Source organism: Dermacentor silvarum, chromosome 10 (assembly GCF_013339745.2).
Source record: "Dermacentor silvarum isolate Dsil-2018 chromosome 10, BIME_Dsil_1.4, whole genome shotgun sequence".
Taxonomy (NCBI): domain Eukaryota; kingdom Metazoa; phylum Arthropoda; class Arachnida; order Ixodida; family Ixodidae; genus Dermacentor; species Dermacentor silvarum.
Window position 1 is genome coordinate 82,534,275 of NC_051163.1, and position 144,179 is coordinate 82,678,453.

The window sequence follows — 144,179 nt, forward strand, 5'->3', positions numbered from 1 at the left end:
GTAGGCAAACTTATGAGGTCGTTACAATAAACATCTTTGATTAGTAGCATGACGATTTACATGGTAATTGACAGATGTGACAGAAATGTTCCATCTCTGGTTAGCAGCGCGACTATCTACGTAGGTAATGACAGAAGGGACAGGGAAGAAATGTTGCATCTTTGGTTAGGAGCGCGACGATCTACATGGCACGTGACAGAAGTGACAGCAAAAAAAAAAATGTTCCGTCTTTCGTTAGGCACACGACGATCTACGTGGGAAGTGACAGAAGTGACAGAAAAGAGTGCTCTTTCCTGTCACTTCCATCATTTCTCATGTAGATCGTCACGCTGCTAGCCAAAGATGCAGCATTACCAACATGACCGTACAGCCAACCTTCTGAATAAACATTTATAACGCTCTATAGAGGGTTCCGTGCTTTCCCGCATCTTCGCAAGCAACCTCACAAATAAAGCGCAATTCGAGGTTTCCTCCACACCAAAAGCACCCATTCGGGTACCTTCCAATATATAAACGCGAGGCGGAGAATGCGGACGACTACTCCCAAATGTTGTAGCCACATCTTAGCCAAGTTACATCATCTTATTGACGCAGCCATCTTTGGATGGCCTTTTCAAAATCATATACATGCTGTAAGAACTAGACCACGTGATTGCTGTAGGTAAGCATTTTCGTTGGTCCAATAAGTCGACACTGCAATACAGTGCAGCAAGGCAGAGCAAACGGGGAGAACGCCTTCTTTCTTGTTCTTTTTAAGCGTTTGGCGTTTTTTAGAGACTGACCGCGATTTTTTGTGTCTAACCATTTTCGTACGCTGATCCAGAAAATACTGAAGTCTGTGTATTAGGTTTGTTACCACTGCACAATGGCATCATAACACCGTGCACAGCTTCTGCTACCAGAGGTGGTCGCAGAACTGATCATTGAGGGAGTTATTTGCGAACTTGTCTTTGAAGAAGCAGCGCTGGAATGTACCGGTTGGATCTGGCGTACGGGTAAGGTATGCTGGCAAGGGGAGCGCAACTCATAGCACATAGTGCGACACAGTGTCCCAAATAACCTCCTCTCTAAGCATGCGAAATGCATGTTTGGATAGCAACCGGCGTCAGTTCTTCATAAGGTTTTTTTCAGATGCTTTTTTTTATTCTTGACGCTGCAACATCCCTTTTCATTCAAGTGGTGACACCGGACCGCGGAACAACGTGTTCCAGAAGCTTCCACCGGTTCACTGCCTAGCACCGCGTCAAGTGAGTCCCAGACGCTGTGTATCAGCATGGCGCTCCAGCGTGTATAGAAGCCGCGGCGCGCTGTCTCCTCGACCCAACGTCATACCCCGAGTTCTTGCTGGTAAGCCCTACCACCGCACTCCTGAAGCTCGAGGCAGCATTCTACCTTCATTGTATCACATCGCAGCAGTGACGATATGACATCACGGCAGCCATGCTTCCTCCTACATTGCGATGCGATGCCCCGCCTCCTGGGCCAGAAGGTGGTGACACGCTGACGACCTTCGTCATAGCCCTATACCTGAACCTATATTTCTACCTCTTTTTTCTAGCTGCCGCGCCACCAGATGACTGCAAAGCTTCGTCCGACACAACGGCTCACCCATTTGCCAGCCGCGTGAAGTCCTCCCAGTCCGCCAGGTTTTAACGCTGCGACACCTCTATACATCGGCCGCTGATCAAATGTCCCGGAGTGCATGCGATTAATCGCGACACCGAGTGCCCCTGAGTGGGACATGTCTAGGAATTTGAAAAGTTGCCCCTTCGGTCATTTATCAAGCTTCACCGCAATGTAGCAGGGTAACTCAATGGGCAGAACTTGAAAATAAATATTTGAATATATGAGCCGAATTTTGACAACTTTTATTTAACGACGTTGAGAGTGTACTCCCTTACAGTAAGATATGCATTTATGGCACTGAGTCGTGATTTCGCTGCTGCTTCATAGCGGTGTTTTGGTCAGGATTAAAACACTTCTACAACAGGCAAGGACGTTCCTACTGTGTGCCGTAAATGCGTATCTTATTAGAGGGAGCCCCTTGTAGACGTTACTAAGGCCATGTAGAAAGGTTATTTTACGGATCTGGCCCCTGTTGGTTCGGTTTGTCTTTGCTTTGCAAAACAGGATTTAAACTCCGGCTTCGGTCACAAAGTCAAGATTTCCTCATTGAAACAGCGATTAATAACGTCCCAACAACATTGACCGTTTCCAAGTACACAAAATAGCAGTCCGCTAAGTGACGCCAGATGCTAAGACACAGGCGAACGCTGCAATTCCTGCCTTTACGCCCGTAGAGCATCCCTCTACTTGAAAGACATGAAAACTTGTCGTCAGTGGGAAAGGCTTGAACTTTAACTTTTTCTTAATTTTCGCCACAGAACTGGTTACGTTCAATAGTCTGCCAAATGTAACATCAACAAGTAGCAAAGTTTTGAATACATTCCTTGCCCAATAACGAACTATCAATGGGGCTCTGAAAAAGAAATGTAATCTTCATTTATTATAGACCTCATAGAAAAAAAAATGCCTAACCGAGCACTCGGACGCGCAACGCTTGAAACAGCGCACCTGGGCGAGCATATAGGCCAGCATTTTCCGGAAGTGCGTGCGAACTTTTAATCTTATTACTAATGATGATGATAATTTCTTCTCGCGCGTCCCTAACTTACGGCCGTCACTGCGCGTTGCATAGCGCAGCTTGCACCACCGACACCGCGTTGCAATGCCGACACCGCGTTCCAGCAGACCCGCTCCGTGAATGCATCTCATTACATCTCCCTCTCTCTGTCGTAGTGCGTAGAACATCTTTACCTCGCAGAGCACGAGCGTGCGTATGCGCGAGCTGTGCATGAAGACGACGACGCTCGAACGCAATCATATGGTTCGCATAAATGCATGTTCTGCAAGCGTGGCGTACCCACTGTCTCTCCTCAGCTCGCTCACACTATCCTTTCGCCTTTTACGAAAGGTTACTGTGGTGCGGCTTACTTCAATAAGCTTACAGGCCAATTTTTGCGAGGCCTTGCTTGTTCTTGCGGGGCCTATGAACTGAATTCAAAGAAAATTTGTCGGCGCTTCCACTCCGTGAAGATGGTTAACCAGCGAAGCTGAAACATGCGGCTATATAGCCTAGTGGTTGCGACACTCGCCTTAGGACCGAGGGTACGCGGGTTCGTAATCCAGCCTCGGCAAGAAAGTTTATTTTCTTTTATTTCTTGATAGTTTCTTGATACGAAACACAAACCACAAATTACGGCTGGCTTAAACAGCTTCGCTGTTAAAAAAGATTTTACTAAAATGCGCACAATTAGGTTACATAATTTTCGGTGACGATTGTTGTGTCCACATTCTAGGAATCGCATATCCGCTAACTTTTTGATGCCACGGAGCTTTGACTGCAACGCTAACCTATACCATACATGGTAGTCATGATACTGCGTCATCTCATCGACGCATGCCAGTTTTAACGTAGGTAAGGAAGTTCTCGGCTCGCCTGTCAGTAAACTTAACGTACTCGGCAAAGATCACGAATCAGAAGCACCTAGAGTTTAACTAGCGCTCGCTGGCATAAGTGACAGCATCAGCACAAACCAATTTTTATATTCACTCTTTCGCACGTTGCCTTCTTTATCTCAGGAACTAATTTGCCCCCCACCCCCACATTCGCTTTTCCTAGACGGTGTGACCATCCCTTTCGGGAAGTCCACTGCTTCCGGCAGAAAAAACTATATGACCGTGTGACGGAAGTTCTTCAGTTCCCTTGCATGCACCACGAATGGCCACAATCTGTGAGCGCCTCATCATGGGGTGTATTCTGGAAGTGGGGTTTATGTCCCTGGTCGATTCTCATTCTAATGGGGTAGGAAACTTGGTAACGCGCGAACACACCTGAGACCAGTGCGTGCAGTAGTAGCACAATAAGCAGATTCATCACACAGAAGTAAACAGGATGCGTCAATCTCTTACCTCACCTGGGCTTCTGTTGTTGCTTTTGGAGATAGGCTCCAACCTTTTCTCTCTAGCGGTTCATGACCGCATAACAAAATCTTCACCCGCCGTGGTGGATTAGCGGCTATGGTGTTGCGCTGCTAAGCATAAGGTCGCGGGATCAAATCGCGACCGCAGTGGCCGCATTTCGATGGGGGCGAAATGCGAAAACGCCCGTGTCCCGTGCATTGGGGGCAGGTTAAAGATGCTTTGGTGGTCAAACTTAATCTGGAGTCCCCCCCCCCCCCACTACGGCGTGCCTCATATTCAAATCGTTGTTTTGGCCCGTTAAACCCCATAACCCAACAAAACATTCATCTTTATTTGGTTGACATTGCTCCTCGCAACGGCCAGGAAGAATGGCTCTTGCGACCATACACCAGTCCAAATGATGTCAGGTCTATCACCTCCCTAACACGTATGTTAATGAAGTGACAGCCCCTAGGAAATTATTGTGGGAGGAGTTCACATAGGTTGCCAGGGAATCTGTTAAAGTGCGCTTAATCAGCACCACAAGATCAATAGTGACCGGGGGGCGAGAAGACACTGAAGATCGTATTATACCAAAACCGGTCACGGCATGCTAAAATGCCCATGATCTAAAAGGCATGCCGCGAAGAATGATCAGCAGCCGTTGTTTGCTGTGGTGGTTAATCGTTCCCTTCCGTGATGAAAGTTACACGATGTGCTCCACACATGCCTAGCATCGTTCTGGCTTTAGCCCTGCTCGCAAAGCAATCAATATCCATGACAATGTGTCTGTTTCCACTCGCAGGTTTCGGAAGACCGAATGATTAGTTCATTCCCGCAACATCAAGTGAAGCGGACGCAGGAGATGTGGTCGCTATCGGTGGTTCTTTGAATGTCGTTTGATCTTCCGGCGTGGACAGGTGTGGCACGAAGCTACATAATGTGCTCACACCGTCGTGCTGCGGGGCTACTAGAACCTGTCAGACGTATTAGACAGCGTCTTTAGAACAACAAGATAGCCAGTAGCAGTCACGTCGGGGCAGAGGTTGAGGGTGCTGGGTCGTAGAGTGGCACGAACAACAGGGAGCCATTGGGGTATTTTCCTGCGCACAATGTGGTAACGAAATAGACAAGAAAAAATCACCAGCCCTTCCCCTGTCGAGAGAATGGGGGTAAGCGAAGCTTCTGGCAAGACGACGCTGTCACAGGCCTTCCGCTACGTTTGCCCTAAACTCAGGGTCGGTGGCTCATCGCTGACTTTTCGCCTGGGCTTCGGAAGCCCTCACGCAAGAATCGGCACGTCGACGACGAGCCCTTTCTCGAGCGAGTTCGCGGTGACGTTGCTAAAATGCAGCCTGCTCCTCGGCGGAACGCACCACGCACTGCCTTCCCAACCGGTCGCCGAAACTGATCTGAGGCACAGGAAGCCCGGGGGAGCGCGCGCCAATCCCCTTTCATTCGCTTTCCCTCCCCACGACACACCAAACGGCCCTGATTGGTCACGCGCGTCATGTGACCCGGCGCCGGCGCAGCTTTACCCGCACCAGCACTACGCAGGGAGCAGCTGAAAAAAAGTTATTTTCATTTATTTGTGCGTTGCGGCAGATGTCGCTTGCGATGGAGTTTGAATGGGATCGGCCAATGAATCCTGAGGCAACCATTGGAACATGATACCGGTGCTCTGGTTTGCAGATGGTGATTGTGCTGCTACACATAAACTCCTAATTTCACAGAAACACAAACACTGCCCCCTGTTTGCCGTCCGGTAAAAACGAGGAAGAAAACTAAATCCAGAAGTAGAGAGCAGTGAAGAGAACGCCTGAACAAATGCGAGTATAGACGAGAAAGTTATGTAAAAGGTTTCTATACGTAAAAGAGTGCGCAGATTGGTGTAAGTACGGATGCTTATAAACAAGAATACAGCTGATTGCGTTCCTAAGTGTCAACTGGAGGACGTCCCTAGGTGTTGTGCAGAAATCGCAGTTCATGAGAACTCGCGGCAATGAGGAGACATAATTGTACCCATATTCTGAAACACGGGAAGAACATACACGAACCAAGGAGTATTCTCTGTTCTACTGTTATTGCGCACGCTAACAATTGTGGATGGCAGGTAGGCTATTCATGATGTGCTACAGTTAGACACCCACTTTGAGAAGGGATAGCTCTGCTTGCAAATTCACTGAAGCTACAACAAAATTGGAAGCAGGCATGTCACTTGAATCTGCACCTGGAGCAGTTGTATGGGATGGGCATGAGCTTTCGGAACGCTGGTCTTGTAGTCACTAGTGGTGACGGCTGCAATGGCTGTTTTCGGGCATTTCATGAATGTTGCTGTTATGCGGAGCGTCGATGACGCTAGGCACGTGCCTTCGTGTTGAGGAGCACGGTAAGAGTTTAACGTAGCACACATGATTTTGTAGGACCTACAGCACCGAGCAGACAGATGGTGCGCCACCACATCCCATCGTGATTTGTTGCAAGAAGCAGAATTGCAGGAGAGGCTCTTACGAGTAATACACTTCTGAGCGGAACACTTCAGTCTAAATGCTGCATGGCACGAAATCCATTGCGGAACTCGGAATGCGCAGCAGAACTGTGTATACTGCCAAGCGAGCTCGTGCTCGATTTATAGAGGCCATTTACAGATTGCATCTTTTAACTGTGCATACTTGCGTTGTGTTGTTGTTGCTGCTGCAATTGAACAACTCTGTCATTGAACCTTGTGCAATACTTGCGCGCGTTTCTGTAATTAAGGATCGCTATCGGTCGTCATGTGTCCGTCACGTGAGTCAGAGTTTGACGAATTTTGTACCTTTAGGGACGATGACCAGTTTATGGAGTGCTCTGATTGGTAAGCCTATTATTACAATGGAATTGCATACTTTGGAGTTTTTGAGAGCACATACCAATCTAAAGGCGAAGACTACAAGAAGTCTTGGATTTGTTAGTCATGTCGTTACGGCAAAGCTGGGCAGAGCTCGTCAGTGCCCAAGGAAACTGATGGTGCAATAGCCATGATGCTGGTCGAAATAAGCAGGAAACCTCACCTATTACTGCCGCTCAAGCAAACAGTAAATTGTACTAAGGAATCAGTAACTCAGCCAGGTATGACAAAATTCTTGAGACCGTTGTGAAGAATGACAATGAACTTAGGGTTCTCAAAAACCAAGTTGTCAAACTAGAGGAGCCCAACATGAGCGCATAATTACTTTCAGTGCACTCCGCAATAAATAAATTTGAATACCACAGTATGAAAGTAAATATTGAGGTTCATCGTGTTAAACAAGAGAACAACGAGTGTCTCATGGACCAAATGAACGCCATTGCGTCGAAACTGCAATTTGCCCCTCTAATTGAACGAACTCACCTCAATTCACCGGCTTCGGTCGAGAAGTGACAGGCCACCCGGTATTATCATACACTTTTCGAACCGGTCAACAGGGATAAATGACTCAAGAAAAAGGTTTGTCAGTCGCTCAGCATGGACTGTTTATTACTGAAAAGCTGATTGCGCAGCATCCAATGCTCCTAATGTAATGCACTGCGAGGTAATCTGCGAATTTTTTTTTTTTTTTTGGGGGGGGGTTCGAAAAATTTTAAAGCATATTGTGGAATCTCAGCAGAAATTGATTTGTGGTGGCGATTTCAATCTAAACATGCTGGTTGGCTTCAAAGTGGCAAATGATTTTGAATTGCTGTTAAAATCTTATGGGTGTTTCAATCTTATCAATACTCCTACCAGAATTACCTGCGATACGCCCGCGTACATTGATTTGTTTTTTTACTAACTGCAGATCAAATACTCTTACATGTGGTACTATTTCATGTAGCTTTATTGATCACTTGCCTGTATCCTTCCCTTTTAAATGGAATGTTGAGTCTACCAGAACGAGTTTCCTTCTCCCAAATTATTACGGAAGAAAGGCTTGTAGGTTATCGCGATGACTTACGTCACGTTTCCTGGGATAGTGTTATCGGTTCTACAAGTGCTGATCGCACTTACCGCGCTTTTCTCGAAACATTCATTCCTTATGATGACAAACACTTTCTTTCCTGTCTTAAAGTATCCGCTGCATCAAGGATACGTAAACCCTGGGTAACAATTGAATTGTTGAATAAAGTAAAAGAAAATAGAAGGTTATTCAATAAATTCATCACATCGCGATTCTGATGGTTTAAGAGTGTTTACATCATTTCAAGTTTCCGAACTTCATCATCCCACCTAGTTTTCGCCCCATATGAAAGGGGGGGGGGGGCATAAAAACCATGATCATCAACTTGCAGGCGCAACTTTGAATCAGCTAGCGCAAGACAGGATTATTGGGAGATCGTAGGGAGAGGCCTTGTCCTGCAGTGGACAGAAATATTGGCTTATGATGATGATAATGTCATCATTTCAAACTGGCCTAACTGAAGAATTACGTGCTGCGAAAAATGCGTTTCATAAAAAATCTTTCTCATTTGGCAGCTATGGTAGCAGTAAGATATGGCATTGACTTAATTCTTTGCTGAATGTAGTGCCCAATCCAGCGGCAGGGTTGCTACATTTTCCGATGGAGTGAGCATACCCGACGAGATATTGGCCGACTGTTTTAATAGTCATTTTGCTAATCTACGTAAACGCAATGTGAATGATGACGCATGCCGCCTCATTACAACCAACTGTGCGGATTGAATTCTTCTACGTCCCAAAACCATTTCAGCAGAAATTTTAATGTTTTGACAATATTAAAATCAAGCCGGTAAAATAGCTCTCTATATAGCTGCAAGTACCGGTGAAGTCAAGGGTGCGCTCCAGGCTACCTCGTTTACTAAATGATCTTATTGTTAGTAAAATTGATATTGTGTGTTGTTCTTCTCCAGAAAGTCTTGCATGTTTCTCTCGTGTGTAAGTCTTAAGCTATTATCTAATGTTAGAAAGTGCATTGAGACGTTGTGCTTTTTTTAAGCATCTTGCTCTGTTTTTTTTTGTCATTTGTGATGTTTATGTATGTTATCTTATAATGTTTGAATTGTAAGCCATTATAAAAACAGTATTTCAGCTTTGGTGCTCCGTTTGCTTTACGGATAGTAGGGGCTGCTAAAGGGGAGCTGACACGAGTAGCCTTTTCTTCACTTTTCTCCAAAATACTGCATTTTGTTTCGTGGAAAATAAAAGCATGCATACGCTCCGCACAAAATGGTGGTCTATTTGCAGCCCGATAACGTGGTATGCCTTTATACAGCGCTAGTTGCATGGCGACTTCTTATATTTATGGGACACCATGCTCCCACAGGCATGTTGGATGTAAGTCGTCTGTATAACGAATACATCGTGGTTCTCGTCACGGCTTTCAGTCTGCGGAGTACGTATCACACTAAACACATGGACTAACACGCTGACAAGCGCATTATGATGATGATGACGACGAGGGCGATTCGCTTCAGCGCAAGCGACTGGCTGAATTCAATCATCCAGTAGATATAGCTAGACGGCAGGCTGCGAAATCTCAAGCAAAGGCAAAGTTGGCTGCTGAAACACCGAAGCAAAGGGAGGCCAGATTAGCAAGTTTTAGAGAAGCTTACCAAGTGCGGAAGCGCGCATTAATAAAGCGTTGTGTGCATAGTCTTTGCAAAACCAAGCCAAACAGACATTTCGCTCGTGATAACTAAATTTACAAGAGTTATATCTCAGCCAATTTTGTTCCCTTCATCTTAGTTTTTCTCGCAAACCAATTTTCCTCTCAGCTTCCTTTACTTCAAAAGACGCCGAACCCATCTTACTGCTGATGAAGCTGATTTATGCGCATCCCCTTCGAAACGGTGCAGTGAGAAATATCCCCTTGACTCCAAGCTAATCAGGTAATCTATAAATGCTTAACCGTCAAGCACATTGCCTGTCTCTTCCTAATTTTTTCTATCTCCCTCAAAGCATATATTTACCTTTTGCAGTTACCCATGCTTGTAACGTATCCCGTCTTATAATTCTTTTTTTCTTTTTGTTTTACCAATACTCTAAACGTCTCTTGCCTGTCTCGACTTCTCGCTGGTTAAGGTGTCCATTCGCTGTAAACCCCAGCGCTTCCGGAAGGTGGACGTTGCCTACGGCTTTTGAGTACTATCACATTCCATTATCATGTGCTGAGCTCTCTCCGGATTTTCGCTGCAGCAGGACACACGCCTCATCGTGTTGCGAATATTTGGTGCGGTATGGTTTGGTCCTCAGACAGCCAGCTCGAGCCTTAAATATCTGCCGTATTAGTGCTATCGTACGAATAACACTTCGCGCACCGGCCGGCGAGCGACCCCACATGGGAATGTTTCGAAAGAGTTTATCGAAAATGCTAGCACATATTTCCGTCCCCAAAGGGGCAAAAGAAATCTTGCTACAGGTGATGTTTGAAACACGCCAGTCGTACAATCAGCTGCCCTGCTCTTGCAGATGTGCCCGTGTGGCGGCTGCACCACAGTCGAAGGATCACTGTGCTCGCATCACCAGAGAACAGAGAAACGCGGGCATATCTGCGTCCATTGGCACTAGTGTTGTGCGGCGCTGCAGACGTAGTCAGATAAACCTAGTTTTCCTTTAATCCCACCGGCTCTTATCAACGTTCCCCTCCATCCGAGGCCCCAGAGCGTGGTGGCCCAAGGTTTTCTCTGCGTCTTGACGTGAAACATTTTTGCGTTTGATCAACATTATAGGGGGTCGCTTGCTAAAGTCCCATACAACGAAAACATGTAATCGTACTGCCAATGGTCTTGCTTTGGTATAGTTAAGTGGAGAAAAACGGCTATTACTCATGCATAAGTCGCGCGCACAGATGGCACCATTGTCGCGCCACGCATGATGCAATCGGAGCTAAATTTAGACCCTCGCTCGGCGTTCAGAGACATATAGCTCGGCAGTCCGCTTGTCGATCCCAGCTGGAACAGTCGTGTTTGAGAGAGCTCATTCGACCATAGTAGGTACAGCTCACGAAACTAAAGCCTGTTCTCATCAGGAGGTATAAGGCTAAAACTTGCGCAATTTGTTACAGAAGTTTGACAGGTGCATGGCGCTCCCGCGTTCGAGACGTAGGCTTCAGCAATAGAGTGAAGATACTCTGGCAGCAAGACAGAGGGAAGTCCATTTGCGTCCACCACCAATGACCATGGCGGTCCCACTACAAATAGGGAGCGAGCATGAGTGCAGAATTACACAGTAGAACCCCACTAGCTGTATCATAATTAGGTTAAACATGTAAGCTTTTTAATGCGTGAATAAATATCACTAGTCTACTTGCTTACGCGAATTCTGTACCCTAGTGTGCATGCACTCTGAGCAGTGCACACAAGGCGTTTCACGTACGCCAATGCGACTGTGTCCCCAATACAGCCTACTCAATGTTTTGTGGAGCCACGCCGTCCAAACAGCCACCACAACTACCGAAAGGCCAGAGTACCGAACAGAAATGTAGATCTTAGTGTTTGACTACTGCCACTTGGGGACGATAGCTCAACTACTTCGTGCCTCCCAACAGAATCCTGCTTTTCGGTCGCCGACATCCACTCCCAGCTGCGCAAGTACAATCTAGTCATCTCCACGCTGCCCCAGCCGCCATAGCCGAGGTAAGTGACATGTTGTCCGTTCCGCTCTTCCTCTCGCCATTTGATGACCTAAATGCTTCCCTGCTACAGCGCAGCACTCCATCGTTACTCAGTCATTTACTGCAGTTGCTGTGTATTGAAGAGATCGAAGACTGTCACGTTTCGCAACTTTTCCATCACTCGCGTTCGCTGCTGGAACCTTGCACCGCTAGCACTGACGACGCGTTTCTGTGTAAATTCTTCCAGAAGTGTTTCCCAAATGACGCGCAGAGGGTCCTTGATGCTGCCGGTAACGCGAGTCTGCGCGACACCTCGTTAGTTTGGCCAACAATGTGATGGAAGTCGCTGCAAAGCCTGACAGCCTTTCTCTACCCTCATTTCCTCTGAAGATCACGTTTCTGCGAGCAGCGAGCCATTGCTGGCCTTTATTCCAGCCAATGCTGGGCTCTATCGCCGGATCACAGCCTCTGTGACCAATTTGAACGCATAATCTCTGTCGCCGAATATCAGCGCCCCTCGCTTTTTTGCACGCACGGACGGCATACCAGCATTTCGCGGGGCACAGTTGCCTCCTAAGCTCGCTCCCCTCCTCCACCCGGTGAGTGCTGGTACCACCGGCCTTTTGGAAGGGCTGCGCTGCGCAGTCTGGTCCACTGCTGATGACAAAAAAAACCGTTGTAAGACCTATAGAAGTGATGTGACGAGTGCCCCGGCCCAGAGAGCAAGTAACTTGTTCTACGTCCGCGATCATGCTACAGTACCGCAGTTCCTAGTTGACAGGGGCGCTGGTATCAGTGTCGTCCCGGCGCAGCACCCCGGTCGTAAAATGTCCCAACTTCCTACCTTGAGGCTGTATATGCCAAGCATATTAGTGCATACATTTTCCGCTCGCTCACCTTGAAGCTGCATTTACGCCGAGCTATTCGCGAGGTCTTTCTTGTTGCTAACATTCGCAGTCGGTTCTGAGTCGCTGACGCAGCCTTTGCCCAAGCCCTCGAGGCAAGGTAAATATTTTTCAGTTCTTAAGTTCAATAAACTACATTGAATACTTTTGCTATTTGCAGTGGCATAATTTTTGCTCACATCCAAATCAAGTACCTAAGGAACCATTTCGTTACATTTTTTCACAATTATAATTTAAAATCAGCGTCAGATTAAATTCAGATCAAACTGCCGTAGCGTTTTACCCTATAGGAAACCATTGCTACGGTAGCTTGAGTGTGTAGCTGAATTATGCTGGGACAATATGACAGGGAGGCCACAACAATGGCACATTTTGCATGACAACAGATGCACGCCTGGGTCACATGTGCTTTAGCTGTATGCGTCCTGCCAAGCTATCGCCATACCCATGCGCGTTGGAGGAGCGCCTGCACTCATACCTTCTAACAAGCCGCTTTGTATTCAGGACACAATATGGACAAAGGTAGCGCAAGCTGAGTGGTGAAATTGATGATGCGAAATCGAAGCATGTGGTGGTGGTGACCAACTTTTATTTTGTCCTGCAGTGTTTAACGCAATCGGGCCTAGATCTCCCCCGTGGGGACGGTGAGGTTTTGCCTCAGTGCCGCCTCGCGGGCCTGCTGGACGGCCCAAAGCTGGTCGTCAAGGCTGGAGCTGTGCAGAGCGCCGGTCCACCTTGACGGAAGAGTATCGGGTGTAGTGACTGTCTTATCGCCTATAAACTCCCATAACATCTAATTTATCGTGGCCGGGGCCGATCTGCAGATCTAGCATATATTGGTGGTGTATACCTCTCGGAAGATCCTGTTTAACCGGACTCAATTGTGCTACTGAAAATTTATTTCCGCCACTTACGAGGTTGTGTGCTACTAGCTGCTGTTGCCAAGCGAAGTTTCAGCGCTGGCTCCTCATACGTTTACCTTATAACACACAGGACCTTCCCCCTCTATAGGGTGTACTTTTTCCAACTACTGATACCTAGCAGGTGAAGAACTGGTCCACAGCTGCACGTACGTCTCCAGATCTTCATACATGCTTTCTGCACAGTTTTCTGGCGACCTTCCAAAGACATCTGCTGCCACAACTTACCCTGAACGGGCCCATAGTGAACTTGAAACTCATTATTCGCAGCTTTAGCTGTTGAATATGAGCCAGAATTATGTTCATGTGGAATTAGGTCCAGCTCAGCTATGGCTGCCCAGTAACAAGATAGTGGATCGATCGTCTTTCTACTCATGTAGCTTAGCCGTAAGAAACTTTTCTGAACCCTACCACGCCCGTATGACGGCGTTTGCTTTCTTTTCAATATTAGCATACATTTTTTACTGCAAAGAGGTATCAAACACTACCCGCAACATCTTTGCGACTGCGTCCACACTGGTGAATTCTGTGTGCAACATTTAGTACGTACGTTTATCAATGGTATCCTTTTTGAAATATATTTTCGCTTGCCCGGAACATAAGGAATTATTGTGAGGTCGGGCCACTTCAGCGGAGATTCGCTGAACAAGCCTCCGCAGATCGTTGCGTGCAACGGTGTATTTGTCCTCTAGAAGCTCAATACCAGATTCATTGCAGGACGGCACGGCTACTTTATGCGCTGACCTTTTGCTCAGTATTCTTCAGAAATCCGGTCAGTGTTTTTGAAGGCGCGATTTGTTCATCCTCATGAGAGATGCCCACACCCTCTAAAGTTCAGTAGGATTGCAGACGATCATTGATTTCATCGGTCGCTTCTAATGTCTGCGTTCTTAGTACGCAGACCATGACCAAGATGTGCCTTGCACAAAGTTCCTCCTCTTCAAGGGACCTTGCAGTGTCGATCCTAATATAGTATTGACTCAATACTGCCTGCAACTTCATCGAGAGACGGGCTTGGGCTGAGAAAGCAGTATGACCAATATTTCAAAAGCCACGTTGTAGGTTTGACATTCCTTTCAGTCTCGGCATCTTGTGCTTTTACGCTAAGGGATATTCTATTGGGGAGCTTTCCTGAAGACATCTTCAGATAATATCGTTGCTAGCAAAGCCATAAGGTCTCCTCTTCAACATCGGCCCAGGTAGGCGCAGCAGAGGGCCATCGAAGAAAGCTGCTAGGATTTCTTGGTATCGATATCAAAAAGCCTGCGAAGTGCATGCTGAACAATGAAGCCGCAGAGATTCGGGCCACTTTACACACTTTCGGCGCCAAAAACAAACACAAGTTGCTGTTTTTGTAACAATTCTGAGTATTGCGCAGAAGATTCTACGTCATTCTCGTCTAAAGGCGATAAGAGAACACTCTCTTGAAGGGCTGTTTTCGTTGTACCGAGAGCACGTAAATCTTCTCAGTATAGTCAACGAATTGGTGGCGCTTTACGTAACCGCAAACACGCCTTGTCCCTGTGTCAGCAGGGTTCTGCTCAAAACCCAAAGCCTGAGCCTACTGTTTCACTGGCAGCAATAATTTCTCTGGTGACTGAGTTGTCGAAAGTATCACCCGTTACCCAAAATAACGTCTTGCTCCCGACATTTCGAGTCTCGGCTGTTTCAATGGACAAAAGGGTTTTCATACGAAGTAAGGACATTGATATATGCATATTGCGTGTGTGAACGATGTCCGCGGGCGCCCCGACGAAGAAGACGAACTGCTTCTTGCTCTTGATCTGTCGGCTGAACTGCCCAACGCTGCAGTTGTCTTTCGTAAATATACTTTGTAAGTAGTCTTCAGTGTTTAAGCCTTCGTTCGCGTAACATTTTGGTGGAAAGTGCCGTTCCCTGTTCTCGTTGGGTTCGCGTGACAATATGGCGGAAGCCCAAGGACATTTATTCGCCTGAACGTCACCGAGAGCGTAAAACTGCCAATTATCGGTGAATTTGTTTTGGGTATTAACGTAATAACACTTTCAGTCAGGCTGTCAATGCCAAGTGGCGGAAGTACCGAATGATGTTACGGAGCCAGTACTACAGCTTGCAGTGCCCGTTAGATGGAGTCGATCTATACAACACATCTGTCAGTATATATAAGCAGACGTCGACCCTCCGTTGGTTCAGAAGTTACAAGCCGTCTGCAAAATAAATCTCAGGCCTCACGAACTTTCAATCGAGGACTGAAATGTAGGGAATAAGACTTTGGATCAGTACTGATCAAGTGCGGCTTATCATGATCTCAAACATTTACACAAGGGCGTATTCAAGACTGGTTGCGAGCGACACCCATCATTCCAGGAACATTTCAGGGACGATCTAGTAAGGAAAACTGCGTGAACTCTAACTTCATGGTCAGCATATTCATGCGAACCATACGTCGGAATAGATAAGGACATAAACGTGCCCCATTTCCTTCGCAACTTCTTGGACAGGTTTTTGAAGTGTCCAGCTAAGGAGAGATTGCCGAAACCAACCAGCATACATTTGAGTCCAGCTTGGTGACAAAGACAAAACACGTCTGGTACTGCGTTGGGCAACCTTGGAAGAACGAAAAAAAAAGAATCTCTTGAGGAATAACAACGCAAAGGCATGCTAGCTTGTGTCCTGAAAGTACTGGATCAGTCATATGCCAGTAAATTCTGAATTATCATGCTGAACTTCCAGTTAAATAAGCCAGTTGAAAAGCTGCTGTTATACGCTCCACAGGGAAGCTTTAAAGGAGGATAAAGTCACAACAAAACTTGTAATTGTATTTGAAGCCTCATCATCTGCACAAATATATACTCATAATGACTGTCTCAATGAAGGCATTAAACTCAACCCAGTGATCCTTAACTATTGCTGCGGTTCAGGAACACAGCTAGGGCTGACATGAAGAAAGCATCCTTGCAGAATGGCATACAACCAAAGGACGAAGATACGTTCCGCATCATGTGGTTCGAGTCATTGCCAACAGGAACTTCTATGACGAATTGGAAGGGCAAATGAAGCGCGTTCTATTCATAGAAACGTGAAGTCTCTTCTTGCTAGCCAAAATTCAGTATCTAGAAAAACTCCGTGGCCGCGGTGTCGGGGCCACAATTAAACTATCTAACCACGTGTGACCCACCATACCTGTGAGCTAATGAGAGCATGAACAATGGAGAGATTGGGTTGACAAGATAGTGCACAAATTCCACTGCTCTAATACATCCCTTAAGCATTACAGAGCGAGGGCTGAAGGATACCGAGAGCCTGCTAATTCACGAAAGCATCGCAAAATATTTAATTTGCACTTGGGTGGCAGTGATATTTTACATGGGAACGCGAAATCGGCGCCCAACATTCTTGTCAATGAGAACCAGACAAAACGAAGTGTGCTAAAGGCGATTGTGGTAGTGTTCGAACTACGGTTCCCAATTTTCGAGAGGCCGAAATAGAGACGGGGGCGGTGGGGGGGGAGGGGGATGTCTGTAGTTGCAACACAAAATTTTTAGTCCGACCATGTCACAGTGTACATCAGCTACCAGTAGAGAGAGAGAGACAGAGAGGGAAAGGAATGAAAGGCAAGGAGGTTGCTACAATTAATGCAGTTGCTACCCTACACGTGGAGATGGGAGTGTGAAAGATATACAAAGGTGAGTATGGATCATTCACACGCACTATGCAAGGAGCAGCGTATTTATAGTCGGGCACTCAAGTTTTTCGCCTTCATGAACTTAGAAGAGCCTGTGTGGCTTCTTGGGCTAAAAAGCTGCGAGACCAAGTTCGCAGGATCTTCTGCAAAAGACTGGTCCTTCAGCCTACACAAGGCACGTGGGAAAGTTCGTTTGTCGAAATTATAACCGTCAATAGCTTATGATATGTTATCATCAGCACTTTGTGCACCTGAGTGAATCCGTTAATCTGAATTGTTATGGCCTGAAGGGTTGATGATGATGATATATGGATTTTATTGGCGCAAGGCCTGAAAGGTGGGCGCGGTAGCTACTTAGCACCGCTTGTGCAGTTCTATGGTTGACATCACCGCAGGAAATGCTTCTTTTTGCGTGGTAACTGTTCCTGTTCCGGTTCTTGGTGCTTATAATGTGTATTCGGTGTTTGTACGTTGAAGGCGACCAAAGTCGGCACATTTGGCCATCCCGACTGTGTAAAATTCGAACTGGGGACTTTTACTCGAAAGTCGTGACTGTCCCGTTAAAATCTGGACAATTGACAATCCTAGTTTCAACGGACGGGACTCGTACTTCCGTTCTTGGCGAAGGTGAAAACATTTTTTTCGAGGGCTGTGTTCATTTATTGTTGGTAGGCATTTCCCGCTCTCTGGAGACTTGACGAAAAAGTAGCATGTACTTACAGTCGAGCGCGATTGGAAGGCTATCGCGCGAGCGTCAACCGGCCTAGTGTCCCAGGGACCTGGCGGCCCATTGCGGAACAGTGGAAATCAAGATTTCGTATTCTCTCCCTCGTTGGCTGTTCCATGCTATAACGATCACCTCCACGACAAACTCACCGTTTCTCTATATTTTAAGGTTTCCATGCGTTGCAATCAAGCGTAGACTTGGGGCGCGATCTTGTACGCGTTACAAAATGGAACGGAGGCGTTCCGTTCCATCGAGCCGCACACGATTGGTCAATTTGAACCGTTGCCTCTTCGCAGACGATAAGAAAAGTGTCCAATTCCCGATAATACCGAAGAAGACGTTGCGTGCAACACCACCAGTGCCTGTTCCCTGAAGAAAAAAAGACGCGAGAAAGAAAGAGAAAGCGCCTTACTCGGACGGGAGTGACCGCAGCTTAAGGAACAGCAAAGAGAGTGAGGGAAGCTGGCGCGATACCTCCCTCTCCTCGAAAGAGGACTCTGGGCCATGGCGCTGTTTTTGTTCTTGGTCGACGCTCGCACGATTACCTTCAAATCGCGCTGGACTGTACGGTGTAGAAGCCTGTTGACCTCAACGTACGAAAGTATGTGTTGCACAAGTGAAAAAACTAAAAAAAAAACGCACACACACACACACACAGGTGGAAGAAAGAATACGCCCCACAACTCACGTATTACCATCACGTGTACGAAAAGACATCCCAGCTGAAGGCTACTGATGTAGTGACGTGGAAGGGCCGACATTGAGAGCATATCGAAGATCCGTGATCAAACAACGAAAATGAATATTGGAACACACAAAAAGGCCGATTTTGTTTTCCGAACTAAGTACAGCCACATTACAATTTTTACATATATATCTGTATCAACATTGGCATACGGAGCTTTGGTAACGCAACCATTCTAATCCAATGCTATTTATTTCCGCGACTCGTCAGTGGTCCAAGCAGTGCCCCACCTATAGGTTATCACCAAGATCAGCCGGTCATGCAGGGTGAATGATAATAGAATCGATCGAAAGGAATCCTTACACCATACCGGTCTAGCCATAAGGTTCTCATCGGATTCTAAACGAATCAAGCACGTTAATGTGAACACATATGAAAGCACTGAAACTTCTTGTGCGGTTCTAGTTCTTGGAAACTAATGAATTTCTACACGCAGAAATTACTTACTCGATGTTGTGACGTTCGAAACATATCGTTGTAGCTATTCCTTTTAAGTGTTTTGACGGACAGGTACATGCGTACTCTGTGTGCGTAATGTCATGGCCAGCCTGAAAATATAGCGTCTTAAAAAACTAGTGAAGCATAATTTAGGATAGAAAATTTGGAAGCGACCCCAGAAATTGAGCGGTATGTAATGCGAGTCAGTGTTGTTTAGTAGCGCAAGGGCACTTACGAACCGTGGTAATTTTCTGAAGCGAAACACACACCGCAGCTTGTGAAGATGAAATGTTTCGATTACATTGCACTGTTACAGTTGATTATGTACAATGCCACATTCTTAGAATATGTTCAATATACGCATGCCCATTGTTTGACATGTTTACTCAATGTCCATCGGCTCAAGGGTTTTGGTTTCGACCTTGTTTTTACCGGTGTCATCATTCGTGATTTCACTAACGGATTCGACGGTGAGGTCGCAGCAAGCCCAATGTGCGTCATCGGTGATGTAAATGCGCGCTTTTAGAAGAAGCCAGGTGCGCTATGCCTAGAATCTGAGAGCGGTTGTGTGAAGCGATACCAATCGCCGGTCGCTCTTAATTTTATTTAATGAATGCGTTTGTACTCAACGAGAACCAATCAGCGACCAACCAACCAACCCACGCGAACCCATGGAGTGATGGGAAAAGAAAGTTGCGCATTAAAGTAGAATACTAGCCGCACTGCCACTAAAATTCCAACTCTTACTTCTGCGGCTACGTGCAGTTCTGATCACGACGCAATAACCAGTACGCTATCGCGCAGCGGTGATTTTATTGATTCGTAGCATTTAATATCACGAAACAACGCTAAGGTTATAAGAGACACAGTAGTGAAGAGTCCCGAATAATTCTGAACACCAAAAGTTTTTTGAAGGCGAACTGCAACAAAATTTCATTTGGGCTACTTTGGTCGCATAAATGATAATATATGTATATACAGGGTGTCCCAAGGCCTGCAGATCATCTGATAGCGTCCGTGGTGTGCACTCAAAGTAACGGTGAACGAGAATAATCCCCACACAATGCAGCAGCTATACACAGCCATTGCCCAGCACATCCCAAAGATAACTCTAGAAACCCTTCACCGAGTGTTTGACAATGAGCGCCATGTGCACAGTACACTCTAGTTCTGGGTCATGCGAGGTTTCCGTTGAGTTCTGTTATTGGCGTTTTATTTTTAGATTTGATCGCAAGAACATGCTAAGAAGGCGGTGCTACGTGACCTTCCTGAAATCAGGAACGAGCAATGCCACTGAGATGGCGTTCGTCGCAAGTTTTGAGTGCCGACAACGACCTTCAGTTTGTTTAAACTGTGCAGGTTGTTCGGCCTCCAAGGAACCAACTCCAAGCAAAAAATTATTCTACTGCTGAGATTTCTTTTAGACTCCCGTATTTGTAGAAAAATGCTTTATACAATAAGCACGCACGCTTAAAGATTTTCCATGCGTGTCCCAGTCATAATAGTAGACATATTTATTGTCATTGTAATATCCGATATGGTTCCGGCGAAAACAATTTATTTTGCGGAAATGTTATAACCGTACGAACCATCGTGTACGCAACTAAAGTAGAAAGACGAAGGTATGTCCGCAACGCACCACTTCCTTGCTTTCAAATTGCGGATTTTGAGAGCTTCATTTATCGTTCCGCATATAGCTGTGTCGTAATTGGTGATAGCGTAGACGTGGGAAATATTCAATGGCTACAGTGCAACAGGAACGTGCGTTTTATCAGAACTCGTCTGAACTCTGGTGGAATTTACAAAAGTCAGCTGGGCAGCAGGCCGGGACGTGACACTGCTGCATAATGCCTGCTCGCTATTCTCTTGCTGAGTTCCAACTCTGCCCAAGCCTGGACGCCGGTGCCTTCCTCCTGCAGACCGCAAGTGTCAAGCGTCGTCGTTGTCGGCGACGTCACCGCGGCCACTCGTCCCTGTGGAGCTGCGCAGAAACCACACTATTTTAAGCAATGTCTGGGCTGCTGGTCAGCTACTCGTCGCTTTAAATAAACAGCGCGAGCAAAAGTATATCACCAAAGAAAACGGCAATACAACGGGAACATACAATTACACTAAAGAGAAGCTTTACACCCTTTGCGGGACCTGCTGCGGTAGCTTCGTGGCTATGGTGTTGTGCTGCTAAGCACGTGTTCGCGGAATCAAATGCCGGCCGCGGCGGCCTGCATTTCGATGGAGACGAAATGCAAAAACGCCTGTGTCCCGGGTATTGGGGGCACGTTATAAAGATGACCTGGTGGTCGAAATTATTCCAGAGTCCCCCACTATGGTGTGCCTCCTAGTCAAATGGGGGTTTTGGCACGTAATACCTCAGAATTCATTTCAATTCTTTCAAAAATAAAAAACACCCCTTTGGCCTCATGCCGTCCTCAAAGAACAATCGCCATCAACCTTACGCTCAGTTGCTTTGTCTAACACGCAGCGCTCGCTACATTCCAGTGGGCAACGCTCTCACGCTAATGCACACATGTCCTGAATTTACCGGGAGCGCAAAGTTTAAGGAAAGGAACTGCAAGCAAAATATATGAATAATGTTGTTTGGGGACTAGATAAGGTACAAAAGCCACGACGTTTTCCTAGGCTGTACCTAATTTTGTTCCTTAATTCGACGAGAACCGGTGTATTCAGCATGATATGGCCGATGGCAGAACGCTGCCGGGGTTTGTGAGTGCCGGACGCATATTCCTCACGCTCCGCCGGTTTTCACTCCTAACACCGTGACCTCTGCATTCTTTGTAATGTGAGTACCGCCAGTCGCTTGCTCTCATCTCCTCGACTACGGGGATGTCAAATACCTTAGCTTTCCGACTGATTCCTGGCCATTTTCGCCAAGTTTGCATCTTCCTTCCTGGGTACCTCGAGGAAGCATTGGAGGCGAAAAGCCGCAGCATTCGTCTCCGACGCCAGGCCACTGCAGCCCCGGTGGCCCCGCGTCTGTTCAGCGTTCATCGCTCCCACGTTCAACGCATTGTGACTTTCTTCAACGCTTGCCACCATGGCGTCTAAGCCTGATTCTGAAGGTTGGACGCTTGTGAATCGGCGGAAGAACACGCCGTTCGACGAGCCTACAGTCGCCACTATAGCTTCACCTCCCGCCTTCATGGCCACATGGTCATCTTGCGACCGCAAGGAGGCTTTGTCCTGACCACCCTGCGACCTGCCCAACTCATGTCTGCGGTGAGTGCTGCTGCTTTCCTCACCGACAACGAATACAAAGAAACGCAAGTCGAAATACAGGAACAAAAGAACCTGGCTGTCTTTTTGTCCACACGGAACTCTGTAGCCCAAAAACTGCCGCAGCTCACTACTCTCATCATTCAAGCCACCTCCCACTAAGTCTCCATCTATCTGGCACCCCCAGACAATTCCTGCCGTGGAGTTGTACACGCAATCGAAGTCTAGACGACCTCAGCAGAATTAATGGCCAACCTGGACGCTCCGGGTTTCACGATATTGTTGCGCGAAAACGTATATTTACAAGTATTTACAAAATAGGCGAGTAGCACAGGCGTAGCAGCAACCAGCCAAGATGGCGAGGAGCAACCTCTACTTCCTCTTCCTCCGTGCCGGTCTAATGCTGACCTCTGCTTCGGTGCCGGTCTTCTTCTTCTGTCTCGCGTCAATATTGTCTGCCCGGATGATGGGAAAGGCGGAAACAGCTCTGATAACTTTTCTTGGCAATATAATATCATACACCGTGCTCTATTACAGGGCACAATACCGGTGTAAGCCACACTATCCCCGTGTGCAACAATGCACCATCTGCCTTAAACTCGGCCACAGGGCTGACGTTTGCCCGACGCCACAGCATCTTCGCTGCCCCATCTGCGCTGTCGCTGTGCCGGTGCGCAATGCCCCTCACCCATGTGCCCCGAACTGCGCCTACTGCAACGGCGCTCACCCTGCTACAGATCCAGCCTGTCCAAGTATACAGGCAGCAAACAAAGCTGCTTATCAAGCTAGCCGACTCCAGCATGCACCACGCCCACCACCACCACCGTTTACACTAGATGTGGCCGCTTCCAGATCCAACACTCCTCAGTGTCGTTCGCCCAGCCGCTCTAGGAGCAGGACTCCTGACTCATCTCGCCGACGATCCAAATCCAGAACTAAGAGAAGCCACAAGTTGCGCAGCAAGTAGCGACCTCGACCTTCCAGTGCCAATTCTGCGAGAACTGTGGCTCAGAGGCTCCTGTCGGAGACCACAGTGCCTCCACCTCGTGTACGTTGGTCGGCCACTTCAACCACCCCTCTTTCATCCCTGCGTATTCACAACACCTAGCTACTCCAACTAACCCCCCAACATCATCATCTTTGCCTAACCCCACCCCTGTAACTCCGATTTCACAGCCAGCCCCCATGAATATACCAGAGCCTACTGACGCTGGTCCTATGGCTAGCTTAGCGACGCGCATCACCCGGCTTAAGCAGCGCCTTGACACTCTCACCAGATTACTGGAACAACAGACTGTGCATCCGGCCTCTGCGGAGGATCGACTTACATGCCTAGAAGTCGCCATTGCCAAATTGACAGACACTGTAGCCGAACTCATAGCACGCCGACCGAAACGGGTTCGCCGCCTTCCTTTAGCGGGATGCAGCTCAACTTTATCCCGTCAAGTTAGCTCAAGTCGCAGTGATGGCGAAATGTAACGCGCAGGTACCTGCCACACCAAGCGCCTGTTGGGAACTCACGGTGTGGCAATGGAACTGCCGTAGCTTCAGAAAGAAGCGTGGAAGCCTCATACAGTATCTTCAGACACACATTCCTCCACCAGACGTCATATTTCTCCAGGAACCTCGCACTCTTCCTAGTCTATCTGGATATGTAGTATACGCTGCACATAAAGATCCCAATCGGGACCACCTCGTGGCTACGCTAGTCAGGCGGGTACATGCGGTGGTCGACTTTACATTGGATAACCAAGATATTCCACATGACCTGCGTGAGCTTCTTCCCAGCAGCGCCCGCACGCGCAACACACAACCTCTCCGCCTGCTTAATGCCTATAGACGCCCCAAAGTACGCCATGCACGTTTCGACACAACGTTTGAAGTAGCGCAATGTAAAGGTAGAGCTACACTTATCGCGGGTGATTTCAACTCCCCTCATACCACTTGGGGAAATCCTCATGACACACCCAAAGGCCGCAAGCTCTACACTTTGATCCAGCAGCACAACCTCACGCTACTTACTGACCCATTGGTACCAACTCGTCTTGGCACAAGCGTTTCTCGGGAAACATGCCCAGATCTTACCCCTCATCATGGTCGTCATTCCTGCACCTGGCACAACTTTGACTAGTACTTAGGTAGTGACCACTCAATCATTGCTACCCGAATTAATAGAAAAGACTTTGTGGGGGAGGCACGCCAGGTCCGACTAACCGACTGGCCTGCCTTGCGCGCAGCCTCGGCACCACTTCCGCAACCGACACGCTTACCGATTGGGTTCAGACACTGCAAACCCGGCTAGATGTTCACACGCGCACCCTCACCACAACGCCTGATGCACCAGACATAGATGCCCACCTCGTCCACTTAAGGGACGCGCGCCGTAGCTTAACCAAACGATGGCGCCGCCAGCGTCATAACAGGCAGCTGAGGCTGCGCATCGCACAGCCATCTGCTGAGGCTGTTCGTTACTGTGAGAGCCTTAATTACCAGTCAAAACTGGCAATCACTTTGTGATAAACTTCATCGCAATCTCAGTACTGCGCGTACCTGGTCTCTGCTACGCCATCAAATAGAGCCCGGCCAAGCAAAATCAGAGAAATCCGGAAGCATTAAAAACTTCTCCAGGCAACTACCACTCCAGACACCGAATGCCTTGCACAGTTACGACGGCGTTACCTCCCACCACCACACGCGCCACACTACGCGGACTACACGGGTCCTACCAACACACTGGCTTATCTATAACGCGCCTATAACTGCCACTGAACTTCGCGCAGTGCTCACCGACATTCGCCGTAACACATCCCCTGGTCCCTACCGAATCCGGTATTCGTTACTTTATAGCCTCTCTGATTCTGACAACAATAAACTTGCGACTTACTTGAATGAGGTATGGGAATCCGGTACCTTACCAAAAGAGTGGAAGGAGGCCACAGTAGTTCTTATTCTCAAGCCAGGAAAACCCCTCTCCTTAGAGAACATGCGCCCGATTTCTCTCACCTCGTGCCTTGGCTATGTGCTCGAGAAAATTGTGCAGCTCCGCTTACATAAATTTCTTTCTGACACCTACGCGCTTCCCGACACCCTTTATGGTTATCGTGGTGGCATATCTACACAGGACATAATGCTCCGCCTGAAAAACGATGTCATATACTTACCAAGTTCTGCACAATGCCGCGGCGTGTTAGCCACAGTCCTCAAGGCGGCGTTCTATAGCCTCTCCGACGATTTGATTCTTGAACCGTTAGCAGCTACTGGCTGCGGCGCGAAGGTGTATAACTGTCCGAAACTTTCTTCGTGACCGATCTGCCAGCCTTATCATTGGTGATTTCCGCTCCCTATACTGAACCTGTCTCATACCTCGGCACTCCGCAAGGCTCTGTGCTATCTGCACTCCTATTCAACCTTGCCATCACAGGTCTCCCTCCCCTCCACGATCCGATCTCGGATGTTCGTCATGCTCTTTACGCAGACGAGATCACTGTCTGGGTTATGACAGGCTCCCTCGGACACATTGAAACCCAGTTGCAGGAAGCAGCTACCACCATCGAGCAATACGTCCGGCGTGGAGGTCTCACATGTTCCCCTGCCAAGTCGGAGCTACTCCTCGTCACAAAACACGCCCGCGGACAGAAAGACTTGTCTCTTAACATCACATCAGATACGAAACCCGTTCCACGTAAATCGTTCCTAAAGGTGCTTGGTTTCACTTTACAAGCCAACGCCAAAGCAACACATACCCTTCGCTAACTCACCACCCAATGTAACCAAATCATGCATATGATTCGGCGGGTGTCTAACCGCCGACATGGCTTCAAAGTGGCTGATGCCTTACACCTTGTACAGGCCTTGATACACTCACGCCTACTATAGCACCTACCTTATCACATCCTAACTCGCACTGAACGCGCACACATGTCTGCCTATACTACGGAAAGCGCAGAAACTTGCACTTGGCCTTCCTATGCACACGGCTACCCTTAACCTGGAGCGACTTGGGGTGACTAACACTTTAGAGGAACTTATAGAAGCCCATCACGCCGCCCAGCTGACGCGCTTGAGTTCTACACCTGAGGGACGGAATCTCCTTAGTTCACTTGGTTACCCACCCAGCTCTAGTGTCCTTACATCTACGGGCCTTTCCCCAGCAGCGCGTGCAAGCTCACGGTATCTCCTATTCCCCGCCATATGCACCCTACTCGCCATACTGCCCGCCGGGATCATCGGTCGCGTTACTTGCGGCGCGAATATCCCGTGGGCTGCAGCGCTGTTCGTGTTCTCTTCACTGACGCCAGCCCAGCGGATGAACGCGGGGGAATCACGATAGTAGTGGAGTCTGATCTCATGACCGTATTCGCAGCGTCAGAACGTACATTAACCGATGTCTCCCTCCTGGAAAAACGTGCCATTGCTAGGGCAATCCTATCCACCTCTTCTCTCCCTCCTTCTACCCAAATCATATTCTCACAGGCTCCCAGGCAGCTTGTCGGCGTTTTCTTTTCAACACTTTACATCCTACCACCACGTCCATACTCGAGTCCTTCCTATCATCCACCTCACATACTTTTCGGTTGGTCTGGGTGCCTGGGCACCCAGCGATCCCCGGTAATGAGCGCGCTCATGCGCTGGCCCGAGAACTCTCATACCGAGCCGCTGGGGATCACTCTGCCATCATCCGACCGCAACCTTTCTCGTACGCATGCCAACTTGCTGAAATACGCCTAACTCGGCAACACTACCCCTCACCTCATCCTTCCCTTACTCGCCGACAGGCTGTCTGTTGGCGACAACTACAGACGAATACTTTCCCGACGCCCCTTTTCTATTCCAACCTCTAACCCTCCCGTGGTCCAGCTCAATGCCCGCTCTGCGGTGACCGCCCCACCCTACTGCATATGGTCTGGCATTGCCAAGACATTCCCAACATCCCTGCTGTTCCAAACCCCACCCTCACCTCCTGGGAGGAGCGGCTGACCGACACGACGGCGACTGGCCAGCAATGGCTGGTCGACCGTGCCGAGGCGGTGGCTGCTACCAATGGGGCTCCGGCTAAGGCTGGGCTAAGCTGGGCTAGGCTGGGCTAAGGGCTCCACCTTCAAAGCACAACTGGTCTCCACGATGTTGTAATAAAGATTATTCTCGCTCTCCGGTCGACATAATATAGAGTTTGTCAGCAAGGAAGCGTGCACACCGCGTCTCGAACAAGTACAACCCTTTATTCTCTCACTCGGCCTCCCCACTACTCCGTCCCCGTGATCACGATGTCGCTCCATCCAGTGGCGCCATCTCTCGGCTCCGTATCGGTGATGATGATGTCGCTCTGTCCGGTGGCGCCATCTCTCGGCCTTGCGGTGGTTGTCTTCGCCACACAGCCCTTACACGTCTCCCCCCCCCCCCCCGTCGAACGGGAACCCGTCGCGGGCATGTCCAGTCGGGGTTCATAATACGCTGTCAGCTGGTCAGCATGGGCTATCCCGCGACGGCGCCCTGTCGTTGGGTCTGTCAGCATGAAGTCGTTAGCACCGACATTCTTTGTAATCTATAAGGACATGAACGTCTTGGTGCGAGCTTCGATGAAACGCCTGTTGCGGCATTACTTAAAGTATGGCTGTCCAAGAGAACAAGGTCACCTGGTTTCAGGCTAACTGGCCGCCTGTGACGGTCGTAATATGCCTTTTGTTTCGCCTGAGCGACAGTTTGCTGTCTATGAGTAAATTCAAAGGCCTGGGCAAGGCACTGGCGAACTTCTTCGGAAAAGGCATGGTAAGCCGCAGCAGGCGGTTCAACGTTGTCCTTGGTGCCAGGTGGTTCCCATGGAGTGCGCAGCTCTCGACCATAACACAGGAAGGCAGGCATGTAGCCTGTCACAACACTCTCTGCAGTGCGGAGAGCAAAGAATTTCGGGGATGTGAGAGTTCCACTCCCTGTGGTTTGTGCAGTAGGCCCGGAGGCATTCCTTAACTGTACCGTTATGGCGTTCTACCATCTGTCGAGTGGGGCGGTAAGGCACAGTATGACGGTCTTTTATGCCCCATTGCTTCAGGAGGCCCTTCCAAAGCGTACTGACAAATGGGCGCCCGTTGTCGCTGGAAATTGCTACTGGTACTCCATGCCGACAGAAGACTTGCCGCATACAGTCAACAATGTTTGGGCTGGTAGCAGCTCTTAGAGGGAACAATTCAATGAACTTTGTGGACTTGTCAACCACCACCAGCAGATACTGGTGGCGCCGTGGTGTGAGTGGTAACGGTCCAATGACATCTAAACTAAGTTCCTCCATCGGTGCAGTGGCCCACTGCCTGCTCATAAGGCCTGCCGACTTTTGTCGATTTGCCTTGGAGCGCTGGCAAACTTTACAGCATCTGACATATTTAGATACATCTGCTCGTATACCCAGCCATACGAAACGAGAAGAAACACGCTGCAATGTCTTGAAAAAACCCACATGTGCACTCGTGGGGTGGTCATTAGCCAATTTCAGCACCAGAGTCCGCAAGCGCTCTGGTAGCCAAGGCACCTTTTGGTTCCCTCTGTGCTGAACGAGCAACCTAGTAGACTCCAGTTCTGTTGAAGCAGCCAAGTCCTTAATTAGGCGTGATTGTGGGTCATTCTCTGGGAGCGTTGTACCTTGCATGACGCTTTTGAGCTTGGCGAACAGTGGATCACGACCTTGCTCCTCAATCAGGCATTCTATATAGTTGAGGAGAGTCACATCGTCTGGCACAGACAGGGGGGCAAATGTCTCGAATGTAATGTGTTGTTCAGGCTTTTGGACGGTAATCGGGAACAGAGTTTCGGGTAGAGTCTGGCTTGGGTTGTCTGGACAGTTCAAGGGGGCTCTGCTAAGGGCATCTGCTGGAATGTTGGCAAGTCCCCTCCTGTGTTTGATCTTGCAGTTAAGGCCTTGCAGCCTAAGTACCCACCGCTTGACTCTTGGTAATGCTTGTTTGGTCTGAAACATCCATGAGAGAGAAGAATGGTCTCAATGGATTTCGAATTCCGTGAATTGGAGGTACGGCCTGAATTTATCGACTACCCAGACCACTGCCAGACACTCCCATTCCTGAACAGTGTACTTTTATTCTGCCTCGGTGAGGACCCTGCTTATAAATGACACGGGTCTGAGTTCCTAGGGGCTTGCCTGGAGTAGCACAGCAGCTATTCCGATACCACTGGCAGCTGTTTCCACCACAAAGGGCTGGTTGAGGTCAGGCAGGTTCACCACGGCATCATTGGCCAGGGACTGCTTCAGATTCTGGAATGTGCACTCTTGCTGGTTGGTCCACTGCCAGGGTGCATCTTTCTTCAAAAGGCTGGTGAGGGGGTAGGCTGTGAGAGAAAATCGAGGTATGAAGCTTCGATAATACCCCGCCAGGCCAAGGAAAGCTTGCAGTTGTTTGACTGTTGCCGGTTGAGGGTAGTGCAACACAGCAAGCACTTTGCCTTTGTCAGGTCTACACTGCCAAGGTGAAATAATATGTCCAAGGAACCTGAGCGAATAGTGACAGAGTTGGATCTTGTCTGGGTTGATGGTGAGGCCTGTGGTTCCGATGCGCTCTAGTACACATTGATGTGTTCCACGTGGTTGTCCAGAGTGCCTGAATACACCAGGGCGTCGTCGAGGAATTCCATTGCAAATTTATGATTTATGCCATCCACAACTCTGTCCATCAATGTTTGGAAGGTTGCTGGGCCACCTGCCACTCCGAAGGGCATCCTAGTGAATTCGAAGGCGCCCTGGTGGCAGATAAATGTGGTTTTAGGGATATCCTTTTGGCACACTGGGATTTGGAAAAAGCCTTGTGACAGATCAAAACTTGAAAACCATTGTGCCTGACCCAGCTGTGCCAATAGCCAGTCAATCCTGGTCATATGGTAAACAGGCACCCTTGTTCGGCTATTCAGTGGCCGATAATCAATGGCGAGGCTGAAGCCACCAGACTTCTTTGCGACCAAAACAGGAGCACTCGTCCACTGACTGGTACTCGGGCGTATGAGCTCTTCCTCTAGGAGGTCATGGATGCAGTTATCCATAATGGCCTGTTTCTTAGCATTGACAGGGCGAAGTTTGCAACGTACAGGTAGGCTGTCCCCAGTATCAATTCGTTGTTCGGCAAATGTCGTGCGCCCGGGGGTAGTTGTAATAATTGGGCAGAAAGTGTCAAGCACCTGAACCAGACGTGGGTCTACATTCACCTGAGCCGCAAAGCTAGCAGGGTCATTGGCGGTTGAGACCTCAGAGCTGACCATAGGCTCAGGTTGCTCAGCGAAGTTTGGTTGCTCGGCGAAGATTGCTTGCAGGTCATATGATTCTTCGCTGTCTAGGTCCCCCTTAACCTGCTGTTCTCCTTTGACGAAGGGTACCATTCACTGTGGTTCCGTCTCAATTGTCCAACGTCCCAGTGTCATATGGAGCGATATTCCAGTCACCGTCAGGAAGTCCCTCCCGAGTACAATGTCTTTACAGAGGTCAGGCACACATAGGAACCGCTGGCGGCGGGAGCCGGCCGCCCAGTGGATCTTGCATCCGAGCGAGGACGTAGATTGAGACCAGCCCGTGGCCAGGCGGAGCGTGCGTACCTCTCTTTTGTAACTGGCCCTGTGGCTTCAGCGGCCACCATCGCTTGTTGTACCAGAAGGCTGACGCTGGACCCCGTGTCCACGAGCGCCTGGAATGTCGTTGCTCCGATGCGGATGTCGAGAAGGGGTTCCTTTCTGCCAGCAGTGGCCGCAACCAGGAGCGCGCTGTCGTAGATGCCCGCCGACGTAGTATCTACCACTGGATGTTTCCCGAGTACTGATTCTCTGGGCATTCAGCTCGCACGTGCCCCGCCTGATGGCACTGAAAACACCTGGGCGGCGCATTTTGCCTACCCGTGGCGCATTGGCGGGTAACATGGCCGATCCCTCCGCAGCGCTGGCAGTGGACTTGTGTGTTGGGCCGCTGCCAACGAGCGGCCGGTTGCGAGGTGTGGGCGATCAGCTGCGTCAGCGTAAGGACGGTGGGGGCGGGATGAATTTTATCACGAAGATAGGAGGGTTGGACGGCTGCGGGGTGTAGTGGCGAGTGGTACGGCGGAGACATTGTGGCTGACGTAGTGGGGCCCACGGTGGCAGCCGCCGACGTGGGCCGCGGTCCGAGAGCGTTAGCGACTGCCCTGTGTGATTCCTGGAATGCCAAATCCTTTGCGACCGGATTTGTTGTTGGTGGTGGTGGTTTGTACTGCCATTGCCGCCACGCTCTTTCCATCAGTCCGTCCGCCTGCGTCGCGACTCCCTCAATGTTTTAAAGGTTGACCCTTCTGCGAGGTCTTGTAACTGTGGATGCATTTGGCGGAGAACCCGCTGGACCTTTTCCTCTTCTGGTACGGTTTCACCGATGCGGTCATAGTATGCCGATATCACATAAATGAACTCCTTCAGGTTCTCCTGTGGATGCTGGGTGCGTTGTTGAAGCTCTTCCTTCAGGCGGCGCTTCGAATCGATTGAAGCGAACTCCACGCGGAACGCTTGTGTGAACTCTTTCCACGTGGCGAAAACGCCGACAAAGCGCCACCAATTTTTTTTTTCATAAAAGTAGACGTGGCTACCTACTACTACTACATACTACAGAGGAGGGACAGACCCACACCCTAAGGAGCTTCGCCCCTAAAAATTCCGAAAGTTGTGTCCGTAGCGCGGAATCGAACCAGGGACCCCTCGCTTCCGAACGCGCGGCGCTAACCACTATGCCACGAAGCGCACATGGACACACGCACCACAATGACAATAAATATCCAACAATAACGAAAGACTGCGCGTTTCTAACGCATTTGTAGCTAGCTGCGTTACGGCCCGTGTAAGAAGCTGGTGTAAGACGCTGTGGCCTCTCCGCCTTACCCCCGTATTCATAAATGCTCCTTGACTTGAACTTGACTTGCCACCGCCTTGGCCAGCGCGTTCGAAATGCGTTCAGGGCGGTGGCAAGTCAAGTTCAAGTCGAGGAGCGTTTATGAATACGGGGTTTATACTCTCTCAGCAGTCACTGTGATGGCGTCGGCAAATGCGGTGCACGTTCCGGCATGTGTAAACGGCTGCGTAAGACGCTGTGGCCTCTCCCCCTTACTGGAGAGTACTGCACGTTTCTAACGCGTTTGTGCTAGCGTGCCCTTAAGCGGGAGATGGTGCAATTATAATGAAGGGCGCTGTTATAAAATAGGAATGACGTCACATATGGCACGTGTCATTGGTGGAAGTCAATCGTTCGATTTAGTGCGGCGAGACTGGGCGAATTACACGGAAGATTCACGGTTTACCGATGATTCCCTCCGGAGCTTCGCCCACTCATCATCATTCACCCCGTGGATATGCGGTGTTATTTTTTTTCTGTTTTACGCAATTACCTGTGAATCTCGTGACTGGTTTTCCTGGCTTCCTTTGTATTTTGCATAACACCGATCTTAATAGAATAAAGTAGCTCGAGGACAACGCTTGTTCTGTAGCTTCCTGGCTCACTAACATTTGCTCGCGCTGCTAGTTTATTACCAAAATATCGTATGGCTCCACTGCTTCCCTCAAGCAAACATACCTGGAACACACTTCAGTCACGTCCCATTCTGATCGTCACCGACGGCTGTGTTCGTAACGGTAACTACGATGAAAGTATTCACAGGCGCGAGAGTAGGTGCATTGAGGAGATATTTTCAGATGTTGTTTGGACTGAAATCGTTCAATGTTCTTTGCGAAAACAAAAAAAGAAGAAATGTGGAGATTTTCTCTCTCAACATATCTTTTCTGTTCTCTTCTGTATTCTGTTAGCTTGTTTTTCTGTGTGTGTGTGTGATTTCATATAAATAATATCTTCTGTATTTCTTTGTTCTTGCGCATATTTTTATAGTCCAGTGCATGTACTAGTGGCACTAGCAAAGACTGCCTGATAACTTGCTAGAACCTGTAAATGTTGATGAGGTTGCTAGGAACCTCATAAGCCTGGTCAGCTGTGTGCAGCACCTGTAAGAATGTAGACCAAATTAACAAAATCATCATAGGGAAGACATTAGAGGTGCCGAACTGAAACTGCAGAAAGTGGGTTGACAGAATGCAAATATAGGTTAAATAATTAAAAAGCGTCTCGTGAACTTCTGTTGCCTGGAAATGATTACAAATGTACAATGAACAATCATAGCACTGCTGGGAGCTGCAGCAGCCGTTAAATTATTTTCCACGTGAAAGTGGTCGTCTTACCCACGAATGCGCAAATCACAGTTCTGCCAAGCTGGCTGATACAACATGAACAAGAGTATTGAGCACCCGTAGCATAGCCTATTGCCAAGTTTATATGCGCTATTGACAGGTTCTACAGTTGATACGTGGGGTGCAAGCTCTTAGTCGTATTGCAAGGCCATGCACCAAAAATCCATGCGAAAAGATATACCATTTTGAAGATCGTATATATCAAAGCTTGGAATAAACGTCGCCTGATATTTGAATTTGAACATAATTTAGCCAACAATTCGGATAAGCCTCTTAATTACGAGACCTTGCAATAGCCTACTCACTTTGAATTCATAATCGCTCGGCTTCAAGTTCCCAACTGTAACTTGTGCTCTAAGCACGAATAGTCGTAGTTTTGCCCGAAAGGCGAAGCACCGATTGTCACAGCAAATTAGTGGACAGATATACGAAGCAAGATATATGAAACCGGACAGATATATGAAACCGTAACTAGGTTGATCACAGAAGCAGCAATTGAAGTTGGAGGTAAGGCACCAAGGCAACCAGCAGGGAAGCTCTCCCAAGAAACAAAGGACCTAATAAAGAAACGTCAAAACATGAAAATGTCCAACTCAAGAGATCAGATAGAATTCGCTGAACTGTCAAAACTGATCAACAAGAAGAAAGTAAGGGATATACGAAATTATACCGTGGGAATGATTGAGGAAGCCGTAAAATATGGATGCAGCATGAAATCAGTAAGAAGGAAGCTTGGCATAGGACAAGGCAAGGTGTATGCACTGAAAGATAAGCATGGTAATATCGTCAGCAATTTCGATGACATAGTAAAAGCAGCGGAAGAATTCCATACTGACCTGTACAGTTCCCAAAACAGCCAAGCTACTTTCATTCGAAATAGTGATGAACCGGATACAGAAGCTCCTTCTATAACTAGCGATGAAGTTAGAAGGGCCTTGAAAGACATGACCAGGGGAAAAGCTGCTGGAGAATGATGGAATAACAGTAGATTTAATCAAAGATGGAGGAGATATCATGCTTGAAAAGCTTGCGGCCCTTATACGCAATGCCTCAACACTTCAAGTGTACCAGACAGCTGGAAGAACGCCAACATTATACTTATCCATAAGAAGGGAGACATTAAATAATTGAAGAATTACAGACCCATTAGCTTGCTTTCCGCATTGTATAAAATATTCACCAAGATAATTTCCAATAGAATCAGGGCGACACTTGACTTCAGCCAACCAAGAGAACAGGCTGCCTTCAGGAAGGGATATTCTATGATGGATCATATCCATGTCATCAATCAGGTAATCGAGAAATCTGCGGAGTACAATCAACCTCTCTATATGGCTTTCATAGATTATGAAAAGGCATTTGATTCAGTAGAGATACCAGCAGTCATAGAGGCATTGCGTAATCAAGGAGTACAGGAGGCATACGTGAATATCTTCGCAAATATCTACAAGGATTCCACAGCTACCTTGGTTCTCCACAAGAAAAGTAGAAAGTTACCTATCAAGAAAGGGGTCAGGCAAGGAGACACAATCTCTCCAATGCTATTCACTGCATGCTTAGAAGAAGTATTCAAGGTCTTAGACTGGGAAGACTTAGGAGTGAAGATCAACGGCGAATATCTCAGCAACCTTCGGTTTGCAGATGACATTGTCCTATTCAGCAACAATGGAGACGAATTGCAACAAATGATTGAGGACCTTAATCGAGAAAGTATAAGAATTGGGTTCAAGATGAATATACAGAAGACAAAGATAATGTTCAATAACCTGTCAAGAGAACAAGAATTCAAGATCGCCAGTCAGCCTCTAGAGTCTGTAAAGGAGTACGTTTATCTAGGTCAATTACTCACAGGGGACCCTGATCATGAGAAAGAAATTTACAGAAGAATAAAATTGGGTTGGAGTGCATACGGCAGGCATTGCCAAATCCTGACTGGGAGCTTACCACTGTCGTTGAAAAGAAAAGTGTACAATCATTGCATTCTACAAGTGCTAACATATGGGGCAGAAACTTGGAGGTTAACAAAGAAGCTCGAGAACAAGTTAAGGACCGCACAAAGAGCGATGGAACGAAAAATCTTAGGAGTAACGTTAAGAAACAGGAAGAGAGCGGTGTGGATCAGAGAACAAACTGGGATAGCCGATGTTCTAGTTGACATTAAGCGGAAGAAATGGAGCTGGGCAGGCCATGTAATGCGTAGGATGGATAACCGGTGGACCATTAGGGTTACAGAATGGATACCAAGAGAAGGGAAGCGCAGTCGAGGACGGCAGAAAACCAGGTGGGATGATGAAGTTAGGAAATTCGCAGGTGCAAATTGGAGTACGCTAGCGCAAGACAGGGGTAATTGGAGATCGCAGGGAGAGGCCTTCGTCCTGCAGTGGACATAAAATATAGGCTGATGATGATGATACGAAGCAAGGATAGTTGCTTTATAGGTCGTATGAACTTGTAAACATGGGCATACTAACTAAATAACAAGCATGGTGTCACGCGCGCACAAGCAAACATGAACGCATCTCACTGGATTACCGCGGAAACTTGCCGTCAATACGCTGGAGTGAGTAAGCGCGGCGGCAGCAACGAGCTATTTTACCTTCGTGCTGCCGCTCCAATCAACGCCCACTACGCCGCGAATACACAGCACAGAGCAGACACTGTGCCCGCCGCAGATGGCTTTCAAGATAAGCGGCCCGGTCGGGCGCGCGCCGCGTAAGACGCCCCCCCCCCCTCACACACAAACAAACACAGACACACACACACCTTTCCCCCGAAAGCGTGCTGCTCGTGCGATTGCAAGCGGTTTGTTAGGCCAGTCGGAGTAGAATGCGTCCCTCCCCCACTTCCCTACCCTCGCCCCAGAGCGTTGCACGCGCCAGGAAGACGGCGCACTTGCTTCCCGACTCCCTCCCTGGCATGCGCGAGATGGAGTCGCGATCACCTGCTCACCCTTGCACGCTTTCACTCACGCGTACAGCATACGGTGCGCGGTGACAATATTATCGCATTTGGACTTTATGCGGAATCTTACGGCAACAGCAGAAATGCGCCTGGAGTGTCCATATAACTGCTATCTCAATAAAATTAAAAGTTAATCAGTTGATCTTTTTAATTAGCCTCGTGGACACTGCGATTTTTTATGCAAGTTAACGTCTGCCTCTTCAGCTAATACACCCGAACAAAACAACCGTTCCATATGTTCAATGCTCTTTCTAAAAAAATGTTTCATGTAACATAAAACAGCAGTTGAAGGGACAGATAAATCTAATTCATGGGTTACACATGCATAAAGCATGATATACGAGGTCTGTTAGAAAAGTATCCAATCTTTGGCCGAAGAAAAAAAAACTGGCATAACTGGAGCGTTGGAAACCTAATCACCCTGAAAGTAGTCTCCTTGGGTCTCAACAAACTTCTCACAGCGCTGCTGCCATTGTTGGAACCATTTCGAGAAAGCCTCTTTCGGAATGGAGTTTAGCTCAGCTGTCGTTGCAGCCATAATGTCCTCTCTTGTCTGAAATCGCGCTCCTTTCAATGGCCTCTTGATTTTGGGAAACAGCCAGAAGTCGCAGGGAGCCACATCAGGAGAGTAAGGATCCTGTTGAACTACAGGAGTCTGGTTTTTCGCCAAAAAGTCTGAATCAAGTGCGAGGAATGTGCAGGAGCATTGTCGTGATGGATGCACCAATTTCCTGTTGACCACAACTCCGGTCTCTTATGCAGCACAGCATCACGTAGGCGATGGAGGACATCCCTGTAGTACTCTTTGGTGATTGTTTGACCCTGTGGTGCGTACTCGTGGTGTACCACACCGCGGGAGTCAAAGAAATCAGTCAGCATCACTTTGACGTTGCTGCGCACTTGGCGGTCCTTCTTTGGTCTTGGTGACATGGAATGCTTCCACTGAGACAACTGGGATTTGGTTTCCGGGTCGTACCCGTACACCCAAGACTCGTCACCAGTGATTATGGTGTTCATGAAGTCGGGGTCACTGTTTGTGGAATCCAGCCTGTCCTGTGAGACTTCAACACGAAGCTGCTTTTGTTCCACCGTGAGCAGCTACGGCACGAATTTTGCCGCAACTCTCTTCATGGCCAAATCTTCAATCATAATGGAATGTGCGGAAAAAGTGCTCAGGCCCACCTCTTCCGCAATTTCTCGGATAGTCACACGACGGTTCCGCATCACCACAGCGCTCACTTCGGCAATGACCTGGTCATTTCGGCATGGCGATGGCCGACCGGAGCGTGGCTCGCTCTCCACCGATGTGCGGCTGTCTTTAAACCGGTTGTACCACTCCTTAATCTGTGTGCTGCTCATAGCATTGTCACCGAAAGCCATCTGAATCTTCCGAATGGTTTCCACTTGGCTGTCGCCCAGTTTCTTGCAAAATATGATGCAGTAGCGCTGCTCCAGTCGCTCCGTCATTTTCCTTGCAATAAAGAAACCGACGAGAGCCCTGCGCACTACCTCACTCAAACGCTGCGTCCCAGCGACTGACGCTATCGGCAGGCGGGGACAAATTCGCGCATGAGCACAAAGGCTCAAGGTCGCCTGATGCAAGCACGCTTGTTTCATATCCATCAGGTGTTCCAAAAAAATAAGGTCGGATACTTTTGTAACATACCTCGAAATGCGGGGAGTCACGGTAGTAATGGACTCTGATCTCATGACCGTATTCGCAGCCTCAGAACGTACATTAACCGACGTCTCCCTCCTGGAAGAACGCGCAATTGCCAGGGCAATCCTTTCCACCTCTTCTCTCCCTCCTCTACCCCAAATCATATTCTCACAGACTCCCAGGCAGCTTGTCGGCGTTTTCTTTTCAACACTTTACATCCTACTACCACGTCCATACTCGAGTCCTTCCTATCATCCACCTCACATACTTTTCGGTTGGTCTGGGTGCCTGGGCACCCAGCGATCCCCGGTAATGAGCGCGCTCATGCGCTGGCCCGAGAACTCTCATACCGAGCCGCTGGGGATCACTCTGCCATCATCCGACCGCAACCTTTCTCGTACGCATCCCAACTTGCTGAGATACGCCTAACTCGGCAACACTACCCCTCACCTCATCCTTCCCTTACTCGCCGACAGGCTGTCTGTTGGCGACAACTACAGACGAATACTTTCCCGACGCCCCTTTTCTATTCCAACCTCTAACCCTCCCGTGGTCCAGCTCAATGCCCGCACTGTGGTGACCGCCCCACCCTACTGCATATGGTCTGGCTTTGCCAAGACATTCCCCACGTCCCTCCCGTTCCAAACCCCACCCTCACCTCCTGGGAGGAGCGGCTGACCGACGCGACGGCGACTGGCCAGCAATGGCTAGTCGACCGTGCCGAGGCGGTGGCTGCTACCTATGGGGCCCCGGACTAAGCGCTCCACCTTCGAGGCACAACTGATCACGATATTTTAATAAAGTTTATTCTCTCTCTCGAAATCATGAGGCACGCCGTAGAGGGGGATTCGTGAATAATGCTGACTACCTGGGAGTCTTCAACGTGCGCCTAAATCTAATTACATGAGCGTTTTTGCAATTAGTTCCCGTAGAAATGCGGCCGCCGCGACCGGGATCTAAGCCACGACCTCGAACTCAGGTGCATGAGACAGAGGAGAAATACACCACAGTGTGTATGTGTGCGTGTGCGAAAGGGAAAAGACTAAGAACGAGGCTCGAATGAAACATAGCAAGTGTATATAAATTCTCTGACACCTACTGCTTTAAATTGTGTTCGGTGAGGTTTTGATGCCATAAATGAAATGAGTGACACCATGAGGACGCGTTCACAGAGAAATCTGGATGTGGCTATTTTTGACGGCACCATGAAGTTCAAGACTTTAAGTACCGTTATCTTTGAAGCGTGGAGTTCAGTCGCAGTAAGCCATTTTATCTCGACCTACAGCAGAAAACAATATGAAAGCTTTTTTTTTCTTTTTCTATACAATGGGCAAGTATCGCCTGTTCAGACTCTCAGGCGCAGATGATATATGGCCACGCTCAAGGTATATACTACGCAAGAAATGAATAAGACGCCGAGACAATGCGATGAATGGCAAATTGTGTTAGGGTACGTCACGAACAAATCTGGCACAAAAGCAATATTTCGGGCACCGCAAATGCATTCTGCACATCATGACATTGATTCAGAGAGCGTATCTAAGGTAGACAAAGTCAGGAAGTGAAAGAAATATCAAGCTAGCTCACTACTTCTTGCATGAAATACATTTCGTTTTTCTCAGTTATACCCCTCGATAGGTCTGCTATATTTTTGCTGTCACTTTTCCTGAACCACTTTGGCAGAAAGAACACGTTAAAGATATATGCCCGTAGATTTCTCGATCTGTCGGAGTAATTGGAAAATATTGAGTGCCTCCTGCCACTGTGGCTAAACAAACAGCTTTACTTTAAAGTCATTCAATCTTATGTGCGTTACAGTTTGTCAGTCTGGGCTCATACAAGTAACACAGACCTCAATTCTCTGTATTTTTTTTTCAAGAAGTTGTCAACATACCACATTCCGAAATTGCGGCTGCAAATTTCAGTGCACTAAGTATAAGGAGTATGAATGTAAAGCAAACATTAGCCTACCCGTCTGCAGTATAGTCATATCAAGCACTTGGCAGCGGAGGCGACGTGCCGAACAGACGCTTATTTTCTACTTGTTTCACAGGCGCACGAAGCCAAGCGTAGATCAAGGTAGCCGGAAACTTGCGGATAGCTACACGACGGACGCGGCTGCGAAGATCGCTGTGTGAGCCTTCTCTGCTTAACCGCGTGACCATTGTCTTCACCTCCTCCTATTAGACGTACTGTACATGTAGGAGCAGAGATGCGCATGTGATTGAACGCGCCACTCGCGGACGTAGTCGCCAAACGTAGTCACCTGCTCAAAAAGCAACCTTTTGTGGTAAAGCCAAGTTCACGGCTGCGCGTGCACCATGGAGGTTCTATGGCCTGCACTGCCGCCCACCACACCGCCGTCGTCGCGAGCCTCTCTGCGCTGCCGCCCGCCGCGCCACCTGGCCTTCGCGAAACGAAGGAGCAAGCACACTCGGCAGCTGAGCCGTGCCGTATCCAGCATTCAAGAGGAGTGGCTTTTCTGTTTAACACGGATGCATCGGCGGGCAAGATGGCGGACCTATGCGCAACCCTGCTCCCGTGAGGAGCATATACATTAACTGTAGCTCCTGTGAAAAGGACAAAGCAGCTCCCTCGTCAGTCACTTGGCAGCGGAGGTGACGGACCGTACAGACGCTTATTTTCTACTCCTTTCACAGGTTGGAACTCTTGCAACTATGTTGCATTTACTATTTTTTGCAAACTCTCTTCCCGTTGCTTCTGCTGCCAATTGTTGTGTAACTTTTTTTTTACTTGTATAACGTGTTCTTTTCCACCATTGGAACTGAGATGGCTGATTTTAAGCGTGAGATGCGTAAAGAAATCAGGGAGCTGAAGGCCAGCCTATAGCACAAGAACAATTATGCTGAGGACTTTCGAAAACAGTATGCTGATTTGAAGGGAGAGAACGCTGCACTGACAGCGTCAAGGAGACAGATGAATCTTGAACTTGCACCATTCAAGAAGTTGGCAAATGAGAGCTCGATGCGGATCACAGCGCACGATCAGTATTCGAGGCAAAAAAGAAAGCATTGAGATTAAAGGGATTCCTCAGGGCCGAAACGAGAACCTTATCGATGTTCTTGGCAAGGTTGGTGGCGCATTTCTACAAAATTAGAGCACTACGGCTTTCGTGGAGTTCCTGGTGAGCTTCTTAAGTCATATTTAAGACATCGTAAACACTGCGTTGTAATTAATGAACTTCATTCTTCTGTATTAAATAGTACTTCAGGTGTACCACAGGGCAGTGTACTGGGACCGGTTCTATTTATTATTTACATAAATGATATAGTAAACATTAGCAAACATGCTTCTTACGCCATTTACGTAGGTGACACAAGCCTTGTTTCCCAATCGACTAGTTTCGACGAGCTCATACACATCACAAATGTTACACTAGCAAAATTTTTTTGAGTGGACAGAAATAAATGGCCAAGAAATTAACGCTGCCAAAACAAATGCGGTAATATTTATGCGTGCACAGAAGGTTATTGGGCGGATATAACCGTAAAACACTGTTCCGAACAAATGAACAAATAAAAGTTGTAAAAGAGGCAAAAACGTTGGGAGTGACCTTTAGTCAGCATTTAAACTGGAATGTGCACGACGAACGCGTGGCAGGAAAGTTGGCAAGAGCTTGTGGCATGCTATGCAGATTCAGACAGATGTTTTCGACTAAAATTAAATTGATGCTTTATAACGCAATCTCTTCTTCTCATATGGATTACTGCAGCCTTGTGTGGATGGACAAATCTAAGACTAACATTAACATATTGATCATATTGCACAAAAAAGCCATTCGTCATGCCCCACATGACGCTCATACAAGAGTGGCTCATTAAATGTACTCCCAGTACAGCACTCGCACAAATTTAACCTTGTTGTAAAATATAAACATAGTCTACAAAGTGACAACACCAATTTTCTTATGCTACTCATTCCGAAACAGAGATTACTTGTTAATACCCTTTTCCCGAATTAACAATAGCCTACACATGCTGCGCCATTATATGCCTGATTACTTAAATATCCTACAAAAGACAAAACATTGATGTAAACAACATTACCAACCATAAATTGAAGAAATACATTATCCAAGAAAGCAGATAGTTTTGACCATAATTCGCCATCCGACACGAATTGTTTCGTATGATTAATGAACTATAGTGTTCTTTGTGATTATTTTGTTGTGGTCTGTGGTACTTGCCCTGTTTGCATTGTTCATGTAATTATTTGGTATTGTTTGCAGTGCTTACAGGTTGTAATTAGGTTCTTTGCTATCCGTTTTGTCAGGATTGTTTTTTTATCAGTGTTGCGTGCTATATTTCATTTTATTTTTGTAGTCATACCTATGTAATTTATGTTTTATATACTTGAGTAGGAAATATGTATTGCGTGTATAAGAGTGCCTACATGAACATATGCAGTGAATGTAAATTGATGTTCAGGCTAAAACACCTGTATGTATTAAGCGTTCTGTTACTTGTCTCTAATTCTAAACACTTCTAACATGACTGTCTGTTGCCTATTCCAAACAGGGAAGGAACCTCGTCATGCTAATCTGTTAGTAGCTTTTGTTCCTCTCCTGGCATTGTTTTTCTTCGGTCGTGTTGTCAGAAAAAAATGCTCAATAGAGATGAACTTGAACTAATATGACGGCAAAATTATTTCGAACCTCAATTCACATCTACACATCAATTATGAGTTGAGGCATGCCTCTGGTAGAACACTGCAGATAAGAACAAATTATGGTGTGCGAACAGTGCGATTTGATTTGATACGTTTCCATAACATTAACAAACACATTCAGAACCTTAGTTATGAGATTAGTTCTATTAGGGAATAAAAGAAGAATGTTAGAGTGCTTGATGCTTAACATAAAGTAGAATATGCATTCAGTGTAAGTGCTCTTAGATGATGTTACTGAATATGTGCCTTTATAATAGGTTCAAGATTTTATTAATTTACATACGCCCTCTTGCGAAGTTAAATTGCTGCTGAACGTCCCACCCTGACTTTTTTTGTACAGCGACGTGTCCCTTCAGGCAATTTGCCTTTAGCATTCCGCCTAAGAACACCTGTACTGTTACAGTTTGAATAAAATTAATTTCACTTCACTATCACAATATAAATCGATGCTATCAGCGCTGTTCATGATATTGTTGCATTCGTAAAAAGTGCGTGTACCCGCACCGCGAAAATGCACTGCGAAGTGCTTGGACAGGACCCGTGACACCCGCCAACTGTGTTTTGGGGCACGTTATGCAATCCCAGTTGGTTAAATTTAATATTAGGCCCCCTATGCGGCAGCCCTGACAGAGTCCTTGTCACGTCCCAGATTTCTTACAAAAAATTACGACTCTCTTATACAACGCAAAATGGTATTTCCGTCTAAAATACTCCAGAACAGTAGCATATGATTTTTTTCTTCTTTTTTTTCAGTGGAGAATAGCAATGAGCGACCGCGTTGCAACCATCAGCATAGCTGTTTATACATGTGCAAGCAAGTGAAACACTTCCCGGACCGCGAGATCGGAGACAACGTCGAATTTTTTTTTTTTTTTTTGCAGTTTCTAACCCTAGCCAGCAAAGCTGCACAACCATAAGATTTTTTGCACATATTCATAGAGGCTAGAAACAGGAATACTGGGCTGTGTTCCGAAGACATGGAGATATTTAGTCCCACCTCTTACTATTGAAAATGAAATACAGTACAACCCGCATATAACGTATTATTGTGTATAACGAACAGCACCGAAATACCCTTGAAAATTTTTGTATGAACTGTGTTATATATCGCACTTTCCGTGATCTTCAGATTCGATATGTATCCTGCGTATAGGTTTTCAAATCATATAGTAATAATAATCGCTATTTAAGTTTATCTCAGAACACGGGGTCCGTGCACTCTATGTGTGTATACATTGACATGCATGTTTGATTCTTAACATTGCTATGAAGGGGTAATTCACGCTTCCAAGTAACATATTGTCTCTTACTTGCAGTTCAAGCTGGACATGCTTCGCATGACGTACTTGGCCGCCAGCTGTCCCACCTCCGAGTCTAGCAGAGCGCAGTTGAGCCCGTATTTCTTCGCGTAGCTTGCCTTTGTAAAGAAAATTAAAAAAAATAATCATTCTTCACTGTGCACCTAAGGGTAATGACGATTCGTCAGATTAATGTTCCGAGTTTCAAACAGGTTTATAAAATTAGCCTAATTTGGGCAGTTAAATAGCTTTACTGTTTAGTGTGCTAACCGTTCTTACAGCGATCACCGACGACGGTGATGCGTCATTTTGACATGTGAATGGCTCTCGAGGGGCAAAAAGTGATTGATCTCTGTCACATGCCGTAGCTCGCAAGATCATAACGGTGCCATTCATAGACTTTCCAAGCGTTAACTCAAGCGTTTTTCAGGGGTGGTATGGTTTGCAGAAAGGGCTTCACAGAAACATAAATTGAGGCACATTCACCGGTTCCACCCTGGAATAGTACGGGGCGCGCCGGGACTCTTCACTCAGTGAAACTTTAAACGTTTTATTTCGTGTAATACCCGAGTATTTGAAATACCGGTTTTAGGAAAATGTACTGTCCTTGAATATACGAGATAATAATCACGACGTAAAATTAGGTGTATTTTTCTGCTGCATTAGAGCTAAGCTAAACAATGTAATGACCCTTTATACTTTGCTGAGCATGGGGTTGTGAGCTTCAATTATCTAGTTATTCCGGGGACTGAATATGAAAATACCGATTTAAATTTCATTTAGTTGTATATTACGACCGTCAGGTGCAAAAATAAATACATCACACCGGCCCATTAATTATTGTCTTTCATTGTAAAACCCATTTTATATATATAGAATGCCTGAGCATCGTAATAAATATTGATACGGAACAACTGCCACATTATGGCTACACTGAGGAGAAGGAAGACAACGTGTTCCCGCTTGATATAGAGTTGCCATTTTGGTGAACTCACGAACTCATTCTCGGTCTAGATTTCCTCGCCAGTCATTCTGCCCTCATTGACTGTTCGGCCGGCTCACTTCGCCTTGACTTGCCACTTCTTGCCGACGCTGTGGAGCCGCAAGGATTTTATTCGCCTACCGCCTCGATCTGCGACACACGTCGACTTGCTTTCCTCACCAGCTGTACCTGACGGCAAAACGTGGTCGCACCAATTACGGCCGTTATACTTACACATGGTGTTATCGTACCACACACTGTGCTGACAATTACATGGCAACCACACCTGCCTTCCCCTTACCAATTTCGCGCTAACCACGCAAGTCCTGTCTCAGGGGACCTCATTGGCTATCATCAGCGCTCTGCAGGATGGTGAGGTCGAGCCATTCACAGTCGAAGATTGTGAATAGCTCAGCCCATACCGTGACGTCATCCCACGGCAGTGACGTCGACATTGAGAAGATGGTTTCCTCTGACCTTACATCTGCTCAAGCTGAAGCTCTCTGCCGCGTTCTTGAAGGCTATCGCGACATTTCTGACTTTGACAATCGACTCTTAGGTCAAACGTCCATCGTGACCCATCGAATAAATACTAGCAATGCGAACCCTATTCACCGACGTCCATATCGTGTCTGTGCGTCGGAACGAGCTGTTAACAACAGGAAGTAGAAAGGATGCCTGAAAAGGGACACTATCGAGCCTTCCTGCAGTCCGTGGGCTTCTCCCGTCGTACTTGTCAAAACGAAGGATGGAACGTGGCGCTTTTGTGTAGATTATTGCCACCCGAACAAAATGCAAAAAAGGACGTTTTCCCTTTGCCACGTATTGATGACGCTCTAGACTGCCTGTGTGGTGCCGCCTAGTTTTCTTCTATTGACTTACGGTGCGGCTACTGGCAGATATCTGTCGATGACGTGGACCGAAAGAAGACTGCGTTTTTTACCCCTGATGGTTTTTATCAGTTCAAGGTGATGCCTTTCGGTCTCTGTAACGCGCCCGCCACCTTCGATTGAATGATGGAGTCTCTGCTTCAGGGGTTCAAGTGGTCCACCTGTTTGTGCTATCTGGACGACGTCATCGTTCATTCGCCCACATTCCACACGCATCTCGACCGTCTTTAAGCGAAATGCGAAAACGACCGGTGTGCTTGCGTTGTAGTGCACGTTAAAGAACCCCAGGTAATCAAAATTATTCCGGAGCCCTCCACTACGGCGTGCCTCATAATCAGAACTGGTTTTGGCACGTAAAACAGCAGAAAGAAGTAGACCGTCTTTAAGCAATTCTTGACGTATTCCTACCGGGCCGGTCTCCAGTTGAACTCGTCAAAATGTCACTTCGTTCGCCGCCATCACCGTCCTTGGACACCTCGTCGATGCCAGGGGCGTGCGACCTGATGCGGACAAAATTCGCGCCGTTACGAACTTTCCTGTCCCGAAGTCTACCAGAGACGTTCGTAGTTTCGTAGGTCTGTGCTCTTATTTCTGCCGCATTGTAAAGCATTCTGCGACCATTGCACGTCCCTTTACCGACCTCTTCAAGAAAGACGTGCCGTTTTCTTGGAGTCCTGAGCATGCCGCATCTTTTTCGCAGCTCACTACTCTCGTTACCACGCCTGCAATCCTGGGTCACTTTAACCCGTCTGCCTCAACGGAAGTTCGAACTGATGCCAGTGGTCACGGCGTAGGAGCAGTGTTAGTAAAACGTCAGCGTCGACATGATCGCGTTATAGCCTATGCCAGCCGACTTCTATCACCCATCGAGCGCAATTATTGAATCAAAGAGCGTATTTGTTTACCCTCTGCAATGCGATTCTTATTTGCTCATTGCGTCAAACTCCTCTACCTTTAATTATCATATAATTATCACAACCTCAAAATTTCGGCTATTATTGTTTTGAAAACAGTATCAAAATGTGCTAGATTGCTATTCAAGACTGCAAGGGAATTGATGAAATTGCAAGAAACCGTGGCTTCTTATGGTAGTTGAAAACCTCTTCAGCAAACCATGTGCCTATTTCGTTTACTGAGCTGCTCATGAAATTCGCAAGCATGTTTGATTTAACACAGTCGTTACAGGAGAAGAGAAAAAAAGATTAACAGGAGCACTTTTCATGAGGATGCAATGCTTTTGGATATTCTCCAGGTGGCAAAATGTACATTTAGGAGAGAGAGTGACCTGGAATCGGAGAGGGTGGGGCAGGGAGCCAATTTGCAGCCATTGTGACTCATGCATGTAGTGGCAACACAGGATGAGAAATAGTTGTGGCACTGCGGTCTAGTAAATAGGTCAGCACTTACATAAACTCCCCCACAGTGAGGGGGAAACGTAGGATATGTTGTCCAATAAAGATAGTGCTTTTAGGAGACGGCAGGAAATTTTAGGCTCTAGTTGAGCAGCTACAATATAAAGGACCACGTAAATTGTAGGAAGCCAACATAAACTGAGTAGAAGGACATACGTCACTGTTCAGAGCACGAAGTAGAAATTCGGAGCATCAGGAAGGATTGTAAGTATAAATAAGGGAATAGTACTTGTCAGCGAATTGCCTAGCTAACAAGGGCAAAAAATAGTTGGCAGGACGTTCTATATTTTCCAGGGAAATGTGCTAAAACACTGATTCTTACTCAGTCAGTAAAGAAATATACAACAATAAATAAAAATAACTACGTATACCGAAAAGGCCTTTAGACTGCAGTGGAGAGTTGGATATTGTTGAGCTAGATGCAAGTACTGCTTTGCTACTGTAATGCAGGGCAGGTGAGAATGCAGTTGGGGGTTTCATCATTTTCGTCTGTTGTGCACTCTCTCTGTACAATAGTGCTCTTCGTCTCGGAGTGTATAAATGTTACATTCAAAACAATTCTCATGCCTTGAGCTCAGCAGTCTTATTGTGTCTTCTCCCATGAAGTCTTCTGCTGCAGTGCTTCTGAAGTGTAATGCACAACTACATTGCAGATTTTATATTGTGAGTTTTATATTGTGGTCACATCCATGCGCCTGGAGAAATGCCCATTGCTAAGAGAAGTCGTTGGTAGAGTCTACATTTTATGCTGTTATTTTCTATAGTGAAAAGGCTACTGTATATTCATTTTTGCTTCTATGCCATTTTGTATTTACGATGACTTAGTGATCGCGGTTTCTAAATTTGAAAACTGGAACTTTTGCCCAATTGAGCTGTGCCTTGTGTTCGGTCACAATAATTAGGGGTGTTGTTTTCAGAACCTTGTTGCCTTATCAAATTCCCCACAGTATAGGATCGTAATGAAATGTAGAGTCAACTCTCATGATTCTGTTATTTTGCTAATGCAGGAAGCAGGATTCCAGCACAGCCATCTCCTGCACTTATGGTCAAGATGCTCGGACAATGGAGTCCCTGTTCCTTGTGGTTAACCGTGAACAGTATTCTCGCTTTTATGAAAGCTAAAGGTGATTTCCTGCATAAATTAGGATTTTGCAGCTCAAATGTATACACTTTATTCTAATTTGAAGCAACTTATATATGCTGTTTAATACTTTTATACTGTTTGATACAATCATTTCTTGTTGAAAAATATGAAGCATGATGTTTAACATTTATTTATGCATTACTGGCTGATGCACGATGGCCTGTGTTTAAAAAATGTGAACTCACACATTTGAAGCTTCATTCAGTAACCAGAGTATGGCTGATTTAATAAACATTATTTGTTCATTTATGTACAAGCCCTAATCTTCCATTATCGCACCAAGTACAAATAATTTAGAAATTGGCAATGTATAATCCGCATGTGGCCAGCAGAGTACCTTAATGAACAGTGGTTTGTTTTTATAAGGCCCCCATTGATACGGCACTTCGCACCTAAACAGTAATAAATGTGGCATATTTAGGCTGTCTTGCAGTAGAAAAAAAACATTTTCAAGCAACATATTTTATAACAGACCATGCATTGCCTTCGCATTACAAAATTTAAGGAAACCAGAATTGTAATCGGAAAATCTGCTACACAGCATTTTTAGCTCAGAGAACTCTATTTACATTTGAAAAAAAATTATTTAGGTGGGAAAAAATTTTCTTGCTCAAGGAATCTTGTTGAGGAGCGAAAATTCATCGTGATGCTCCTGGATCAAACCTTATTTAAAGCATGTTCATGTGTGAAACATACAGGGTTTCAGTATATCAAAAATGTGCGCCAGTCAAGCTTTATATCGACTTTCCAAATGAGCTTTTCACAATGATTTGCCATGACATTGGTGTACAAAATAACAGGGTGTGTTTATTGTGTGCGTGCTCTACTTCCCTAATTGACCTTTGCAATATACTATATATTTTTTTCAAGGCCACCAAAACTAAAATTTTTGTACCTGAAATTTAATATTGAAAATTTATTCCATTAAGTGGCACCAAACAGGCTGTTTTAGGGTTACCATATATACAGGTTGTTTCAGTTAAATTAAGCTAAACATTAAATAAATGCAAATGCTACGTAGCTGGACAGAACCAAGGTAATGTTGTTCACCGACGCTTGGATTTACTCAGACTATTTTTTGTACTCGGCCTAATTCGATAATTAGACCTAATTATTTATTCAACTTCTCAATTATAGTTAGATGAAAAATGTCAATGAGTAAATTGTAGAGCAACATGAGAAACTCCCAATACAGCTTTCTGTTGCTCAATACGTGCAACATAAAATGTTTTTTTCCGAGCGTGAAAGAAGCCCGTGAATATACGCAAAATTTTCGTCCGACTGGCCGCTCGAGGCAGTTTATGTGTACTCGCGGGCATCTTTCACGCTCGGAAAAAACACTTTTGTGTTGCACGTATTGAGCAACAGAAAGCTGTATCGGTAGTTTCTCATGTTGCTCTATACAATCTTCTAATGACACTTGTCATCTAATTATAATAGTTGAGAAGTTGAAGAAATAAGTCTCATTAGGCGGAGTACAAAATATAGTCTGAGTATCCCCAAGCGACGGCAAACAATATTACTTTAGTTCTGTCCACCTACGGAGCATTTGCATATTTTTAAAGTTTTCCCAAGTTAACTGAAACACCCTGTATATAGTACAGATTTGATCAGTTATATTTAAAAAAAACATTTTTGTAGGAAATGTAAATTTTCATGTACTTACAAATGTATTTGGTGATTGCACATTTTAGGTTGTTATGTATGTATTATGTAGTTATGTATTCTAGCTTGGAATAAATATATTTACTTTCCTTGAAAATGCAGTATCATATATGTCTTGCTGGTTCGTATTACATTTTATATGGATATGTAAAGCGTAATAACCATGATGTAGATATACACGCTCAGAAGTTAGTTTGCTAGGTTGCATTTGTGCAGTGAAGACAGGTTTGGCCCTGAATTACTAATATTTATTGTCATCCACACATATAAATGTTGTGTACGCCTATCGAAACTTCAAACTTGGCTATCGGATGCCGTGCTTGGTAGCTGAACTTGAACCTTCTGGCACACACGAGTTATGCCTGGATCGCTCTATATAGTCATAATTCAAGGTATGTACAGCTGAGCCTGCCTTCCCTATACTGTAGAAATAAAGGGTGTACACCCTTTCAACACCTATGAAAATGGGTGTTAATGAGGACTAACACCCTAACACCCTTCATAATTTTTGCTGGACACCCTTCCTCTAGGGTGCTATAATAGCACCCCAACTGTAGGGTGTAGGAAACAGCACCCTTAGGGTGTCCGTCTGGCGACAAACTGATTTACACCCTTAAGGGTGTTAAAATGTTTAGTGTATATACTTTGGTGGCACTCTGACGGCAACCAAGGGGCCACGGAGACACCAAAGCTGAAAGCCGGACTGGTCCACGGGTTGTGGGCTCATTCATGCCTGCCTCCGAATTCCGGGGAGGTGGAAGACGACCACAAGACTGCCATTTTGGAGAGCAGATCTTGTACTCCAACACCCCCTGGTATGCTCAGGCCTCGGCGGCTCCAACCGACGGACCGCCCTGGTTCCATATTTGATTCCCGCGCTGTCCCTTGGGTGCATGGAGCACTTGCACCGGCCGCTTTGTTATAATCTTAGGTGCGCTTCTGAGGACTCCGTATGCCGCTTTTAGTTAAATTAAATTATGGGGTTTTACGTGCCAAAACCACGATCTGATTATGAAGAACGCCGTAGTGGGGGACTCCGGCATAATTTGGACCACCTGGGGTTCTTTAACGTCCATCTAAATCTAAGTACACGGTTTTTCTCGCGATTTCGCCCCATCGAAATGCCAGTATGTGATCTCTCGACCTCGTGCTTAGCAGCCCAACAGCACAGCTACTAAGCAACCGTGGCGGATCCGCGTTTACTTTATTGCAATTAGCATTCTATGGGTACTCCACGCACATTCCGGGGGCTGACTGTCTATCCAGCTACCTGCCTATCGATCTATGTACCTAACCTTCTTTCCGCCAACCTGGATGACTGGGCACCCAATGGTCAAATGGCTATACCGCATCGGCCTGCCGTGCTGAGGAACCTGAGTTGCAAAGCAACTCGCGGACCAACGTGGGACGCTGAGTATGTGGCATTCTGTACCTATGTGCCGCTGTTCAACGAACCCCTTTCAGACCAGCCGTTGTGGCTCAGTTAGCTAAGGCGTTGTGCTGCTGAGTTCGAGGTCGCGGGATCGAATCCCGGCCGTGGCGGCCGCATTTCGATGGAGGCGAAATGCAAAAACGCCCGTGTGCTTGCGTTGTAGTGCGCGTTAAAGAACCCCAGGTGGTCGAAATTAATCCGGAGCCCTCCACTACGGCATGCCTCATAATCAGAACTGGTTTCGGCACGTAAAACCACGGAAAGAAGAAGAAGAGAACCTCTTTCAGGCTGACTTGGAGCACTGCGTATGTGCCACTCGGTCTGTGCGGCTCTTCAGTGAACCTCTTGGATACCAACTTGGGTCAGTGGGTGTGTTTGCCGTTGAGAGTGTGCCACTCTTTAATTAACCTCTCTGACATTAACTTGGGCAACCTGGTATGTTTCATTGCTTATGTGTCACTCTATGATGGCAAAAATTATGCCCTAAATTTCTCCCATGCTTGGCGGAAACGAACCCGAGCAACGCGCGCACTTTACGGTGGCGTTTCTAGATGAGGGAGCGCGTGCTGTAGAGAAGTCAGACGAGCCTGGCTTCATAGACGTTTCGGCGTTGCAATTAATACGGTGTGTCACTACACGGCTTCAGTGATAATCGCATTGACGTCAACGTTCATCGCGCGTTGGGTTCTGCTGGATTTCTGTGTTGACATGATGAATAATGTCAGCGCATGTTTGTATTGTGGCGAAGCTTCATTTTATTTGTTGTGTTTATTTATTTATTTACTTATTTAATTGGTACATACAGCCGGCCTGAGTGTGAGGCCTTGGGCAGGAGTGGGTATGAAGCAATACAAGAATAGGTGAAACAATACAAGGATACAATTCCGTATCAACAGCATCCTAACTTTGCGCGTAACAGCACTTGGCACTGCGCATAACAAAGTGAGTATACGATATCGCAGCTCCTTTATGTAAAACAAGAAACAATACAAGAATAAATGAAATACAACGATACAAAATTTCCGTACCAACATAATTCTAACGTTGCGGACGCGTGACAGCACTCGGCACTGCGCATAACAAAGTGCGTATTCGATATCGCAGCTCTTCAAAAAAAGAACGAACGAACTAACATGAATGAAAACGCATGGCAAATACGAATGATAAATACTAGAAGGCAAGTACTTATCGCAAACGTTCAAGCGCGCACATGAAAGACGTAATAGTGGGGCTTTCGACCACCTCAGCGGGCAGGTCGTTCCAGTTACGGATTGTACGCGGGAAGAACGAGTTTCTAAAAGCAGTCGTTTTGGTCAAGTATTCACTGACTTCCCTGGAGTGGAAGGATCGAGTTTGCCGTCGCTGTACTGGTTGAAAGTATAAATTCTTATCTATTCCTAATTTGTCATGATACACTAAATAGAAAGCTTTAGTCTATGACGATACCGCCTTGTCTCCGAACTCTCCAAGTTGGCTGTCTGTAAAAGGGCTGTAGGGGATGTTCTCCAACTATAAGAGTTATAAATAAATCTGACCGGTTTCCTCTGTACTTTCTCGAGCTTTCATATGTTAGTATTTGTATGGGGATCCCAAATTACTGCGGCGTATTCGAGGATCAGTCTTACATAAGTTTTGTAGGCCGCGAGTTTTATTTCTGTCGTTGATTTACCTAAAGATCTGCGTAAATATCCTAAGCGTTGCATGGCTCTCCTAATTATATAGGTCACGTGATCATTTCAACGAAGATCATGAGTAATTAGTAGTCCTAGGTAGTCCTAGTAGTCCATAAAAAAAAACATTCGCCATCGTGGAACGTATGTAACACACTTGCCGCTAAAACTATATTGGATAGGCTGCGTTTGATATCTCAAAGTTCTGATTTATTCGTGGGAAAATTAACTCGAAGTCCATCAGTTAGTGTTTCTTTATATACTGCAACCAGGATTAGTTCCGGATAGCTCAGCAGTGCAATTACTAATCAATTACTACAGAAATTCATTTTTGATTCTACCAACCTTTCACTGTTTTTGTACTATTGTACTCTCCAAAACCAGAAAGGAAGGTGAATATGTTTTAATTTTCCTTGAAGAAGAATGACCTTCGGGATTTATGGTTTAAATAAAAAATGCAAGTCGCATAACATGTTCATCCAGTAATCTCAAGCGATCATGTGAAAGCCCATTATTTTCTGCATAACAACACAGTCCATGAACATAATCAATAGTGATGGAATACGACACTTCTCTGGAGCCACAGTTTCGACGACGGCACCCCTTGTTTAAACATTGGTTTCAGACGACTGTTCTTGTTCCACCTTTCTTGACTATTTAAGGTGTCCAACCTTCTGGGAGCGCCTGTCTTGTTTGGATATGTGCGACCGCATTAGAATACCTGAGGTAGTAGCTGCGCGGTAATGGTTACGGCGTCCGAATATACTTAGGGTTGCTCGTTTTTGGGGTTTACAGTTTTTTTAATTCGGGAGAGGGGAGAAATCGGGTGCTATTTTTCAAGCTGATAATCAGGGAGAAATTGGGATTTTTTTCTGGAACCATACCGAAATTCGGATTCTTTCGGGTTAAATTTGCGAATGTACTAAGTCATACATTACATTACACTTGTTTTCAGCCGGCATCCATAGAATGTCCCGCTGAGTTACTAATTCATAGTTAGGCACGCTCGTTGGGCGGTGTTGAGGTGTGTAGCATCCATAGTGCTGCACGCAGCTTGTGAAATGAACTACACGTCATTGGAGTTCACTTAAGCCAACAAGGTCTAACTTCTTTGTCCTGAGGAAGGGTAGGTAGCGTGTGTGCATCGCAAACTCCGTGCAGCGTAAAAAAAAGGTTGGTATGTAGTTTCAGAACTTCGGGGAGAAATCCGGTTTAACCCGATTCTCCTGAAACATGTTCGGGGTGTAAAAATCGGTAAAACTGGATTTTATCCGAACCCAAAGAACATTAAATATACTGCATCAATTCGCAAATTGTATGGGAAAACTCATATTTAGTTTCTTACCATTGCCTTCATTGTTGAGTCCGTCTCGGCATAATATATTTTGGGGCCACACAAGAATTTTTTCTGCGTAGATTTCCCATTACAACCCTGCAGAAAAGAGCAGATAAAACATTCAAGTCGAATGGCCTCATTCGATTGAGTTTACGGAAAGTCCCCTTCACGATCATAAGCAGGCAGGAAAGAAGGCACGCATATGGCACTGGCTCTAGCAAATACTTCTATTCGAGAAGAGTCAGTCATACATTAACATTTTTTTACAAGCAACAATCATACATTAACATCACGTACTACGTCTCAGTTGCAGATGTGCAAGCAAGTTAAATTAAAAACACAACGCAAGAGCACTGAGAACAAATGGCGTCTCATTGGTAATCTGAAAACGTTTTCATGTCAGACCAGTCACTAAAGGAAGACTGAGGGACTTCCAAACGTTCTTTTATCGCCTGTTATGCTAAAACAGATGTCGTGAGTATACCGGGAAGTAGTACATAGCGAGGCTTTAGAAAAAAAATGTAGGCAATTGTTTTTTTCCTACCTGCAATTCTTCTGTCACCTTCGTCACGCTTTTGCATGCACCACTTTGACCTGAAACAAACTGCAATTCTGCCACTGCCACTGTTGTGCCGATTGAAATGGGTTGTGGGAGTTTCTTATTCAGCAGAATGGCAAGATCCTAAAAAATAGAAAAAGATGTTATAGCTAAAGTTGCAGAAATATTTGGTAGGAATCACCGACGTGATAGCTTGGTGGTGTACAAATAGGCTAAGGTTCTCAAGTGTGTGTAAGGGCAGCTAAGGGTGCGCGAATACTCGAAATTTTGAATACAAATCCAAGTCTTTTCAATTCAATTGTACTTGATTTTAGAGTTCTGTCTTCAAGAATTGTGGAATATTTCTTGCTATTCGAACCGTACAAGGCATAACAACGCTTATCGCATTCCACGCAAGAAAACCAGATGTAGTGGGCATTTTTTCTGAATGATTCTAATGCAGAAACACACAAGTCAAATTTACACAGCATTTCCATAGGTACCTTGCCAAAGGAATGGAAGATGAGGGATGTCACTCCAATATACAAACCAGAAATAAAAACTGTCCTATGAATTTCCGCCACATCTCATTGGCCAGCTGTCTCTGCAAAGTCTAGGAGCATGATATGCACTGTTGTGTCTGGCGGTCCCTCGGGACAAAGGAGGCCAGCGCCGACTCAGACGCGCCAACCTGGCGCCCTTTCTCGCGGCCGAGAATTGTCACCTGGAACTGAGGGATTAGCAGTTGGTCTCCGGGCTACCTCATGCGTGGCTAAACGGCAGCGTCGCCCCTTGGTGCGGTCCCGTGAATTACCAGCGCCGCCCGAACCACGACGACGCTACGCCGACTGCTGCCTTTCGAGACAGCCACCGCCCTACCTGGTTCCGCGAACTGACCACTATGGAGAGGCGAATCTTGAAAGGGGCCCGCGTCTGGCAATCCCGGGGGAACGACATCAACGTTCGGTTCCCAAGGTGTCAACCGCTGCCTGTGTTCGGGGGCGACCTAACAAGATTGGAGGCGGAGCCCGGCGGGAAACGACGACACATCACGTGCGGGATATGGCCACCTGATCCAAGATGCTGATTGGCTAAAAGAACTACAGTGTATTCCCTCGTCGAGTGAAAGAGGGAAACGAAAGGGATAAAACAGGGGACTTGAGTGTTACGCTGGAGGCTTGACCATGTAGAGCACGCTTGACGATGTAGAGCACGCTCGACCATGGAGAACGCTCGGAGATGTAAACGCTACCACATGCAAAGATGTTAGCACGTAGACGGCTCCAATATCATGGAGCCCATCTTGTAATATACCATGTACAGTGTATATAAAACAGTTTTCTAATCTCCCTGGATAACTCCTCCTCTCGGCACCTGGGTGGACACCACACATGCAACCCTTGATGGACACCCGGACCGTCACCAATTCGCAACAGTGGCTGGCAGCTTATGGGATCGGCCGGCGTTGGTTACATCGGTGTGGTGAGTGCTACGTGTTTGCTTCTCTTTTCGCCAGACTCATTAGCGCAGGTGACTAAGTCGGTAATGGTGGTTTGGTGTTGTTAGTGATTTTGTCTCACAGACCAAGAATACAGTGTCTCGTGGGCTGAATTACTAGTGGAGAAGAAACACAGGGTGCACTGTAAATACGGATAAGTTTGAAATCCAGGAACTCCTCAAAATTTGTGAGCCGATGGGCATTTTGGTTGGCCCTGCGGTAGGCAAAAGTCAACAATTGGAGCTTTTACAGCATCAGGAAGTGAGTTGGGAGAAGGCCGGAGAGGCCAGGAAAATTGTTTCATAAGGAAGGAACGAAGAGAGAAATTCTTCGATCTCCTGATGGTAGCGATAAGGACGGGCTTAGTGCCTGAGTTTGCGCTTCATGTCGCCAGAACTCTCTAGTACAAGTAGGTAGTTGCTAGGAGAGTAACTTTGTGTTTTCTGGCGGGCACCATTTTGGGAAATTCACCTTCTTTAAATAGCGAATTTTAGGAAGGGTGAATTTTGAAGGCAAACGAGTTCGCTATGGAGAAATTCAGAGTGCAGGACCTCCTTCTAATTTGCGAGGAGTTAGGCATTTCGGTCGACTCCGCAAAAAGGAAAGAAGCGGTTCTCGACGTCATGAAGGTAGAAGAGGTGACGGTCGAGGAAGCTGATGAGGCTTGGGAGACAATAGAGGAAAGAAAGCAAAAGGCAGAGGAGTGCAGGAGGCGCGAGCTTGAAGCTGTAGAGAAGCGTGAGAGGCGCGAGCGTGAAGAAGCAGAAAGGCGCAAGCACGATGCCGAAATTCGCGAGAGGCGCGAGCAAGAGGCAGCGCAACGGCACGCTCTTAGGATGAAAGAGCTCGAACGGGTAAATCAGATGCTCAGATGGCGGACAGCGCGACGCCAGCTCCACACTTTCGAGACAGACGAGGGTATTGTTAATTTCCTCGCCGGTTTTGAACGAGTGTGTGAGAAAGAGGGTGTCAGCCGGGACTCGTGGGCCGAGCGATTAGGAGCACTTCTCCCGTTTAGCGTCGGCGCGTGTTTCATGCATTGCTTGTCCGAGGAGAAAGCGCGCGACTACGACAGGGCTAAGAGGGCTTTGTTCAGACGCTTTGGTGTAGCATGGCAGGCCGACTTCGAAGGCCCAAAAGACAATGAAAAAGGCGAGCCTGTTGAAGAAAACAGTAGCACTGAGATGACTAGGGTAGAAAGCTCTGGAAAAGGTGTGATGCAAGTGGCAAACACACAAAGCGAAGAGAGCGGCGGTTTTCCCGCACCAGAAACGGAAGGCCCTTTAGGCCAAGTGTGTACGGCGGCGGCAATTTCGGCCAGCCTGCCAGACAAGGTCACGCATTGCTTCTCGAATAGGTCGGAGCAAATGCTGAGGCAACCGGGAAAATCCACCACCAGCAAGGGAGCTTTCAGGGCGAAAGCACGTGAGGAGACTCAGAGACTGATAGGCGCATTCCCTATTGAGCAGCGGTCACAGGACCATGGAACGATTCCAGAGGCAGCTGTAAGCAGTGATGAGTTAGACGTGTTAGTAGCCGGAAGCGAGGTGAATGCGGTCACCGAAGAGAGCGCTGGTTTTCCCGCCCTAGAACTCGTGGCCGACTTTGAAGGCCAGCGAGGAATTCTGCATGCAATCGAGGGCAGTGGTAGAGCTAGGCCCGTTGAAGATAGACTTGATGACGAGCTAAGATGCTCAAAGATCAAATGTAGTTATGCTCTAGTAGAAAGGCAGTCGCACTGTGAAACCCGAGAGGGTAACGAAATTTCAAGTGTGTGTGCCGATGCTGCTGACTCTAGGAAGCATGCCAAAAGGAAAACGCGTAGGCGCAAGACGAGAAAGGCGGACGCGGTCAGTGCGTCTAGAGTCAAACGTGCGAAGCGCCAAGGCGACATTAGTAAACGCGCTAAGATCATGATCCAGCCAGATAATGTGAAAAAGCGAAGGAGGGTAACTCCCAAGCTTAGGCGTTTGCTGGGGTCAAGGATCGGCGTGACACACGTCGCGAAACGGAGAGTTTCCCGAAGACTCAGGCGTAGTGCCCGTCGCCTGACCGCAACGCGTAAAGTGCACTGTAGACAGAGGGATGGTAACTGTCGCCTAACCGCCTCGCGTACAGCGCATTGTAAGCAGAGGGACAAAGGGAAGCGTCCTGCAGTAGGCTGTTACAATGGCCGATCACTCGCGGCGGAAATGAAAGGCGACTGCCTAGCAGATAATAGGACAGTGCGCGCACGGGTCTGTCAGTGCATCCCCCTCCCAACACTTGGAAGCGGCTGTCCTAAAGTCGCAGCTACAAGGTGTGTCAGGCAAATCAGCGGATTTTGCCTTCTTCGCGACAGCACCTTGCGAAATCCCCGGAATGCGCGACCCCCTCGAGTTCGTTTGAAAGAAAGGGGTGCGATTGGGGCCCGAGAATACGTAAACAAGGAAGACGGGTAGCATTTTCTTCTTTTGTATTCATTTTGTGGGAGATGGGTGTTGAATGTTTGACAGGCGTAAAGAATGCCGCAGTTTTTTGTTGTTAAACTTTCCGTCTCAGGTTAGACTCACGATTTAAAGGGGAGTGTGTACGCGGCGACAGATAAAGAATTGAATTGCAAACAGTGTCAGGGTTGCAAATAGTTTAGAAGGTCACGCGCAGGTTGCGCAAGTTGATGACCGGAGCTTTTGCACGAGTTTGTAATAAGTCGTAGATGGTTTGCCCATTTGTTATCTAGTATATTAGCATTATGTAATGATTATGTAGCTTTCTTGTGCTAAGTGTTACGGACTATGAATTAGTGAAGGCCAGTTCTCCCTTCGCCTTCCTGATATGTGGAAGCTCTAATTCATAATTACTTAGCTTCATTACATTAACCCAGATGGTGTCTGTTTCCGAAGACACATCATCGGAAGTTTTTTTGGTACTTGTCCGGATCAACGAGCACCTTGTGTTTCAGGGTTTTCTTTAGATAGGGGGCAGTCAGATTTTTGGAATTGGTAAAGTCTGGCGATGAGAGTGGCTTGCAGTGGCGCTTGCAGCATTGTGTGTGGCTGACAAAGGTCGCTGCTTGGAGCTTGTCATTTCTGCAGCCCAGTCTGAGCCCACCTATGAAGAGGCCTTTGGCGGGAAGATCATCATTCCTGGAAGCAGCGGCCCCATGGCTTTGAGCGAAGCAGGCATCAAACCGGCCGAGCTGCATGAAACAACTCGACCTCCCGATGCATCATCTGGCGGCGGGGGTGCTGTTGTGTCTGGCGGTCCCTCGGGACAAAGGAGGCCAGCGCCGACTCAGACGCGCCAACCTGGCGCCCTTTCTCGCGGCCGAGAATTGTCACCTGGGACTGAGGGATTAGCAGTTGGTCTCCGGGCTACCTCATGCGTGGCTAAACGGCAGCGTCGCCCCTTGGTGCGGTCCCGTGAATTACCAGCGCCGCCCGAACCACGACGACGCTACGCCGACTGCTGCCTTTCGAGACAGCCACCGCCCTACCTCGTTCCGCGAACTGACCACTATGGAGAGGCGAATCTTGAAAGGGGCCCGCGTCTGGCAATCCCGGGGGAACGACATCAACGTTCGGTTCCCAAGGTGTCAACCGCTGCCTGTGTTCGGGGGCGACCTAACAAGATTGGAGGCGGAGCCCGGCGGGAAACGACGACACATCACGTGCGGGATATGGCCACCTGATCCAAGATGCTGATTGGCTAAAAGAACTACAGTGTATTCCCTCGTCGAGTGAAAGAGGGAAACGAAAGGGATAAAACAGGGGACTTGAGTGTTACGCTGGAGGCTTGACCATGTAGAGCACGCTTGACGATGTAGAGCACGCTCGACCATGGAGAACGCTCGGAGATGTAAACGCTACCACATGCAAAGATGTTAGCACGTAGACGGCTCCAATATCATGGAGCCCATCTTGTAATATACCATGTACAGTGTATATAAAACAGTTTTCTAATCTCCCTGGATAACTCCTCCTCTCGGCACCTGGGTGGACACCACACATGCAACCCTTGATGGACACCCGGACCGTCACCAATTCGCAACAGCACTCTCGTTGCATGATATTTCTAAGCGATCACGTTTTTTCAACCTCTAAGCACGGGTTTCACAGGGGCTTGTCTTGTGAGAACCAGCTTGCGCTCTTTCTTCAGGACATTCGGGCCAATTTCGAACTTAGCATAGAAACAGACGCCATTTTTTTTATTACACGAAAGCACTTGGCAAGATATGTGGTCACCAACTTTTGACGAAACTTTCTCTTGTGAATGTGCATCCTGATAACCAAACATAAGGCGATGAATTCTCAACTGCTCGGAGTATGTCTCTGACAACAATCCCGCTTCCAATATTGCATCCGTAACACCAGATTTGCCACAGAAGTCCATCCTCGACTAAATTGTACTCTTAATTGACATTCACAACTGACTCTTGCACGTCTTCCGCCATATCTGTATGTTTGCTGCTGACTACGTTATATGCAGCGCTGTCAATTTGACTTTAACCACGTAGAAGAATTGTGTGAGCTTCAGCTAATGACCCTCAACCTTAAAGGGGCCCTGAACCACCCCTCTGGCTTGGTGAAATAACATAGTGCGCGGGTAGCATACGCTGCTGTGAACATCTCAGCCAAGTTTTGCTGTCGTACGCGGTGTGTGGAGCTCGCGAATGAAGCACGAAGTCACCTTTCTCTCAAACACTCTCTTTTCAACTGAAGCCATGTTCCTCTCTGTCTTGTGGACGCTTTATTCCGCAATAAAGCAGATGCCCATACACGGCTGCTATTGGTAACTGCGATCGGCTACGTAGTGTAGATACGGTGGCTGCCGCGGGGTGCCGCCACGAGTCCACTGGCTAAGCGCATTGCGGCTCGCTGAGGACGACCGCGTTTGGCTGACGTTTAGCGCGTCGTAGGAACCGAAATCGGAAGTCATGGCGCGTAAGTTCACATACAAAAAGCATCGCAACTGCGCGCCACGGTGGCATTTAGAAGGCGGAGCGTTGGGGCCACGCCTCACTCCGCCGCGGAGCTTCTCAGTGCAAGGCAATGAAGAAGGAACGGAAGCACCACGGAGGCCGCGTTAGATAGCCAATAACTCTGCGTCTGCTGAACTTTATGTGGCAACGTATTTCTGAAATAGGTTATTTTCGCTTCAAATGCCTTCTTCCACTTCGACAAAAAGTGGTTCAGGGCCGCTTTAATAATTGTACACTCGTTGCCTTTACCCGTCGTCATCGCCCGTTTACTTTGGTTTTAATATTAGTGACGTGTCCGTGTAATTGGTAAAATCGTAGGTCTCACCGTGTCTAATGACCAAATATTGAACGCGCACGCTACTAATGTGATTTCTTCAGCTAACAAAACATTGCGATTTCAAAACGCTTCACTCCAAAACATATAAAACTCAGTCTCTGAATAACTAGAAAGAACAAAACTTGAATATGCATCGTCCATCTGGGACCCGCATCAAGCTGACTTTGCGAAAGACCTTGAGACGCTTGAACATCGTGCTCGGCAATGCATATTCTTTCCTCCTACTCTTGCGGTGTCTCCGTGTCATACAGTGGAAAAATAATCTCCCTGATTCCCTCTATCCAGGCATCACGGCATCGCCACCCTTTCTCTCTTCCGCAGGTTCTTCAATTGGACGCTTAGTCATCAACCATAGATTGTCCATCACATCACACCGATCACAACCCACTGGTCATGTCTTTCACGTAACACTACTGCGCTCACACACAAGTACATTCTCAGCCTCGTTTTCCCGTCGAGCATCTAAAGACTGCAATCTCCTTTTCTCAAATCACTGCCGTCACGTGCTTATCAGTTTTTTTCAAGATCCAATAAATCTTTTGCAGGGTTCGCACAGCCCCTTGAAATCCTTGAATATCCTTGATATTGACAGTATAAGTTCAAGGGCCCTTGAAAGTACTTGAATACCCGTGGGCTCCTTGTAATCCTTGAAAATCCCGTGGGATTTGTTCCGCTAGAGGAAATTAACGATGTACCTCCGCAAGTCATGCTGATATTTAAGGTCCTTTCCCTTACGGATGCCCATGAAAACAAGCTGTGTTGACTAAAGGGCAACATCAGGAAGTTCCGGTTTTAAATCTCGCAGCCCCTACGTCGTCTGGCAACTAATATGCATTGGAAATCCAATCCAATGCGAGACATATCGCTCGCTCGGCTTGCGTATAGTGCCTAGAATATACTCTAGTGTGCCGTCCACCGAGAGTCTCCAACGCGGGACGGTGGCGCGGGCTGTGATGCCTGCCGCCGCGGGCCACCAGACGGCGATGCCTGTCGGCATCATGCTAAATCCTGCGGTGTTCGACTCGCGTTCGTTTGCGATGCGTTGATTGCTACGCGTCGATTGCAATGCCTAGTTCATTTCTCGCCTTGCTGCCGCTTTCGTTGCAGTCTTTTCTTATTGTGAGTGGGTTTTTTGCATCTATGTGTGCACTCGTCTGTCTAAAGAAACTTTGAACAGGTCGCGAAACCGCGATTTCCCAGAGACGCGGAAAGAAACGGCTCATCTCATTACCCAGCGCGTCCGCAGACCCCGAACGTATTGCGGATTGGGACAAGAACATAAGAGGCAGATCGCCGGGCAAATGGGGAGACTCGCGTCGTGTCTTGCCTGAAGTCCGCCCATGTCTCAGCATGGTCCGGCACAGTCTCGAAGTGCAGCGCACCAAGCGGCCGGCGGCGGCAGGCATCACACTCGGTGCTACCGCGACACCCGCTCTCGGCACACTAGTAGGTGTCTTTTAGGTACTATAGTCGGGCCGTTTGTCGGCTTCGTGCGCGCCATTTCAGTGAAGTTCGCGTTTGCGTTGTGTGTTTACTTTAACAAGATGCCAGGCGGGAAGTGCAAGTTTCAGCCTGCGTGGCTGCAACATACGAACTATCGTCACTGGGTGAGACCGGAACCAAGCGATCCTTATCGAGCAATGTGCGCATAATGTCAGAAGACGGTCGACATTGCAACGATGGGGGAATCTGCCTTGAAGAGCCACCAGAAAGGCGAAAGGCGGCGAAGTTTCCGTCGAACAGCCAAAGAAAAAGAAGCGGAGATAACAGCTCTTGAAAGAGAAATTAATGCGAAAATAGGGCTCCTTTCCTAAGTCATGTGAGGAAATAAAATTACGCTAACACTCCTTGAATTCTGCCTTTTTGCATCCTTGAAATCCTTGAAATGTCCTTGAATTTCCAGCCAAATATTGTGTACGAACCCTGCTTTTGTCGATACTTAGCTATGATAAGATCTTTTTTGTTATATACTGGCCCTTCTTGTGGTACCCCACACAAAGGCTTTAAGCAAATAAAGTTACGTGATATGATGTTGCGGGGAGAAATCAATAGGTTTGGTATGAAAATCTAACAAAAGGGCATCAAGTGCAAGAGAGGGTGCACGGCATCATACGCCTTCGATATTACTTTAGCACCATCAGAGAAGGACAAACGGTAGGCGTAGGCACCACTATGCGTTGATGACAGCACGTGTCCCTATTGTCTCTTTCTACTAGCGCCAGAACGTTAAGAACTTTCTAATACTAACACACCCAACACACAGCATACAGCAGTGCAACAATTATATGCCTACTTAGTGTTTGATAGCTACGCGTGCATTATCATGCTTGTAAAACGACATTGCAGAAGTGTACATTGTGCTCCTGACTGGGAGCTGACTGTCGGTGAAAAGAAAAGTGTACAATCATTGCATTCTACCGGTGCTAACATATGGGGCAGAAACTTGGAGGTCAACAAAGAAGCTCGAGAACAAGTTAAGGACCGCACAAAGAGCGACGGAACGAAAAATGTGAGGCCTAACGTTAAGAGACAGGAAGAGAGCGGTGTGGATCAGAGAACAAACGGGGATAGCCGATATTCTACTTGACATTAAGTGGAAAAAGTGGAGCTGGGCAGGCCATGTAGCGCGTAGGATGGATAACCGGTGGACCATTAGAGTTACAGAATGGATACCAAGAGAAGGGAAGTGTAGTTGAGGATGGCAGAAAACTAGGTGGAGTGCTGAAATGACGAAATGTGCAGGTGGAAATTGGAGTCAAGTAACGCAAGACAGGGGTAACTGGAGAGTGCAGGGAGAGGCCTTTGTCCTGCAGAAGATATAAAAATTGGCTGATGGTGATGATAACATTGTGCTTTGTGCAGCCTAAACAATCACACTAGCGCACAGTGTTGACCTAGTGGAGTCATCGTTTGTATTTCCGCGTCATTTGAGCACAATTTACGTCCCAAACCCACCGCGTTATCACCATTTGCACCGATCTCAAACGAGGGATGAATAGTTCTTGGAACCCATCCGACTGACATCAATAAAAAGAATGACATGCAAAATTCCACAAATCCGCTTTTCCGCATGTCTTGATCGTGTCACCAAGCCAATATGACGACCCGCGAATTAGAATCGTTATGAGGCATGAGTGTGCGAATTGGTGAGACCTGCCCTGATGAGCAATCAAAAACTATTTTACCAACTTCGCAACTGGCGGAAGGACGGTCCACGAGCCACAATGTTAGAAAAGATTTTGGCTTTGTTTTTTATTGGGACGTGCGAGTCTTTCTTTCGCAATCATTGCTTTGGGCCCAGCGAGCATCTTTATTAACATATATATACACGGTGAGCTATCACGCAGGACTATTTAAAAAAGAGGAACGGCGTTACACGAAGCAAACATAGTGCGTATTGTTTCCAGTGCAGTGGAATAGCTGCCAGTAATCTTTTCGTTACTGAGATTGAATTAGCTAATTCTAATTAATTATCTAACTCGAGAAGTACTGTCCTCATTGTTGCATAGTTGCGGCACACGTGCCGTGTATGCCGAATACGACAGCACTCAGTTGGAAGGTTGGAACATGAATGTTTATTGCTTCCGCCAGGGAACGTATATATACGAAAATGAAAGGGGGAAGGGAGGGCAAGGGAAACGATAGTAGAAGAAACCGCACGCGCCGCCAGCGCTTGCGAGGCAGTTTGATTGTGACTGACGTCACTTTACAACATCTCTCTTCCCTTAATACTGGAGTCGCTGTACAGGTTTTCTTTGACGTGTAGAGCGCCGCAAAGCTTGGGGTGGGCTGTCGGGCTCATCCGTGGCAGCGTTGCTCGCTGCGAGTTCCGGTTGGATTTCATGCTCTGGTTCGGGTATGCCCCCTTGTTCAGCTGACGGTCTCGGCGATTGTGGGTAGTCACTAGGAGTACCTGTTCTTGATGCTTGATTTCCCGCTTCTTGATCTGTACCAAGCGGTGGCGGAGAATTTTCCCGCTTCCGCACCTGGTGAACATGTCGTCGTACTGATCCGGCCGGCGTTCGTATGGCAACCATCCGAGAACCTATTTTGGACTGTACAATTCCTGGCGTCCATTTCTCTCCCGTTCCGAAGTTGCGGGCGTACACGTCAGCTTCAGGTGATGACAGTTGCCAATCGTCTGGTTCGTTGGCTGGCCCTGCGTGTACAGGAGGAAAACATGTATCTAACCGGGATCGAATTTGATATCCGAAGAGCAGCTCTGACGGTGATTTTCCTGAGTGGTTAGGTGTCCTCCTGTAGTTGAAAAGCAGCCTGTTCAGCTTATCATCCAACCGCCCCTCACCAATCTTCTTGAGGCCGTCCTTAATTGTTCTGACTGCCCTTTCTGCTAGACCGTTTGACTGGGGGTGATATACGGCTGTGCGCAGATGCGTTATGTTGTTCTTCTTGACAAAAGTACCGAACTCGTCACCGGTAAACTGCGCTCCATTATCCGAGACGATGGTTCGCGGCACGCCAAATCTGCAGAAGATACCGCGCAGGCAGTTGATAGTGCACGAAGCGTTGGCTTGTCGGAGTGGCACAGCTTCAATCCACTTGCTGTATGCATCCACGATAACGAGTATCATGTTCCCTGAAATAGGACCAGCAAAATCGATATGAACCCTTGCCCATTTTTCATCAGTAATGGGCCAGCTCTTTGGCGTTGCTGTAGCCGGCATGGGCAGGTTTTGAACACAGTTCTGACATGATGCTGCCACTCTTTCTATGTCGTGATCTAAACCTGGCCACCAGAATGACGATCTGGCGACCGCCTTCATAGCGGACGATCCTTGGTGCGTCTCATGCAAAAGGTATAAGACGCGACGTCGCGCCTCCGTCGGAACAACTACTCGACGGCCCCAGTACAACAACCCGTGAGCCAAAGACAGCTCCAATTTCTTGTCAAAAAATGGTGCGATATTCGTGTGGAGGCTTTTTGCGCAGGAGGGCCAACCGTTCTTAGTGAATCGCATAACTTGACTCAGAGAAGGGTCATCTGCAGTCAACTGCCTTAGCTCCTCAACCGACACAGTTCCCTCGTCGAACCCAGCCAAGGCTAGCAGATAGTCTGGTGGATCTCCTTCTGGTAGTTTCGGCTCAGATGTACGTTGCGGCAGTCTACTAAGAGCGTCAGCGTTGAGGAGTTGCTTACCAGGACAGTATTGAAGCTGATAGCGGAATCCGCCCAGGTACAGTGCCCAGCGCTGTATTCTAGCGGCTGCCAATGCAGGAGTTGGTCGGTCCGCCTTCAGCAGGCCCAGGAGCGGCTGGTGGTCGGTGACCAACACGAATTCTCGGCCTATGAGGTAATCACGGAATTTGGACACTCCAAATACAAGAGCAAGGGCTTCTCTCTCAAGCTGAGAGTAGTTCTTCTCAGCCCTGGTTAACGTTCTAGAACGGAAACCAACGGGTTTATTGGTCTTTCCGAATGTATGGAAAAGCACGGCACCTATTCCGTCCTGTGAGGCGTCACACTCTAGCTTGAGGGGTTTCTCGGGATCATAGTGAGCCAGCACTGCCGCTTCCCGAAGGCATTGTTTTGCATCACTAAATGCTGTTTCTTGCGCATGTCCCCAGAACCAACGTGTGTTGTTCTCCAATAACTTGTACAGCGGTGCAAGTAAGGAAGACATGTTAGGCACGAACTTCGAATAAAACGTAATCATGCCCAGGAACGACCGCAGCTGCTGAACATTTTGGGGGTTGGGGGCTAGCGCGATTGCTTCAACATGCTTCTCGATTGGATGCAGACCTTCACGATCGATTTTATGACCCAGATACGTCACTGCCTCTTGACGAAAGCTACATTTCTCAAGTCTGAGCTTCACTCCGTGCTCACGAAAACGCTGCAGTACTTCTCGTAACTTGCCGGCGCTGCCATGCTTTTCCGATACCAAAACGTCGTCGAGGTAAGCTTGAACACCTGTCAAACCCTGCAGAACTGTTTCTATCTTCCGCTGGAAAATAGCAGGCGCAGAAGCTATGCCGAACGGCAGTCGGTTGTAACAGAACAAACCACGGTGTGTATTAATTACGCACAACTTCCTTGTGTCCTCGTCGAGGGGAACCTGGTTATAGGCGTCTCGTAAATCCAGCGTACTGAAGCAGTCCCCCCGTTCAGGCATGCGAAAATGTCATCAATGACTGGCAACGGGTACTGCTCCAGTTCACAGACAGGATTCAATGTTACCTTGAAATCGACACAGATTCTAACCGTGCCGTCTTTCTTCATGACAGGCACAATGGGGGTAGCCCACTCGGCGTGCGTTACAGGTGACAGTATTCCAAGCTTTACGAGCCTATTAATTTCTTTTGAAACTTTGTCGCGTATAGCAAACGGAAGGGAACGGGCCTTACAAAACTTCGGCGTGGCTCCTTCCTTGAGCTTCAAATGGACAGGGTGCCCGTCGATTAGACCCAGCTCGGTGCTGAAGACGTCTTGGAACTCTGACAGGACAGCATCCATGGTTGGGGTACGGCTGCTTCCTGGACCAGGACCTTGTTGCACTGATACGTTGAGTACCGAGGATCCTGCATCGCTGAACTTGGCAATCAAATCTCGTCCGCAGAGGCTCGGACCTGAACAGTTCAGGACTATCAAAGAACTCTTGACCTCCTTGTCGTTGTAGAACACCGGCATACTCAATTTCCCCAATACTGGCAGCTCTCCAAGATAACAGGACAGTTTGATACATGCGGGTGTTAATGGCGGCCACTGTTCACGGTTTTTCTCAAACAGCTCTCTGGACACGACACAGACGGGTGAACCGGTGTCCACAATCATGGGTACGTCAATGCCACACCATGTGAAAGTACGACGAATAGGAGGTGACAGCTGACCTTTCGATGGCGCGGTTAATGTCCAAATGTGCGCATCGTCATCGTCTACTTTTTCCCTTTTTACATCCGCTGTTACTGCGAAAGCTTCTCCTTGTCTGCATTGTGAACGTGCCTTTAAGCGTCCTTTTCGCACGTCGCTTTGGAACATCTTGGCCAGATGGCCGTATCCACCGCAGCGGTAACACCTAGCTTTCGCCCAGCCGCAAGCGTTCCTGTTGTGTTTCTTGCTTCCGCAACGCCCACATTCTAACACCGACTCATCAGCATGCGCTTGGCCTGCATGAACCTTGAGCAAGGGAACAAGGTCGGCAGACATCTGCTTTGTATCCTTTTCAGCTGCTTCTGCCGATATGACAATTGCTTCGGCCTCCCTCAATGTTAACTCCGTTTTCGCTAGTAGCTGCTTCTGCAAAGCGTTTGACCTGACTCCACAAACGATCCTGTCGCGAAGCATCCGATCTAACATGTCACCGAAATTACAGCCATCCGCAATTCGGCGAATTTCAACGATGAACTGTTGAATGGGCTCACCTTCCAACTGGCAGCGATTGAAGAACCGGAAGCTCTCCGTTATCTCATGACGCTTGGGGTCGAAGTAGTCATCCAAAACTTTGACTGCTTCCTCGTACGTCAGCGAGTTAGGCTTCCTCGGTGCAACCTGTCCTGCGAGCACTTGCACGGTGCGCGTACTTAATGCAGCTACCAGCAACGCCCTCTTCTTTCCCGAGTCACTGACGCCAGTTGCCTCGAAATAAGCTTCTGCCTTCGTGATGTAGGCCTTCCAGTCACACTGGTCGTCGTACTCTGGCAGCTGGTGATGAGCCATGGTCGGTATACTCGCGACCGCTGTTTCCGTTGTTTCCAACTTGACTGCCTGGCTTACTTAATCCTTCACTTCGAGGGTTCTACCTGGCCTCGTCGCCACTGTTGCATAGTTGCGGCACACGTGCCGTGTATGCCGAATACGACAGCACTCAGTTGGAAGGTTGGAACATGAATGTTTATTGCTTCCGCCAGGGAACGTATATATACGAAAATGAAAGGGGGAAGGGAGGGCAAGGGAAACGATAGTAGAAGAAACCGCACGCGCCGCCAGCGCTTGCGAGGCAGTTTGATTGTGACTGACGTCACTTTACAACACTCATTATCAAAGGGACAGTGAGAAAATTGTAGAGCAACATGAAAAACTCCAGGTACAGCTTTTTGGTGCTCAATACGTGCCGCATAAATGTGTTTTTCCGAGCGTGAAACGTGTAGGTTTTGTACATATGGAACACTATGATCTGGTCATCTCACGAACTTCTCGAGAAGACCATAGCTGTATTGTTCGCGTTGAGCTGCTCATAAACGAACCTCTGCCACTACAGCGTTGACTCACCAACGACTCCTGTTGCTTCCAGAGGCCTTCTGTCGGGCAGGAAAAATGCCCCTGTCTTGTGCCAACCACGATGATGTGGACGCTGAAGCAAAGCACGCAAAAAGTCGTTGGGCAATGACATTGAACTGGAGTGCACATCTTGCATTGGAATGGAAACTATTATGCGATAAAAGTTTGTACTCGTTCAAAGCAGGCGAAAACGCGTGATACCATCGGTCGGCAATATAAACGGTAGTCACTCAAAATATATTCTGTTGTGGTCTCGGACAGTCTAATATTAATCAAAATTCAACTTATACGGGCTCAAGCAGAGTCAGACTCACGTGTCATTGTGGATCTGAGCGAGTCGACTCGTAAGTGAGTTTCGCGAGGTATGCTGCTAACACCTCTACCCTTAAGGTTGTGCAAAAAGTTTTACTATACACGACAGCCAGAGTGAAGCCGCAGTTGTAAACTGTGTCATAATTCTAACGACCTAATGCGAACCTAAATTTCTAACACGGAAGTTCAACAATAATAACTGAATTTTTAATTTTCTTACAAAGTGTCCGTGTTGTCTGTTTTCATGTGATCATATTTACTGATTGCAAAAAGCCGCCGATAAAAAACGAATTGCCCTCTCATCAGCTATTTGATCCTTTAAGGGCAAGGCAACGTTAAATCATGACACACACTATCATCCTTAAGGGCGCAATATTTTTTACCGTTCAGCTTTAAATTGGACGGTTAGTAATAAATGGATACACGCAAGCGGGGACTTAATCAACGAAATTATTCGCGATAGTGCAAAAATGTGTGTACGAAACAAGATGGTAGATAAAAGAGGGACATTTGTGCAACCGACCAAGAAAACATATGCTTTTGCTCAAACCTAAGTTCTTTCTAAACATTATATTCTTTTAAAAGAAGGCTTTGTGGGGCTGGCTCCTGCAAGGACGCAATCTCATGCAAAGAGACAAAGCCGGCTACCTTCGATCGCGTACAACGACCAGCGCCACTATGCAAATTGATGGTCTGTTACCCCCATTGTCTAAGCAAGACTGGCCTTGAAGCCTACGTTAATATAGTTCTGTGTCCCATGCAAAATGCACGATCTGGTGGACACAGCGATCACTTTACGCCCCGTAACCGCTGCAGAAGAGCCCTAGAGTGGCGGGACGAGACAGCCTGTAGAAATACAAGCTTTGCCAGCAGATGGGTGGTCAAGTTTAAGCTGCATAGGGTAAAAGAAGGGAAAAAAAGACTGTCAGCCCTTCCACTGGGGTGAAATGGAAGACCAGCGAAGCTGTACTATGGTGCGCATTATGTATTTCCAAACATGACTATTAAGATGTGATGGTGTAATGGGTCATTTGAACTAATAAAGAATGAGAAATATATATGATCCGGTGGTTTTTATTTATTTAGTGACCACAGGGACCATGACCTTATGGTCGCTACAGTACACCGCCAAGGGGTGTACGGCAAAGGTTTGCACGTTCTTCACAAACACGTCACCAACGCCGCGCGCGTTCGGTGCGAACGCGGGCAAAACGCCGCTGCCGTCGACAACAGGTCTGCGCGTTGCTGGTGCTGCTGCATGTCCAAGTTTTTACAGCTCCTCAGAATTTTGACAATGACAGGCCATAAACAAATGTCATGAAACAAAACACCGGCAGTGCATGCCTTTAGGTTAAATAGTCTCAGACTGAGTATTAAAAGGGCGAAACAAAATTTATGTTCACTCTTGTCATACTATGCCAATTTTGGTACCTACCAAATAGATCACACTCGATGACCGCACACAACCACTGTCAAAACGCTGGTGCGAGCAAACGCGCCAGCTGCAGCGAGCGAACGTTCCTGCGGTCTATCGCTTCAACTGAAACTGAGCGGCGAAAGCACAGCGCATACAAAGGTAGGATCCGAGTTGCAGATCGCTTTCAAGATACGGTGCGCGCGACCGCCCGTCGCCGCACAAAGTAAAAGTACGCAGTTAACAGCTCGCAGAGCAAAAGCCGCACTACCTCCTTCCCGCGCTGCCTTCCCGCTTTCCTCCTTTCGCGTGGGTGATAGAGTCGCCAGTTCCCCTTGCGCCCGGTTGCAAGATGCGCATTTGGCGCCGCTGCTAAACGTCGCCTCCCCTCCCTCCCTCCTGTCCCTCCACGGCCTTTTGCACGACGGAAGAAGTCGCGTTTGCTCTCCACCGTGCGTTCGCTCCCCGTGAAAGCGCGCGTCCCTCGCGCGCTTTCACTCGCACATACAGCATACGGCCGATGAGAGCTTTTTATTGCGATAGCAATTATATGGACACTCCAAAACAGATTTCTGCCATCGGCGTCGCCGTCACCGTGAGGTTCCGTATGACGTCAACGGCGATGAAATGGTCGCCGCGCTCCGGACGCTGTAAGCGCGAGCGAAAGGCCGCGAGGGATGCTCGCTTTCACGGAGAGCGAACACACGTCGGAGTGCAAACGCGCGTTCTGCGCCGTGCTGCCTGAAGGGTTGCAGAATTAAACGTCTCTTTCCTCCTTTCCATATATCCAGAGCAAACGCAACTTTTTCCGTCGCGCGAAAGGCAGTGGGGACGGGAGGGAGAGAGGGGAGGCGACGTTTAGCTGCGGCACCAAATACGTATTTATATAAAAACGCCGCGCGCGTTCGGTGCGAACGCGGGCAAAACGCTGATGACGTCGACAACAGTTCTGCGCGTTGCTGATGCTGCTGCATGTCCAAGTTTATACCGCTGATAAAACTACTATCCTTACTCCGTATAGCTCTCTACTAATTTGCTATTGCAATTGGTGCTTCGCCTTTCGGGTGAAACTGCGACAAATTGTTTTATACACGCGGACGCGGCCATCGCGGACTGAGTCCTTAACAGCTTCGCTGTAAAAACTTGTTCTCTCCTTTTGTTACACTGCCGTGAATGCGGGTGCGAACCAATTTCACGTCGCCCCTCAATTGCTCTTTAAGCACGGTTATAAGCTAACACGAGAGATAGTGCAAGCTTTCCTAACCCAGAGAAATGGCGACCATTTTTTTTACTGACTATTTTCAGGAACGAAGGGAATCTGCTGAAAAAAGTCCGATGTTTTACTTCCACGAAATGTCTCGTCCGCGCATGTGCGCATGTGTTTTGTTACTCTTGTTATCATTGTTGACTCTTGCATGTATTGAGTTTCTGCGTGAAGTCGGCGCTCATCCTGTCCTTTCTGCACCTCGTATCTAGATCTTTTTTTCTGTACTAGCCAGCTATAGCAAGATGTCATACAAACTCGCCCAATCTTTAAGCCGATGAGATGTCTATGCTCAAATGAAAGCGCCTTGTGCCCTCTCTAGTCCCACTTCTAGCGCTGTTTGCCTTTCAAGCTATGAACTCAACAATAAAAGTGACCGGCTCCCTGAATATAAGTCACCTTCGAAGGGACATTGACACGAGCCTTTGAGAGCTGAAGTTATGCATTACGTGTTAAACAGCCCGTGTGCGTCAGGAAGCTGCCAGAGTTTGAGCGCATTCGGTGTGGTATAAAATGAGTATTTAGTTTTGTTATATCGGGGAGGGTGGGGGCGTCGCACTGTTGAGCAGTCTGACAACACTAGCAGATAACGAAAATTGTGCAGGGACACTTAAGATTGCTTCCGTGTGGGAATGCAAAAGCATAAAGTCCCTTTGGTGAAATGCTTTAATGCGCGCGTTCCTTCTCAGCGAAAGCTCTCTTCTGCGTCCTAACGTCGTCTCGGTTAGGCCAAATGAAAACGTGCCAAGCTTCTCAACGCACTCACTTGCCCGCGAGGAGTTCATAGGTCGAAGGACCGCTCAGCGGAGTTCAAATGGACATTATTGCTTTTTTATTTCATACTCAATTTTCCCACTCATGACGTGGCGCCACCTTCTACACATGGTTGCGTCGTCACGTGCCTAACGACACACGCACTGCGACGTGATGTGCGCAGTGACGCGCACATTAGTCAACCACAAGCTTGGAGCCGCCGTGGCATCGGGAAAGCGTGCTCGTTTCTCACGCCACAGGCCCGGGTTGGATTCCCACCCAGACCGCAATTTACCTAATATCCTTGTCAAAGGCGTTAATTTACTTTGTTTCCAGAAATCTCACTGAGAAATTTGATGTCAGTCCGAGTATTATTTGATCTGTTGTTGCTACTCTTTGCCGTCGGCCATTTTTGGTACCATCATTCGGTCACGCCGCGGAGTACAACGACGGATTTTCGCGCAATGGGGCATATAATGCTATTGCATTAAAGAAGGGCTTTCCGCATGACAAATGTCCGCGATATACGCGTTGCTTCATTTACGAATGTGCTTCTGCAGCTGTCTTCGGATTTCTGTTGTTTTTATCGCGATAGTGAATTAACTGCGGGCATTAACTGCGGGCAATTAACTGCGTTTGCGCCCGCGGCGAGGGCGCAAACGCCCTCGCCGCGCCGTTGGTTGAAATATCGTGCGTAATTAGAGTACAGCAGGGAGCACCAGTGGTTTCGGAATGTTCCGCAGCAAATGACCCAGTGGCGGCCCCGCACTTTCTTCATTTTACACAAGCCATGCCAAAATGGTGATCACTCTCCGTGCGACAGGCTTGGAAAGAACCCTTTCGAATAGAAGTTTCGGATTAAAATGTATGATAACAGACCAGCTTTCTGTGCCCAACCACACTGGCTCCTCTACTTTCAGTTAAAATTATAAACTGAAAATACTTCGACGACCTCTTCCTGAAACTCGACTGTGCGTGAGGAAGAACGCCGCACCTGTAAGAAAAGATCTCTGTCCTTGCCGCAGTGACGTAGACAGTCCCCGTCAAGATCTAAACTGGCGGTAAAGGCAAGAAACACGACCTCCCTACGTGCCAAAGGGTCTGCAGGGGATTCAGTATAGTAGCGGACTGCTTCTTCACAAGATCCGTAAAAAGTTACAAACCACAACAAGACGCTTTTCTGGCCTTTCTGCTGCAGCTTTTTCGTTGATTCACCCCGTTATGTTGCCGCTAGCAAAATGTAATAAGCAGCGAGTCATGGAAGTCACTGATCTTCAAAACTGGCCAACTCTAAGGAACCCCCTACGTGCAAGGAACACTTTTTTTTATAATTCGCACAATCAACCCCGTCGTAATGTTTTCCGTCCAGCACCCTATAAATCGTGTCGTCAGGCCTTTGTCCTCCATGAATTTCATTAGACTCAGAAATGCTTTCTGGCGTGTCCTTCCCGCGCCTTGAGAACTAAAGCGCATGACGGTAGCGGATCCGGCAAAAGGCATCCACACTCGTGTAATGTACCTGACCGTATGTGGCTTCGGCAGATCAAGTTGTGGAGGCCCTCCCTGATATCGGAGGTCATACTCATGCGGCGTTCTAATGAACGACGCTGACGCCAGATACAACACAAACGGTGCAGTGATTTAATGAAATTTTACGTTCCAGATTATTATTATTGAATGTATGGTGCACGATCAGCTTCGCATACAGCAGCGTAACACCATAGCCAATAACTGAATCCCTTTATACGCCAATAAGGGATTCAATATGTTTACGGCTTACAGAGAGCAATATGTGAATCCAAGAAAGTAATGTCGGCGTCTCTGTCACGAAATATTTTACCAGCGCGGATAGCCTGACCTTCGTTTGTTCTTACAGCTAACGCATTCCGCAAGCGCACCTACCTCATTTGCTCTCTCAACCATTCGACACCAAACAACGAATTATCTCTTAGTTAAGGTAACGTCTCTTACCCTGTCAGTCTTGATGGCTGGATGTTGTCCTTGAACTTGCTGATGTAATCATCAGGTTCAATGCTGATCATGACCATTTCTTTCTGCATATGGTTGCTCACGATAGCAACGAAATCCTGAGAAAAAGAAATTAAACGCAATAAGGAAATGGGAAGAGCGGGTTTACATTATATATTGACAAATTTGCAGCAATACAGGCCACAAAACAAACACAAATCACAAAGAACAGTTGTTAGAAGAACAGCGAAACAGCAGGAATGTGATTAAAAATATTAATACGTAGAGCCTTCTTGAAGCGTGCCGCATTTAGGCCACCAAAGAAGACGAAGAACAAAGGGGACGAAGGAAGAGGAGGACGAGGAGGGCAGTTTCAGTTAGAATAAAATGGCGGAAACTATCCGTCAGTATTAAGCTATGTGTTTCCTTTAGTTGTGTTTACTAGGAACGCTACATAATTTGGCGCAGCCCGACAAGATGTGGGTTACATTCTTCGTTGACCAGACCTCGTCGCAGCGCATTATCTTCACTGGCTACCAAGTGCAAGATGAACCGTCAACAAGTCTTCCGCGCCATGTCAGCTCCCCTGGCCTCGTCGACGCAGTGCTCAAAGAAGCGTCCACATGCCGTGAGGAACTTTTGCAGACAGGATCAGTCAAGGTGAACCTGCAGCTGGCGACAATAGAAGAGCTTGTTTTGGCACCCATGCGCCGTGGTTCTCCGACAGAGGATATGTCAACAGAGAAGGTGAGCCACGTTTTGCAAGTTTTTGAAGTGCAACAGCGACAGATGATGCAACAAAGTCAGCTTATGGCAGCACTGGCCGAGTCTCTGAGGAAAGGAAAACGAGCGCCGGATATGGTTGAACCTGATGTTTTTGAAGGTGGCTCCGAAGACCCGCAATATTGGTTATGGTATTATAAGTATGCTTCTGCGAATAACGGGTGGCTATCCGACGAAGAGAAAGTTCAGAACATGCGACGTTACCTTGGTGCCACTGCCAGAAAATGGTACGATCTGCAGATCCTGGATCAAAAGCCAGCATATTGGGAGAAGTGGAAACGCAGCTTCCTGGTGGCGTTCCAATGCAATCCATTGGAGAGATGGGAGTTGGCGCTACGCTTCAGACACACGCGTGGCTCCCTACTAGAGTACTGCCTTGAGAAGCGTCGTCTGTTGCGCATGGCAGAACCTGAACTCTCTTCACTCGCAGTTATAGCTTTGGTAATGCTGGGACTCTCTCTCAGTATTCGAAAACAGGTCCAGCTGAAAGCCCCCGATACAATAGACGACCTCATGCGGTGTCTGAAAAATTTGCCCGTGGAGCCAGCACAGGAAAGTCCTTGCGGAGAAGAATTACTCCTGGACAGCAATGAGCTCGTAGAACCTCAGGTCGCATATACAATTCCTCAAACTCGCAGGAAGCCTTCGGAACAACGTTTTGAAGTCCTCGAATTGCTGCTCAAGTAGTCCTGGTAGCACTGTATGCGTTCCGACTGTCAGCGAACCCCACACAGAACTGGGTAAAGACGATCGGCCTCTCGTGAAAGACTGCCACGAAACTGTGTACTTGGCGTCTTCTACCCTACTTCATGTCCCTGTTAAGATTGACGGTGTTGATATGAACGCACTCGTGGACAGTGGAGCGTCTGTGTCCATCATCAACCAGCAAAGAATAGACACCAGCCGTCTCCACAGTGGGAGGACCCTACGTGTCCAGGGTTACGATGGGGCAGTAAGCTCCCATAATGAGTGGGCGTCTGTAGTGATTGAATTTCAAGGACATTGCGTAAAGAGCGATGTGCTGGCAATACCTGACGTCACCTATGACTTCCTTTTATCTCGCCCTGACATGAAAAAGCTCAATATAAACCTTTATTGGGATGACAGGGTATTGGTTGAAGAAAATGCTAAACTGACGAAAAGCGGAGAGACACCCCGCCCTCTAAAGTTAGTTCAATGTGAAGAAGACATCAGAGCAAAGTATCCAGAGCTCGTATGCATAGAAAACTATCCTCCGCCGATGAAGTCACATGCAGTTCCTGTTGAACTCGCAGACAAAACAGTGGTTCAGAAAGCCCCATGTAATATGTCAAGAGAGAAAAAGGCTTGGTTGAAAAAGGAGTTGCAAGCAATGTTAGACGCCGACATCATCCGACCATCAATTTCACCGTTTGCTTCGCCTATAACAATCGCTCCTAAGGACGATGGCACTTTTCGTCTTTGTACCGATTATAGGATTCTAAATCGCCAAACAGAATTAGTACCTTTCCCGATGCCAAAAATTGATGCTATTATTGATGAAACTGGTGGTTGCCACTGGTTTTCACGGATCGATCTCTGCAAAGGCTTTTGGCAGATTCCCTTGACCGAGGAGACCAAAAAGTACACCGCATTTGTTACGCCATTCGACTTGTTCGAATATAACCGATTGCCTTTCGGATGGAAGAATTCCCCATCGTGGTTTCAAAAGATCATGAATGACATCCTGAAACCATACTTGGGCACCTTTTGCAATGTTTATATAGACGACATAATCGTTTTCTCGAAGACAAAAGAAGATCACAAAAGTCACATTTCCCTAGTTCTCCATGCGCTCAGCCTCGCACATCTCAAAGTAAACATTAAGAAAAGTGCATTCTTCCAAGAAAAAGTGGTATTTCTAGGCAGGGAATTTGACGGCTGTACCAAAAGCACAAAGCAGGAATCCGTTGAAAGAATTTCTAAGTTGGTGAAGCCTTACGACGTACATTCCCTTCGTGTCTTCCTGGGCCTCTCTGGACACTTTAGGGCCTTTATAAGAGACTATGCAGTCAAGACACGATGCCTCACACGATTGATGCAAAAAGACGTACCATTCCTGTGGAATGACGAGTGTGAAAGTGCCTACCGTGAGCTAGTAAGGCTTATATCATCCGACCCTATTCTCCGCATTCCTGACTTCTCGCTACCGTTTGTGTTGAACACTGATGCATCGCATTATGCAACTGGGGCAGTGCTCTATCAAAAACTCTCAAACGAACCTGACCAAAGACATCATGTGGTGGGATACTACAGCTATACATTGAAGCCTGCAGAAGTGAACTACACCACCACCGAAAAGGAAGCACTGGCCGTCTTGAAAGCTGTTCAGTATTTCCGGACTTACCTAGAAGGAGCGAAATTCACACTTTTCACTGACCATCAGGCATTGACACACCTTCTTGATATGGCACAACCACGAGGACGCATTGCAAGGTGGGTTAACTACCTGAAACAATTTGACTTCGTCATTTCGCACCGCCCTGGTCCGCTGCTCACCGACGCAGATGCCTTGTCCAGATTGCTCGTCTATGAAACAAGCCAACAGTCAGAACAGATAAATTACGTGAAGCTGTGGGAAGGCACGGAAGAAATGAAAGAGATCGATGGAAAGTACCACGTGCCACCGACAATGGTTCCGAAGATCCTTCACCTTTACCACGATACTCCAGAGTCAGGTGGGCATGATGGGTTTTGGCGCACATATAACAAGCTACTGAAGCGGTTTACATGGCCAAGTATGAAAGAAGAGATCAGCAACTATGTGCGGACATGTCACACATGTCAAGTAAACAAAGTGAAGTACAGACAGGCTACAGACGTCATGATAATCCCGCAGCATTCGCGAGTCCCCTTTGAAGTCGTTCACTTGGATTTTGCAGAGCTAAAGAAAGCGGGTGAAGGCGTCAGGAAAACGCAGGCGTTTCTACTTTGCATAGACGAATGCATCAGAATGATTACGGCTAAGGCAGGAAAGGAAGACGCCCACAGCGTCATTGCTCTTCTTCAAGCCGAATGTTTTAGACACACGAGGACCATAGTGTGTGACAATGGGCCTGCCTTCCGTAGTGCTAACTAGCGAAGTGGACTCGAGATCATGGCATGACTATCAAACTTTGCTCGCCCTACCACCCCGCCGCAAACGGTCTTGCAGAGCGTGCCATCCGAGATGTGAATCAATTTATAAGGATGTACCCAAAGTTTACAGGTGGGTGGAAATTCTGCCTAGAGGCTGCTGTAAGGCACCATAACCGGTCATACACCAGTGGCTTGGGGTGCAGCCCACTTTTTGCCGCCTCAGGAGTCCCGCCGACACTTCCTGCGGATCGCGAACTGGGTATCCTTGGCAAGCTTCAACTTACCGAAACGAAGAAAAGCGCGCAGGCGGGGGATATCAACAAACAACGCATGAAGAGAAACTTTGACAGAAGACGCAACAACGAAATGCCACACATAGAGGTTGATGACAAGGTCCTTATAAGAAAAGGCGTTGGGACTTCAAATGTGAAATTTCATGGACCCTTTTCTGTGATAAAGACGGCGTCACAGCACGGCATCCTGAAGACAATATCGTATCTGGGAGCCTCTGGTAAAGAAGAGTGTGCCTCCATCGGAAATGTTTTCAAGTACCACACCAGGAGGCGTGAACAAACAGAGCCAGGGAGGCTGAAGCGTGCCGCATTTAGGCCACGAAAGAAGAGGAAGAACGAAGGGGACGAAGGAAGAGGAGGACGAGAAGGGCAGTTTCAGTTAGAATAAAATGGCGGAAACCATCCGTCAGTATTAAGCTATGTGTTTCCTTTAGTTGTGTTTACTAGGAACGCTACACTTCTTATTATTATTTTGTAGAAGTATTACCTACCTTGGAAGAAGGATGGCTGTTCCTAAGAAATACGTAGATCTTCTAGAGTACTACCGATTAAACAGAAGACCCTATCCCTCGCCACACCCCAGAATGAACAGAGAAGAAGCGGTAGCATTCAGGCGGCTACAAATTCCTACATACACGGCACTTTACTCCACATGATCTCACCAACGCAACACCCATACACTTGCAAGTCCTGCGACGTCCCCAATGCCTTACGCCACATAGTGTGGGAGGAGAGTGTGGGGGCGTGGACAGCCGACTACCAACGCACACAGTGGTAGGCCCAGCTGTCCATCTCGAACCCTGAGAACCAGCTAACGCTGGGGAAGAGGGTCGGAGGGCGACCAGGACTCATGGCCTCTTGTGGTGGTAATTTGTGAGTGTCTATCTAGAGGACATGTCCATTTCATGTGCTGCTGAACTTCTGATTGGCTGGGCTTGGGTATGCGTGAGAAGGAGACAGGCGCCCCCGGCCAATCAGCACTTCAGCTGTTGAAATTAACTTGTACACTAGGTAGACACTTACAGTATACCATCCCTCTGGAATCAGCAGGCCGTCCACTTCGGGTGGAGACTTAGTTTGCTCAGAACAATAAAGTTTATTTATAATCATTATCATAAGTAGGCGCGCTTGTCTATACTCGACATAATAGCGGTGACTGGCAAGTACAAATAATTTGTCGACGAATTGGAGATTATTAAGTATTCCGTGCTTTTATTGTAACAAATTGAAAATGTATCGCACTGCCATAAGCTTTGTTTACTTTCAAGTTTCTTAGAAAATAACAAACTTAGTTCTGTATAACTCACAGTAAAACTTGGATTCAATAACGCGTGTGGTTTGTTTGGAGCTTCATTAACCCACAGGCGGCAAAAATATAGTTGACGTGTCTGGAGTAGCTCGATTCAAAGATGCTGATGTGCTGAACAACTGTGATTTTTTAAATTTTATTTACTCGAAAACCACATAAGGCAACATGCAACTTGTCTAATTAAAGGCAAGGCCATCAGTGTCGGTTCATTTAGTAGATTTTGTGTCACGACACATTGACAGCAAGCGCTCTTTTTTAGGGTGCATAATAAGAAAACACAGCGTATTCTGCATTCGGGAAGGAAAACGGTAGTATCGCTTGGTGCTTGCTTTGGAGTTCAACTCCAACCACCTACATGCCAACACTATAGCACTCCCACACGACCGGCTCATTACCATTTAGGCAAGGGCAACGTATATTCCTGGAGCTTGCCATATGGGAGAAGTTCGGCGAGTGACGGCTCCGGCCAGTCTTTTTTATAGTGTGGCGTACGATGAAAAACACGGAAAATCTCGGAGCTGTTCAAGTTCATTGAAAAACAAGGATCACAAACAGCGGCTGTGTAATATAATCAAGGGATAAAAAGGGGTCGTCTTCAAATGTTCGTCAACTTTACATAACCGGCTACGCAAGCCTGACGCGGTGACTCACAGAGCTCTCTCTGTTTGACCGCCGCAGTCTAACTCTATCCTCCTTTACAAGAAGTCACAATTATTTTCCTCGAAAGCAAGAACCATATCCAAGAACCATTGGCAGGTCTTGTTTTTTTAAAAAATATAATTGGCCGAGAAGAGACGAGAAGCGCCCACAAATGGAGATGATTTCGGTGGGTCCGAGCGACTGCCGTTAAAGTAGATAAGTGGGTATACTTGAAAGTCGATAACCCGGTACACTTGCTGCCGGTCGACTTATATCGATCAATCTCAAGGACACCAGCGCCGAAACAGCGGAAATAGCTCCTGTGCATGCAGACGTCCGGTTTGCTCAGCGAGCCACATCACATTTCTTGTGTTTTTTTTTGTTTTTTTGTTTTGTTTTTTTAGAAAGAGCCTTTGAAATGAGCCGGAGGTTAAAGAATCCTAGTGTTTGTGCGTAGCGTGCCTCTCCGAAAGGTGCAAGCATTTGTTTGCGGAGTTGTTCCACTGCTACAGGTACGATACTTGGCTGTTTTCGACCTTCATAAGCAACTACGCGCTGCGACTCGTGCTTCATTATACCACATATAGCATCTCAAAGTATCGACAGTAACGTCGATCGTGCTTTCAGAAGCAATGTACGGATACTGTGCACTGACAGAACGACGCTAAAAACTGTAAGTTGCGTGGTCAGCCTAAGCCACTGTGGCTCGGGTGTGGTCAGTGTCTCTTGGGATCAAAGCAAATGAAAGCTCCAGTCACGATGCCCCATTTCTTTATTTCGCTGGTCCATGTAATAAGGTCGTGTGCGTCTGACGGCTAGTGCTTGTTCGTGTATGCAGTACGCGGTGTTCGAAGTAGGGCCCGGGCTTGGGAAAATAGCAGACACCCGCCACCCATAGTTGGTCTCACATCCCCGTGAAACTTGAAAACGCGAAAAGCCAGAACAACCAATAGTACCAAACTGCGTTTCTTCCAGCAGGTTTCCGAAATTGAGCAATGATTTATTTCGAGCAAATGTAAATGTTTGAATGTAAATGTATGACTTCGAAACGAATTTAACCAGTTACAACGGAATTCAGTTGCGTTCACAGTGTCGGGAAACAAACTAGCTACGCGATGCGCATGTCGAATGCTCAAAAACTGGAACGAGCGCTGTTTCCTGATGCCCCTAAATTTCTTGCGAGCAAATAAACTTGCAACTGACCCCACTAAATGAGAACACAAGATGTTCTGCTTACACCGAAGAACTAAAGCATGCTGTCAAAAGGGTGTGTCCTTTTCCGCATAACGCACCCCATGATCTACTTCAGGCATTTCTGGCTAGTTAACTTTCACTGCTACCTTGCTTGCGGACAAAAGCAGATTAGCGAAAATATTCCAGCTGTCTAAAAGCACTGGTGGCAGTTAGGCTCGGGCAGAAAATATAACCAAAACCAAATGAAGCTTCAGCCTCTATCATTTATTAAAGCGTCTGCCTAAACGAAAGTGTACTCCGCGATTTGAAAAGCCCGCATGGTAATTAAAATGTATAAAAAGAAAGGAATTGTCAACCAAACGGGAAGCAAGATGTCGTCCAGAGTAAAGTGTCTCGCAAAGAATAGCGTAGTGTCATTCACCTTTATCTCAGTGCTCAAGTTTCTTACTGATGTTGCTCTCCGATGCTCGTCGTCTGCTTCTTTCGGGAAACAGTAAAATGATCGATTGCAGTCTTTCCACCCCGATGACATGCATAAAAGTCACAGAAAACGTCTTTCGACATCCCTTTTCTCTTATTCGGACTTGTGCGAGGCGGGATCGTGACGATTTGAGAACTACGAGGGAACGCTTCCGCGCGCGCCGAAATTATGAAACCCTCTAGCATCATGGCGGAACATAAATCGGCTGGTTCTCGGCGAGGCCGCTAGGTGGCGAGCGCTAAGGCGGAATCGCGAACACAGTTTGGTTCCTAACTCATAGTTTTGATAATGCTTACTTCTTCACCGTCACGAGACCCCCACAGTGCATGCTGAGATTTATACGTATAACTTCTAGGTCCAAATTCGCAGAAGCCTCTTACGATGGACTTGTTCGTAGGAAAAAGTTCAGCCAATCCTGATGATTGTCATATGATTAACGAAGGCAGCCGCCAAATTTTAAGGAGTTCTTACGACCGAAAAGCTTCGGGAATTCGGCCCCTAGTATGCAGAAAAGTGAGCGTAGAGCTTCAGGATTCATGATCTCATTCATGATTCATGATTCAACACATCCCAATAGGGCTTCAGCGCTGCACTTTTGGGCCACTTGAAACAACATGCAATCAGCATATGTTTACTGTTATGATCTCAAGAAATAAAATTTACAGACACCGAAAAAAAAAGCGCTCTTTAGGTGCGCCACCCAGTCAGCCTAAACAGCTATTACGTTCAAGATGGCAACAGTATTCATCGTGCAGACATGAGGAAATGGCAAAAACTGAGCACATCACGCAGACTACAGTCATTATATGTATACAGTGGCTGTTTTGCAATGTGATAAACAAGGTGTGCTTCAGAAGTAAACCATCAATCATTCATATTTAATACAATTTGTAATTTTAAGTGCCACAACCGTGATATAATTATCAAGCACGCTGCAGTGGCACACCCTGGATTCATTTCAACTACATCGGCTTTTTCAACCCATGCACGCTGCACGAACGTTGTTGAAATCCGACTGTAGGGGCGTGCGGCCGCCAAGGCCGGCAACGAACACGTGACCTCGAGCTTAACTGTGGAACGTCTTATCCGCTGAGCTATCCCAGGGGTGGGGGGGTAAGCGAGCGTAGTCGCTGTTCGTTCCCTTTTGTTTTAGTTCCTGTCAAAATATGTCCTTTATGTGCACCCGGCGCCAGCACGCATAATATTGGAGGGAATAATTCAATATATTCGCCGAACGAAGCACCATCTCTACTCCAATGGCCGTCATAGCCATTGAACTTTTCCTCTTCTTTTTGAGGTTGGTTATTTCTCACACAAAGGGTTGCTCTTTTGCGCGAAAAAAGATACGCACTATTATTCCCAGGAGCTCAAACAAATCATTGCGTTTCGAAAAACTTACTTTGACCACGTTCGTCGCAAACACTTTTCGAAAAGCCACGTCCAGCAATGCGCAACCCATCTTCAACCAATTTTCATCCTTTTTCGCGGCAGCGAAAAGCGCTGAGTAGTCTTCTCGGCCACGAAGTGAGATGGCGTATCCCACTGTCTTCGGGTGTACAATGCTGATTTCTTTCATTGATGCTGGAGCTGAAAAAAAAAAGCACGTGCAGATGACTCACTGGATACACCCGTAATATCGTTCCACACGCCTTCAACTAAATAGGTGGAACATTTTTTGCAAATATGTTCCACTACATTACTCATTGAAACATGTTACAATACGAAACGAAATGAAGATGTTTCAGTTGCTTAGGGAATTTAATGTGCATTAATATTAGGTTATTGTGACGCACGGTCACTTTCGTTAGCGATCGGGCCCAATTAGGATCGAGTTCGATCCGGATCAATTACTGCTATATGGGCACTTTCGATCACTATCTCACTCAATTCTGATCCGGACAATCGCCAGTCGTGCATCGCGCCCTTGATCGCGGTCGTAGGCAGACGACCATGTAGTTCTGAGATTACCAGACGATCAGCGGACGATACTGGCCTTACCCACAATGACAAACGAAACAATATCGCATGAAAAAAAAGAAGAGTACCTATTTAAAATTTTTAGCTTATTATGAGAAATATTACAAGCGATTTGGACCCACTAATTGCACCTGGTGCGCTTGAGCTTACCCAAATTCGATTCGGATCGTTGTACCGCGTAGCAGTGATCATTGTCGATTGCGATCAAGAAATTTGATTCGGATCGGGCTCGATCGCGAAAGAAAGTGGCCGTGGGATACCGGTATTACCGTATGGTGCTCAGTACAAGGAAGCTCCACCGAAGACACGCAAACGCTCAAGGTCATTCCTTCCTTATAGGACAGGTTGAGAAAAGGAAGTTTGGAAGGTACGTTCCTTTAGCATAATGGCACCTATGTGGAATGAGATCAAGATTCATTGTGAAGTACAAGCAGTGAGTCACGTAAACATCACTGTGACGACAGTGCATTGCTTTAGCATCTCATGAGGTTATAGGCCGGAAAATTTCGAGCGTGCTCGGGTCATTACAGGCAAAATTCAATGGAATCGACAAAGGCCTGTTCTAAAGTTGCCCCAGTATGTTTTATTAGGAATAAATCATGCTTCAAAGGAAGAAAAAACACCAAAACGAGGCCACGGTAGCAATGTCGTATTGACATTTTAGAACTCTTTATTTTTGCAATGCGGTCAAAGACTGAAAAAAGCTACGAAATACTGTACATTTGGAAGATTTTATAAATTTAAACGATTATATTTCCTTATATCTCAACCACTTTCTGTGTATCGGTATGTACAATTTGTCATTTGTTGTGCTAAGAACTGTCTACAACGATATAATGCTTCTCTTTCCGAGTTTTTGTGTTTGGCTTTGTTTATTTACGACTCTTTATTGATTGTTTTCTTCGTGTTCATATTGCTATTCCTTGTTACGCCTAAATTGCCGCGGTAACAAAGGACCCTTGCGATAATGCCTTATTGGGGATATAGGCATCTGTAATAAAAAAAAACATTAGGCAAATAAATACATAGGGAGCGCTACCCTTTTGGCAGTGGCGGCAGCATCTGGAAACACGTCTGGTTCAGTGTACACTGCTGTTGCAGGCTGTTGCAGTTGCCGCATTGGAACCGCATTGGAGCCGTGCTGACTTCAACCGTACCTGAGCATCTTCGGATCTACTGCCTTCCTGTGGGCACTGTTATCGTCACCGTTTTTCGACGAAATCTGCTCGACCGTGCCCCGCTTCTAGCTTCGCGACTCTGACTGACACTATCTGCGCAAGCGCAGTTCGACGCATCGCAGCCTGATATAGTGGGGGCGTCTCCCAGTCAGCGGTCTTTTGGCAGTGGCGGCAGCATCTGGAAACACGTCTGATTCTGTGTACACTGCTGTTGCAGGTTAGTGATTTTTGGCATATTCTTGTACTGCTGCAGTTTTCTCTTATTTAAGCTGTCGCTGCTGCCACTGCTGCCATTGCTGCTATAGAATGATACCACAGGCTTAACCTGTAGTTGCTCTGCAGAACTTTCTAGCTCCTGGTTCCTTTTTTTGTGTGTGTCTGCTTGTGCCTTTACTACACTATGCCCGACACTTGCTTATCGTGCCAGTTACCTGTACAGGGTGAAGGGTCTGTGAAATGTAGCGAGTGTTTACACATGTACCACTTCGGGAGGTGTGCTGGCTTGTTAGAAAAATCGTACAAATCGAAGTCGGAAACGGCCAAGAAGGCCTGGAAATGCGTGACATGTAAGAGCATGGGCCCACGGGGTAGTCGCAGCGACGATGAAGTTGACGTGCATTCAGTTCTTGCATCGATCAACGAGAAACTTGAGGGCTTGCCGGCTTTAATAGGAAAAGTAAATAGCATGGAACAGTCGGTTCAGTTTCTATCCCAGAAATTCGATGAATTTCAAGAAAAGATAAGTAAGCAAGACACTGAAATCAAGGGGCTAAGAAAAAAGGGTGACAGAATTGGAAGAAAGAGAAAAGGTACGTGCATCTGCAGAATGTGACCTTATACGGCAGGTGAATGATCTTGAGTTCCGAAGTAGGCGACTTGGAAGTTCACGGAATCCCTGTTGTGGAGGGTGAAAACCTGATAACCTCTCTAAATGAAGTGGCTGATAAGCTTAAGGTACCTCAGCTTACAGAGGCTGATGTCGCATCCGTGCATCGGCTGCTCGCTAAGCAAGGCAAAGTACCAGGAATTATTATCCGCTTCACAAAACAAGAGACCAGAGACGCGTGGCTAAAGAAAAAGTGCACCCTTACTGGCGACAACGCTCGAATTTTCTTTCAAGAAAACCTGACTCGGCACAGCAGGGAGCTTCTACGGGCTACGAAAGAAGCGGCAAGGCAAAAGGGTTACAAGTTTGTTTGGCACGTCAATGGCAAGGTCCTTGTTCGGAAGACCGAGGGAGCTCATGCAGTTCACATTAAGGATAAGGATGATCTTGAGGAGCTCTAAACAGTGCAATACGTTGGTTGCAATACCTGAAGGATGTATGATGAAGTGCAGTATTACTTACCAAATGATGTAAATGAAATTGTCGCAACATTTACTACAGCCTCCATAAAATGTATCCACCTAAATACGCGATCTGTGAAAAACAAAATGCTGTGCTTGGAGGAGCTGCTTACCGAATTTTCTTTTCAATTTTCTGTGATCATGTTAACCGAAACACGGAGCACTTCTGAAAGTGATATATTTAGGTTGCCTAATTATAATACTTACTATTTAAACAGGTCGCACTCTCGAGGGGGTGGAGTAGCGTTGGTGATTGCAGATGACGTTGAATGTCAAATCCTTCATTCTTATAATGTGCTTTCACCTGACTATGAAATGTTGTCACTATGCACTGGTAAGCATGTTTTTTCTGTGTGCTATCGACCACCCACTGGTGATATACGGGCGTTTATAAAGTTCTACGATGAATTCCTTGCGTATGTGGTTCAAAATCATAATTCCAAACCTTTAATAGCTGGTGGAGATTTCAACATTGACATGGTGTTCGAATAGTCAGTCATCGAATTCTTTCAATATGATTATATTATCGAACGGCTTTGCCAACCTAATCACCACGCCTACTAGGGTTACGCCTCAAGGCCAGTCAACTCTGGATTTATTTTTCACTAACTCCTTACAATCAAACATTAAATCCGGCGTCTTGTTCCATCAGTGACCATTTGCCGGTGTTTCTGTGTGCTGAAATCAGCGGATTAAGAGGAAAAAAGTTCCCACCACTGTCATACCAATTAATTACAGACTCAACTCTGACATCGTTTTATGATACTCTTTTGGCAGTAGAGTGGTATGTGATAACTAACCTAACAGATGCCAACGAGGCTTACAATATGTTCATTGATATTTTATCCCTCCTATACCACAACAGCTTTCCTTCCAGGACACGTAAGAAAAGTAGAAAAACACGGAAACCATGGATTACACCTGATTTACGTGAAGAAATGAAAATGAGGGACAAGCTATACCAACATTTCCTCCACACGCGATCAACAGATGACCTTGCCATATTTAAAAAGTATCGAAACAAGTTAACTAAGAAGTTACGGCATGCACGCACAGCATACTACTCATCTTTCCTAGACATCGAAAGCCGTAAACACAGCCTACTATGGTCGAGGTTGAACCCACTTTTGAATCGTAGTGATTGCCACACGCCTTTATCGCAGTTACAAATTAATGGCAAAGAATTATCGGGTATTGAACTAGCTGATGCATTCAATAATTTTTTTCACAGATATGGCTCACGCTACGACCCGTCATGCTAGTAAATATGTTTGCACTAACAATGAGAACACAATATACCTTCAGCCCGTCACACCGGATGAAGTTGTGTCAGTTACAAAAACCTTAAACAATAGCAGTAGTTGTGACATTGACGGTTTTCAAGTGTGCCCAATTAAACATGTAGTTGAAATTATTGCCCCAACACTCACCCATATTTTTAACATGTGTCTGGAATCGACAATTTTTCCAGTGAAAATGCAGTCTGCGAAAGTAATCGTTCTATATAAAAAAGGAGATCGTAATGACTTAGGAAATTACAGGCCGGTATCCATTTTACCAATCTTTTCAAAGGTGTTTGAAAAAATTTTGCATTCAAGGATGACAAAGTTCATTGAAAAACATAACCTGTTAACACCACACCAATTTGGTTTTCGTAAGAAAAAATCAGTCGAGTTAGCATTAGTAGAGCAGAAAGAATATATATTAACAGAGTTTGAAAACAAAGCTATAGTTGTTGGTATTTTCGTAGACTCCTCTAAGGCCTTTGATTTAGTTGACCATAACATTTTATTGGAGAAATTAAACTATTATGGAATACGAGGGCAGGCATTATCTCTTGTCAAATCTTACTTATCTAATAGAACACAAATTGTGAAAATCGACACTTTTGCTTCTAAGCCTAGAGCTGTCCATTGTGGAGTGCCACAGGGAAGTATTCTTGGGCCTTTGCTTTTAATATCTATCCGAATGATGTCAATATTAATTCTCAGGCAAGGTTTATTATTTATGCGGACGACACGAGTATTTTTTTCACTGGTAATAATATTCATGTTCTTATAGAACAATGTAGCAATGCTATGAAATCCTTAGAGGAATGGTCGAGAGTGAATTTAATGAAGATAAATGCAAGCAAAACAAAAGCAGTTATATTTAGACCGAAAAACAAGCAAATACCTCCCCATCAAGATATTGTATTATACTCAAGGAGTATTGAAATAGTCGAGACTTTCAAATGTCTAGGTGTCAACTTTTCAGCGAACATGTCATGGGACAATCACGTCAAATATGCTCTAAGCAAAATAAGTAGAATAACTGGTGTAGTAGGCCGTATGAGATACATTCATCCCACACGTATTAAACTCTTGCTGTACAATTCACTTTTCCAATCACATTTAAACTATTGCCAAATAGTATGGGGTAACACAACATCCACTAATCTAGAACATATTCACCTGTTACAGAAGAAGTATCTCCGCCACGCATATAACGCTTCCTACACAGCATCGACAATAACCTTCTTTATTAACTCTGGTGTGATCCCAGCTCACAATCTCTACAGATATGGTCTGAGTCATGTATATAAACTGGAAATCTATCGAAATATCAGCAACCTGCGTACTCTAGCCCAACTCCAGAGAAAAGCTCCACATTACATTACAAGACACTTTGAGGATTGGTTAGTACCAACACCACGTTCAAACTATGGGAAACAAAGCCTTAAATACGTAATACCAACACTGTTAAATTACTATAATTCGATCCGATTTGATCTTTTTACATCATCCAAGGAACTGAAACTGATGTATACGGTTTCGATGTAATATCCGGTAGCTTTATGTATCTGTGTTTTTTGCATTTGTTTCTTGAGAAACATGTCATTGAAGCTCTGTATACAGCTATAATATGTATGTATGTGCGCATATGTTATGCTACCTCCCTGCAGAAACAGGGATTGTAGACTCGTCAAGCTGTTGATGTATAGCTTTTTTTCTACAGTCCCCCCATCTGTAAATCTACAGGATGGCAAATAAACAATTTCAATTCAATTACTACACCCCACTGTAAAGAGAAACTAAATAGAAAATCATACTAAGCTGTATGAGAAAATAACTGTTCTAAACCACATAAATAACACTCCTATCGTAAAAATTAGCTTGAGAAGAAAAAAAAGTAACATGGAAAGACTAAGAGCGACACTAAGTTCTCACACCACCTGGCTATGACGTCATAGAATACTAGGGCGTCTGCATGGGCCTACTTGATTCATTCCATTCTTAACGACGAAATTACTGCAATCTTACTGCACCAGGCTCAGACACGTAAAACTACTCTGCAACACGGGACGTCACGCTGAGGTACCGGCGATTGGGTTTAGGCGCGAAAATCCAAAATGAAAGGTTGGCGTTCGGTTCCTTTCGTAGTGCCCTAGCCTTGTCTCTTACCCAAGTAAATAACAAAGTTTTGAAGAAATACTTTCTTTGTCCAACCTGATTTATTGTTTCTCTTTGGTATGCCTGCAGGAGAGAGCAGGGTCGATCTCTCGAAGTGCCGACACAAACATGTTTTAGGATTAGTGACAGTAACATCTAACAAATCTCACAATACCATATTGTTGAGCCGCTTGTATACTCCTTCTCCCTGAATGCCTTTACTCACCTGGGTTAAAGAAGCCGTCTTCGTCGAGTTCCAGCTTCACGTACAGTCTGTTGCACATGTCGTTGTACGCAGAAGCCACGACTTTCGACAGGGTTTCAGTAATGCACGTAAGACCGACTGAAACAAAGGAGCGACACTTCTTCTTGACTCTATTTGTATTTGAGTTTTGTACACCGAGCGGCCTTTGTGCGCATGTGTTAATGAAACGAACGAAACTTCTAGTATTGTCTACAATCGCAAAAGAGTTATTTCCGTGTCTCCTTCCTAAAGTAACTTCATGTTAATTGTTTTGAAGCACTTATACAAAAGTTCCGTTGATGGGTTATTACCAATGGTTAATACACACTCCGCCACGGCGTGGTGGCGGCAACATGACGACGTCAACTCGATTGAGTGATTGATTGATGCGATTGAGCCTGACGACAGGCTCAATCGCATCAGCGACTTGAGGAGGCCGCACTGCCATTTGTGACTGGTGAAAAAGAAAGGTTAACCGAGAATTACGATACTCCCTAATGCGAAATTTGAGCGCAGCCGTATACGTGGTTTCATTTCGCAGTATACTGGCTGCCGCGGACAGTCGATCTCGTGCGGCGCGTTGCAAACGGAGCGAAATGTGGCGCGACTGCCCCGCTAATCTGGAGTTCGTCAGAGGCAGCTCCCGCGTTTTCCTACCAGGTTACGAGCCAACACTGATCCATGGCGCACGCCAGACAATCGCCCAGTATGCCTATATTGTGCCATCCCTGGTCATGAGGAATGCTTCTGTCGATGTTCCTCAATCGGTCAGATTGGTAAGCTTAATGGGTAAGGAAATTGCACGCGTTAACGCGACGACGTGGGTTCGTATCCCATCTGCGGTCCGCATTTTTCATCCCCATTTATTTCCATTTATCGTTTCTTTGGTTCAAATAAAGACTGCAGATAATTTCTTCTATGCTGTCCTTGGTGTCAATGTCGGTTGGCTCTTATAGTACGACTAATAAAAATCGGACCCCACTCGGTTTCCTCTCATCTCGTTCACACACACACACACACACACACACACACACACACGCATACATGTATGTATATATATATATATATATATATATATGTATATATTGTTACGGTGCGGAAAGCAGACAATGGTGCCGACGGATAAGACGCCGAAGTGGCAACAGCCTCTGTAGAGTCTCAGCAGTGTGAAAATACATCGTGTAAATAGTTTTATACACGTGACAATATATATATATATATATATATATATATATATATATATATATATATATATATATATATCAACGAGAAGAAAAGGAACCGAGGGGCCCTATTTGTATTATTCATATCATAAGCGCCAACAAACAATGACACCAAGGACAATATAGGGTAAATTACTTGTACTTACCAATTGAATTAAAGAAACGATCAATTAATTAAAATGATGCAAAACCAAAACTCGGGGCCTTTGTTCCCTTTCTTCTGGTTCATTACATAACGGGGGCTCTAATCCAGCAACATTGATGCCTTCAGGTAGCATATGTGGGTTTATTGACCAGTTGCCTTCACCCAAAAAGAACACGTACTCGTGACGCCTGCGGCAGAAAGGAAGTTCCACATCTGCCGCCTAGGTTTGTGAGTGGTGGCGCTGGCTAACACTCCCAGGGTTAGTTCTAGTTGTAAGACATAAATACCCCAGAAAGTGGATGGGAGAACGGCGGCGTGGTAGCTCAATGGTAAGAGCATCGCACGCGTAATGGGGGGTTTTAAGGTCTGCTTAAAACCCCCGCTGCACAGGGTCCTCTCCAGTTCGTCTATGGGTGTCTCGAGCGAGGGCCGGTACAGGAACGCCTCCAGCCATCGCAATTCAGGACCAGCGTAGTCGTCGGGCCATAGCGCTCAGCAGAGTCGCAGTCCACGGCTCGCACTCGAGTCATAAATCGGGGACCTGCCGCTTGTTGGGTAAACGATCGCTGCGGCCGTTGCCCGTGTCCCCCGCAGTGGTTCGCGCCCGCCGCATGGATGTATTACGGGGCACTGACGGAGACGTTCCGGCCAACACCGCTACGCGAGTTCGAAGACACACTTCCCGGAACACCACGCCGGAGCAAGCCGCGACCAGTGCCGTCCAGGGCAGTCCTACCGCAGGCCGCGGTTTCGGTTACAGAAGTCACCAACATCGATGTCTGCGCTGCTGTCTTCGAGTATTATCACAGGCGTCACGTCGCTCAGCCCGGCCGTCCGGTGTCTTTCCACACGTAACAGTAATATATATATATATATATATATATATATATATATATATATCATCAGCCTATATTTTATGTCCACTGCAGGACGAAGGCCTCTCCCTCTCAGGACGAAAGTGGTGGCGTGGAGCAGAGGTAGAATACCCCGCTTCAAATCATATATATATATATATATATATATATATATATGAGCTCGACCACGTGATCGACTTCCCGCACTTTACACATAATTTTTCTGACGCATTCAGACAATGCTTGTCAAAGGCGAGTTCTTTTTAGATGCGAAGCATCTTATGCTCGGGGCTATGTCACTCACTCACTCCCTCCCTCCCTCCCTCTGCCGTGCGGCGTCCACAACCCTACTGCGCATGCGCATCCTCCTCCCCTCCTGTCCTCTCCTTGTCTCATCTCCTCTCCTCCTCCTCCCCCTTCCTCTCCTCTTCTTGTCTCATCTCCTCTCTCGGCATTCCTCCTCTCCTCTCTGACGCTCCTCTCCTCTCCGGATTGCTCAACGAATGGCAACACCTGCGGCTCCGCGCGCGATAATGCGAAGCAGCTTTGGTTAGAGGCGCGACGGTAGGCGCCCCAGAGGCACCGGCAACAGTCACCAACGCCGCGCGCGTTCGGTGCGAACGCGGGCAAAACGCCGACGGCGTCGACAACAGTTCTGCGCGTTGCTGGTGCTGCTGCATGTCCAAGTTTATACAGCTGATAAAACTACCTTGAGTCGACCCCATGGCTGCTTCGCATACTACTCAGGGTTCCCCTACGGGATGATGGAGCAATTTTGTTTCTTCAGTTCTAGTAATGAATCGTACCTGAAGGTTTTGAAGGCGCCGGTGTTACCTTGACTAGGACTTTGACTGGAGCTGTCGTAGAAACCTCCGCTGCTGCCTCTGTCTTTTGACCAGCATACGCCGCGGTCTCTGCAACAAAATTTCAATATTACTCTAAAACGTCAGCGCCAATTATTTTAATGCTGAAACAGTAATGAGATGATGAGAAATTTAGGACCAGCTGTGCGCCGCAGCTAAATCCTGGTTGCGAAAGACATCGTAAGAGAGCACCCCTAAGCTTAACTTTGACGAAAAATTTCGCAGAAACCCGAACGAACAAATGAATGAACGAACGAGCGACCGAACGGAAGAAGCAGAAAGACATGATGAGAGAGAAGGAGTAAACGAATAGTTGCCTTGGCGAGTGCTTCTAACAGGGAACGATTTAGTAGAAGCAATCAATCGGCACTTCGTCAAAGTAGGTGTTTATTCAGGACGGCGCGACACTTCCAATGACTGCGTACGTATAAATAGCTTGGTGGAGTCAATCATGCTTGCCCCTACAACGTCTCATGAAATTGAAAAAATAATAGGAAATATAAAAAACCAAGTCGCTTGTGGTGACGAAGGGTTAAAAGTTTTGCCCACTAAGCATTTGGTATGCTTGATAAGCCCCATATTATAGCATATAATAAATCAGATGCTTCTTAGCGGAGATTTCCCACATGAATTAAAGATCGCAAAAGTTACACCTGTCTACAAAGGTGGTGGTGAGACCAACATTAATAATTACAAGCCCAATTCAGTGCTGACAGTGTTTTCAAAGGTATTCGAATACGTCATCAATCACAGGCTAAACGGTTTTTTTTATGAAGCACCGAGTAATAACAGAAGCTCAGTACGGCTTTCAAGCAAACAAATCAGTGGAGATTGCGCTAATTGACATCAAGGATAAGATAATTGAAAATATAGAAAAAAAGCTGCTCACCCTTGGCTTATTTATAGATTTTAGCAAAGCCTTCGACACTGTTCAACATATTATTTTGTTAAGAAAATTAGAACAATATGGCATTAGAGGGGTGGCGCTAAAACTGATTCAGAGTTATCGAGAGAAACGTTGTCAATATGTATGTGTTAACAATTGGTCCTCCAGCAAACTCGTAGTACAACAGGGCGTTCCCCAGGGCTCTATTCTGGGACCTCTACTCTTTCTTATCTATATGAATGATATTACAACTATACATGGATCCCCGTAATTAATAATGTATGCAGACGATACTAATGTTTTTTTTTCACCGGAGAAACCATGCAATGTTTAGAGACCTCTGTCAATGACTATTTATTACGGTTATCTGCATGGTTTCATAGAAATTGTTAGTCTAAATATCAATAAAACAAAGTACGTCATTTTTAAGCCAATTAATAAATGGGACTGCTACCCGGTAAACATTACTTTTGAAGGACATTTGCTGGAACAGGTTACTGAACAAAAGTTTTTAGGTGTTTGGTTTAGCCACCTCCTCTCATGGAATACTCACGTTATTCAACTAAAATCAAGCCTGTCTCGCACCATTGGGCGCATTTACAAAGTACAACATCTAATACCCAAACGTTTAAAACAAGTACTCTAGTACTGACTGGTTTACTCTAGCATGAGCTATGGAATCTTGACTTGGGGAACAACAACAGTTACTAACTACCACAATCTTAATGTATTACACAAGCAAATATTACGCATACTGCAAGATTTTAAAGGCAACAAGCAGTCATTGAGAACACAGCCGTTATATAAGAAATATAACATGTTAAAGGCCGAACAGGTGTACTACTTTAGGCTATAGCAATGGATCCATAAATACAAGTTACATATTTCCACAGTGCCCAGCTCAAGTTCATACAGTACCCGAAACCCAAAACGAAAAATGCCGCAAGTTAGAACCAACTATGGAAGGCAAGCATTATCTTTTCAAATAGCCAATGCTCTAAACAGAAAACACATGCAGGTAGACTTTACTAAAGGTGTACATGCATTTAAGAAATACTGCAGGAAGTTTCTTGTCAACAGCGACGTTATGTTTTCATTACTGTAAATTACCTCAAAAAGTGCGCTCTGTCCTCCCTTGTCATACTACTCGCAGCTTCTGCAATTTGATACACGGCTGTGAAATTGTGCTTGATTCTTGTGTCTTGGTTTTTGTGATGAGTGCCATGGCTATGAATGATGGTGTTGAATGTGCTGAATTGCTGTGCTCTGTATTATGTTGCAGACATCATGCTGCGTATGTAAATATTTTGTACTAATTGTTTGCTGTGATAACTTCATATCCCAGCAGTGACTAGACCCCTTTAATATTGCCCCCTGTCTGAACCTATGATGTCTGTCTGACTGAACTTTGTTATTGTATCTTGTCTGTGTATATTGTGCAAGGGGGCCGGGGCCCAAGTCAGGTGCTCTGTCGCCTTTAACCTCGGCCCATTCTTAGACTGTGTATGAGGAAACAATAAAGAAAGAAAGAAATCATCAATAACATTTTCAGGTCTTCCCATGCTATGTGCGAATCGTTTTAAGCAACGTTTTCTTTAGTGTTTCCCAGGAAACGCCGTTCTTGCTTAGCAACCATATGCAAGTATAGAGCACACTACGAACTTGGACACCTTTTCGCGAGAAAACAAACGCTCAACAAAAGCTTTAGGCGCTCCAACACTGCATACACGTCTGAAAGAGAGAGTCAATAACGCGCACACAACACACCAAACCAAACTCGTCCTGAACTAAGTCTTTCTCAAAGTACGTGTTCCCGCCCACAAACAAAACGGTCCCCGTTCCACTGCCGTCTCATCAATTCGTATCGACGATGCCCTGCTTCTCGTTTGCGAGCAAGTGTGAATTCGGCTTCTAAGTCATTCCTCGCTGTGTATCAAGGCTTATCCACTAGGCGTTTACGAACCTGGGGCGCTATAACGTAAAATCATTACAAACTGTTTTGATTCCTATTTCTGCAATCAGCCTCCACGATTAGTCAAAACATTTTCGGGCCGCTCCCTACTTCGTCTGTTTGTCACGCGACGTCACGAAACCGACACTGACTATGCATGATTAAACCGCACAAAAGAAAAATAATCATTCCTGATTCCACGCCTTTCACCAGTAGCCCTCTGCTATTGGTCCAATGTTTTCTGGCTACGCCCACTTCGCCTGTCTGTCACGCGACGTCACAAAACCGCGAAAACTCACCACGTCAACTTAACGTGTACGCCAAAAAATGCAATAGTATGCCGAGCAAAACTGAAACTTTTTCTAAATAGCCACAGACTGTCCCGTTCCGAAAGGAATAGAAGATGGCTGCCCGCCGATCGCTCAGGCCCTCGCTACTCGCACCTGCCGGCAAGCATGGATTTATTTGCGCATGATAAACCTTTTTGCGTGGCAGTAAAACGTTATCGAGCCCTTTCGGCATGCATACGACATCGCTCTGCCAACTCTTGCTTGCTGAGGATCTGTTTTAGCGGCACTCTTATCCTTCTGTTGCACGCCTCCGCGATTTTCGACCAGCCACCGCAAGCTAAGCAAGGCGAAGCGGACCAATCGGAGAAGCCGGCACCACCCTCTTCACTGTGCTGGCTCGGCCCCATCGAAACCCTCTCCACTAGAGCGTGCTCCTCGCCTCTTGTTAGCCAATTAGATAAGATAAACCGCTGAGTGTAGACAATGCTATTGGTTTTGAAAGCGAACAAAGGTGACCTCCTATAAACGAGGAGAGTGTTTGATTGGGTTGTTCAGACAACGCTGCGGGTCACCGCCCGATTCTTGCGTCGGTGGTTACGTAAATTTGACGTCAGGAGTTTGGAATCAAAACAGTTTGGAATCATTTTACGTTATAGCGCCCCTGCATGCGCTCGCGTTGTAGACCACGCTTTGCTGCGTGTAGAAGCCGTTCTCGCTCGTACTCAACGCTTCTTTCGATTATCTATCTTCTCCATATTATATGCGCGCCTACACGCTTGGGCACCAATTTGTTTGTGTTGAACCGCGCGAATTCCCTAAGCCTAATAATGTGCCGGACTTCTCCGGGTGGCTTCGTTTTGCGCCGATTTTCTTCCACTTGCCGTCCAGCGCTGTTTAGGACTGTCAGAGACACTGAGGATGCCAACGCTCATTAGCTGAACACACTGCTTTCCAGCAGTCCTGGACAGTCGGGGGCGACCAATCGAAGAGACCCAGTATCTTTGGGACTGGCCTGTTTTTCAAGGCAGGTCAGCAGCGAGCACTCGCAAAGTGAAGGGAAGAGTGAGGCACTAAATCTTTGCTGTAAAAGTTATTCCCAGTCAAAACCTTGCCCGGTTAGCTTCTTATTTTTCTTGTCCATGTTTTCCGTGCTGAGGATCCATACATAAAGATGACCGCCCAGGGTATACTTTATGTACATTTAAATCTAAGTCCACGAGCGTTCTTGTGGTCTACTTCCGTCGGGCAATGGCCGGCAATTGAATGCAGGACTGGGTGCTCATTTGCAGAACGTCACCGCCTTTGAACGACCGCTATTATCGAAGCACTTAAACTCAATTTAAGTATTGAACTGAGTATTTGGGCACAGGTTTCTACTAGAATTTTACATTAACGACAACAAGCTCGTCTGGTGGATAAAGTTATACATCATATATTCGCCTACATGTTTAAAAGAAACATCTGGGCTACGATTATCAACGCTATTGGAGTGACTCCGGCTCTTTTTCGAAAATCGTACGTCTTTTAAAGGCGTGCACGGAATTGCTGAATATTTGGCTAGAATAAAGTCTCCAGTCCTGTAGACAATATTTTAAGGTCTCCTTTTGAGGAAGAACAGTGTAAAGCAGCAGAGGTCATCATTTACGCATGTGAATACAGATTCTTGCTAAATGGTCATTGGCCTTTGCACTCTTAGCTTTGCGACAGGCTCTGACATTACCCAGTGCTCCAGGCACTCGGTTACTCTCGCCTAAGCCCTTTGAAGCCTTCCCTGCGATCAGACAGCGCGCCTAGCATATTAATATTCTCGGCAACAATTTTATGAGTTTCGCATTCAGGTAGAGGGAGATGCCTCATTATGGTCGTCTCCTTGGCGCGACGCTACTGCGATTTCTCTGAATGGAACTCTGCAATCAGAACGTAAAACACTGTTAGCTCAGTACAGCATCCGCTACCACGAAGAGTCCCGAGGAATGATGGCGTAGCACATCCTAAGCACTAAACACTTCCTTTGTCGAGGGGGAAATGGTGCCCGCCGTTTAGTTATTCCACCCATGCAGGTATGGTTAGTCGAGGCGCCTCAAGTGAAGCCATGGGGATCACGTTATATTTTGTCGCGCTCGCGTAACCTATGCGGCACTGCCATAGCTACTGTGACTTTTTTGGTGCGTCACATTTAGTCGCGGTCATTAAACACAGCTAATCGCTTAAATCCCCCCTGGAGAAAATACCAAACGCATGGCTCTTTTAGTTTTCTGTTATATAAGAACCAGGTGTCCAGCAATAACCTATCGGTAATGTAATACAATCGAACCCAGATATATCGAACCTGAAGAGGATAACAAAAACGTTCGATATATACGTAAATCGATAGGTCAAATAAAAATTTTATGAAAATTTTCAAGAGCGTTTTACTGCTAATCATTATATACGCACAATAATTTATTATATGCTGGCTCGATATATCAGGGTTCAACTGTATGTCGTCAACTTCCGCTAATGTATTTGTTTTGCGCTTTAGCTTGTCTTACGCTAATGCCAAGGTCTGACTGGCATGACGTCCTAGCGCGATTTTATGCGCTTCGTTGTCTCAAATGAATGCCTTGAAACTAGGCGGCTTTAACGAAACTTCGCTCTCGTGAAGCCAGGTTTCTCTTAAGGTCGTGCACTTGCCGTTTCAAGTACTGTGAATTTAAACTACACAACACCTAAGAGACGATAAGACGCGCACGTACTGATAAACTATGATTATCAAGTTACGACCAGCCGCTTGCCGCTTACGTTGAAATAAACAGCGCACACTAATTACGGTCTTCCTGTAATGTCACATCGGTGGAAAAACTTGAGCTTCAGCACTAGCTACAGGGACCACGAAACAACCGATGGAACTAAACATTATAGGCGCAACAACAACAAACAAGGCGGTGGTATGGTTTGGCGAAACGGGAGCAGCCGATATCACAGTGTAGCTTCTGAAGAAATTTAGTTGGGCAGGCTATGTATTGCGTAGGTTAGATAACCGATGGTCCATTAGAGTTACCGAAAGGCGGCCAAGGGACGGGAAGCTCAGTCTACGAAGGCAGATAATTGGGTGGTGCGATGAAATTAAGAAATTTCCCGGCATTTGAATTTTCCAGCTGGCCCTAAACAAGGGTAATTGAATATCCTTGGGAGAGGCTTTTGTCCTGCAGTGGGCATAAAATATAGGCTTATGACGATGACGAAGAAGTGCTGATCGTGGGCGATACCCTCATCAGTGGGCCCCCAGTAGACGCAATTTCCCCGAATCAATTCAGAAAGTCACACCTACACTTTCGGCCTTTAAATGCCTCATCATTTTGAATAATTAGAAATGGTGCAAGTTACATAATTGTTTACCTTTCCCTTGTAGGAGAAACAGCGCAGCGACCACGCTGAGGCAAAGGACCACAATCACTCCTGCCATGAACTTCTTCTTGTACCTGCAATAGCGAAGGGACAATGCTTTTCTTTCGGGAGTAGTTGTTGGATTTATAGCTCAAGTGCAACAAATTTCCTTCAAATTTGTTCAGCGGCTCGCTGATAGGAGCATTTCCCAATTTCACGCGTTTTTGGATTGGAAAAAGATAGGCGGCTTTCAGCTGAAGCTTCTTTTTAAATTTCACACCTACGCGGCTGCTTATTAAGTGCGCAGAACGCGCGTCTTCTTGTGAAGAAAGTTACGAAATACTCACTTGCTGGTCTCCTGTGTGTTTTCCTCCTTTCTGTCTGAAAGGTAGGAGATATGATTTAGACAGCAGCCGCCGTGATGACAGGCAAAAGGCAAGTACAAAGTGTTGTTTTATGTTACATGACCACAAGCTCCAGCAGGGCGCTTATATTTATAGGTCGCGAATTTAAATGCTTGACGATTCAGAGCTGCATGTCTAGCGGGCCGCACGTGCAACAAGCCCACAAACTTCCCATGTTCACCTCTAAGGGCCAGGTATCTAGCTATTTCTTCTAGTTTCTATAATTTAGCCACAGTACGTCTCACCTTGAAAAAAGTAATCGCACAATTTAGCTGGCGGATTTATAATCGCATTTATTAAGCATCTTTTCTCCCTTATAAAAAAATTGCGAGAGAACCTGTATCACAATGACTGTCGAGGTTAATTCGATTAGCATTCAGGAAGTAAAGGGACACCATGTTGCTGAAGACACCTTTACCAAGTTGGCCACGACAATGACGGTGTGACGAGCACTGTATAACGACGGCGCAGTGAGGGCGATTAACTGACGAAGAAGGAACGACGTCGCTGGAACAATGGCATGAAGTAAGTGGAGTCGCGACGACGCCATGACGAGAGTCGGAAGACGGAGCTTGAGTGATGACGATGCAACAGACAGGGCGACATCACGACCATGGCCACATACCTTATTACCACAAGCTAGTGGACACTTTAGGTAACTGGGTCGGAGAAAACGGTTAGAGAAAGTCACGGACATATAAACCAACATGCATGTATAATACACACACACACACACACACACACACACACTCTCTCTCTCTCTCTCTCTGCCCGCGTTATCGTGAAGGTGATACGCGTTTGCTGGTCTCGTGATGCATATCAATTTCGTATTTCCTCAATAAGCGACATTTCGAAGTTAGTGCCAGTCCTGTGTTCTCGTCTCATCCTCGTTTCTCTTACGGTACTGTTTTTTCCCCTTGTCAGTCATTGTGAGACTATCGTTGTTTCGGCTATATGCGACACACACCGGCATCGTCCCACCTGCTATGGTATTCACTCGCGAAAGTCCTCATGAGCATGGCGCAATGACCACGACGGCACGATGTCCTGCAGCGAAGACGATGTAATGATAAAGGAATGATGCCGATGGGACGACAAAGCCGGTACGAAGACGAAGGCATGGCTTCAATAATATGACCATTCGTAAAAATTAATTAAATTAAATTATGGGGTTTTACGTGCCAAAACCAGTGCTGATTATGAGGCACGCCGTAGTGGGGGACTCCGGAAATTTCGACCACCTGGGGTTCTTTAACGTGCACTTAAATCTAAGTACACGGGTGTTTTCGCATTTCGCCCCCATCTAAATGCGGCCGCCGTGGCCGGGATTCGATCCCGCGACCTCGGACCATTCGTAAATGATGACGATGGTATAAGGGCGACAGCATGACAACGACACGATGACCACGACGATACGACACGACGATACGATACGACACGACGATACGACACGATGGGATCACGACAAGCGTATTACGACGATGGCGTGATATCACGTCGGTATGACGACGGGTGCACGATACGGACTGTCTGACCACGATCGCATCACAACGGCGGCTTAATCACGACCGAGTGATGAAAGCTCGATTACGACTAGAATGGCTAAGCAAGATTGTCGTCGGTAAATCAACGAAGGCGGATGATGACGAAGGCATGACAACAATGGTATGACGATGGCAGCGTGACAACGGCGTGACGAGAGTAGGATGACGAAGTTAATAAGATGACTATGGATTGATCGTGACGGCATCACAACCGTATCACAACGCATGCATGACGTCTACACAGTGATGACGATGGCAACGCAGTGGTTTGAGAACAATGGGCGAGCGACCACGAGTGTATGATTACGATAGTGCGACGATGGTGAAACGACCATGACGGCATCCCGGGGATGGTGTGACAACGAATGAATGACGACTATGTATGGCGGGGATGGCGTCGCCACAATGGCGGGAACACGACAGCATGACGACCGTCAGGTTGAAAAGCTGGAGTGATGACGCTTTAGCTGCCACGAGATGGCATCGCGATCACGAGCACATACCTAGTGGCCCAAGGTATTGGTCAACTCGGGCCACTGGCTCGACGTAGAAGGCGCGACAACGACGACGACAGTCAGATCACGAAGCTATAAAATGACGGCGACGGAATTACCGCGACGCCATCACGACCACCACCACAAACCTGCATGGTTGCCTAAGCTGGTGGATAACTTGAGCCACTGGGCCGGCCTTAAGAGGCACAGTCGCGCAAGTGTGATAGACGTAGATAGATAGATAGATAGGCTCACAAGGGCTGAAGTAAGCGAATATTGCTAATTGCATTAATATATACGAGTATAAAGATACATACATACCGGAAAGTGCATCAAGTATCCTAAGAATGCCAATCGCAATAAAACACGCCAATGAAGGCATTCCAGTATAGGGCATTTACCACTGAATATGCAAATTGGAAGACCCCTTTTCATTCAAACGAGATTTTGTAGCTTTGGTTTGCGTACTTCTTTTGGAACTCGCATTTTCCTGCAAAAGAGGGCCTTTTTTAACGCATTTGCGTTCGTAGGGCACTTGACGCACTTTCCGCAGGCTATTTATGTGTGAATGTTTCGATTCCTGTACATTTGCACTTATCTATCCATGTATGCTTGTGTCTAACCGTTTCCCCGCATACCTGGGTCACTGGGTAGTCGGTGGGGGGATGGGTAGCGCATCGCGGGCTGCTCTGCAGGGGTACCTAGGTGCCGCTCTTCAACGGAATTCTTTCGCGCCGGCATGGGGTCATTGTAGACGCGGGACATGGTAGGTGCCGCTGTGCGCGGGAACTCTTGACGCCGACTTGAATCAGCTGTCACGTGCTACCCTGTCTGTGGTCGTCTTCAATGAATCTCTGGCCAGCTTGGGTTACTGATTATGTGTCACTGAGTGAGCGGCAAGCGATGGAACAATTCTTAGCGTTCGCAAGCATCGGCACGCCACGCTTCTCATCTTGGAGGCTACGCGCAGACTTCGCGGTAGTGCCACTAGGTGCCGCAGAGTGTCCAGAAAGAAGCGAGAGAGAGGAGCGCGGTAGCCGCATGACTCGCTTCTCAGCGTTCGCCACGCGCCAGTGTGCCATGCATTTCGGAGGCCAGGTGGTGGCGGCGCTAAATGGTGCCGAGTGTTCTTAGGGGAACGCATAGAGATAGTATATACCAAATCTACAGGAAAAGCTGGCCGAAAGAACCGGCAACCGCAAAGGCGCCGCCATGTTGCTACGACTCATTTTCGTAGCACTAAGCATATTCAAAGTATTATGCAATAACAAGCATTTACACGTAGCAGGTATGCGTGGATAACGTTTAAAATTCATTCCGTATATTTTTCAAAAAGATTTGGTGGCTATTTCTAAATTCTGGATGTAAAGTTTACGGTGCCTGAAGTGATGCGTTTGCAGGCGCATGAACTAGATGGCGCCACCATGCTCACGGAGGCTCGCGGGATCACGTTGATTGCGCGTCTCGTCTGAATCGTGCCTCGTCGTCTGCGCTTGCGCGCCTGCACAGGGTAGCAAGATGACGGCGCCCTTGCGGTTACCTATTTCAATGCATGGACGCTATGGCGAACTTTTTTTCTCGAGTGGGTTATAATAACTCTATGGGGAAACGCCAAACCCAGCTTCAGTACATGCCTCTTACATACTACGATTTCACGGTGGCAATACGCTGTGCCGCTAAATGGATTCAATGCTAACGCATTACCATCGACAGTCATAGTGAGATGGGTGCTGCCGCAATTTCTAGATGGGCAAATTTTGTTGCAGCTTGTGGGTGTGTACTTGCTGCCGTAAAGTGCATTCAGAAAAGTTCGTGAAAGAAGCTGTAGGTTTTTATACAAGGTTGAAAGCAATTGTTCATAGAGAAGGGTGTAAACTTGAGCGAGTTGCTAAATCGCACATCCTACGTGTGCGTGAGCTAAAGCATATGCGGTGCTTATATATTTGATTGATTTGTTTGTTTTGTTTCTGTTCTCTTGATTTTTTTTCAATTGTTCCCTGTCAGTGGCCATCCGAAGATATCAGTATTTTCCTTGCACCACCAGTTTTAAGCCTAACTTCCTTTTTTGCCTAATCTTCGTAATAGCAAAGCACTTTTCAAAGAAAACGCTGCAAGTATCTGCTACCGATCACATCAAAAAATGTACGTAAATGGTCGTAAGCTAGGATAGTCGAAGAGCAGGTGAATTATTATGGCAAGACACACAAAGCAGAACCAGCCGAACGAGACGTGAAAATGGCTTGTCTTCTCTCTCTATCCTCACTTATTCTTGTTCGCGCTTCATGTTATAAGTGCTTTAAAACAGGCGGGGTAGCTTGCACTAGTCGCGCAAGGCTAAAGATACAGCGGAGCTGATCGGTTCCTAGCTGGTCCTGGCTGTACGAAGTGATGTTAAGTTATACGAAGTAATGCCAAGTGATGCTAAGTTATCCGAAGTGCATAAGCATTTCATCGTGGTCCGTGGCGTAGGGGAATGCCTCGCGAAGCCCTTTCAGTCCGAGCACACGTAGGGGAAGCGGCGCGAAAGCTATGCGCAGTGTACGCGCGGCGCGCAGCAGACGACACGCCGCGATGACGTCACGGCGGATGCGCAGTAGCGCGCAGCTGGTGGAAGTTCGGCCGAGCCGCCGCCAGAGGTACCTGCTGCAGTCACGGACACCGCGAGCGTTCGGGGTTAATACGGAGAAACGTAAAAGCGCGGATGGCGTCGGCAGCTTTAGTCGGCAGCACCTCTGCGCGTTGCCTCTATGGCGCTGCTACAATTTGTTTGTCTCTCTCTCTCTCGCTCTCATTTTCTCTTTTTCTCTCCCGAGCATAGCGCGCGATGCTCAGCGAGCTGGTTGCTAGGCAGCGCAGTGGCAGGCGGCACACAATGCGGCCGGCTGAAGCAGCTCCGCGGTTAAAAGATAGCTCCGTGACTGCTTGCTGAATGTGAGGAGGCATTAAGTCTAAGTACGGCTCACTATGGAAGCCTGACGCATAAACCTACATGACGAGTTATGTTTCTTGACCGTTAATCCATGACTGGACCTAGTCCAAGATGGACGTCAACTCAACGACTTTTGCAACTGCTTTGTCTTTGTTCTTACCTTATGGTGTGAAAGGCGCGACTTTGAAAAGAAAACTTTAGCGCGAATTTGAAAAGAAAAGGCAAAACGATCGAACTCTTTCGTTTCTTGTAAATGTTCTGATGGGGCTACCTGGCGTTCTTTTTATTTTTTCTTTGATGTCATAACGAAGTATGCACCATTTACCTCTGCAACAAGCAGTAGCACGTTAATCTGCGGTCCTACGCAGTGCCACATGATGGTATGCATGTTTTTGTTATTACTTTACAGCGAAGCTGTATATGGCTAGCCGATTCGTCTGTCTGTCACCTGTACGCCGAAAACTATCATCATCAGCAAAGGCTGGAGCGTCGTCTTCTTCTTGCGCAGCCGGGTCATTGGCGCCCCTCGGCGCAACCGCGAACGCGCTCGTGCCAGTGCTCCCGCATTCGTCGTCTTCGTCTTCTTCCACAGCCAGATCCGCTTCCGCGTACAATTTCACTTCTCTTCTGTCGTCGTAATGTGGATGCAGCGTATACGGGGATATGAGTCATTGATTAAGGGGGTATGAGCCATTCATTGTGAGGTATGAGCCATTTATTATGGGGTATAAGCCATTTATTAATGGGGTATGAGCCTTTTTTGTATTACGTGATAGACAGATTTAATTTTGTAGCAATTCAATTTTTAACAATCACAAGCGGCGATGGCGGGCGGATTCTACTAACCACCCTGCCGAGCTAACTTGTGATGTCGAACGCAAGTGACAACGTTGGATTGCGGACATACCGTCACTGACGTCGTTCTCTTCGTCGCAGCCGAACGTGTGTGTAACCTCATTAAGAAACACAAAGATGTAACCAATGATTAAGAAAGACTTTAATGTACCGTTGGTGTTAACCCAGTGATAAACACCGGGCCGCACGTTCCAGCTTCGCTGGTTAACCATCTGTGCGGAGTGTTTGGGCGGTGATTTCCTTTTATTCAATGGATTTCGTGTAAGCGCAGAAAACTCAGTAAAGCATGCCATATCATGTTGAGAACTGAACTTTAGGTTAACGATTTGGCTCGTAAACATTCTTGCTAAAATTCGCACCTTAACGTTAATAATTAGGTTCACGTGGACCCTCATTGCTAATCAACACATTTGTTCCTGCGAGTGCATTCTGGTGGGTCTGTTATCTAATTTCTAAACATGCAATTGTTGCCACCTGCATAAGGAACCACAACGTTTTCTCTAAGTGAGTGCGTGTTAATTAGCCGAGACGTCCATCTCTACCTCGTTAAAGGCTGAAGTCAGAATATGTGAAATTCTAACGCGCCAGTTCTCAAATGATAGTCCATGGCCTACTAATGCATTCACATCAACAGACACAACGCCGTCGTTCTATCTTACAGACGAAGTGTTCCCAGTTATTATACCATGGGCCACTGGTTTTCTCTGTTACTATGTTATTTAGGTACGCCTACAAGCGGTTATTTCTAAAGTCTCTCGAATACCTTGGAAAGTGCAATAGACAACATCCTTTTTAACTGCTTCAAGCTTACCTTTATAGGAGTCCTTTCGACTCCTACTTTTCTACAACTTTGTTCCACTAGCGGCATTGTTTATTCTCAGTCTCTAGGATTAGACAGCTGGTGCTAGGCTCCTTGTGAATTTGCAGACACGTTGACTTACCAAGATTGAGTGGCCGGTCGTAGTCAAACGCTATAAAAGTGTAAGAAAGAAAGAGGTAACACACATCACGGTATTATCGTTTTCTGGGTCAGGGCTCTGCCCACGGAAGAAAGGAAAAGGCTTAGGAGGAAGTGTAAACTTAACATTGTGAAGCCTAGTCAAAAAAGGCGCAGTTTCACCCAAGGCGAAGCATCGATTGTGAAAGCAAATTATTAGACAGCTATATGAATTAAGGACAGTGGTTTAATCGGTCGTATAAGTTTATATTAAACATTTGCTTACTAACCAAATAAACAACCATGGCGCTACGCGTGCACAAGCTAACATAAATACATCTCACTCGATGACCGTGGTCCCTCGCTGTCAAAACGTTGTCGTGAAGAAGATCGGTAGCAGCGAGCGAACTGACCTTCGTGCTGCATCTCACTTCAAGGCGAACCAAGTGGCGGGAACGCCGTGCACACCAAGCCATCGGCACGCCTAGACTTGCACCGATCGCAGATCGCTTACAAGATAGAGCTGGTGCGGCTGCGCTCAGCCGGGCTGAGCCGCACCATACGCAGCCATCGCCGGAGTAGAACGCCCCCGCGGTGCCTTGCGAGCGATGGAAGACTGCGCGCTTCCTCTCCGCCTTCGTCCCTTGCACGCGCTCACTCTCGCATGCTTTCACTTGCACACACAGCATGCGGCCCTGTTTTTATCGCACTTGGACTTTATATGGACCATCATGGCCACGGTGGATTGCGGCAGTGTCCATACAATTGATATCGCAGTAAAACGCAATCACAAGAAATTATGAGGTTTTACTCGCCAACACAAAAATACAATTATGAGGCACGCCTCATGATCATATTCCTTAGATAGATAGATAGATAGATAGATAGATAGATAGATAGATAGATAGATAGATAGATAGATAGATAGATAGATAGATAGATAGATAGATAGATAGATAGATAGATAGATAGATAGATAGATAGATAGATAGATAGATAGATATTATACAGCATAAACAGCGAGAAAGCGTAAAAGTGCGGTTGAAGATTAAAAAGAACACAGCATATCCACGAAGTGAATGATGATGAGTGGGCGAAGCACCGGGGGATCATTCAGGTAAACCACAGCTACGGACGAGAGATAAAGAGAGCGCGCGTCGGGAACGAGAGAGAAAATTACACCATCTTCCCGTAGGGGAACCCTGAGTAGTATGCGAAGCAGCCATGGGGTCGACTCAAGGTAGTTTTATCAGCTGTATAAACTTGGACATGCAGCAGCACCAGCAACGCGCAGAACTGTTGTTGACGCCGTCGGCGTTTTGCCCCCGTTCGCACCGAACGCGCGCAAAGTGGAACCGGAACCGGAACGCCATCTAGTGAACACTTCATGAAACTACAGGCGGCTACGGACACACAACGCCTTCTATTGAGCAATTCATAAACTAGAGGTGGCTACGTACTACTACTACTACAGAGGAGGGAACGACCCACACCCTAAGGAGCTTCGCCCCTAATATCTTCTTCTTCTTTCTGGGGTTTTACGTGCCAAAACCAGTTCTGATTATGAGGCACGCCGTAGTGGAGGGCTCCGGATTAATTTTGACCACCTGGGGTTCTTTAACGTGCACTACAACGCAAGCACACGGGCGTTTTTGCATTTCGCCTCCATAGAAATGCGGCCGCCGGGGCCGGGATTCGATCCCGCGACCTCGTGCTCAGCAGCGCAACGCCTTAGCTGACTGAGCCACCCCGGCGGGTTTCGCCCCTAATATATAGAAGACAATGATAAAGCTCAACAGCCTGGCAAGAGAACAGAATTCAGGACAGCCAGTCAGCCTATGGAATTTGTACAGGTGTACGGTTATCTAGATCAATTAGTCACATGGGGCCCTGAGCATGAGAAGGAAATTTACAGGAGAATAAAAATGGGTCGGAGTGCATACGGCTGGCACCACAATCATTGCACTCTACCGCAGCAAAAGTTGCGTTGTTCTTGCTCGAGACTGCATTTGAACAGGCCATTTTACTACTTAGTGTACGATCTCAGTTGTAGAGCAAGCTGTGCGCGGCCTTTGCGGCAAAGCAGCTTCCCACAAAAATACAATGATGCCATAGAATAGCTATGCAGTTCTACGCGCATTGATTCTGGGAACCAAGCTTTTAATTTATTTAGGACAGGAATTATGAGCGATGTCTATCCAAACTGCGGTTTCTTTCTTTTTACTGGCTGTTTAGATTAGAGTGCACTTTGTTCAGGATCCGCCCACAAAACCTGCAAGATGCATGCCAAAAAATTCACCGCCCTTCCCTGTCGAGAATATGGGGGTAAGCGAAGCTTGTGGCAAGACGACGCTGTCGCAGGCGTTCCGCTTCCTTTGCCCTAAACTCGGGTTCGCCTGGGCTTCGGAAGCCCTCACGATAGAATCGACACATCGATGACGAGCCCTTTCTCAAGCGCGTTCGCGGCGCCGTTGCTCAAACGCAGCCTGCTCTTCGGCGGAACGCACCACGCGCGGCCTTCCCATCCGGAGCCGAAACTGAGCTGAGGCGAGGGAAGCCCGGGGAGCGCGCCAACCGCCTTTCCTTCCCTTTTTCTCCCCGCGACCCACGAAACGACCCTGGTTGGTCGCACGCGTCACGTGATCCGGCGCCAGCGCAGCTTTCCCCGCACCTGCTCTGCTCGGGAGCAGCCGGGCTTTTAGCTTGACACGACCACCACTACAACCACCGACACTTGTGAGGCAATACAAGCTTCGCTTGAAAACTGGGTTTACACGGACAAGAATGCTCCGCATTAAAATAAAGAGGATAGAATCACGTGCAATGCACCAGAGCATCTAATGGCAAGTTGTCATTTCTAGTCACTCCCCGCATCTGCGTACGGTTTGTATTCTGCTTGTCTATTGCACCGCTCGGAAGTTAAGGGTGTAACGCGGCTGATCATGCGCTTGCTCCGGGATAAAGTTTTCATCTGCAATGGTAACAATATCTGCCGTTATAGAGATCGAGAACTGATGAAATCATGTGCGACGAGCAGTAAGCGAGCTGCATGCACAGGCTAGTCAAAGCGGGAATGAGTATACGGTGGCCAGCGGTACTCGAACATACCACGAACCCGGCAGAATACAGCGTACTGTTACCAGGATTCAACGCACGAGGTGCACATTTGGCAAACAGAAAACTGACAGACGACGACGTCAGAAGAGGTTGCGTTGCGAAGGCTGGATGCCTGATGCCATGCTCCCTTCAAAGTTGCTTCTTTCCTTCATGCTTCTCTGTATGCGACTAAGAGCGTCGAACGTCAGTCGAGAAACCAGCGCATTTACTTTTGCTTGTGCGACTTTTGCACTTTATCTGACATATTTTTTGCCATGTTGGCTCCACCACCTGTTCATATTGCTTGTGTCGGTTCGCATGCAATGTATTGCCGCTAAACAAGTGTCAAAAATCAACGGCATAATGTATCACTGCATCGTTCCTTCTAGTTTGCTTTTTATTGTTACTGGCACGGGATGACGTGAAACTAAATCCAATCCCTGATGAGTCTGATCTGGAGGAGGGTTCCATCCTTCTTGACTAACACCACGGTGGGCGCCCACGGGCTCTTGGACGGCTGGATGATGTCGTCGCGCAGCATTTCGTCAACTTATTGCTTATGGCCTCGCGTTTGCACGCTGAAACTGTACGGGCTCTGAAGGAGTGGGCGGACATGTTCGTCGGTTAGAATGCGGTACTTGGCGACAGCGTTTCTGTAATTTTTGATGACGACGAGAAGCAGTCCTTGTATTGCCGGAGCAGGCTTTTAGCTGTTTTTCTTATGCCGGGGAAGGTTCTGATTGACGTCGAACGCTGGTTCAGGTACTACCACCGTCGTTGCAGGTGCGCTAGAATCCATGAAGCCGAAAGCACAGCTGGCTTACCCTATTTCATCGATGTAGGCGACCATGGTGCCTTTGTTAATGTGCTTGTATTCGTAGCTGAAGTTTGTGAGCATTACATTTGCTTTCCATTCACGTAGCTCAGCTATGCCTCTAGCGACGCAAATTTCACGGTCGAGCAGTAAGGGATCATCGCCCTCGACGACGCCCTCCATGTCTGCAGGCACTTCGGTACCGACGGAAATCATTACGCTGGAGCAAGGCGGCATGGTGACTTGTTCTTCAACATGGTAACTGATGTTTGTATCTGGTGGTATCGCTTGGTGCGTTGAAAGCGTTATCGACTTGGACCTTAAGTCGATGACTGCACCGTGTTGGTTTAGAAAGTCCATGCCTAGGATGACATTCCTGGAGCAGTGCTGCAGGATTACGAAGCTCGCTGCCGGGTAAGTACTGTTGTTAACCGCGACTCGCGCTGTGCAGATTCCAGCCGGCGTTATTAGGTGGCCTCCCGCTGTCCGGTTATCAGGTCCCTGCCAGGCCGTTTTCACCTTCTTCAACATGGCGGCGAACGGGCCACTGAAGACACAATAATCGGCTTCATTGTCGATGAGAGCGGTGACGCCAGGACGATCGATTAGTGCGTCTAGGTCGGTAGACCATCGTCTGGCGTTGCAGTTAAGTCATGCGTCGGATCATGGCTGCGTCGGCTTGCTCCGCAGCTGCTACGTCGTGTCGGTAGATCTTCTTTTGGCGGCGAAGTATTGTCGTAAAGGTTCGTTGCCAGGCGGCGTGCTGATACCTCGTCGTGATGATTCGCGAATCTTCTTCGTCGGCGGTGGAGGATCTTCGGCATTGAGTCATACATTAACCAACCCCTCCATCGGTTGCTTCTTTTAGTTTCCTCGGTAAGGGCTCGTAGATCGGCCCCGAGTTGCGGCGGCGTAGAGCCGGCGAGGCGGCTAGATGTTGCGGCCTGGTGACGGCGAGCGGGAGGGTCGTCGTGGTTGCCATTGGGCTCCGGCGAGGTAGTCGGCGATGTCACGTGGCCGCTCGCCAAGCTGTGGACGAAGCGCGGTAACGGCAAACCCTCATAGGCCCCTCTTGCGGTATGGGCATCGGTGGTAGATATGGCCGGCTTTCCCGTAGTGATAGCAGAGCGGGCGGTGGTCGGGGGCGCGCCAAATGTCCGTCTTGCTCTTGTAGCTGTGCTGGGCGACGGGCGGGAGTACGACGGAACTACGGCGCTACGGGGCCTTGGCGCGAGTGCAGAGGGGGACCTTGACGGCGGGTGACGGCGGCGTAGGTCATCGCTTCCGGCTGTGGTTGAGGTGATGCCGGAACTTCTGGCACTTCCAGTGACCGCTGAATCTCTTCGTTAGCTATGTCAGCGATCGAGGCTACCTGAGGCTGCGACCATAGGCGTAACTTCTGCAGTTCTTCCCGTACAACCGCTCTGATCGCCTTTCGCAGGTCGTCGGGGCCTAGCGCTTGAACTCCGGCGTAGTTTGTCAGCGCACGGCGGTTGTGGCCTACGAAACAAATTATGCGACAGTCTTGGGCGGGTTGCGTATCAAACCGGCGAATAGTTTCTCTTTGACAACCCGCATCAAGAACCGAACTTTCGTTTCTTCAGACATGTCGGGGTCGGCGTGGCGGGAGAGGCGAGTCATCTCCTCCGTGAAGATCGCGATGTTCTCGTTCAGCAATTGCACTCAGGTTTATAAGAGAACTTTGGCCCTTTCTTTTCGTACCACACTCGTGAATGTCCTCCCGAAGTTCTCACGAATTATGTCCCACGTCACCAAGGTGGTCTCTCTATTCTCAAACGAGGTTCCAGTAGCGTCATCCAATGAAAAACTAGACATCGTGCAGCTTGTCGTCATCGCTCCATTTGTTGAACTGTCGCGGTCCTCTCGTATGTCTCCAGCCAGGTTTCAGGGTCTTCAGCCGATGATCTAGGGAAGGTCGGTGGCTCCCGAGGTGGTTGCAGCAGGTTGGGGGACACTGGGGCTGCCATTGGGGTCGTTGACTTGGTCTCGCTCGCTGTGGTCTTCTCGAGAAGAAGTCCGTACTCCGGCAGAAATCCTTGCTGCCTACGGTTAGCTCGCTGGTCCTTGGCGACGGTGGTGTCGTCCTCTGGTTTCGGGCTTGGATGGCGGCTTTTTCTGGGGCGTTCGGTTCATGAACGCACTAGCACCTCCACCAGATGTCACGTAGTAGTGACGGTGAAGAAAGCAGTCGCAAAACTGTGATTGATGAAACGGGCTTTTTATTGGGCGAACCTGTGCCCACAAAAGAAAGTTGCACTCGAAGCACAACGATAGCGAAGAACACAGTCAGCGATCGTCGAAATCTGATCAGCGGCGAAACACGTCGGGTTTTATGCAGGAGTAATCAAAGGTTCCAGAGTAATCCCTGGTGCCCGCGTGTCTTCCAGGAAGTAATAGAGAATTCGCGTCGCTCATACAATCAGATTACATAAACGCTGGTGGCAACAGACAACGGATAGAAGCATCGATAACGTTCGAGAAACTTCCAATACATGCAGGCGCGTCCTGAACCGAGTGATAGCGTTTAACATTTTTAGCCGGTGAATAGCGGTCAGCGGTGAAAGATAAAGTACACGGGTCAATATGTTAACACATGCTCATACCATATATGCACACACACAATACGAAATTTGCAGGCGCAAGTTGGAATCAGCTAGTGCAAAACAAGACGGGTAATTGGAGATCGCAGGGCGAGGCCTTCGTCCTGCACTGGACATATATATAGTGAAGCGTTGAATTACAGGATTCTGCCGTAAATCAGGTCAAGGAATAGAAGCACATAGCAAAAATTATCAAGATTTCACTGACGTGCCGGCCGGGGACCGGCCTTCACTCCGACCGACGCTGGTCCCCTGCTGAAGCGTTAGAAAAGTTATATTTTCCTATGTTTGCCTTCTTTTAGCATTGATATGAACGAGAAGAAGCGAAACCGAGGGGCTCGAATCTTGTTAATCACGACAATAATCAATTGCTAACAGACAAGGAAGCCAATGAAAGCTAGCATAGATGAAATCAGCTGCTGTGGTTCAAATTGAAATCTAAAAAGGAAAAAAAAAGAAAACCAAATGAATGTGGACGAAAAGATAAAATACTGCCGGTGGGATCCAAACCTGCAACCTCCACGTTATGAGAGCGTTTCATTTCGTTTCCTTTATTTCAATTATTATCACCTTGAAGGCCCGAAGGCATTACACAAGGGGGGGGGGGGGGGGGGGGGGCAGCACAAACATGTGTAAAAGATTACATGTTTGGGCTACCAATTGCGCTACGGTGACGGCTATCAATTTCTATATATACATAAAGTAAAGAACAGGATCAGAGGATTTCAGCAATAGAGGAGGCAAGAAAGACAAAGGGCACGTAAGAGAAGAAATGCAGTTTCGCGAAGCATTCATTGCGATAGCAAATCACTAAACATTTATAACAAGTAAGGTTATCTGATTCGTTGACCGTATAACTTCCAGTAAACATTCGCTTACTAAATAAATTACGAAGCATGGTGTCGAAGGTATGCTTCATGCTCGCTCTACATTTAACGCGGCTTTGAAGCTTTAGATTACGCGACTCTCTACACCAGGCGCGAGAGGACAGTGTGCACACGAAGCTACCAGAGATCTGTGCTTCCTAGCCATTGTACCCCACCGCAAATTGATGATGATGATTTAATGGCATCCTTTTTTGAAACAGGCGTGGCAAATACTCACCTAGCCTGCTTGATTTATTCAGGCAAGCTATACATATATTTATCTAGCTTTTTTGTGTACATCTCCTTAATCTCATTTTTTTTCTTTTCCTTATGATCTACCTTGTAGCTCTACATATGATTGTAACAGATCCGGTCATATCAATATCTTCCCTGCTTTTCTTCCACCAATACTCTAAACGCCTCTTGCTTATCGCGACTGCTGACCGGTTGATTCTTCCGTCCACTATAATACCAAGCGCTCCTGCGAAGTGTACATTACCCACGGATCTCACTGGGTGAATCCCCTCGCATTCCATTAGGATGTGGCCTCCGGATTTTGGCGGGAGCATACACATGCCTCATCTATTTCCGAATATTACCTCCGATGTGCTGTTACCCTTGGGCAACCTGCTCGAGCCTCAAATAGGAATGCGCCACCCTTTGCGCCATCGTACATATTCTTCCTTTTGATTTGTTCCTTCTCAATCCTGTAAATATCCGTGGTCCTTGTTTCCATTCTTTGCATCCGAATCACTCTCTGTTTCTCTCACTTTTTTTCTGACGACTCCTGGTTGTCTATTTACAGTTCGAATTACCATGCACTTGGTTGCCGACTTCATTGACAAGCACGCCACGCACAGGGGCGACTCCACCGAAAGATAGCAGTTGAGTGTGTTTAACTGCTCCCGTTCTGCCAATGGCTCACCTTAACGAACTGTGTCGTCTGTTTTCTTTTGAATAAGGATTCACGTAAATGCATTTCCATGCGTTCAAGTGTATCTTTGTTAGGGCTGTGTAACGGGTGGCAACGGGAGAGTGTGAGGCGGGAAGCAGCTAAGCTTCGGGGTCCAAAACAATCGCTGGCTCTCGCCTGGATGATTCGCTGTTTGACGGGTTACGCAAATCATGAAAAAGCGGAAAGCACCGACGCAATGTGGTGTGACCATTGGCTCTGGTCACTTCAGCGTACCGGTAAAGGTGCGCACTATTCTGCTGCGATTCCCATAACTGTTGTTTTTGGCGGTCAAACACTTTAGTGATTTTGTTAAACATCGAACGAATGTGCAGCTGGACTTGGAAGACTCTACACTACCCAACGCATATTGCCACTTTGTCCGTGAACGTTTCAGCAAACGACACGGCATGGGCAGCAGATGAGACCCACGTTCTCACGTTCTATGTGAATTACTTATTTCGCCCTAAAATGTTCCGAGACTGATATGGTGCGAGTGGCAATCTTTTACGCAGGTGCCCTTTCTGTGTTTTCTTTTTCTGACCGTTTTCTGGACAGTGCGATGAGAGCGAAATAAATTTTCGCATGCCAGATCGTAGTTGACCCAATCGGATAACGGGCGCCTTGTGAGTGTGTAGTCAGGTGGTTTGGGTAGAGCAACCTAGATTTGAAATTCGAGCTTCCGTATGCTCACGAGCGTTGTAGACGTGCGTGCGGTGCACCGCTCCTTCGCCTTGGCCGAGTTCACGTCAGATTCAATGTTCACCTATACGTATAGGACCGCTTTGCAAATACCTGTACAAAGAACCATCTTTATCTTAAGCCTAAAGCGTCTCTGGCGTCCCATCTCTGACGGAGAAAAAAGGGGCCGACGGTGGCGTAAGGCGGAAGCATGAGTTTTGCTCTAGAAACTATGTAGACTTGAAGAAGAGGAACAAAAAAAAGGGAGCCAAGCTTTAGTGCGCCTTAAATAAAATCCATGAAGCGTGGCCATCACTGGCAAGAAATGAATATTGCGCTTCTTCTTAAAACCAGCAGAAGCCTTTATATGTAAAGATTATCAGATGCGGATCATCTTATAGCGCCGGTCTGTCCCACGGCGTCGTTGGCATCGGCGTCGGCGTCCGTCCGCACCTCTCCTCATTCTCTCCACGCCAGCTGTGCGATAACGCCTCTGTCCCCCTCTACACGCCATCTGTTCGATAACGCGCTTCTCCCTCCGTGTCTTCATCCGCCACCTGTGCGATAGCGCGCGCATGCGCGCCTCTATCTCTCCTCCTCCTCTCCGCGCCAGCTGCTTATATAAACCCGGTGCATGCGCCGCTGCCTCAGTTGCTGCTTCGGTTTAGTCACGCTGCGCCGTCCGATGCGCTGAATGAACGCCAACAAATCTGTCAACGAACTGTCTGGCACATCTTCAAACAGTAGCAGCCAGTTCATTAAGAGAACCGCGAGCCCCTCTGAAGACAAGGCTGCGCAGAGAAGAGCTCGCGACGCAGAACGTAAACGTCGGCGACGCGCAGTGGATCCAGATTCAGTTTGCCAATGCGAAGCCGCTTCGAAACGTCAGTGTCGAGCAGCGGATTCCACACTTCGAGAACGCGAAGCCGCTTCAAAACGTCAACGTCGAGAAGCGGATCATGAGCTTCGAGAACGGGAAGCCGCGTTGGTTCGTGAACGTCGAGCAGCAGAACCTGAGGTTCGGGACCGTGAAGTTCAACGTAAACGTACGAAGCGAGCAGCGGAACCCGACATTCGAGAACGGGAAGCCGCGTTGGTTCGTGAACGTCGAGCAGCAGAACCTGAGGTTCGGGACCGTGAAGTTCAACGTAAACGTACGAAGCGAGCGACGGAACCCGACCTTCGAGAACGTGAAGCCGCGTTGGTTCGTGAACGTCGAGCAGTGGATCCTGAGCTTCGGCAACGTGAATCAGCGTCGGTTCGAGAACGTCGAGCAGCAGAACCTGAGGTTCGGGACCGTGAAGTTCAACGTAAACGTACGAAGCGAGCGGCGGAACCCGAAGTTCGAGAACGGGAAGCCGCGTGTAAACGAGAGGCTGATCCGATGCTGCACGTGACCGCGAGCGTACCATCACATCGCGTGAACGCCGTTATAACGACCGCGATGCTCCGCATCAGCCTATGGTTCCCCTCGGGAAGATGGTGTAATTTTCTATATAAAGGAGGTTCGAAGATGTACAAGCGAGCACGCTGAATCACCATGACATTATCCAAAGTTTGTGCGTGCAGTGCAGGACAGCAGGCAAACTGACGTACATTTTTTAAATATAAATAATAGGCCTTACAACCGTAGGGGCCAGTGCCAAGAAAGTACCGCTACTATGGACCCGAGGTTGGCTTGCTTAAAGGTGAGTGAAAACCAAAAAAAAAAACTGTTTTTATAATCGTCAAAAGCTGTCCCTAAAGGGGCGCCCCACAAACCCTTGTATGCCAAAAATGCCACCGTCGCAAATTCCGGTGCAGTTCAAGGCGCGAAGGATCAGGTCCACGAACGCGGCGTCCAACATTTGCAGATGCTAGCTACAAGGTCGTTTGGCCATGGCCTCTGAGATCGGAGCAGCCACGAATATATTATCTCGGAGGCCATGCTTCTTTCCAGAACCACAAAAAAATAATAATAAACGTGCATGCAGAACACGTGCGATGCCTTTTTGGCATGCAGGTTTCGCAGTGCGCTGCTGAGAGTTTGCTTTGCAGGGAAGAATGTTTTACGTACGTTGGTCTAGCTCTCCCCATGGCACAGCAGCTGTAGGGCAAAATAGAGCAAAGTTTAACCAAACTCCACAACGGCAAATGGAACGATACAATTAAAATACACAACAGTGCCGCAGTGTCTTGGGAACTCGGACGAAGTGCACCCCATGTAACAAAGCCAACTTTCTTGACCCGCATCATGTAGGTACTTATCTAGACGAAGGGTCTTAACCTAACTAGATAAACCCGGCCTGTGGTCTGCACTTAGATTTGTACGAAGAATGGGAGAGTTCCAAATGCCTAGATTACTAAAACATGGGTCCGGTGACAGTACAAAACCACTTCCCTGTACTCTGATGGTTCACGCATTCATAATTCCTGGTCAACACAGCATGTTGTTCTCCAACTCCTCACTTCACGAAAGCTGAACAAAGATGACAAAAAATCTGGAAATACGTTTTCTATTAGGAGTCCGGTTTTTCGGGCCCTTAGTCAAGATTGCATGACTCGTTCTATAACTGGCGGAGTCATGAAAATGAGAGATATAGAAGCAATTCTTTCGCTTGACACGGAGCGCGTGGGCCGCGTGTTTGAAAACTCGTCGTCTGCAGTACGCCCAAGTCTTAGAACTGCTTCCATCATGAAAGTCTACGAAAATAAGTCGGTGAAAGCAGGTCCGTTTTTAAAGATTGGGTCCGTGGGCAGCGCGCTTGAAAATCCTGGCTTGCACAGCTTGGCTTTGAATTGATGAAGTCAATCCCGTTGGCACTACAAAATACGTAGACACGTCGCGCCTCTACCGATACTCAGACCGAGTGACAGATTACGTTTTATTCGGTGCACGCATACGAAAGCGCAGATATAGACGATAGTTTTAGAAAAGTGACATACTTATTTCAGGTACTGGCCACAAACATAACAAACATAATTATATTATTATATATAGCACTTAAAGTAGATTGAAGCTTTAACAGTCATAAAAGCAAACATTTCCTGGTCAAATTACGCTAGCACCAAAAAAATAGTGACAAATATTGATACCATATACACAATAGAGAATATTGGACTAACCTTGATCATCGTCTTGCCACGGCGGCGGACCTGTAGGACAATAAAAGTCAAGTGTAATTCACACTGGTACATTTTGATATGGAGCACAATATACATCAACAAATGCATGTTGCAATACATACTTCTATGCGGCAGGACATCAGTAGCTGCGGTCAACAAAGATCGAGAGGCTCCGCAAAGAAGCATCGTTTTATAATCAGCAGGCCTGTTTCATTTTGCACGATCAATGGCCGAATACCAGCGACGCTGTCAAACTTCCCAGCGAAGTTCGGTCACAGGGCCGATATGCCGCGCATTCCCACCATTTTATCGCGCTTACTCGAATGCCTGCCATCAAATACAGCAGTTTTGATGCTCTCGGCTCGTAGAGACATACATCGAACTACAGCTAAAAAACGTAAATTCTGTTCCCAAAATATGCACTCCCACCGTTTTATCGCGTCTACTTGAATACCTGCCATTAAATAAATAAATTTTTGATGCTCTCGGCTCACAAAGACATACATTCAACTACAATTGTGCCTTGGGCAAAGCTCTGGTTCCCCTCGGGCTCGAAAACATCATTATTAGCATATAACGATAGCTGCTGGATTAATTTCACCACTTGATAAGGTGTTGTAGTGCTCTCGGCTGCAATGCCTTACGTTCGTGCATCTTATCAAATTGTGCACACACCTATATTTCCTGAATGATGCGTAATGTCACGCACATTCTCGTGAAATTTCATTCCGACCCGACTTCTAGTTTTCAAACTGCTATAGTTGTAGCAATTCTGTGGTCTGTTCGCCCCATTGTAAATGGAACGCCTTCTGTTATTTCTTGTGGCGCAATGAAATGTAGTGTGGAACACCGTAATACCTTTATATGTTTTGCGGTCGAATTCCAGTGATTGGCCCTGTATACCTATGTTGCGCGCGGAGATGCACAGCGTTGGGAAATAAATTGACGGACGCAATGTGGCTTTAGCTTCGCTGTAGAAGAGCAACCTGTATATTTGTGTAAAGTTTTCCCGTCGATTTCAAGATAAGAGTGATTATAGGGATAGCCAGGGAAGCCAGAGAATAATGTTAAGTTTGCGTGGAGAACCAAAAGGCCATGGATTTTCCTTTCTGGAATGACCTCAGTTTTCTCGTTTGGTTTAGCGACGGACCTTTTCGGTCACGGGCACAACAGTCGAAGAGGCAGTCATAGAAGGTCTAACAATCCCGCCCTGTTGACAAACGCAGTTCAGTGATCTGTGATGAGTTTCTAAGTTATCGTGTGCAACAGAATATAAACTGAACCTACCGCACGCGGACCATCGCCTCGAATCCACAGCTGCAATTAGAAACACACAAAGACAGCGAATAGCATTTACTCATACGGGCAGCAATATCGACGTTTCATATCTCATGACTTCCTCAAGGTGATTTACAGTTTCTTTTTTGTAGAGTGGACATAATAAGTGCTGATCGTTTCACTCGCCAGCCTTCTCACGTATATCGCGGCTTAGCCCTAACGCGCGCAAGATTTTCCGAGTGACATTGCAGCTCATTCGCGCATTTCACCACCACAATAGTTCTTGGTTTGAAACTTCTTAACTTGATGATATACTTATAGCTTGTGACACTGCACAGTCAGAAATATGAAAGCTCTTCGTACTAGCTTGAACTCTCCTTACGTAGTCATATCCTAAAAATAACCCTTTCATAGGTATCACAAGAAGCTAAGTGATATTGAGGTCATGCTATATTAAATATATAATTATGCCCCGTAAATTAATCATGTATGGTCATATGGATTCATGCGGGAACATACGGGTTCTCATGCAGGTTCCGATGCGATCACAGTATATGTTTATAGCACAGGGGAATATGGGGGATGCGCGTTTCTAAAATTAGGAAAAGAAACGCATGAAGTTTGCAAATTTCTCTGTAGGACTACTTGATGGCCCACATGTTCCATTTACAATAAATTGATAACCACAATAAAATAAAATAAAAATAAAAAACGAAGATACTGCTGATGGTGGCGTCCTCAACCACAACTTCCGTATGACAGAAGATTCCCTTATAGTTGACATACGGCGGCATGTTTCGCATGGATTTTAATGGATGCACATGCACATCAATCATCACGGAACTCGGTGTCGCTGGCAAACATTCTCAATGTTAGGCTCTTAACACATGTTATACAACGAAGTTGTTTAAGGCACAGCAACCACCAAAGTATGCACGGGTTTTGCCTTCAACTGTTGACGCTGGCAAAGTTATCGATTCCTCCTGTTTCATTTCTACTTTGCTTAATTTGCCACTTAAAGTTAGTTCAATATATGACTGAATATTCGTATTAAATAAAAATGTGTCATTTCCACTTTACTTTCCTTAGTCTTGATTTACTGAGTTTATGAGCAATATTTGACCCATTACGTTGCCCCTTATTTCTTATGAATTGCTATAGTTTACTGTGCCGTTTTTTTTTTCTCTTTTTTACTCGAGCAGAGGTTATTTGAGAGGACAAATGAAATTTCGCATGAGGGCCGCAGGAACCATCACGGTGAGTGTTCACAACCTTACGTCTATGCAGCCCGCGATTCGCGGTCTCTGCCATGATCATCATACCAAGCTGATTGTTATTATGAGTGACATATTCTCAAATGGTATCTTATAACAGAATACTCTTAATTACCCAGTAAACGCTTTGTGAACGACCCAGTTGCGATCATCGGAATACTTGAATTTTTCTTTTCGGTACTGCGCGATATGTAAAAAAGCACCTGTATGTGCACTTTCTACGCTTCAGAGAAAACATAATAATCGTAATGCTTTACACTCACCGCCGCCACTTTGCTGTACACGTGGATCATACGCTGCAATGTAAAAAAACAGATCAAGTGCAATGATCAAATAATATTGCCCGTGCGCAAATTGGCCAATGCACAAGTTCTTCTTTCTCATTTAGTTATTTTTTCTGTTCCCATGATTTAAATTCTAATAAGTGTTCTGCAAGAATTACCTGACACGGTAAAGAATGATCACCAACACAATTCTCCGAAATGTGAGCGTCTCCAGCTCTATACTTACATATTTTGCCGACTCGATGTAGCGCACTAATATGGTCTTTCCTAATCTATTGCTGATTTCTATACGTCTTATTGTGGTGCAGATTAGGGGTCTGTGTCGTATTTCTGACGTCTGCTGCCAAAGGCATATCGCAGGCTTTGAGACACGGGAAGAATTGTCTTCAACTAATTTGTGGTTGTATTTCGTATTTTTATGATCGCGAATAAGGAAGTCTAAGAGAACAGTCCGCTTGCTCTAACGTTGAGCTTTTTGGGAATGTACGCAAAGTCTTCGACTGCAGCTTACCAGCTTGTCATTCTCAATGTTAGGTTCTCAACACATGTACATGAATATACAATGATGTCTTTAAAACACAGCAACCACCAAAGCATCACAGGCATTATGCGCGGGTTTTGCCTTGAACTTCTACCGCTTTTGCCCAGATTTTTGGCAAACTACGTGAAGTCTTCGACTGCAGCTTGCCCAAAACTCTCTTGCTATTTCTTTTTTATTTATGCGTGTCTTCTGGTATTCCGATGCCCAATGTATAACATTTTCGCTTGTGTGTTGAAATTGGGACCCGCCTTGGGGGAGGGGGGGGGAGGTTGAGTGGCTACGGCAGCACGAGGTTGCGGGTTCGATTCAAATAACTTTTAGTGGTGTTTCACATACAGGGTTTCGAAAACAGGTTTGACCCATGGTGGTGCCGACCGCATTGCGATGGAGGGAGGATGCCAAAATGCTTGTGTACGGTGCTTTGTATGAACGTTAATGAAACTCTGGTGGCCAAAATTATTCCGGAGCCCCCCATTACAGCGCGCCTCGTAACACACTACTTTCTGCCTACAAAAAACAAAAAAACACGGTCAGTATAAAATAGTGGCAGTAACGCTGTCTTGCTCCTAATTGATTTTCAGAATGAAGCCGTGCACTGCTGCTAGCAACTTCCACACAAAAATACTATTGTTTCTAAAGTACGTGGCAACCTTCTGTCTTCCGCCACAGCACTGTGCCACTGCTACATGGTAGGTTGACTTGCCGACGGCAATAATTCGTATCAGCCTGTCCAAAATAGCACGACTATTATCCTATGTGAGTTCCGCCCACAGAGAGGACCGTGAAGCGATCCGGCACTCACACAAGCGTAGATGGTACGCCCGCGCCTTTGCAAAGACAATAAGTGTGCGTCTGAAAAAAATAATTTCTCCTCCTTTCGCGAAACTTCGACGACCGACCATTCCAAGCACATAGTAGTAGCATGAAATGTGCGAAATGGTCTTGCCTGTAATAACAAGCCCTTTCAACATTGCAACATAACGTCTATTCGGAAGGACAAGTGCTGACCGTGCCTCAGTGACTGTGTCCTTATGTAGTGGTTAGTGCCTGTGAATTCCGGGAGCCTTTACATATAGCGCTAATGCTTTCCGGTAGCTGCTATAACATTATAAATATCTTAAGGTTAACCTTGAACGCCCTGTACGAATCCCGCTGGGCTCATTGCGTAAGGCACACCCGAGCCGTGCTGTTTGACTGATCAAGTGCAACCTCTCAAATAAACATAAAAGTTACTACACACTCCATTGTGAAGGGTCCATTCTTCGAAGAAACCGCGCGAAAGGCGCGGACAAAGGACTTCGTAGACTTAGGCGACGCGAGTGCTTAGCTCTATGTCTTGATATTACGGAGGGCTCCGGAATTGTTTAGACCGCAACCCGAAGTTGCCTAACGTGCGCCAGAGATTCGGCGTACAAGTGTTTCTGCATTGAGCTTCCAACCCAAATGAGCCTGCCGCCAAAGGAAATCAAGTGCAGCGAGCCTACTCTCAGCAGTAAAACGCCACAACCGCTGAGACGACTTAGCGGGTCAGTGCCTTGTAGTGAGATTGCTGTCCCGTTCCTAGATTTCAAGGTATTCCCAAGCGGGACACACGCTCGCACCGAGTCCACAGCTTCGAAGCACTGGATAAGCAACATTAGCCCGCCATATGGTTTGAAATCTAATATAGTCACACGACGAGGTTTCTGTTTTCTTAGGACAGAAGACGCACTTACGTCCCATGGACTGGCGCCGAACTTCATCAACTGGAAAGTAAAAAAGAAAGATAAGTTCAGCAGGCAGTGCCTACCCGACTTCATAACGGAATGTCTAGGTATGTCTTAGCTGCTCAAAATTTCTCATTCAAAATACTGCCACTAGGAAATGATAAGGCGAATTCAAGCCCGGAATTCTCCTGAGCCTTTATTGTGAGAGCTTTAATGAAGCAGTTGCAGTGGTGGCAGTAGTTCTGAATAAGAACTCCAACCACACCCAAAGAATATATATTGGCAATTTTAATTAAACATGAAAGCAATGTTCACTTGTATGTGAATAGAACCTCAACGCTGCTTTCATATCACTTCAATTGTTTATCAAGAAAACGTCAATAATACGCACTGAGCTGGTATTGACAGTCATAACGAAAACGTGCCATTTCTTTTCCCGAAAATAACACTTACCCGGTGCATACGGCCATGCCATGTTGGCACCTATAATGAACATAAAGATCAATACAGATTAAAATCGACAAACACTCCAATTACCTGCCTATTCGAGCTCCAATAGACGTCAAACGTGCCTACCGTGCTTCTTATTCAAAAAATTTATATAGCCTAAGACAATTTAGCCGAAGGCCATAGCAGATAAAATTTAACGGTATCTTGGGCTGCTTATCTCTGAGCGCTTCGTTCAAGAAATGGGGGCAGAAGTTTCTGCTATCATAACTTCTGCTCAACCGAACAAACGGCAGAATTTGCTTCCCAATTGAGACTGTTTAACGGTGCCGCCATCACTTTCGCGTGAGTGCGTACGTAACCGGCGCCATTCTCAAATTTCTTTGAACTCGATATGCCTTCCATACTAACCAGCTACAATTCGTAGATTGAGATATGTGCCTTAAATTAATTAACCCCCCAGTCACGAATTATGATCGACTGTCGATAACTGTATGAAATTTACTTAATTTTATGCAGACTCTAGTAACAGCAAGTCAAGGTGGTATAATGACTGTTTCTGCATTTTATAATGAGTCACCAGGATTACAGAGTGATTAAGTATCCTGTTATTACACACTCATAATGATACGTTTCTCCATAAAAACAATTGTATGAATAGCGCGAATTACTAGCACACGTTGGTTGCAAGCATTACTAGAAAGGCAAATTCTTTCGGAATTGCTAAAGAAACGTCCCACGTCACACCTACCGTGAAACGCTGTGGTGCCTTCTGCAAAGCGACCTTCGGTAGCGATATATTAAGCTCAGAAGTAAAATGAAGGTACTTGAGGTAAGCAGAGCGTTCAATTTACCCAAAGTTTAATTTTTGTGGTCTATTCCTTGCCACAACTGCACAGAAATGGCGAAACTTGGAGGACGTTTATGCTTTGTCTTTAAGAGTGGAACGCGATAGTGTTATCGGGCTCCGTTCGCATCACATTTTTTTCTTTATAAGTAGGCTTCACTGCAACACACAACAGTGTGAAAGCCAGCTTACAAAGACCAAGCTTACACTGATGCCCTGAAAGTCGGCTTCACTTTTAAACACAACTGCATTGCTGGGAAGACATTTTTACAGGAGCAATTTAAGCCGTGGTAAATCAGATGTGAAGGCCCTAGGACCTTTTTTTACTATTTTATTATTTGTTTGCTGTTGCCGCGAGGGGAGAGCGTGTCCAAAATTTTTAAAGGCTCGGTTTTCAACATTCCCCTCAATGTTGCCTAGAACCAAAGTACAGCCAAATACCATCAGAATTCTTAAAGGCGAAGCTGAAGCTTCGCCTTTAAGAATTGAACGCGATAGCATTCAAAGATCCCTGGCTCCTTATCAGGCCTTATTCTCGTATATTCAAATTACAGTCCGACGCTATCACCTGTAGGTTGCGGTTAAGTGGTATTTTACTATTTTTCTGATGGATTTTACTTTGTAAAATTCAATTTTTGTTCAGTAACTCCTTGCGCCACGGGGAGGGCCTGTGTGGTTGGGGTGGTTCGGGATGATGTGGTTCGGCATGATTATTTCCGCCAGACGCCGATGCTTAACGCCGACGTCGACGCCAACGCCCGATTTTCTGCGACACTGGGCTTTTAACGCTATTGTGTTAAAATAAGTCGCGTCCACATATGTGTACACCTTGACTGAAGGGGTAAATAATAAGTTAATTAGGGTAACAATGTTAATTATTAAATGAGGCATTTCAATTTTCTCATAGATATAATCGCATCGAGTAATTTAGATCAAGGGTTAGAATTGTGCTATCTGCCACAGGACATTTTTCAAAAATTGGTGCGGCTAAAAAAGAAACATCTGAGGGACTGCCGTTTGTCCGCCTCAGCAGCGTCGCTTGTCAGCAGAATAGAGGGCGCTTTAATCGCTTGTTGCAAAGCTCTGTTCAAAGTGTCTCCGAGGCCTTGCTTTGTTTTGTTTTTTTTTTTACCTGTTTCTGTCGTCCCACCAGCCGAATCATACACTTCTCCCTCTAGAGCACAACGTTTAGCAATTAACCATGAACCGACTAGCCGATAATAAAGCTGCCCCGAATAAAAGAATTTCTTGATATTCCTACAATAGTTATCTTTAGTTCGTTTGGTGCTTATAGGAACAATTTTTTCAAATAGTTCACTTTGTCAGCAGGTCCTTGATCAATAAACGTTTGTTAGACACTGCGAGCTGGAACACGTCAGATTCGTATGCTTTCTTCTGCCGATATTTCTTTAGTGAGCTCTAATGTTCGCGGCAGCTTCGCAATAATTGTAAATATTTTTTTTAAACTGGCGACTTCTTCAGGACCTCAGTGAAGTTTACTACCCACCTACCTACCTACCTACCTACCTACCTACCTGAAAGTTGTTGCCGCGCACTGTACCCGTACATGGCTGCAAGGTTAAAGGCGATGAGGTCTGTTAGTTACCAGCAGTAAAAACACCGAATATGTGGTTTAGCAGTTGAACAAAGTAGACAGGCACAAAAAGGGGCAATGACAAGAGTTCAGGGACACTATTTAAAAGCCACTACAACGGCATTTCTCATCCCGTAAAGAATATTTCTAAGCGATAGTTAAGCTACGGTGGAGGATCAGCGCAAAAAAATGCATGCAATGCACTGTGACAATCAGTGTAAGGGGAGCTTTGGTGGGCTGGTAAGACCAAACGCTCCTTCTCGATAAGAAACACGCCTCACGAACTTCAGCCGAGGCAGGAGAGTGGATACCCGGGCCACTTCCAATCAACCATGAATCCAGCTAAAGCGGTGGAGAAGTGCGATGCAGCGACACAGCACCAAAGCGTTCGGGTGCCCCAAAGCTGATGGGAGAGAGCCCTTGTATACTTTGTTAACAGGCGCGCACGGGCTCTCTCACAAACGTGCTGCGTGACGTCACACTTGCAGCAATCGTATCCAAGGGCTACTTTGCATCGGTACGAGAGGAGCATGTGTGTGACGGCGGCCTAATGGTTTGAAAAAAAAAAGGTTGTGGCCTCATGGATTAAGCACGGGACTGTTGAACTGGTAGGCTCAGGTGCGATTCCACCATTGGACAAATTAATTTTTCAAAGACGAATGTCTTCCTTGGGCTACCTAAACGCTAGAGGCTTAGTCGGTTTGTACGTCTGTTTGTCCGTCTGTCTGTCGCTCGATTCAACCGCCCGGCCAAAACAAACCAGGCTACTAGCACAGGAGGCACGGTGCCATACACGTCAACATTATACAGCGCAAAGGAAACCTCAGGCCTACTTGAGGCAAAATGTATGTACATAACCTTGATGCGCAGCGTTCCTTTAATTAAGAATAGACATAGGACTGGTTTTTACGTTAGTAAAGGAACAATCAGCGCGTTACAAATGGTGTCAAACGTTCAAAACAAGCGACTGAAGCAGCGGCTTTGTAGCCGGCTTTAAGCTGACAGTAATATAAGGTCCCAACAGATGGCGCGAGAGCATGGCGAACACGGGAAATTTGAATTGAAATCAGCATTACCTCCATTGCATCCATCATGGGAGGAGTGAGAGGGGAGGTGAAGAGCATGAGGGGTGGAAGGGAGAACAAGAGAGGGTGGTACGTATCAAGGGTGGCAGAAGACTATCGTCTTTCGACGTCATTTTGCAGCGAAGCAAGCAGATATGCGGCCATTTTTGTGTGTGTGTCTGTTGCTGAACGATTCGGCAATGTAGTAGCACCCAGGGGCTGTGATCAACCAGAATCCGGGATAGTGCGATAAGAAAGCGATCGTTTTAAATTATTTTCCGCCGATGAAAGGCGCCTATCAGCAATGCGTGTAAGCTAGGCCTCGCGAAATTATAAATTGGTCACGCGTGAAAGGGGCTATACAGTGCACCATTGCAGAGAATGGCAATTCATCATGCGGAATTGCACGTGAGAAGTTATTTTTTCTTCATCAGCCTTCGAGTAGAATGGTTCAAGTGTGTAAACTCCAAGAACCTGATGCGGATTCGCTTTGAAGGTTGGTACTGATATATTCGACGGGAATCCACAGACACAGCCATGAGCCGTGCTCGTTAACACTCCCAGGAGCAGATGTAATACACAAACAGGATAGCCACCCCCGTAGCGCCATTGGTAGAGCATCGAGAGCGTAATGCGCAGGATGAAGGTTCGACTACCACCGGTGGCAAGTTGTTATTTAGTTTACTTTCTTTTGCACAGTATACCACGTTTCAACTGGAACAGTAGTCAATTTCTCCTATTCTGTCACTATCTTCATTTCCTGCTTACCATATGTGGTCCTTACCATTCTACATATTTTATTTTTATTTTTCAAGGATACGTTGTTGCACAAATTTTGTAGTCGGAACCAAGGTCTTTTGGCATTTTTTTTTTCAGTATCAGGAGCCCGACTGTACACAGAGGAAGTACAGTTCGCGACTCAGGCGAGAGATTGAAGCCAATGGCTAGAAACCTGCAGTTTGAGCTCAAGTAGCCTTAATTTGTGAAATTCCGCTTACCGCCCATGGATGGTCGGCGCACGCCGGCGTACATAGCTGCAGTGAGAAAGAATGATGTTATAAGGGAATGTTACGATGGTACCCTGTAAATTTGTGACCCTCATATACTGAAAAAGAGTATGTACATGTCATGTTTCGCGAATAATTTTAGACAACTATTGCATGATTAAACATTACCGCTAGTAACAACTATTCACCCGTGATGGCGCTATTAATCCATAATTGGCCTGGGTTGGTCAGGGAAAATTAAGCGATTCTAAAAATACGCGGGTCTCGCTGCTGGCCATAAAAGGCGGAAATCGCAAAACGGGTCGTGACGCCTCCCTGGAAACAGCAACAACTTCCCGTGACGTCACAAATTCCCAGAGCATCTGCTGAGCCATGCTGTTTTTTTTAATAGAACGAATGATTACATCATGCGCAAAAGTAAGCACAGAGACAATCTGGGGATTTATAGAAAATTTTGCTTCATATGAGAGTGTTGAAAATGTGCGAAAATACCTTGAAATTAGTCCACAACGTAACCTCGATATCAACAGTAGCGAGTTTGCAACTTATTTGAAAGTGAACAATGAAAATTTCCGACCCATCATTTCCCTAATAAGTAACTTTCTCCTTCCCAAAAGATTAGTGAGAGTTTAAAACTAGTAATCTGCCACCCATCTGTTTTCACCGTTTATGTATGTCATTCCCATAAACGACACGTGTGGTGTGTAAAATTTTATCGAAATTAATAAATAATAACATTCACAAACGGAAGTATTACGAGAATAATATCGATTTTAGAATATTCTTCTGTGCGACTGAAATTATCGCTTGTTAAGAGTAGTAAAGCGAAGTTGCCAACAAATATGTCAAGAAACGTATAGGCGTATTTTATCTTCATGTTAAAAAACTGCGCTTCTCTCGACAGGCGTGAAATGATTTAACAAAACTCGGCACCGGAAAGCAACTACAACGATGTGCGGCACCCATTACCTTAGCATTGGCATTCCAGGATAACTTGCAGACGCAGGAGAGCCATGGTAAAATGCTAAGACTGCATGGAGTGTGATTGATAGTGAAAAGGTAAATTAAAGTTATAAGAATTGGCTTCATTCTACTGGGAGTAGCATTTGTTAGTTAGCCATAGGTCTGCCACCAATCGTTTTCATTCGCTCGTACGTCACTCTACGATATAACGTAAGGGAAAAAAATGAACCGAATCAACGATCACTGGGCTTCGAGCCGAAACTTTCTAGCGAATGAGTGAAGGCCACTTTCCAGACAAGCGAATAGCTAGCACTTGGCTGAGACAGCGTCTCCTGATTTCACTTACGTGGAGCCCACGTCCGCTTCACCTCTTGACCTGCATGTGGACAAAATGGCCACGCACCACTTGATTACGAAAATTCGCATGGCCGCATCATCGCTTGCTTATGTTGCCAAAGCCACACAAATGTTTTCGGTCATGTGAACACAAGCGCCAATCTAACGGTGGCACCTATAACTTAATACATCTATCTCATTATGCAAGTGTTGTGTTTTCTTTTCACAAGCATGTAATAACTGCTTTAATGCATTAATCCGCTTTGTCCTATAGCGAAAACGGTAGTTAGGGAGTACGGTATACACTCGAACGTGCCAGCGCACTCTTACTGCACTGCAAACGTCCAATGCACCGCGCAGTGGACGGTTGCAGTAGACGTTGCTAGCGGTTGCACTGTTACCTCCTGCCAAGTCGTTTGTATCTGATAATGGTGTATATCGAAAGAAAGTGACTTCATCCAGAAAGCTATAAAACGATTGTGGCAGTGTGCGATCATGAGCACTCTCACAGCCCCATGGTCGCACACATGAATGGCCACGGTACGACTTCGTTGAATGGATGAATGAATCGAAATTGTGCGCGAGTAGCCTTTGCATACTTATATCCATCTGAGACCCGAATACAGCTATTCGACATCATAGCTCTTAAAGGCGGTTTTTATTGTGTACGGTTATGTCATGAGCCTAAAGAACAATTTTTGAAATTTACATAACACGGATAGTTGCCAAAAAGCTGCGTCTCCATGAAGGCGAAAAAAATAACGATCTCCATCATCTCCACATGTTTGCTATGGTAAAAAACTACATTTCATTGCCTAAACGCATATAGGAATATGGAACTACGTGTAGGACATTGTCACTGTTGCTACCACGTCGGTATTTCCACGCAATCTCAGAGATTTCGAATCCTATACCTCAAGGTGGCTTTCGGCTGTCCGGGATGACAAAGAGGTCTAGATCAATTTTGTGTCAAATTTCTCTAAAGCGGATGAAAATAATGAGTAAACCACTTCTTTACAGTTACACATGCACCAGTACTTCATACCCAGGAATGAATATTCTGCGCAATCGCTTCCGAGTGAATTTAGAAAACAAGTTGAAGTCATTGTGCAATGTACTGCATAAGGGGTCTTAGAAGGATATGCTGCCTACCTTTCGAAACTCTTTATTTATTTCTTATCGAGAATATTTCCTGACGCAGTCTCCAGAAACGCGTCAAATTTTATTGCCGCTTTTTCGCTTAAGCATGTGCATATTCAAGGATTCGAAAAATGCGACAAGTTGTATCCAAATAGTGTTGAATGCCGTTATAATGAACACTGCTTTTATAACAGTGCATATTTTAAAAGCATGCACAGGCCAAATTTCTGTCGCTTATACGTATGTACTGTTGGTGTCATTGCTACATAGATCTCAAGGAACGCAATAATATGTGCGCCATGGATAATTCACCATTCTTAACCGAAACTCTAAAACACAATTGTCGCGCCCTTAAGTGTGGTAGTTTGTCCCGTAGCTAACATAGATACCCTTAAGGGTGTAATTTTTTTTACACGACAGCGAGCTCGCGCACCCCACTGTGATAGCGATGAAAGTTCATTTCACGTTGATTTCATGTAGTCTCTCACAAATCTCATCATGTTCACTTGCCACAAACAGTCGTCAAAAAAAAGAAGACTTTAGTTGCTCTCACCAATGATTCGATCTTGTTTGTATTGAGCGTGTTGACATGGGACCAACCCAGCACCGTTAATACCGCATAGACTGGTGTAACGGCCACACACGTGTAAGGTCCACTGCCGTAACTTGGCAGCCCAGAATTTGAAAAAAAAAAACATCCCAGCGGAGAAGCAATCACGTTCGGTGCCCCGATGCCGCTGCGTACTTCCACGTACCGCTACTAGATGGCGAGAGCTGCGAATGGTACATCCGGGATTCCGGGTGTGTACAAGTCGCTGGCTGCGCCGGTACCATTTTGGCCAAAAGGTTCGGTCCCGTTTAAGAGACGCACTTCGTCAAAATTGTGGGAAAAAAAAGTGCGGCTCACACACGAGTCTATACGATACACCAACAGAGGGTTAAAGAGTTTAGTCTGAGCCTACGTGAACACTCTCACATGTTTCCGGCTGTTGTGTCTGCATTGTGCATGTGAAAGCGAGCAATATAGGGACGAATTCTCAAAGCTCTTTCTTAACCGTTACTTCGTCATTGACCGGCCCCCTTTGGTAATGATATGTGGAGTATTCGGATTGGCTGGGGCTTTGCTCTTAGGACTAATTTTACCGTAACACATTTTAGTGAATACAGGCCCTAAATCTTTGTGGAACCCGTGCTGTCACGCTCGACTTTCTTGCACTCGAGTGTGTTTTAAGGTGGGCAAAATAGTTCTGAGCGCGTATTCGCAGAGATGCCTTACACTATAACAGTTGGTAATGAAAAAAATTTGGCTAACACTGATCTTGGACATAAGATAAGCAAAGGCTGCCGGCCAATAGCAAATAGCACTTTCGAAAGAGGTGTTCTGTGAAGTTACTCATTAATTACTGCTTCTGATTCCTTTTCTGATGATTTCCCAAAACGGCAAGCAAAAACATGCTATCACTCATTCAAATGCTTCTCTTGAATTGGTTAGTAAGTACATCCGGACATGAGCGTGCCCTATTTGAAGGTTTCACCGTGGAAACTGTGTGCAGTTTGCTAAATCTGTGTTTGGGCAAATCCCACCCACAAACCCAAATGTTGATTGGCGCTATCTCGTGTCTACGTCTAAAAGGCCTTCCTTCGTGTCCATTTGTAATACTTGAAAAAGACAAGATAGTGACTACAGTGTGAATGAGGGTGGCTGAGTGGGCCTCAAGAACGACAGCGTTTCACCTTGTGCAGGAAAAACCAATTATATTTCCCTGTCATTATCGAAAAAGGTAGAGGAGACGAAATTACTAGCTAGTTTTACCGTCTACATGAAGTCAAAGATGGCGGGTTGAGACGTGGCTTGTCGAGCTGAAAGCCGGTCGTCAGGTTCAAGTGAACGCTATCAGGTGTGGCCTAGCGGGCGCGGAGGCGAGTTCGGTTAACCCGCCTGTAAGGAACGGCTTGTCACGCTCAGAGCATTTGGCAAGATCCACGCAAACGTGGTCAGACAGGGTTGAATGCTCTCAAATTCTAGGTTGACCCGCTGGCGTCGTGTCCATCCAAACGAAGCTATTATAACGAAGTGTGTTTCAAGGATAATGAGGGTTATCCACAGTTTTTGTGTGTTTCGTCATAGAAAAAGGTTATTGAGAATGTAAGAACACGCGCCCTATCTCCGCGCGCACGGGCCATGGGACACAGGTTTCGAATAAAGCAGTCGCACCAAGTGACCGTAAATGACGAACCTGCACTCGCTTCGTTCTTGACATTATGGCGCCGTGAAAACCAGGAAGAACACTGCCATCCGCACAACTGATCATGGACCGATTAAGCCATTAGCGAGGCGTCATTCGAAGCATCGCTACCCCAGTGGTCACCGCAGCAACCGAAGGCTTGCAAGAAATCGAACTGACGCATAGCTTCTTGCAAGTTCTCTTAGATGAAATCGATGACAAAGACCGTTACTTCGCAGAAATTAGAGCTATAATCGAAGAGCTTATGAGTGACGATGGCCGATACAAGGCCGAATTCACCAAGACCCTAGAGTACCGCGAGGCAATCCGCCACGCCATCAGCCGGGTTCATTTCCGTATTCATTCCCGCGCGATCACTCGATCAATATCGACTGCGACCCGCCCTTTGCGAAGACAGCAGGCATGTGCATCCAGGTGGTCGAATCGGTAAGGTGGTCGACTCGGATCCTTGCGCAGCGCAATATAGTTCCGGATGTAACTGTCTGATTAATGACACGATTAGAGTGCTGTCCTTTGCGAGGTACAAGATACGTTACAGCGATACGTGACATGTTATTACTTTTGCGCATGCAGGTCGTATATCACGAATTCAGCAAACGCTCAGCAAACGATGCGGCGCGGACGAACACATCTCGAGGAGCATTCGGTCTTCCTGTTGGCTAATGAGTCGTGCAGCTTCCACAGTGCGGCAAACTTGTGAGATGTAGTATAGGTGCGGACAGCGCTGAAGTCCACCACTGGCTGAGCATCTATCAGCGTGTCAGTAAACACCAACCGCTGTTACTTAAGCATCGAGATGGTGAGCGTTAACATCCAATTTGGTGAAACTCCTCGCGTATGGTTTTCGACACACGAGGACGAGTTAACCAATTCACAATCCTTCAAGCAGCAGCTTCAAGCAACACCAACTTGTTGGGAAACTCATTTGGTCGACAGCTTGGCGTTAAGAAGCAACTGGTGGCTCGTGTCGAGATGTCAACTGAGTCATTCCTTTCCTGCATACAGTACGCTGTTGCTCAAAGGCAAAAGGCGATTAGAAGCAGTGGAATGCGACATCGTCGATCACGTATTGAAAGATATAGAGGAGGACGCGCTCACTTTGCTCTCCCTTAAAAACATCATGATAGCTGACAGTGCAATCAAGAGGTGCCGGCGCTTTGAACAAGCAATGACCCACCGTATTGCTCACCACTTCACGCATCTCACCATTACCACTGTAACGTCGTCCTAAGAAGAGAATGCTCACCAGCGCTCTATATCTGTCGACGCGACGCCTACCATCTGGCGAAAGCTCAAGGCAAATTTTGCGCACTTTGACACCGACCGTTTCACTGACCAGGCTGTAGTCCGCCAGAAATTCCCATGTGTGGTTCGGTTGTCTGCTATATGCTCTATAAATCATTCTGGCGCTCCCTCCTGGCCACCGCCAGTACCAGCTCCTGCATTCGCGAAAGTCTTCTGAATGGCATACCGTTTAGGAAAATCCAAAATGCTTATATGACGGTGCTAGTCATATAGCACGCTGCTTCCATAGCTATAAGACTTCCCTCTACCACCCCCATTTCCCGTTAGCCCGATGTGTCGAGTACTTCTCCTATCATCCGCCTCGCACTGAGTCTTCTGCAACCACATTCTGTTACGTCTCGACCTGGACAAACGCATACATTGGACGTTTCCCGCAAGGTGGTTCATTCATCAGCGCGCGGAGTGACAGCCATCGGGCGCGTCATAGAATGTGACGCGTTAACAAGCGTCGAGCCAACAACCATCACCATCCGTGGATACAGTAATTACCGTGAAGACCACTACCTAATCCTGATCCTGACAAGGGGGCCGTCACGCAGAGCCTGCTAATTGATGAAATGGGCCATCATCGACCAAAATCGTGGTAACAGCTTCGAGCTCAGGCCACGCAAATTCAAGAATGCGGGAGCGGGGGAACGACATTGGAGGAGTGGCCGGCGGAACGGTGCGTCAACACGGGAGGGATGTTGCGCTCGTTTCAAGGATTGCGATTGGCCGAGCTAGCGTCGTCGGATTGCCCAGTCCAGTCTCCTAGGGATGAGGATGGTATAAAAAGCGGAGACCTGTGGTGCAGTGGTGGTGTTTCTGACGTGTTTTGATCTGAACTAAGACGTTTTATATGCTCCTGATGGAGTGGGCTTCCGTACCAGGGGCCAGTGTAAATAATGTAAATTAAACCTCATTTTCTGCATTCCTACTACCGGACGTACTCTTCAACGGGCTTGGTGGATTCCTTGCCTCAACGCCACCTCGTGCCGCAACAATTCCTTGTTGATGGTTCCACCTGAACGCCTTTCACCAGAAAACTGCCTTTGTCAGTAATAGGCTTAACAAGTAGAAAGTCGTGCTCTTCTGTTCAAGTAGTACCCAAGCAAGAACCAAGCGGATGACGGAATATCAACAAGCTGGGTCCAAATGGCACGCATATCTCTTACATTTAGGCAATGTTTGTATTGTCACGCACGTCCGATACGCGGTCATCGCGTTTCTGACGCTCTTATGTGTACGGTTAGGCGGGACTGCCGCTAAATTCTTTCAACTGCCGAATCACCATCATTGGGCAACTTGTTTACACTCACTCGCAGACACTCACTCGTAGACGTCGCAACTCCTGAACACAAGCACAGACTAATCTCACAATCTTGCACCTTCGCAATTTCTTAACTTCGTTTTATCGCCTTTTGGTGCTTTCGTATATCTCATGCTTCATGTCATGGTTTATGAAATTGTACAAATGGGCTGGTGCAAGCTGTTGTTTGTCTCTTATATGTATGCATATGTGATTGTTGTTGAAAACAAATCATTGGTGGAACTGTGCGCTTCATCTATGTCTGTCTAAACTGTCCTTGTGTCTTTAGTGCACTAAAAGCTAAAATGGAATACCAACGTTCCTAATCTTAAGTTCTTTCACCTACCGCAGTACAATGTGAAGCTCATAAAATTCAATCCGTGAACGATTTCCCTGTCCATAGGTCTACTAAAATTTTTGGCGTTTGCTGGTATGATGTTCCTATATTCACCGGTTTCTGCTATATTTGTGCGCTCAATGATCTACACAAACAAGAGAGAGAGGAAGGGCAGGTTAACGAGAAGTGAGTTTTCGGTTTGCTACTCTGCAATGGGGCGGGGGATAGAGGGGTTGGAAAGATGAAAAAAAGAACAGAGAAGGGAAAAAAAGAAAAGGCGTTCCAATCACCGGCATTCACACAGGGCGGTCGATCTCAAAAAGCGCAGGAGTGCTTGCAACACAAATGTTTGGCGTTTGCTGGTAAGTTTGGTGTTTGCAATGTTGAAGTCGCCTCGATGTTGCAGAATTATTTCTACCGACAGGCTGGTCGTCCAACTGGTCAGCACGACGGTAAGCGATTGCTATGCACACTGTACTAGGGGCACTGGCAAAGACTAGCCGAATTGCTTCCGCGTCACCGCAATCGCCACATGCTGCGGTGTCGACCCTGCCTATGCGGAACACGTAGGCATTGTAAAAGGCGACACCTAACCATAGCCTACACAAAAGGGTCACGTATCTGCGGGGAAGTCTTGGTGGATGTTGAAGGCTTAAGGTTGGATGCAGGGTGTATAAACTGGTGCGTTGCACAAACAAAACTCTACTCTATCCTGGAGGCCTCCACAAACAGTCGCTTTCTCCCAGTTCACCACCATTCTCACAATGTAGCTCATTTCGGCCCACCTTGACCTATTCGCCTCACACAAACTTAGTAGTGCTTCCAGTTTTTACTGCATATGAGCTGCGTTGACCCAACGTCAGCACAGACCGCGACAGCTCCGCAACTCCACCTTTATTGCTTTCGGCAGCGGCCGGTGGTACAGCTCGTCGCAAAATTAATTACTAAGGAGTGCCTCGATCTTGCGTGGACCATTGAAAAATGTTCGCCCGTAACTATTTGGCCACCAGCTTACAATAGTCACTGACCACAATGCACTTCGTTTGTGCGCCAAAAATATACAGGCCAAATCGCTTGCTGAGCGTGGTACCTGCATGAATAATCCACGGTCGTCTACATTAAGGGACAACCTTCAAACATTGATACAATTGATACAAATATGACTCTGCTGGTAGTGAAACTGACGTCTTTTTCGCGTCTACACTTATGTACAGTCCCAGCGGAAAAAGATTGTCACAAGTGACTGGTGGCAAGAGCGGCAAAATCACGACACGGTTTCTGATGGCCACGCCTGTTATGGAAAATGAAATGTACCACTCCGGCCACGAGTTACTTGTGCCGCGAAGCGTGATTTTGCCGCTCCGGCCATGAGACACCTGTTCTAATCTTTTTTCCGCTGGTACTGCACATTGTCAACAAACAGCGCCGTGGTGCTTACTTGTGGCAATGTATAGACCGCTTCTAGCAATCACGTGTTCGCCCTCAAGTGAAATGGCTCATCAACTCGGCCAAGCTCAAAACGTTTTAAGCTACGGTCAAAACTAGGCACAAGCGCGTCCCCGGCCATGCGCTCGGCCATTACAGAACCTAAACCCTTGTAAAGCAGCGCAATACCCAACCCGAGAACATCCCTCATTTTAAGTGCTTTCAGGTGTCTTATCGTAAACTGCCACCACTGCAGCGGCCATCACCCCTTCTTACAGTGCTTTCCGCCAGCCAGCTTTCTATATGATTTGATTGGTAAGAGCTTCTCCAGGGACCCAGCTCTATTTTAAGTGCCCGTGTCTACTTATATATATTGATACGGAACATCCGCCACAGTGTGGCTGCACTGAAGAGGAAGAAGACCACGTGTTCCCGCTTCATATAGGGTTGCCATCTTGGCCACTGTTGGTCTACGTGTAAATATATTGTAAATAGCCTTCGGCATCAACTACACGTAACATTTTTGGTGGAGGTGCACGTTCTCCGTATCCGTCACAGAGCTTCGCAGCGGTCGCAACGCCGACAATGCCGCTTCGGCTCCTGCTTGGGGCACTTCATCCACGCAAGTCTCTACCCCTGAAGCCATGACCTACGTCACCATTTCCGCCCTCGGGATCCTAACATTTTCCCCGGAGTCGGCTGTCCTGATGTTGCGACTGGCTCCACTTGTACGAACGTGTCAGCACCAGTCACATGTGGTATCCGACTAGTATGCTCGCCAACGTTCTTTTCTACCTCGACGGCACTCCGCGGGCATGGTTCCAGACTCACGAAGAGGAGATCACGAGTTGGGATCTCTTCACAGAGCAGCTGGGCTACCATTGTGGCCACCCGTTTGGTCACCAACTCAATGCAAAGAAGGCCCTTGCAGCACGCGTAGAGATTTCGACCGAGTCCTACGTGTCGTATATTCTCGACGCCATGGTAGAGCACTGCACGGGCCGATTTTTTCAGCCCGGGCACGGTCCGGGCCCGTTTTTACGTTGGGCTGCCCGCCCGAGCCCGATAAAAACATTTATGGCGAGACCCGGACCCGGCCCGGGCCCGGAAATAATCTACGTTACCCGCCAGGCCCGGCCCGCCACCCCTTTACCTTAGGCCCGAGCCCGGCCCGAGCCCGGCCCGAACCCGGACCGAGACCTAAAAATACATGTTTTTATAGTTGAGATGCCCGAGAATAACTCACTGCACGTTACATGCACACCACCAGAAAGCCCGAGCCCGGCCCGGGCCCGCGTCAAAAAACACACGCCGTGCCCGAGCCCGGCCCAAGATCGTGAAAAAACTGCTCTACCCGGCCCGCCCCGCCCGGGCTTTCAGGTAAGCCCGAGCCCGTGCAGTGCTCTACGTCATGGCCCTTTGTAGCAAGGCCGACCCGAACATGTCGGAGGAAAATAGAGTGAGTCACGTCCTCAAAGGGATTGCTGACGATGGGCTTTACGCCTGCAAGAATACACTTTCTCCGTCGTATATAAGAAGGGACATTTGCACCAGGATGCAAATTGTTTGTCCCACTACCCCGTGGTAGAACCGGCAGATGCGGACACCATCGCTTCCGTTTCCTTTGTGTCACAGTTGCTTCAAATCAGCAACGAGCAACGCCCCGATCCCTCGTTTCGAGCCCTCATCGATCGCCTAGAGTCAACGCCTGGTGACGCCTCTGTCCGGATGTTTCTCCTCACGGAGAGGTCAATATACCGCCGTGAGTTTGATTCCCACGGCCTTGACCATCTGGTCGTCATTCCATCACACCTGCGTTCGGCTGTCATCCGCCAATTTCACGACGCTCCCTTGGCTGGGCATTCGGGCGTCTCGCGCCCGAACGACCGTGTACGCGGTCGCTTCCTTTAGCCGGGTCTTGGCCGTTCCGTGCGGCGTTACGTTGCTGCGTGTGAGCCCTGTCAGCGCCGGAAGAAGCCCTCCACGCTTCCAGCTGGATGTCTCCAGCCAATCGACGTCCCACCCGAACCCTTTTTCCCAGTTGGTCTAGACCTTCTTGGGCCGTTTCCTTTCTCGGGCGGCGGAAATAAATACGTCGCCTTCGCTACCGATCACGCTACGTGGTACGCAGTCACAAGACCACTCCCGACAAGTTGCGCTACTGACGTCGCTGGCTTTCTACTCTACATCATTTTAGTGCACGGTGCTCCGCGCCAATTACTAACTGACCATTGCCCTAGCTTTCTCTCAGCAGTCGTAGAGGACATCCTCTGATCCTGCTCGACAAAGCACAAGTTCAGCACGTCATACCACCCGCAGACCAACGGCCAAACGGAGCGCCTCGACCGGACCATCATCGACATGCTTTCGCAGTACGTTACGGCCAACCATCACGACAGGGATCTCCATTTACCATGTGTAACGTTGACATACAATTGATCGCGTCATGACACCACCGGCTATTCACCATTCTATCTCCTATGCGGCTGAGAACCTGCGTTGCCATTGGACACATTGCTGGCCTCGCCCGCACGTTCAGCCACTGAATACGCCGAATACGCCCGCGACGCGATCGCACGCGCCGACTACGCGAGGCAGCTCGCCCGCACCCGTCTTGAGGCCTCACAGGAGCATCAGAGACGCCTCAATGATTGCCACCCTCGCGACGTGCACGTTTCTCCGGGTTCTCTGGTGCTTCTCTGCTCACCCATCCGACGTGTGGGCCGTTCCGAAAAGCTGCTGTCGGGTTACACTGGTTCGTACAGTGTGGTGCGACAAGTGACCTATGTCACATATGAAACCATCCCCGCCGACACCTCTGCGTCATCGTCAGCTGCAAATGACATTGACGACGTAGCGAGACTCAGGCCCTATCACACACTTTGCACCACGGATGTCTAGCTTAAGCCCCGGGATGGTGCTTCTACCGCAGGGGTGATTATACAGAACATCCGCCACAGTGTGCCCGCACTGAAGAGGAGGAAGACGTGTTCGCGCTTGATATTTGGTCGCCATCTTGGTCATGGTTGCCCTGCGTGAAAAATATATTGTAAATAGCCTTCTGCATCAGCTTCACGTAACAATATATAAGTGACAAAGGTTTAGGCATATTTGCCGGTTAAGTTCAGGTACAGCTCCGGAGCAATAATATAATAGATGGAATTGGCGTGAGCCGGTACATAATCTTCATAACGGTCCGGAATTAAAGAGATTTCAATGCTTCAGAAAAGAACGTTTTGCATAGTCTCTCGCTAATTTTGAGTGAGTCCATTTCTGCCTTTACGTGGCATGGACCAATGTACGAGGACTCAAAAGTTCATGAAACGAGTACACAAAACAGTGGAAGACTTCAACAGAAAAAAAAATGTCGCAGTTTCGCCCGAAAGGCGAAGCATCCATTGCGATAGCAAATTAGAGAGCTATTCGGAGTAGGATAGTAGTTTTATCGGCTGCATAAACTTGGACACATTCGCTTACTAACTGCATTAACAAGCGTGGTGTCAGCGCGCGCAAGCAAACGTGAATAGATCCCACTCGATGACCGCAGACAACCACTGTGAAAACGCTGGCCGCAAGCGCAGCCGCCGCAGCGAGCGAAGGTTCGTGCGTTCTATCGCTTCAACGGGAACTGAGCGGCGAATGCACAGTGCATGCGAAGGTCAGAGCCGTGTGGAGATCGCTTTCAAGATTGTCATATGTAAGAGGCCGCCTGCGGCGCGAAAAAGAAGAGGAGCAGGTAAAGCATGGGCGTTCGGAACTGCACGAGCCCTCGAGGCGCGTGACCCAAGGCATAATCGAAGGATGAACGGCGCTATTTATTGGCTATTGATTGGTTATAGCAAGGTATTGGTCACGTATTTGGGCTAGGCCAAACACTGTCAAGTTTAGCATTTTAGCAGATTAGCAAGATTAGCATTTTTCAGAATTTATTGATTATTGATCGATCATCGATTAGCTATTGATTGCCTATCGCAAGGTATTGGCCACGTATTTGTGCTAGGTTAAGGACTACCAAGTCATACCCAGCATTTTGCGTAATTGATTATTGATCGATTATTGATTAGGTATTTATTGGCTATCGCAAGGTATTGGCCACGTTTTTGGGCTAGGCTAATTACCAGACCCCAACATTTTCCAGAATTTATTGTTAATTGATCGATTATCAATTAGCTATTAATTCGCTATCCCAAGGTGAAGCGAGGTGCAGCTATGCGCAGTGACGTCATCGCTAGCACGGCGGCGGAGGAGCTAGGCAAAGCGAGGCGCAGCTGTGCGCAGTGACGTCATCACAAGGCGAGTTTTTGCGAACGCTACGTGGGGAAACAAAAAGCTTAAACAGATCCTCTGATACGAAAAGCTTAAACAGATCCTCTAATAAAATACGCTTGATGGAATCACTGGCTACGGCAGCAAGAGCAGAAAAGATAGAAAAAA

General features: G+C 46.9%; 2 protein-coding genes across 2 annotated transcripts; both read right to left on the reverse strand.

Annotated features, from left to right (window-relative positions):
• Positions 1–20,667: 20,667 nt before the first annotated feature.
• LOC125940881 (uncharacterized) lies at positions 20,668–119,640 on the reverse strand. The gene is made up of 13 exons (XM_049657531.1): positions 119,615–119,640; positions 108,533–108,562; positions 101,713–101,746; positions 101,378–101,460; positions 94,816–94,923; positions 91,770–91,886; positions 85,010–85,197; positions 75,819–75,934; positions 70,096–70,177; positions 55,080–55,217; positions 54,545–54,631; positions 44,017–44,123; positions 20,668–20,911 (listed from the first exon to the last, which is right to left on the reverse strand). Exons 4-13 carry the CDS (start codon positions 101,442–101,444, stop codon positions 20,860–20,862), a joined length of 1,062 nt encoding a protein of 353 aa, XP_049513488.1. The 5' UTR covers positions 101,445–101,460; positions 101,713–101,746; positions 108,533–108,562; positions 119,615–119,640; the 3' UTR covers positions 20,668–20,859.
• Positions 65,594–68,985, reverse strand: LOC119466206 (uncharacterized). The gene is made up of 3 exons (XM_037726691.2): positions 68,235–68,985; positions 67,027–67,149; positions 65,594–66,027 (listed from the first exon to the last, which is right to left on the reverse strand). The coding sequence occupies exons 1-3, from the start codon at positions 68,863–68,865 to the stop codon at positions 65,594–65,596; spliced, it is 1,188 nt and encodes a 395-aa protein (XP_037582619.2). The 5' UTR covers positions 68,866–68,985.
• Positions 119,641–144,179: the final 24,539 nt, after the last annotated feature.

Excerpts from the sequence above, each read along its gene's own strand:
- LOC119466206 (XM_037726691.2), bottom strand. The coding sequence starts at position 68,865 with ATGTTCCAAAGCGACGTGCGAAAAGGACGCTTAAAGGCACGTTCACAA. Across the intron at positions 67,150-68,234 it reads AGGAGCCACGCCGAAGTTTT|ACCACCAGCCGCTCCTGGGC; the intron begins GTAAGGCCCGTT and ends TGTTGGTCACCG. Across the intron at positions 66,028-67,026 it reads TCAGCTTCAATACTGTCCTG|GGCCAGCCAACGAACCAGAC; the intron begins GTAAGCAACTCC and ends CTGTACACGCAG.
- LOC125940881 (XM_049657531.1), bottom strand. The coding sequence starts at position 101,444 with ATGGCAGGAGTGATTGTGGTCCTTTGCCTCAGCGTGGTCGCTGCGCTG. Across the intron at positions 44,124-54,544 it reads ACTCAACAATGAAGGCAATG|GCAAGCTACGCGAAGAAATA; the intron begins GTAAGAAACTAA and ends TTCTTTACAAAG. Across the intron at positions 20,912-44,016 it reads ATGTCCAGCTTGAACTGCAA|CTCCACAGGGACGAGTGGCC; the intron begins GTAAGAGACAAT and ends GTTTCTGCGCAG.